This window comes from Falco rusticolus, chromosome 5 (genome assembly GCF_015220075.1).
Source record: "Falco rusticolus isolate bFalRus1 chromosome 5, bFalRus1.pri, whole genome shotgun sequence".
Lineage (NCBI taxonomy): Eukaryota > Metazoa > Chordata > Aves > Falconiformes > Falconidae > Falco > Falco rusticolus.
The window spans coordinates 20,917,437-21,035,837 of NC_051191.1; the positions used below are offsets into that span (position 1 = coordinate 20,917,437).

General features: G+C 52.7%; 8 protein-coding genes and 1 non-coding gene across 16 annotated transcripts; 5 read left to right on the forward strand and 4 right to left on the reverse strand.

Annotated features, from left to right (window-relative positions):
* Positions 1-2,385: 2,385 nt before the first annotated feature.
* TRNAP-AGG lies at positions 2,386-2,457 on the reverse strand. Its single transcript has one exon. It is a non-coding gene; the product is annotated as a tRNA-Pro (tRNA).
* Positions 2,458-3,306: 849 nt separating this feature from the next.
* Positions 3,307-6,832, forward strand: LOC119149447 (ultraviolet-sensitive opsin). The gene is made up of 5 exons (XM_037390695.1): positions 3,307-3,672; positions 4,112-4,280; positions 4,807-4,972; positions 5,517-5,756; positions 6,415-6,832. The coding sequence occupies exons 1-5, from the start codon at positions 3,327-3,329 to the stop codon at positions 6,535-6,537; spliced, it is 1,044 nt and encodes a 347-aa protein (XP_037246592.1). The 5' UTR covers positions 3,307-3,326; the 3' UTR covers positions 6,538-6,832.
* Positions 6,833-7,386: 554 nt separating this feature from the next.
* On the reverse strand, positions 7,387-24,544 carry LOC119149448 (calumenin). Of its 3 annotated transcripts, none has more exons than XM_037390698.1 (7): positions 24,463-24,544; positions 18,973-19,209; positions 14,189-14,382; positions 10,916-11,082; positions 10,528-10,588; positions 9,595-9,794; positions 7,387-9,276 (listed from the first exon to the last, which is right to left on the reverse strand). In XM_037390698.1, the coding sequence occupies exons 2-7, from the start codon at positions 19,191-19,193 to the stop codon at positions 9,172-9,174; spliced, it is 948 nt and encodes a 315-aa protein (XP_037246595.1). In that variant the 5' UTR covers positions 19,194-19,209; positions 24,463-24,544; the 3' UTR covers positions 7,387-9,171. The 3 variants fall into 3 exon arrangements, with proteins under 3 accessions (XP_037246595.1, XP_037246593.1, XP_037246594.1); XM_037390696.1 differs by having other exon boundaries at positions 24,457-24,528; XM_037390697.1 differs by lacking the exon at positions 14,189-14,382 and adding an exon at positions 14,453-14,646 and having other exon boundaries at positions 24,457-24,528.
* Positions 24,545-33,279: 8,735 nt separating this feature from the next.
* Positions 33,280-36,588, reverse strand: LOC119148516. 5 transcript variants are annotated; one of them, XR_005104411.1, is made up of 3 exons: positions 36,477-36,588; positions 34,492-34,615; positions 33,280-33,782 (listed from the first exon to the last, which is right to left on the reverse strand). XR_005104411.1 is itself a non-coding variant. In XM_037388795.1 (3 exons), exons 1-3 carry the CDS (start codon positions 36,550-36,552, stop codon positions 33,522-33,524), a joined length of 627 nt encoding a protein of 208 aa, XP_037244692.1. In that variant the 5' UTR covers positions 36,553-36,588; the 3' UTR covers positions 33,280-33,521. The 5 variants fall into 5 exon arrangements, 2 of the variants coding, with proteins under 2 accessions (XP_037244692.1, XP_037244691.1); XR_005104413.1 differs by lacking the exon at positions 36,477-36,588 and adding an exon at positions 34,688-36,297; XR_005104412.1 differs by lacking the exon at positions 36,477-36,588 and adding an exon at positions 34,685-36,297.
* Positions 36,589-37,122: 534 nt separating this feature from the next.
* On the forward strand, positions 37,123-42,222 carry IRF5 (interferon regulatory factor 5). The gene is given in 10 exon segments (XM_037388793.1): positions 37,123-37,154; positions 38,227-38,408; positions 38,763-38,952; positions 39,307-39,359; positions 39,460-39,490; positions 39,615-39,890; positions 40,363-40,752; positions 41,065-41,099; positions 41,101-41,184; positions 41,316-42,222. Coding segments are annotated over 9 exon segments (1,473 nt in total). The 5' UTR covers positions 37,123-37,154; positions 38,227-38,234; the 3' UTR covers positions 41,556-42,222.
* Positions 42,223-42,461: 239 nt separating this feature from the next.
* Positions 42,462-86,779, reverse strand: TNPO3 (transportin 3). Its single transcript, XM_037388797.1, has 22 exons — positions 86,485-86,779; positions 70,916-71,116; positions 69,935-70,008; positions 68,964-69,120; positions 64,828-64,971; positions 61,293-61,468; positions 55,655-55,793; positions 53,756-53,902; positions 52,520-52,611; positions 50,913-51,052; positions 50,637-50,828; positions 49,285-49,376; positions 48,278-48,354; positions 47,921-47,981; positions 47,326-47,466; positions 46,209-46,325; positions 45,195-45,289; positions 44,822-44,978; positions 44,424-44,591; positions 44,137-44,249; positions 43,041-43,138; positions 42,462-42,865 (listed from the first exon to the last, which is right to left on the reverse strand). The coding sequence occupies exons 1-21, from the start codon at positions 86,608-86,610 to the stop codon at positions 43,078-43,080; spliced, it is 2,670 nt and encodes an 889-aa protein (XP_037244694.1). The 5' UTR covers positions 86,611-86,779; the 3' UTR covers positions 42,462-42,865; positions 43,041-43,077.
* A 6,934-nt stretch (positions 86,780-93,713) lies between these two features.
* LOC119149147 lies at positions 93,714-98,246 on the forward strand. The gene is made up of 2 exons (XM_037390118.1): positions 93,714-93,957; positions 95,527-98,246. The coding sequence occupies exon 2, from the start codon at positions 95,639-95,641 to the stop codon at positions 97,403-97,405; it is 1,767 nt and encodes a 588-aa protein (XP_037246015.1). The 5' UTR covers positions 93,714-93,957; positions 95,527-95,638; the 3' UTR covers positions 97,406-98,246.
* A 1,741-nt stretch (positions 98,247-99,987) lies between these two features.
* TSPAN33 (tetraspanin 33) lies at positions 99,988-104,180 on the forward strand. 2 transcript variants are annotated; one of them, XM_037389736.1, is made up of 8 exons: positions 99,988-100,165; positions 101,128-101,185; positions 101,391-101,521; positions 101,604-101,678; positions 101,777-101,872; positions 102,284-102,412; positions 102,873-103,034; positions 103,302-104,180. In XM_037389736.1, exons 1-8 carry the CDS (start codon positions 100,061-100,063, stop codon positions 103,401-103,403), a joined length of 858 nt encoding a protein of 285 aa, XP_037245633.1. In that variant the 5' UTR covers positions 99,988-100,060; the 3' UTR covers positions 103,404-104,180. The 2 variants fall into 2 exon arrangements, with proteins under 2 accessions (XP_037245633.1, XP_037245634.1); XM_037389737.1 differs by having other exon boundaries at positions 101,394-101,521.
* Positions 104,181-106,329: 2,149 nt separating this feature from the next.
* On the forward strand, positions 106,330-112,845 carry SMO (smoothened, frizzled class receptor). The gene is made up of 12 exons (XM_037389735.1): positions 106,330-106,905; positions 107,871-108,076; positions 108,277-108,486; positions 108,569-108,741; positions 108,939-109,158; positions 109,266-109,389; positions 109,473-109,565; positions 109,766-109,874; positions 110,070-110,255; positions 110,618-110,766; positions 110,854-110,988; positions 111,146-112,845. The coding sequence occupies exons 1-12, from the start codon at positions 106,647-106,649 to the stop codon at positions 111,685-111,687; spliced, it is 2,406 nt and encodes an 801-aa protein (XP_037245632.1). The 5' UTR covers positions 106,330-106,646; the 3' UTR covers positions 111,688-112,845.
* Positions 112,846-118,401: the final 5,556 nt, after the last annotated feature.

A 118,401-nucleotide genomic window follows, 5' to 3' on the forward strand; every position in this document is an offset into this window, starting at 1 on the left:
GGCAGTGATGTCCTGGAGCTGGGCAGCCTCTGCTGCCTGCTGCCTCACCGCTGCCGCCTCCGCTGCCCGCTCTGCCCGCGCCAGCTCCAGCGCTTGCTCCAGCTTTCCCAGCTCTGCAGTCTGCGCTGCCTGCAGCTCAGCCAGCTCTACCTGCAGCGCCTGCAGCTGTTCTACAAAAGGGCACGGGGTGGGCACCACCGCTCGGGGGGCACTTGGCACGGATCTGGGGGACTCATCTGTGTGGATGCTCAAATCTATGGGTGCTCCCCCTTGGGGTGCCCAACCCTTGGGATGCCCAAACCCGGTGATGCGCATCATCCTTGGTGTGCCCAGCCCCGGGGGTGCCCATCACCATGGGGGTGCCCAGCCTTATGGGTGCCCAGCCCCGGGGGTGCCCATCACCATGGGGGTGCCCATCCTTATGGCTGCCCAACCCCGGGGGTGCACATCACCCTTGGGGAGGCCATCCCAGGGTGCCCATCCCTGGGATGGGTGTTCCTGGGTGCCCCACTCACTGCCCACAGAGGGGGACTCCTTGAGGTCCATGGCTCTGCGGCTCTGCGGCTCTGCTGTGGGGCACCCTGTGACCTAGAACCCTCACGGGGCAGCTGTCTCCACAGCTGTCTCCAGGGGTGGCTTTCTCTGTTTGCCCTGGCAACCGCGTTCCCCCTTGCCAGGGTGACCCCGCCCTCCCACCCTGGGGGCCCCGCCCACCCCCCCTGGGGGCCCCGCCCTCCCCGACGCCGGGGTTCCATGGGCGGGAGGGACTCAGGGGGAGCAGCGGCCCCCCCAGTGCCACTGTCCCATACCACCACCCCACAATCAGTGCCCCCAGCGCTCCTGCCCTGGGGTCCTTCCCCCCTACCCCCCGCTTCAGGATGCGTTGGGGGAGCGTTCGCTCTGCAGCCTACTGATGGCTCCAGAGGGCACGTAAGGGGGCAGTGCGGCAGGGGCTGGGGCCCGGCGGTGGGGGTGGTGGCAGCCAGACCTCCTGGGTCCCTGTGCTCCTCAGGACCCAGCCAGCCCCTGCTGTGGGGGAGGGGGGGTCAGCTTTCACAGCGGGAGGGGTCTGTATATGGGTCTTGTCTGATGGCTTGGGGAGGTTCCTGAACCAGGGAGAGTGATGACCTTATAGGTGACTGTCACACTGGGAATTGTATGGTGTGGTAGGGTACAGTATGGCGTGTATGGTACAGTCCATTATGGTGTGGTGTGGTGTGCTCCTGTATGGTATGGTACAGTACGTGACAGTACAGTGTGGTATGGTAGGGTAGGTATGGGACAGTATGGTATGGATGGTATGGGACGGGAGGGGATGGCACGGGATGATACAGTACGGTATGACCCAGCCCAGTATGGCACAGTATGGCCCAGCCCGGTACAGTATAGTACGACCTGCCCCCCCAGTACAGTACAGCACCACACAGCACGGCCTGACCCTGCACCATGCGGCACTGTGCGGAGCGGGTACGGCGTGGTGCGGTGCGGTGCTGTACGGTATGATAAACCCAGTCTGAGCCAGTACCGTATGGCCCAGTACGGTACCGTATGGTATAGACTGGCACGGTATGGTGGGACCTGACCTGGTACAGCCCAGTACAATCCGGAACAGCCTGGTGCGGGACAGTTTGGTACCATACAGTACAGTATGACCAGATTGGACCTGACCCAGTACAGCCCTGTATGACCCAGTACAGTACAGTACAGCCCGGTATGGCCCAGTACAGCCTGGTACAGTATAGTTTGGTACAGTATGGTATACAGTACAGCATGACCATATCTAACCTGACCCAGTACAGCCCCGTATGGCCCAGTACAGTACAGTACAGCCCGGTATGGCCCAGTACAGCCTGGTACAGTATAGTTTGGTACAGTATGGTATACAGTACAGCATGACCATATCTAACCTGACCCAGTACAGCCCCGTATGGCCCAGTACAACCCAGTACAGCCCGGGCTGACACAGTACGGCCCCACTGGGGCCACGTCCCCTCCCTGTGTCCCCTCTCTGTCCCCATCCCCACCCCACGCCACGACCCATAAGGTGCCCCCGGTCACACACACGGATGGGCACCCCCCGATCTGTGCACCCCCCCACAAGCACGCAGATACCCTCAGAGGTGCACACACACCCCCAGGCACCCACGCAGAACAGACACCCACCCGCGCACCCCCCACTCTGCGTGGGTACCAGGGGCGTGCCCCCAGCCCGCTGTCCCTTCACCCCAGCCCGCCTTTATATGTGCCCCCAAGCCGGGAGGGGCCCGAGCACCCTTAATCCCCCCCTAAGCGGCTTGTGCTCATCCTTCCTGCCCCCACAGGAGGCCCCGCAATGGCGGGGGGAGGGGCCTAAAAAGCGGTGCAGGGGGGCAAGCAAAAGCGTTTGGGCTCGTCCGGGATTTGAACCCGGGACCTCTCGCACCCTAAGCGAGAATCATACCCCTAGACCAACGAGCCACCCGCCGCGCTCACTCCCCCCCCCACTACTCACGCGTGGGTGGCGGCCAGCGCCGGTGGCCGGGGGGCTGCGATGGGGCGAGGGCACGGGGGGCAGCACTGGCTGGGCAGCCCACCGAATGAGCACAGCCCCGCCACCTTGGCAGCGCACCCCACAACCATGCACCCCGCAGCCATGCATCCCCCCAACAATGCACCCCCAGCAGCACACACCCCCACCATGCACGCACCCCACACAATGCACCCCCCAATGAACCCTCCACCCATGCAACCCCCTCCAAAAGTGCACACACCCTCCGCAATGTGCCCCCCTCAAAAGTGCACCCCCCAACAATGCACCCCCAGAAGTGCACTCCCCAACAATGCACCCCTCAGCAGTGCACACCCCCACAATGGACTCCAAAAGTGTAGCACCCCCAGCCCTGCACGCCTCTGCAGACCCCTCATCGGTGCACCCCCAGCACTGCACCCCCAAAGCACTGCCCTTCCCCTGAGATGCCCCCCTGGGGGACCCCAAACCTCCCCCCTGCACCAACCCAGGCCACACTGGGCTGGGACATCTCAGTGTCAACAGGACAAAGCTTGGGGTCCCCTCTGCATCCCTGGGGACCCCCCAACCCCAAGGTGGGCCGGGGAGGGGCCCTTATGTCCCCCCCAATCCCCCAGGAGCCCTGGCAATCGGCTCGGCCCAGCTTAGGGAGGCTGATTAGGGTCTCAGCCCAGATTAGCCCCCCTAATCCCCAAGTTTGCCCAAGGATGAAGCCTTGATCCCTCCCTCAGCTCTTAAGCGGCTTGGGGCTGGGCAGGGTATATCAGAAGGGGGAGGGCAGGGGACCACCATGTCCCCCACACCCCCCAGCCCCATCACCATGTCGGGTGACGAGGAATTTTATCTCTTCAAGAATGCGTCCTCAGTGGGACCTTGGGATGGTCCCCAATATCACATTGCCCCGCTGTGGGCATTCTACCTGCAGACCGCCTTCATGGGCTTTGTCTTTTTGGTGGGCACCCCTCTCAACGCCATTGTCCTGGTGGTCACCGTCAAGTACAAGAAGCTGAGGCAACCTCTCAACTACATCTTGGTGAACATCTCCTTCAGCGGCTTCATCTCCTGCATCTTCAGTGTCTTCACTGTCTTTGTCTCCAGCTCCCAGGGTTATTTTGTATTTGGCAAACACATGTGTTCCTTGGAGGGCTTTGTGGGGGCCACCGGAGGTAGGTGGGTGATGCCACTGCAGTCTGGTGGGGCTGGAGGTAGGGCTGACCAGTCCTGGTAGGGCTGCAGGAGTTGGGGTGACCGCCATGGTCTGGTGGGGCTGGGGGAGTTGGGGTGATCACCGTGGTCTGGTGGGGTTGTGTGTGGGGATGACCACCATGGTTTGCTGGGGCTGTGGGAGCTGGGGTGATCACCATGGTCTGGTGGGTCTGGAGGAGCTGGGGTGACCACTATGGTCTGGTGGGGCTGTGAGAGTTGGTGTGACCACCATGGTCTGCTGGGGCTGTGGGAGTTGGGGTAACCACCATGGTCTGGTGGAGCTATAGGAGTTGGGCTGACCACCATGGCTTTCTGGACCTGTAGGAGTTGGGGTGACCCCCGGGGTCTGGTGGGCTCATGAGGGACATGGGTTGAGGTCCTGGTGGTGTCCCTCTCCAGGGCTGGTGACAGGATGGTCCTTGGCCTTCCTGGCTTTTGAGCGCTACATCGTCATCTGCAAACCCTTTGGCAACTTCCGTTTCAACTCCAAGCATGCCCTGATGGTGGTGGTGGCCACCTGGGTCATCGGTATCGGTGTCGCCATCCCCCCCTTCTTCGGGTGGAGCAGGTGGGGATTGGCCGTGGGCAGGGGCGGGCAGGGTGCTGAACACCTGGAGCGGCAGGTGGGGGGGTCATGGGGGTGCCATGGGGGTCCCAGGTGGGTGCTGAGCCAGGTGGGAAGCAGTGCCACAGGGGTGCCATGGGGTAATATATGAGTCCTGGAGCATGCCACAGAGGTGCCACAGGGGTGTCACATGGGTGCAGAGCAGCCTGGCAGTGCCACAGGGGTGCCAGAGGGTGCCATAGAGGTGGCACAGGAGTGGCACAGGGACACCATGGAGTGCCACAGGGGTGCCACAGCTGTTCCATGGGGTGCAGAGCAGGCTGGCAGTGCCATAGGGTGCCATGGGGGTAATGCAGGGGTGGAACAGGGGTGCCATGGGGGTGCCACGGGCATGCCATGGGGCGCAGAGCAGCCCAGCAAGTGCTATGGGGGTGTCACGGGGTGCCATGGAGGAGGCACAGGTGTGTCACGGGGTGCCACGGGGGTGCCACGTGGCATGGAGCAGGGGGTGAGCGTGGGCGCCCTGCAGGTATGTGCCCGAGGGGCTACAGTGCTCCTGCGGCCCTGACTGGTACACGGTGGGCACCAAGTACAAGAGCGAATACTACACCTGGTTCCTCTTCATCTTCTGCTTCATCGTGCCCCTTTCCCTCATCATCTTCTCCTACTCCCAGCTGCTCAGCGCCCTGCGGGCTGTGAGTCCCGGGGGCACGGCGGGCACGGGAGCATGGGGGCTGCGCACGCTACGTGTGAGGGCGGGGGGATGGCAATGGGCTGGGGGGGGGACGACAGGTGGGATTGAGGGAGGGAGGGAAGGAGGGAGGAAGGAGAGATGACTGAAGGGAGGGTGGGAAAGGGGGATGGAGAGCAGGAGAGACGGAGGGATGGGTGGGGGGATGGCAGGATGGAGAGATGGGGTGGAGGGTGGGCACGATGAAGGGAAGGAGAGAGAGGGATGGAGGATTGGCTGGAGGGATGGAGGGATGGAGGGATGGAGGGATGGCAAGATGGAGGGATGGAGGGGTGGAAGGATGGAGGGAGGAAGAAGAGATGGCCAAAGGGAGGGTGGGAGGGAGGGAAAGAGGGGTGGAGGGTCATCAGGATGGAGGATTGGCTGGAGGGACGTAGGGAAGGAGGGGTGGAAGTAGGAAGGGCTGCTTGTACAGAAGGCCAGGCAGGGGGGCAGGCAGGGGGACAGGAGGCCTGGCCAGGGCCCCTGACCCCCTCCTTCGGGCACAGGTGGCTGCGCAGCAGCAGGAGTCGGCCACAACGCAGAAGGCAGAGCGGGAGGTGTCCCGCATGGTGGTGGTGATGGTGGGCTCCTTCTGCCTCTGCTACGTGCCCTACGCGGCCCTGGCCATGTACATGGTGAACAACCGGAACCACGGCCTTGACCTGCGCCTGGTCACCATCCCTGCCTTCTTCTCCAAGAGCGCCTGCGTCTACAACCCCATCATCTACTGCTTCATGAACAAACAGGTGCCCCGGGGACACCTCAGGGCATGGGGGCACTAGGGCCATCCAGGGACATGTGGGGGCTGGGGACATCCAGGGGTGCTCAAGGACATCGGGGGACCAAAGATGTTCAGGGACACATGGGGACCAGGGTCATTCAGGGATGCACAGGGACAAGGCATGGCCATGGACCAGGGACTGGGCACCAAAGATGCTAGTGGGCTGGGGACATCCAGAGATGAGGGACACCTGGGGATGAGGACACACAGGGACTGAGGACACCTAGGAGCACCCAGACACACAGGTGTGCCCAAGAACACCCAGACACTGGGGACATCTCAGGGTGCCCAAGGACATTTGGGAACCAGGGACACATGGGGACGAGGGTCATCCAGGGATGCCCAGGGTCTAGGGACGATGATGGAGCAGGGACCAGGGACACCTGGTGCCAACGAACTGGGGACCCCCCAGGGATGGGGCACAATGGGGTATGAGGGACACCCAGGGACTGGGATGGACACCTGAGGACACTTGGCCATGCTCAGGGCCATCTCCAGGGCTGTGGGTACCATATCCGTGGGGACAGGAGATGGGGTCAGGGATGGGAAGACAGTCCTGGGGATGGGGACAGGGGACATGTGGGACTCCCCAGGCTGAGCTGGCTGCATTCCCGTCACCACAGTTCCGCGCCTGCATCATGGAGACGGTCTGTGGGAAGCCCATGACAGATGAGTCTGACATCTCCAGCTCGGCCCAGAGGACGGAGGTCTCGTCCGTCTCCTCCAGCCAGGTCAGCCCCAGCTGAAGAGCCGCCAGCACCTGCCCCAGGCCCCTGGCTGTCCTCGCTATGGGGCTGGAGCTGCCCCAGGGTTCCAGGGCCACCCCCTCGGCCAGCCTAGAATGTAGGTGCCGAGTGGGACAATAAACCACCGCCACAGTCTGAAGACAATGCCGAGCCAGTCTACGTGTCGGTGGGGACGGGTGGCTCAGCCCCACGGCACTGCAATCCCACAGCGATGCCACTGCAGGACCCCGCTCCTTGTCCTGCCCAGGACACACAAGCAGTGGTGGGGCAGGGGGGTGGAATGCTGCCCCTCCCCTCACCCATGGGGCTAGTGTGGGGCTGACCCCCCCCATCCGTGGGGCTGGCTCCCATCCATAGGGTCAGGGTGGTGCTGGGCTCCCATCCACAGGGTCAGGGTGGTGCTGGGCTCCCATCTGTGGGGCTGAGGCCCCACACTGCAGCAGTGGGGCAGCAGGGACAGGAGGGCAGGACTCAACCAGAACCCACGCACCCCCAGCCCCCCGAGGGCACAGGGTGCCGGGATTGGGGTGCAACTTGTGGGGCAGGGAGCGGGCCTGGCCGAGCCCCCTGGGACATGCCCATGGGGAGAGGGGAGCCGTGGTCTGGGGTTGCCCTGTGCTGGGGGAGGGATGCCGGGGGGGCCGCCAGGGCTGCGTCAGCCCTTCCCGGGAAACGTAAACACTTCCAAATTAAGTTATCCCCGTCCCGAGCGATCTGGGGGCTGATCCAGGCAGCGCCGTGCCACCGAGCAGGGCCACCCCCACCCCCCATCATATTTCTGGGGGTAAAACTGGAGCAATTCTGTCGCGAGGGCCGGGTGCCGCACAGCAAAGCCCCCAAACCGCCTTATGGGGTGAATGTAAACAGGTTTATTGAGCCACAGAATCCTCCGGCACGGCCGCCAAGCGCCGTTTACACCAGATTGATAAAAATTAAATCATCCCGAGAGGAGAAATACTGGAGGAATAAACACGGTGGGGCGGGGAGAGGGGGGGAACGCGGGGCGAACCCTGCGCCGGGAACCAAAATTAGTGTCTGAAGTTGTTAACGCCAAGGAGCCACGAGCTCCGAGTCCTTCTGGGTGGAGAAAGCAGAGCGTGCCGAAGCTGCTGAGGGCTTTGGTGTTGGGGGGAAGGAGCTGGGGACGTCGGTGACTCTTCCCCAGTGCTCCCCTTCGGCGCAGTCTGCGAGCGCCAAAGGCGCATTCACTGCACGGGTCTGGCATGGGATTATCCAATTACCCATTGAGTTATATCAAAAGCATTACTTTATGAGAGGTACATGAAATACGAGGAGTATATATACGTTATAGTCCGCGCTTTTAACCCTTGGAGACCGATTTTAGGGAGAAGCCGGGGTGTTTTTCCCACCTCGGTGCGCGTGGCTGGCACCAACCTCTGCCTGATGCCGCCAGAGCAGGATCCACGTTGCTGCGGGTTGGCCGAGCGTGCAGGGACGAGGTGAGCGGGCTGTGAGAGGGAATCGAGAGGTCCCTGGGCGAAGCAGCGAATGCACGGTTAAAAAGACCAAAAAAACTAAAAAAATATAATTATTAGTAATAAATCCAGAAAGAACAATGACATGCTACGGGTGCGACGGGAGCACAGCGAGCATCCCCCCGTGCCCAGCCAGGCGCTGGCCTCGCCATTCCTCCTTCGTGGCATTTTTGGGGTGATAAAAGGCACTTTGAGCGAGGCCCCAGGGCTGCAGAAGCGTGAAAGCAGTTTTGACAGAGAGGGAAACTATATCGGCTCGCGTTGCCATCAGTTTCACTGCACCGGTGTGGCTCTGGTGAATTAACAGGCTCGTTAATTGGGCTGGCGGAGGGAGCACCCGCGCCCGTTTCTGGATAAGGAGCACTGCAGCGCTCGCCTGACCGGGAGGCGACGCGGCAGGAGGACGGGCCAGGCTTTGCTGCCGTTTTAGGGGGTTTTTGCAAGTCCAGCTCTTCCCGGAGAGCCGGGAGAAGCACGGGCAGCTCGCAGGCAAGGGCTGCCTGCAAATCCTGCCAGAGGCGCGGAGCTGAGAGCACAGCTCCCCACGGGACAGATGAACCGTGTTTGGATTTGCAAAGCCCGGTCTAAAACAAGCATGACTCACCTCTGGTTTTATTTTTCCTTTTGGCCCTATTGTTCTCTGGCTTGTTCTAGGGTGGTGGGGGTTTTTTGTTGTTTTTTTTTTAAAAAAAAATTTAATTTTAAAAGAGCAGAGCTGAGCACATACCAACAAATCAAGGGGGAGAGAGTGAGGCAGGGCAAGGGGGGAACCGTTGCCGTTGCTCTACCCTTGTCAGGATACGTGTTTCTTCACTTCATGTGGAACCAAAACAAATACAAAAATAAACCAGAACTCGTTAAGACCATAAAATGTGAAAATGTGAAAATCTGAAAAAAACTCCAACCAAAACAACCCACAAAGTGTTGTAATAAAAGAGTTGGTTTTCAGACCAGCGAGTCCCCATCCCTTTGGGAAGAAGGAAGAGGAGGGGAAAAAAAAAGGACGGGAAGAGATATTTTGTTTTGTTTCACCTCATCGCCTGAAATAACAGTCTCAGTAGCGAAAAATGTTTCTTACGATAATCCCAGAAACTGTAAAAAATAAATTATTTAAGAAACAGCTTTCTCTGTACAGCTCTTAAAATTCATCGTGTCGCACCAAGGCCTCCCCGAAGTCTGTGGCCTGACTCCCCACAAACAAGTCATACTTCTCCACGATCTCCTCTTTGGTCAGCTTGCCGTCCTGCGAGAGAGCAGAGACAGAAATTCCGATTATTTACCCCACGGCAGCTCCGTTCCTCTCCTCCCCAGCTCCAGCAAAGCCCACTTGACCCTCCAAGGGATGAAGTGCGCTGCCCCAGGAGGAGCCAAACCACTGTAGGAAGCGCGCGCTCAGGCAACTCTTAATTAGACAGCTTAATGAAGGCACGTGCCGAGCCGTTTCAAAGGGCGTCTGCATTATCCTTGGGGAAAGGAAATTCTCTGAGCTGTCAAGTCAGAGGCTGTGGGCCCAGCTCCAGCAGGGAATCGGGCAGGGGGAATATTCTCGGCAGGTTCCCACCTTGTTCTGGTCGGATTCGTAGACGAGGTGCCGTGCTTCTGCCTCAGCGTGGTCATAATCCGAAGGGAGGATCCAATCTTTGGTTTCCTCCTTGTCCATCCTGCCATCGCGGTTCTTGTCTCTGAACTCCACAAACTGTTCCCTCTCTGTCTTCACCCACTCGGGCTCATCAGCGTCCCCATCGTGGCTGTACATGTCACCTGGAAGGCACGGCACCCGGCTGCACACCCCCTCTGCCAGATCCCGTGCTGGTGGGACACACGTGCACGCCTCCCCCATCCCACAGGAGCATGGATTGCACCCGGTTAGACCCCAGGATTGGCGTGTGGGCTGCTGCTTCCAAGAGCATAACGACGAGACCCCCCTGTCCTCCTCTCAAGAGCTTGCCCTTTCCATCTTTGAGGACAGCTTTTACGCTTATTTCCCTAAATTCCCACCCAAAATCTGACAGTGCTGCTTCAAATCAGTTTGGAGAAGCAGGCAGCATTTCTCCTGACATACTTTGGAGCCAGACGTGCTTCTCACCGCCCCTCTCCCCCGCTGAAGCTTGCCATTTCAGATAAGGGGTGTTAAAAAGGGCAGCTGTTAGGTGTCCCACCGCTGCCAAGGGAGGAGGCAGGGCCAGGCAGCCCCCGCCGCGTTCAAGCGCGGACAATCCTGGAATGGGAGCAGATGCTCCCTTGCCTCGGAGGGCCTGGAAGCTGCTTGTCCCACCCTGAGCACCCAGGGCCTGTCACCGGTGAGGGATTTAACCCAGAAATCCCACAGCGAGGACGGAGGAGCAGGGCAGGTCTAAAGTTAGGAAGTTAAGAGAGATAATGAAATTCCAGGAGGAGGAGCAGGGATGAGAAAGCACATGCCAGCAGCTGCTCCTGCCAGACAGGGCAAGGAGGGGACACAAAGGGGACACGGCGTGAGGCACTCGTGTCTCACCTATGTACTCCTCCAAGTCAATGAAGCCGTCCCCGTTCTTGTCGATGTCCTCCATGGTTTCCTGCAGGCAGGAGAGGATGGTTAGCTGGGCTCGGAGCAATTCTCCCCCACAGCAACCCCTTCACTGGGACTGATCCAGCCCCAGCAAGCATGAGGGTGCCATCTACACGTTCAAAAAAAACCCCAAAAGCCGGTTTGTGTGCTCCACACAGACAGGCCAATCCTCTCTGCCTCTGGCCATCCCTGACCCACATCTGCTTGATCTGCTCGAGGCCACCCCACTGCAGGACTGCTACTGGTGAACAGCCTGATTTCCAGCCCTCTCCACCTCCTTCTTTGCCATAAACACCACTGTCTCACGCAAGATCACCAGCTGCAGCGGACCCACCTGCACAACTATATCTTTCATGTAATCGTACTCTTCGGGGTGCAGAAAGGCGGTGAACTCTTCCTTGGTGGCAGTCAAGTCTCCATCCTTGTCAGCCATCTTGAAGCGCCGTTCATCTCGCACCATCATTTGCTTATAATTAAACCCGTCGTCGGGGTCCGGGTCATCTGGGCAGAAAAAAAGAGGCAGCGCCCCGGGTCAGCTCGGGCCGGGGGGGAGATGCCCCATGGTCACCACCAACCCAGCCCAACCTCAACCTCTTCAACCCAACCTCAACCTTCCAACACTTCACCACAGCAGCCTGAATTTTAGGTATCTGTGGCCATCGTGCCTCTCCCGCACCGATTCTGCCAGGAGGAAGAGGAGGAGCTGCCAGTGGCCGTGGGATATCACTGTTCCCAGAGAAGATGCCCCCAGGAGTCAGGGATCAGGGGTTTTTTGGCTGGCGCGGGCCCGAAGGCTCAGCCCAAGCTATTTCTGGAGGAGAATGTGTAAGGGGATATTGGTCCCCGCTGCCGGGGCGGCTTCAAAGCCAGCAAAACATCACGCAGTGCCCGCCGCAGTGGGAATATCTGGGCACATATGGCCACTAGATACAGCTATGCCAACAGCTATAGATAAGCTTTGGGATACCAAAGTCAGCTTTGTTTGTCAGCCTATAGAAAAATATCAATAGAGGAGGACGTAGCTGAATCCTTGTGGGGTCAAGTTAAGCAAGAGCCAGGCCTGGTCTAAAAAAAGGCTCCCTCCCCTCTCTGTTTACATCCAGGACAAAAGGCAGGGGATTAAGCAGCTCTATACAAGCCTCAGTGCTAGCCAACCATTAAATATAAGACTGTAAGAAGATTTTATTTTAAGTTACCTCTATAGGGCACAATTAAGACTAAAGTTTACTATTCTATTCCCAAGCTTTCACCTTGAAATGTGGCATACGCCGAAAGCTCAGACAGAGCAAACAAAAGCCTCAGGATCAGTGTTGGCTGGCACAAGCAGAGTGAGTCAGAGTTAAAAAGCAGTGTCTTTTGATACAGGTGATTCTGCCATTCAGGCCAAGTGGCTTTAATGAGCTTTAACCAGGTGGGTAGCAGCAGAGTGCTGAGCAAGTTGACTGTTTAACAAGGGTTAAACACACCCAAAACTGTTTTGCATTTTAGTCCCCGGCTTCAGTGGCACAAGTGAAACTTTATGAGGCAGGTTGAGCGGGGAGAGCTGGGTAATCGCTTGGGAGCTGCAGGCAGCAAAGCCACGAGCGCAACTTTTTAATCTTCCCAATACAAGCAGAACACACACAAGCATGTCTGGTTTCAGAACCCACCCATGGTGACAAGCAAGTCTGATGGAACTGAAGAACAAGAGGAAAATAAAATTATTATTATATAATTTTTAAGGCAGTTATTAGGGGAGTTTCACTTTAAGATTAAGCTCTCTGATATGTATCACTTAATCTTGCTTTCCCTATGGAAATATATTTCGATCCACAGAAACAGCTGGTGCACACCGAGCTACTTTATTACAGTACTGGATGCAACTCAGTGACTAATACAGTACTGAAGTTGGGAAAAAAAACCCAAAGACCAACAAACCCCGTATTTCATTTTGATGACAAAAAGCAAGCATTTTTTAAATACTACGTAGAGCAGCAACAGAGGGTGGTGCCTCGGCTACCACACACCGGGAGAGGGATGTTCTTAACTCAATTAAGGGATCGTCCGGCCTCTTGGCTATGGATCAAGCTCTCCAGAGGCACTTCCAGCCAGAGAGAGAAGGGAGGGGAGAATCTTGTGTAAGGGACGAGAATATTTCAGCAGAATGGAGCTGTGGAAAAGCGATTGCTGCTGAAATAAGGAGCATGGAGCCAATGCATTAGGCAGGCACAGCTCTGCTGGCTAGAGCCCGGCAGCGTGGCTGTGGGAGTGGGGTTGCTGGGATCCTCCCAGCGTTCAGTAAGGACAAAAGCATGTGGGAGCAGCGCTATAAAAGGCTTTATCAGTATCTGCCAAGGGCACTCGGCATCAAGCACCGGTCCCCAGCTTGGGCTGGTGAGCTCTTTATGGCATATCGTCCATCACAGGGGCCAGGCACTCCCCTCTCTTACTAATTAGGCTTGAGGAATGGTTTTCTCATTAAGGTTTTTCCTCAATAAAGGTTTGTGTTTTCTTTTAAAATTTTTCTACAGTTGCAGGTCATAAATCCCACTGCATGGACTCCAAAATTGTGATAAAAGCCTTCCTAGGACCTCTGCTCCCCCTTCACAGCTGAATTTGAACATGCAGATAGGCTAGGCTTTCTGTGGATTTCAGGAATTACATTACTAATGGAAAAGGCAAGCTTAGAAAGATCTGCCCCAGTCCCAAGAGGGTCTGGAAAGCTCAGTAAGAACCAATGGGGTCCTGGGGGGCCGATTTCCCCAGCCACCAGCACAGCAAACTTCAATCTTCAACCTACTCTTTCAATAAAAGAGCCAGAACCAAGAAGTAACAGCCTCCATACGTTCTGCAGAGCATATGACTATCTTTGGAAATATTTAGTAAATTAAACTTTATTTCATGCTTTCAAGCTGTAGCTCATCATACCATATATGTCTGCATTCCAGGAGGCGGGATCAACTGGCAGAGGAACTGGTATTTTTCTAACATCTTAAGCCCAGAAGAGCTTCTTCTTACTTCACTCCTCAGGGTGTTTAAGTCCTTACAGGGCTGCTGACCTGTCTTATGTTCCAAAATGTACAAGCTCTGGGGTCTAAAGCTACTGCCAGGACAACTGGATAAAGTGAGATATGCACACAGGACTTTGCAAAGCGATTAAAAGACTCTTTGCTAACAATCTTCACACATTTAGGAAAGGTGCAGATACCCAGAAAAATGTGGCTTCTACAGCCACAGGTTAGTTGGTGTCTTTCTGCGGGCCCTAAATGCCACCAGTAGCTTGAAATTCAAAAGCTAGAAGGCAAGAAAAACATTACCCCGTGTGCCTTTAATCACATTATTGCTCACAACTGAGTCTGAAGCAAAGTTTCACAATTAAGTGCATCAATAAAGCAGAGTTATAAGCTGCACACTGATTGCAAACTTCACCTTTGGGTTTTTCCCACATCTTTTATTTTTTCTCCTTAGATTACCCTTCACTAATACCATCAGAAGGTAAATTGGGAGGAGACTTTTTTTTTTTTTAATCCAAGGGTTTAGGGATGAGTGGAGAGCTCCTGCTCTGCTCCACCACACTTCTGCTTTATTGATTAGAGCCCACCACCAGATCGGACACCTTGCCCCTTACCGAGGTAAGTGCCATATGTCACGTTTCTGTACTCATCCCAGGAGATAAATCCATCTTGATTCATGTCAAACTCCTGCCACTGGCGTTCGACACTGTCATACACGTATTTCTTCTGGGCCTTCTTAATCCAGGCTTTCAGCTCCCCCTCCGTCACAAACCCATCCTTATCCGTGTCTATCTTATCTACAATCATTCTACAAAAACAAAACAGCAAGTTTCAAGTGCCAGCTCCGCAAAGTTTTTATCCCAAGAGTAGAGACCTACCTAAGATGTAGCCGTAGGTGGCATTTTTATATTCCTCCCAAGAAATGAGGCCGTCCTCATTGAGGTCGTGCCCTTTCCACTGCCGCTCTACATCCTCGTATATCCAGCGCTTTTGTGCAAACTTAATCCAGTCTTTCAGCTCTTCCACAGTTACAAACCCGTCTTTGTCTTCATCTATTTTACTTACAATCTTTCTGTAGAAAATGCAGAAAAATCCAGCAAGAGTTAAAGGAAACAAGGCTCTAGTTCTACCAGGCAGAGCATTAGAACCGGTGGTGGGCTACTGCCAGCTGCTGCAGTGATCAAGTCAAGGTGTTCATCACCAGGTCCCAGTAACGCAACCACAGGGACAGGTTGTCCTTAAAACCAACATATGGTTTAGCCACCAAAACACTGGCTTGCTCACTCTTGGGCCATTCAAGTTTTGTGTTCTTCAGGAACACAAATTTGCCCTAAGGGGGAAAGCATTTTTTTGTTAGACCTTGGGAAATACCCAGTTGTGTGTCTTCTTAACTCCCTTGATGGCATGCAAGGAGTTAAGCACTTAGACATACTTACATTAAAAGTGGGAAGACTGGCCCTGGTGAAGGAATACATACACCGAGCTTTGGCTTATTTGCACGCCCAAGCCCAGCAAGGAAGAGAAAACCTTCAGAGGACAGCAATGAGAAACTGATGTCAATATCAGCTCCCACCAGAGAAGGATACCCCCCATTTACCAAGGGAGAAACCAGAGATGCGGGGTTTATAAAGCACAGTGCAAGGCTGCGTGCCTTCTTTATTTTTAGCAGCAGCTGTGAAGAAAAGCGGCCAGGAGGAATGCAGAGATCCATAGGCAGATGCACGTGAGCCTCGGGGAGGGGAAGGCAGCACGGTCAGGGGGAGCTGGGCTGTTTAATCCTCACCGTTCCTCGTGTTTTACTTCTAGGAGTACCCGCAATGTTTGCACGACGCAGGGCAGGCACAGCACACGTTGCCTTTCAAGCTTAGTGCTGGGAAATCTCAGTTTTGTACTCCCCTTGGCAGTGCCAGGCGATTAAAGCCAGGGATGACAGCCCAAAACGCTTTGCTCTGTGAACTGGGATCTTTTTTTTTTTTCCCCTCCTTTTAACAGGAACGTTCAATATGAAACCAGTTATCTTTAAATTCAGTAATTCTTAACTCACGCATGCTAATGTGAGGAATTAAAAAAGACAAGTGTTTTAAGTCATCACAAAGACTACTAATTCCCCAAATATTTGATGCAAAGCAAAACACAGAGTGCAAACCCAGCCTCAACAAACAGATGGGACACCAGAACCACCCTGCACTTAGTTCCCAGGTTTTGTTCTATAATTGCTTTTAAAATGCAAAACCACGATTTCCTCTGTGGCACAAAGGATGTTCCTAAAAATGAAAAGCTGGATAGCTGGGTAAGACTGGTAAAAATATTTGCTTTAGTTCCAGAAGAGTCTTTCAGCTCGATGCCATACTTCACCTGTTGCAGGTGGCAGCTCGCAAACCATGCACCACATACCAGAGGGCTGAGTCATTTTACAGCCACATTTTAATACTCACTATTTCAGGGAAACAATTAAATTTTTTAAATACTGCATTGACATTCGAAAGCAGGACAACGACCCCACCATAAGAGCACATAATGCTCTCCTGTGACAAGGCACTGTGCAGGCTAAAACCTCACGCTTTGTTTGTGAGAGATTAAATTGCAAACACAAGAGTCTAGGATTGGGCTGGCTGGAGGCTCATTTCCCAGGAATGGCAGGGATCATCCTTCCGCAGCTTTATCACAAAGTGGCCTCTGAGGACCAGATCCCATTAGAAATTTCCCCAGCTGCTTCCCCAACCATAAAATCTGGACCATCACAGCCTTATTAAAAAGATTTCTGTGATACCAAACCCCACAGCGTCAGCAAAATGAGGCGGCAGCACAGCAGAGCAGTCAAGTGACAAGATCTGGGCAGCAGCAGATCTTGTACAAAACCACTTTTCATCTGTTCAGCCAAGGAAGAGAAATCGGCCACCAGCCGAGCTGTGAAGCACATGGAGCTCAGGCATTGGCACGGCTCACAGCCATCACAAGAAAAATGGGGGGGGGGGGGGGGGAACCACAAAAACCTACAAAAAACACTGGAATGAAGAACTGGAGCCGGCATCAGTAGATAGCCAAGTCAACTTTTCCAGGAAAGGTTTCTAGGTGGGGCAGCAGAAGTTCAGTTTTAATTAGAGAAGTTTCCCTGTTTGATTGCTTTAAAAGAAAGTTAAACTCTGTCCCCACCTGGAGCTCAGGGCAAGCTGGGCACTGCTAGGGACACTTCGGCAGCTCCTAAACCTCTGCCTTCAGCTGGTTTGGTGGCTTAGTGCCGAAACCTGATGCTCACAGGCTGGTTTCCCAGGGCAGAAGCCACAAAAGCTGTAAATTTTAATTAAAAAAAACAACCCATAGTTTGTCACACAATGCCACAGAACCCTGTGTGTGGAGGGGCTGGCAGGGGTACCAGATGTTTTGTGATGGCTGGCAGCTGGAGTTGACAGGCTGCTTTGCTTTCTTACTCGCCCATCCTAGGGAAGTGAGGGGATCCTGTTTGCTCAGCGCTATTTCCAGGAAACTGAGCATTCCCCTAATTCAGCAGCCTTTAAAGAAAAAACAAGGTAGAACATGGTATGTTGTTCTGAAATCATGGTTGCCCCAGAAAACAGGGGGGTGAGAAGAGCCGTACAGAAACAGTCATAAAACACAGAGCCAGTGCTCTCTCCCAGAACACAGTCCTTTCAACAGCACAACAGTCATTAAAAAAATAATTTACCAAATTTTGCACTCATAACAAGTTTATCAAACCAATTCAGGCTTGGGAAAGTGTGATGAATTTGCCTCCAACTTAAAAAAAAAAAAAAAGCTGGTTTATGTCAAGGGCCAAAGCAGTTTGAAATGGCCTCGTTAAAACATCCGAGTGGAAACTCTTACCCCAGCCCTGCTTCCACTGCCAGCTTTTTCCAGTAGATAACTCAGCAGAACAATGAAATTAAAATGCAGAGCCATGACAAAGCCTACGGGTCAGGAAAACAGTGCAGGGGAGGAGGATCGCCAGTGTACTTCTGCTCTCTGCAGAAGCAGAGCAAAGCTGCACGTTCTCCTTTGCATTCACTCCTGTTTTGAGTGGAAACAGAGAGATTCTCTCCAAACTATTTCCCTCACAAAAAGCCACACGGCTCATCCAATTTTGCAGCCTGCAGACTGACAAGGGCCACAATGGATCTAGTGGTCCAAAGAGGTTTTTTTTTCTAGTTTAAAGAGCCCGGATGGTCCATATGGGTGCTAAAGTACATGTGACAGCCTGGCAACACCCTGCCCCACAAACCCAACTGTATCTATCTCGTTTACTTCACTCTGGGCAGCACTTCCCTGAGCACCTAGATGTGGTTAAGCTTTCTCTTCTCATCAAGGAGCCCTATTCCTCCCTACCAAAAAACCCCAATTTTCATCATGGTCTGCAGCAAGCGCTGCTCCACCAACTGTAGTGCAAGGTGAAGACATTCAGCTCTTACACCGAGGGCTACGCCGGTGAGCAAAGCCCATCCAGGCGCTGAGATATTGCTCTGGGGCAGGAGGCAGAAAGCCTGCTGTCTTCAAAACCAGAAGAAAAAAAATCCCAAAGCTGAAGAGTTAATAGGCAACTTGGACCATCACAAGTCAGCCCTTCAGCCTGACCCCTTGAGAACTGTCCCAGCAGCAAAGCTGAGCTCACCAGGGAGGTGCCAGGCAGAAGCGCAGCCCACAAGCCTCTGAAAACGTCTCGTCTGGGCTGAGCCTCCGAAGTTTTAAGCCTTTCTAAGCCCAATATGAACAACTGTGCCGGCAGCTGCTGCCACATGCACAAAGGCACATGCTATAGTGCCAAGGAATGGAGATTGCCAGGGCCAGCACGGACCGTCCCTAATAAACACCCTGTTCTGATGTCTGCAGGTGGCAGAGAAGGCAAAGCAACAAAGCAGAAATTAAATTTGCAAGAGTTGCTCTGTTTTCGCTAACTTGGGACTCGGCACAGCAACCAGCTGCTTCTCAACTAGGAAAAAATAACATGGCGGGAAAATGCAGCTAATCCTATGGGCCTTCGGACTCCAGCCCTAACTGGTGACTGGCGAGCTCGTTTAGCACTGTTTGAGTACAGCAAAGCAAAAGATATCTATTTTCATTCATACTTTGTAGTTTTGGGGAGTATTTAGTGCTTAGAAGCAAGTGTGCATGACTGGAATAATTCAAGGTGACCTTGCAGGCTGAGACCATCTCCAGTGATGGGAACTGCACATGTGCTGTGTAACTTTGTCACCGTCACTTGTGCTGGTCACTAAATTTCAGCTACTGCTGCCTTAAAAATGACATTTAAAAAGCTCTAGCTGAGACTAGCTCTGCCATCTGAGGTGCAAGAGAACGGTACATGAATGCTGGGGTGAGTTTTATGGACAGCACCACATGGATTTGTTCTCTCTCTCAATTTGATTTTTATTTGAGCTCTTTTCCTTACCCGAGTCTCTCCTTGCTCTCCTCTGGTGTGAGCTGATCGAAGGTTTTGGCCTCATCTGCGCCAAGGAAAGCATCGTGGTCATAATCGAAGTTCTGCGCGTCATCATGGACCTTGTCGCTGAGCTGCGGGTCATGGTGAACACGGTCCTTCTTCTCGGTGGGTTTGCTTGAGATGCAGAGCATGGAGAGAGACAGGCACAGCAGGAGCTGAGGGATGGTCATGGTGGTTTGGAAGCACCTACGTGACAGCAAGAGAACGGGAATTGGAGCTCACCCTGCAACAGGGACACTGGAGCAGCATGCTGCCAGTTCCAGTGTCACAAACCAGAACTCTGACACCAAAACAGGAGAGCTGATAAATTAATATAAACTACTGGGGCAAAATCATGAGTGAATGCAGACTATCAGGGCAAAACGATCCTTGAATCCCATGGTGCCTGCAGAAACCCTGTTAACACAGGGAGCAGCTCCGTGTTTCCAAAGCCGTGCGGTGAGCCCCAGCCGAGCCCCTCCATACGGCAGAGAGCAACAACTGCGCTTGCTGGAAGCAGAGCCTGCTCGGTGAGGAATGTGAAGGATGCATTGCAAATGCGCCCAGTGGATCGCCTGCGAGGCCCCTGCCAAGCTGGTCGCCAGCCATGCCGACTGCCCTCTGCTCTCACATCCTCCTGCCCAATTCCCCAATTCCCTCCCACAAAAAAACTCCTTCCCAGTGAGGTACCTTGTCTACCCAACAGCTTCAGACACTCCTCCAGGATCTCCCATACCCTGATGCGGACGGAAGCCTTGCCAACACATATTTCACTGTTAATTCAAGTCCCACCAGGCTTGTTACACCCATCTGGAACCCGATTCCAATTGCCAAGCGGGTGACAGATGCACATGATGACAGAGACGCTCAGGATGTGGCGATTTATCACCCAGATTGTCTGTCCAGTGCACACACAGACATGTCACAGCATTGGGACAGTCGCAGCTCACCTCTGAGTAGAAAACACCAGATAAAAGCACAAGAGCCGTACTCTGCAATCAAAAAAGGCTCTCAGAAGTTTTCCCCATCCTGATCTCTTTAATCTAAATTTAAATCAACTAGCTAATACACGTATTCTTCAGCATACCACCCCACTTCTCCAGCAGTAGGATCAAGCTGCCTTACTCTCCCTATGCAGGCAGAACTCCACCAGCACGGTCCTGCCCCAAAAATTTTATAAAATAAAGTTCTCCTCTGTAGAAACCAGAAGTTAAAGAACCCATGGAACTAAAATTACTTGCAGAGGTTAGAAAGGAATAACAGAAAGGGACCCATTCTATCTATTTTTTTTAAGACTATGTATGCAGCAGGGCAATGAATCCACTAAACCACCCCCTGTAATGCCTGAAGGATTCATCTGTACAATGTTTGGACCACATGAATCCCTTTGGTGATGGGAGCAGGCCACTTGCCCCACAAAATAAAAAGTTCTCAGACAGACTGAGAGTTGTTTGATCTTTAACATCACCATAACCGTGCTTAAAGCCATATTCACACTCAGAGGACACAAAAAGAGACAAAAACGGGTCACACTCATCATATAAATAGTCAAGCCTGTTGTCAGAGAAGCTCATCCTTGCAGCTGGCAAGGAATTGCTTGTCCGAGAGCTGCACGCCCTGCAACAACAGCACTGCCATCAGGGTATGAACCCACAAGGAAGATGAAGGACCCAAGGAAGACCAGCGTGAGGTGAGACACTGACAGCGTGACAGCAACTGGGTGTTACCTGCAGAATGGGGTGTCAGGGAAAAAAAAAATAAAAAATGTATCAATTTAAAAGAACCTGAACCAGGTCAGGTACTGACAATGCACCCAGCTGCTTTGCCCTAAAGGTCATCGTTCTGCTGGCTGAGTCGGAGCGGGTTTGGCTGCTCCAATCTATTGATCTGTCCCCAGCAGAGGCACAAGGGAATGCCTCCCACCGTGGAGCTTGCCAGCAGCTACTGCAGGCTAGCAGCTCAAGGGCTCAGCATTGCCACAGACCCGAGGGGCAAGAGGGAGCAGGACGCAGCTCGGTGCTCAGAGAAACCCTGCCTGGCATCGAGTGATGTTCCTGCTCCTTGTCCCTAGGAAGCAAAGCCTTGCACACAGCAATGGCAAAGCCGTCCTTCCTGTCCCAGGAGCAGGCAGGCCAACCTCAGGGCTGAGGCAAGGTAGCAGCAGCCAGTGAGCAAAGAGAGAAGTCAGACCCCAAAGAAGTGAAAGCATTGCCAGTTTTCCTGTCAAGAAAGCTGGAAACCACTCTCTGCTGGGCAGCAGGGGAAGAAAGAAGAGTCCCACTGCCATGACTGTACCTGCCAACGTGTGGCTCTCGAAGGGAGAATGAATGATCTGCAGCGGGAAGGGATGAGGGATTTGGGCTGTGGATTCTGGTCTTGTACATGGGAAATGCATAATGATGCCTTGGGCTTTCAGCCATTAATTAGTCCAAATAAAAGGGAAGCTTGGGCATAGTTCAGCTGAAGGAAAAAGACATGTGCATGCTAGAGCATTGGAATGGATGGAAAAGCTGGAAGAACAGAAGCTTTCCTCAACTCACAAATAATTTTTGCAACACAAGCCATTGGTGTAAACCCATGCTACCGTGTTATACCAGACATTCGGAGGATCAGGGTTTTGATCCCATCCTAGAGGCAGGATCCCACAGACCTCAGCCCCTGCATCTCATGGAAAGAATATCAAGATAACACCACCACAAAAATATCTGAGTTTAGAATAAAATAGACATCACAGAAAGCAGTAACACTTCTCACCAAGCTGCAGAGGGCCAACAGCTTGCCCCATGAATGCAGACCCTCACACTGCTCCTGCTGACAGCATACCACGCTGGAGCACGAGGCAAGGATGCAGAGATGGATGGCACCGCGCTGCCAGCCCCATGATGATCCTGAGGCATTGCACAGTGCCTGTGGGCTACCGCACAGGATGAGCAGATGATGAGGAAGGTGGGAGTGGAAGTAGTTCTGCAGTAGCCCTGCCAGGAGAGCAGCATCCATCCTTTCAGCCAGCACAGAGGTGGCTTTTCTCCTCCTAATCGTTCTCCAGCACATCACAGACAACACCTCCTCATTACACTTTATTAGTTTTAAATGCACTAATACTCCCTTGTGGCTTTTATGACATGAAGGATACCTAGAACCACCCCCAGGGATTTTCCCAGGGCTGGGTGACTTCCTCCCTTCCCCACCTCCTTGCATCTCGCCTCTCCAGATCACCACAGAAAGATTTAATCACAGCTCCTACCAGTCTGCAACCACATGGAATGAGCCTTGTAGTCAACATCAGCTGAGGGAAGAAAAGCTGCATCCTCCTGGGGACAGGAAGACCAGAAAGCAAATGAGATTAAAAGCAACACCCGCCCAGCCAGTTATGATCCAAGCTCGATCCCAGTGAAAAATCCTCGAACCCTGGCTACCTCTGATGCAATCCAGTGCTGCCATGACCTCAGGAGGAGGAGGAGAATACCCCAAGCATTATTTAAGAGGAACTCTGTATATATACTTTTACACAGAGTACCAGACTCTTGCACAGCTGGAGCACATCCCAGCACCAAGGACCTGCCCAAAACGGACCAGCCTCTTGCTAATCCTGGGAGCAATCTGGACTAAAGCACAGGGTGACCTGGAATCAGTGTAAATACCATGATTTTATCTACAATGTCCACAGAGCGAGGCCATGAGCCATTTGGAGGTGATTTTAAAGGACAATCTGACCTCAAACACATATCTTAGCATCAGGCCAGGTGCCAGGGAAGCAATGAACCTTACTCTACAAGTAAAGATGCTGCTCTAGTGCTTGGTGAGACAAAAAACCCCCACCCATACCCCAACCATTATTCATAAATAATTCACATCAGTAACAACTTCTGCTGACCAACAGCTGCTCTACCAATAGTACTGACCCCCAAATTTTCCTCAGAGCTCACAGTTCTGTGAAAAACAATGCTTCGAGCTTGATTACACACACCCTTCTTCTCTCCCCAGCTACTTAAGCAAACCACAAACCGCTAAGGGAAGGGATGCTGGCAACAGTTCTCTGTTCTCCTAAATAAAAGGGTCTCAGTGGTGAACCACAGGGAAATCAGAAGCAGCAATTAGCGGTGGGGAGTTGGGAGATATTCCCTCAGAACAGGGTCTCCTGGAACCTTGGCTAGAGGAGGAAGTCAAGACTCTGGTTGGTTTTGCAGCGGTATTGATGGAAGAACTTTGGATTCTGTGCTGGGCTTAGTTTTTACAGCAATATTCAAAGCAGACTGACAGCTTGAAACCCCTTTGGAAGCACATTTCCCACCTTGGAGTCCAGCTAGGCTCACAGAAAAAAACCCACAACAGAATTAGATCAAAGTTGGAAATTAAGTCTCTATTTTGGCTTTTCAGGGGATTCATCCCATCCCCCGGTGGCCTTGGGCTGACAGGCAAACCTGGTCCTTACCCACAGGTGGAAGACCAGGAGGTCACCTACGCACACTGCTGACAGAGCTCCATGTTACAACAAGGGTGACTGTGACAAACAGCAGCCCAGTACAAGACACCACGAAGTCAAAAGGCAAGTGGACACAACTGTGTGGATAACAAAGGATTATGTCGAATATCTGAGTTGGTTTGGGTTCATTAGCATATCCCTTCCAATAAGCAATTGCCAATGTTTGCCCTGCTGCGTAATTAACAGCAGTGATTGAGGAATTGCCACTCTGCTCCCCAAGGCCTGCATGATTTTATCAGGAGCTAAATAACGGGTGAGAAAGAAGCAATTTATGCCCAAAACAGTCACTCATCCACACAAGAAAAGCCTGAAAGCTTGGAGCTCTGCTAACAATGAATTAAGAGGCAAATGGACTTGGACGACACTTCCTCACACCGTGGGTCCCCTTGCAGCTCAGCACCAGCAACGCTGCAGCCAGTCATCCCAGTGCAGGATGCAGCCCTGGCTGGGGGTACTGACGGAGGAACGGGCAGCAGGAACCTGGTACCGGACCCTGGCTGAGGCCCTCGGGGGTGCGGTATGAGAATGGAGGCTCCTTCTCCCTGGGATCTGGCAGCCGCCCGTTTCCCAGTGATGCTGCAGGGAGACCCAGACTGCACGGGGAGGCGCCAGCAAGGGGCTTCCCCCAGCCCCCACCCCGCAGGGGCACCAGGGCCGTTACACAGGGCGGTACCAGGGCCACGACGGCGTCGACGGGCATCTTCAGTCCTCGCCGCCAAGGCAGCCCCACGCGAACGGGACCGGCCTGGGGGACACACAGCAACACTGCTGCACCCCCGCCGTGGATTCCCATGGCGACCAGGCCCGAGGCTGCCGAGGCCCAGCCCAGCCGGTGCCACGTTACCGCTCCCCCGTGACGGGCCGTCAGAGCGAGACGGACGCTGCTCCCTCCCAAGAACCGCCCCCACCAGCGGCCGGGCTAAGGCGCGCCCCCCCAGCACTGCCGGGCCGGGCCAGGCCCCGTCCCTCACCGTTACCGGGAGCCGCCGCCGCCGCCCGCTCTCCTCAGCCTCTCTGCCGACCGGAAGTAGGCGCCGCGCCACGCCGCACGGCCCCCCGCGCTCGCTCTGTGTCGGCCAATCAGAGCGTCGCTCCACCTCCCCGACTCTACGTAAGGTACTCTGACTGGTCTATACCGCCGTCTGTCCGACTGTTCTCCCGCCCCCACGCTGCCTCCCGCCCACCTCCCCGCCCCTTCGCTCCCGCCCCCTCCGCCCGCCGCAGCCCCGCCTCCCTCCGCAGGGGACGCAGACGTCGATTGGCTGGAAAGCGCCACGTCCTCACGCGCGCGCCGGCCGGCGGCCCCGCCCACCTGGGCACCTCCTCCCTCCGCCCCGTTCCTCACTGCGCGTGCGCGCCGGGGGCGGTGTGGGGGGCGGTCACGTGCGCGGGGGCGGGGGCTGGGGCAGGGGCAGGGGCTGGAAAGGGCGGGAAAAGGGTTAGGCGGTGGTGGGGGTTGTGGGGCTACGTAGCCTTTCCTCAGTCTTTCTGGCAGCCAGGGCTCGGCTGCTGGGGCACTGTGGGATCGGTCCCTTCTTCAGCAGTGGGGTCCTTGTGGTCTTTCTTCAGTGGTGAGGACGTTGTGGTCGTAGAGTGGTATCTCCTCGTGAAATGCCTCTTGAGTGAGGAGAGCCCTCCCCTCAGGGCAGCATCTGCCTGCTGTGCAGGGCTCTGCTAGTGGCAGTTCTGTCTGAGGAGGCACGCAGATCTCCACATATGGAATTATTTAGTCAGGGTATGCTTGACATTGCTGCAGGTGGTTTCTGAGAGCTGATGTGTTTGGTTCACATGTATCTAAACCATAGTATCATCTAGGTTGGAAAAGGCCCTTAAAAACCTTCCTAAACGTCAGCAGAACGGGAATACTAAAACCAAAGCTCAGGACTAATGGCTTACCTTGGACCTCTCCTCACAAATCCCTGATATGAGGTAGTTTTATTGGTGAGGAGCAGTGTTTGGTTTGATGCCATGCTTAGAATCATAGAACGGTTTAGGTTGGAAGAGACCTTTGAGATCAAGTCCAACCGTTAACCCAGCACTACCAAGTCCACCACTAAACCACATCCCTAAGCACCACGTTTACACGCCTTTTAAATACCTCCTGGGACAGTGACTCAACCCTTTCCCTGAGTAGCCTGTACCAGTGCTTAACAACCCTTTTGAAACCTATTATTTTTCCTAATATCCACTCTAAACTTCCCCTGGCACAACTTGAGGCCATTTCCTCTCATCCTGTCGCCTGTTACTTAGAAGAGTCTGACCCCCACCTTGCTGCAACCTCCTTTCAGGTAAATTGTAGGGAGTGAGAAGGTCCTCCCTCAGCCTCCTATTCTCCAGGTGGAACACCCTCAGTACCCTCAGCCGCTCTTTGTAAAACTTGTGCTCTAGACCCTTCACCAGCTTTGTTGCCCTTTGTTGGATATGCTCCAGCACCTCAGTGTCTCTCATAGTAAGGGTCCCTGCTGCGCTGCCAGACGTGGCCTGAGCAAGCATGTCATGACCACATCAATCCAAAAATAACTCGGAGGAGCACAGGGATCCTATGCTGGTAAGTTGACAGCAAGCTTTATAAATATATTTCAATTTGGGCTTAAAATGCTGCATGGCATTTTAATTACTTACATTTAAAATTACTGCTTTGTAGCAAGATGTGATCCCATCGGGAGAGAATGTCTTGTACTACCAAAATCCCATTTTACTAGATCACCCTGAAGCAGCATCACATTGCTATTTAATTTCATACTGCATCAGCGTACCATGACGCATCAGACTGTCGATATATTGCTGCCAAATAGCAGCGTGGCTGAGGTCAAGCCTTAATCACGTTGGATACAATTCGTCTGATGAGATGTGCATGTCCACATCTGTGCTGGCTGTCTAGACTCCCCTTATAGTCACTGGAAAGAAATAGGCACTTCCAGGGCATGATTCATCTCATCCTAAAGTAAATGCCTAAATTAGGTCACATGAATTGTACCCTGAGAGTGCATTTCTCTCCAGTCTCTGAAGGAAGCTGAGCTGTGCCATCCATGACAGATGTTCACACCAGATATTTACAGTACACTGAGATAATTCCCACCCTCTGTGTCATGGTAAACAATTTTAAAAGCTGCTTCAGCCAGCTGACATTTTAGAACTCGTCCCAACTCTTAAGTCATTAACTGAAAAAAATTACGCGAAAGTTCCTTGAAAAACTAACGCTTCATCTTTCTATTCTTGTCTCTGTAGGTGCTCATATCAGAAGATCTCGAGAAAATAATTGCATGTGTAAGGCTACATCCCTGTTTCAAATGCAGCTCCACAGTGGCGATAAAGTGTCTGTGGTATAACTGGCCAAATGTCAGAAGATTGTGAACAGATTTTAAAATCAGGAGATTATTATTTTTTTTAATAAATGATGGCTTGTGGGGGGTTGTCTTCATGTTTTTTAAACTTTAATGTTTGTGTTTTCAAGGTTTTCTTTACACCCAAGACGACCAGAAACTTACTTTTTTTTTTTCGTTACAAAGAATTATGGAATCATAGAATATCTCAAGTTGGAAGGGACCTATAAGGATCATCAAGTCCACATTCTTATAAAGCATGATTTAAGGGCTCAAAGGACGGCTGGAAGCATCCCCATTTCCACAGCCTGGCTTCTACCAGGTCCTGCCTTCAACAACTGCACAGCTCCCTGGAGTGAAGGCTGAGGAGGGGATTACCCCCGGCACCAGGACCTGCCTTCCATCCCGAATGGGTTGATAATTCGTCCCAGGCACAGAAGGATCTGGATGTCAGGGGATCCTGTGAGTGGATCTGCAGGACACAATGTGATATAGGCAGAGGGCCTGGAGAATGACAGAATGAGGGAGGTGTTGCTGACTGGCTTACCAAACCAGGGGTCCAGTGGTGGACGCTCCTGCTCAAGCTGAACAGAGTCGGGCTAGTGACTCAGTTCAGCTTCTGGCCTGGATTTCTGACTATGTTTAAATATCCAGCAAAGGCCACAATACGGAGGACTGAGTAGTAATCTGAGGCTCTTCTTCCTGAGTTATCAGCGACTCATCAGGATAAGGTTAGCAGTGTGTCCTTCACTTTCTGCCTGGAAAGTTTTACTTGATTAAAATACCTCCGTGCTTATGGCCTCCTAAATCTAACTCAGCACTAAATCCTGACTGAGATGATCAGGCCTGCAAGCTTTAAAGTCTCCAAGAATGACAAGAGCTGCAGTCAGTCAGCCTTCCTCATGGCAGCATTCCTCACGGGTGATTCTCCTCTTCCTCAGCAGCCTGGTCCAGTGGTATGATCATCCTTATGAAATCAAATTATGTGTCTAAAATCCCATTTGATCTATCCAGCTTTTTATTCTGCAGCCATCATTTCTTATTGTGATTCTGATATTCTCTGCTGCTTTTAAGATCATTGTATTCCCTTACATTTTCTTGCAGAAATGCTCATACGCAGAAACTAAATCATATCTCCTTTTGGTGAGCTAAAGAAACCTTGAGCTCTAAGTACCTTATAAAAGACCTTTTCTCCAACTACCAGACCATTTTCAGTTTTTTTTTGTGGTTTTTTTTTTTTTTTTAGTTCTTCCATTTTTTCAGAGTCTTTTAAAAATGGTGACACATTGCAGCTGGATACTCTGTGTGGTCCCCAATATTTTTGCATGAGGTAAAATCCACTTCTGATCCTTTTCAAGGTTCCCAATCCCTCAGCCCCACTGGTTTGGTTTTGCCAAAACTGTAGATGTTCAGCTGCTTTGTCTGCCGAGACAGTGCTAACAAAAGATAATTCCTTTCCCCACAGGTCTTGTCTTGCTCAAAACCTTACCTAAGAATGGGTACAACCACAAATAGTCTATAAAATCAGATCTTCACACAGTTCCTGTTTTGTACAGCAGTAAGTGTCCTGGTTTTTGAAGGTGCTGAATACTTATTAATTATACCTTCAAACTCTTTCAAAAGCACAGAATTAGAAGAACAAATTACTTATTAACTAGCTTTTCAGCTGTAGCCTTGTTTACCTCTTTGTCACATGCCCTGGACAGCAGAGAAGTTCAGGGGAAGATGACCTTGGTATTTGGGCAAAGAAAAGCACATTTTATTAGTCGGCTGGCATATCGATCATCCCACCCACCGCTGCAGCCACTGCCAAGTGATGGACACTGTTTACATGCTGGGTTTAGCTTAAAACCTTTGTGAGAGTCTGGAGAACCACTGATGCCACTAAGGAGCTGGAGAAAAAACGATGCCATGAAGGAGCTGGAGTGCTGGAAGATTGGAGGACTCTGTAGGTAAAGTCAGGTGGAAGGAATCTCGCCAGCCAGGACTGTGTGGTTTTGATACAGAGTTGGATGTTTTAACTAGGAAACGCATGGTTGTTCAAACTCAAACTAACTGGAGAAGTCCATGGCTTGTGTAACACAGGCAATTAGGTGCATCTCTCCTGGCTACATCTGCAAGAAGTGGCCTGCTTCCGTGTGAGCTGCAACTCATGTTGGCAACGGGGAGTATTAAATTAAGGATTGAAAATATCTGAAGGGAATTCCTAACTCCAGTTTTGCCCTGGGATGCCAGCTTTGTTATAGGGCGGTTGGATACTGAGCTGCTATCCATGCCATTACGAGTCCCTCTGGGAAAATTGCTACAGAAGCGCTGCAAGACTCAAATGCTTATTGGGAGCACAGCCTGCTTCCCACCCTCTCTTCAGGTTATTTCCCAAAAGTGGTAACACCACCAGAACTCCCCCCAAAAAAACCAAATTGTGAATGCATGATCCCTGGGCCACCTGCAGAAAGCCCAAAGGAGGGCAGTGACAACATCCAAAGGTCTCAAAACTGTGGTCTAGGAGGAAAGCACAGAAAACCTGCACTTGATCAACATGAAAAAAAGAAAATATGGGAGGCATTTTAGCAGTCTCCTGCTGGGGGTGGTGCAGCAGTCTTCCTTTGCATATCCAGACCATGGATGAGGTTGTGGATGCACCAGGTCTGGCATGCAGACCTACAGTGGGCTGATTTGGACAGGACAGATGAAGAAGCAGGTCAGACAAACCTTTCCCAGGAGCGACATTAGTGGTGATGACTACTCTGAGGGAATACCATGAGGTGGGCTGAGGTCCCTCAGCAGAACAACAGGTCCTGCAGGTGAAATATGGGAAGCCCTCTGAGGTTAAGCTGCAGACCCAGTGGCATGCCAAAGGGTGGAGGACACGGAGCTGCATGCAGGGGCACAGGGAAGAGGGAGACGTGGCATCTCCGGCACAAGGAATGATGTGGGAGACTGGAAGAGCCCAAGGACAGGCAGCACGACTCCATTTTTTTAATGGGCAAAATGACCAGCCCTGACCCAACTGTCAGGAGGCCACTCTGAAGGTGTAACACTGAGCGTCCCAATGGGAAAGACTGACTCACACCCTGCCTCAGTTTACCTCTAACCATGGGAAGGTGGCATCAAAAAACTAAAACACCAAGCTTTTCCAAACTTAATCCCAACAGCTCATTCCCAATTTATTTCATCACTTCTGTGCCTTGTCCTGACCCCAGGCTGTGGCATCTGTGTGACTCCACTGACAAACAGGGGTACGATTTGGTGGATTCCCACACAGCCTTGTTCCTATGGCCACTCTCCTGAGCAGAGTTACGTGGCAGGGCTGACCCCCTTCCCATGATGCCCATCTGACAAAAACCTCAAGCCAGTGCCAGGCCGTTGGCTCCTCCTGTGAAACCATGTGGATATAACCACGCAGTGACCAGCCCCGTCATCGGGCTGGCACAGAGCATTCACAAACCGTTCAGCAGCAGTAGCTTTTAACCTCACCGGGTGGCTATAAATACCCTCGCACTCTGCGAGCAGTGCCAGGAGGCATCAAAAGGGAAAAGTACAAACCTCCCTTGCAAAGTCTGAGCAGAGCAAACCAAAACTGACTCGGCATCTGCAAATCCCCGTGTTGTTTGGAAGTGTGAGGTGGAGGGAAGAGCAGAAATACTGATACCTGGAGCAAAGGGCTTGTGAAGAGCAACTTGTTATGTGCAGGATTTAATATAGCGATGAGCAACGCGTCCTGGGGTCAGCAGCCGGGGGCAGAGGAATGCCCCCAGCTAATCCTCCCGCCCTGCAGCCGTCTATTTAGGGAAGCGATGGCCACGAGGAGCCGAAGGAGGCCCTGTGCTCAGCGTCCTGGCATTCCTCCACATCCCAGCTGGCTGCTCTCCCAGCCCTGCACCCACCCCTCCCCAGCCACTCCGGGGCAGCCATTGACAAAACCCCCACGGATCGCGGTGGAAAGGACTAGGACAGAGCTGTGCCCCCATCCAACAGGCACAGCGCCTGCCTTGAGGTCTGAAAGGCTAACTAAAAAAAATCGGTTGTGACAGGGGAAGCATCTTGCTGCTCCTCCGCACTCCCATGCTGTGTGCTGAGCCATCTTCATGGGCTTGGCCACGGTGCTGGGAGCAGAGGGATGAGCTGCAGGGAAGGCATTTGGGACAGTGATCTAAGGGATCAGCAATGTGAGGGAGCTGCCAGCCCAGGCTGCTGGTGAGCATAAGCCCCATGAGCATTGCCGCCACCAGCCAGTGTGGACGGGGAGAAATGTCCTTGTCCGAGCACGACACTGTAACTGAGCACCACTACCAGCAGCAAGGGGCACCAGCAGCCCAGCACGGGGGACATGTGGAAGGTGGCTGAGGATGAGACAGCTGCCTTGAGACCCTGTCCCAGACACATGCATGCTCCCACGGAGAGGTGTGTGCATGCCAGAGGGGCGTTATCCCCCTAGAGCAGCTGGGGCTGCCAGCCCCTGCCAGTGTTTGGGACTGCCTGGGGGAACAGTGAAGGGAAAGCACAGACTGGCTGTGTTAAACACATGTAGTTTGGATTGGGGTTTGCTTGTTTTTTAAGAAAAAAAAAAAAGAAAAAAAAGAGAGTTTTCTGCTCTTGATGAGCAGAGCTACACCAAGGACACTTGTGTGGCCAGCAGCCCAGAGCTGCTGTTCACCCCTTTAGGCCCTGAAACTAAAAAAAAAAATCAGTGACTTTCTGCACCTCTTTCTCTTTGAGCTGCTGTGGCCAGGACATGATCATGTCTAATTTGCAAAACAAACTCCAACCAGCTGTTACAATGTCCACAGCACACTGCAGAACCTGCGAATCCCCCATCCCGCAGCAGGGCAGGGGGCTGCAGGGGGAATATGGCAACTCTTCACACAGCCTCAGGGGTGCCTGCGGGGAGCCAGGGGCAAGATGCTATTCTGATGCTATTTGAGCATGACACAAGCTGCTTATCCTCACTCCTGGGTGTTGAATTTTCCCAACTCTCTCTGTCTCCTGGATCTGTGATGATTCGAAGAGCTTTAGCCAAAAAAAAAAAAAAAAAAGGAATTCCTGTTCTTAGAGCAGATTGATTTAATTAAAGCCATTTAAAATCATTAAAGTGAATCTTCAGCTAAATCAACAAAGCAAGAAACCTCAAATTAATTCCATCCTCTTAACCAGGGTTTGTGTTTGTTCATTTTAATCACTTCCTTGCAGAAAAGTCTGTTATCAAGGAGCAGTCGCCAGGACATGCCTGCACCCTGATGCAAGAGACTTGCATGGATGGAAACATCCTGAGGACAACTGTGTGTCCCTCGAGTGTCCTCTGGGGGCTCTCAGACCCTGTGTCTGGCCATCCAGGCACAGTCCAGGCACTGGTGACTTTGCAGCAGGACATCCTGGACCCAATCCAATCCATGAGGCCATGTTCTGCTCATACCTGCATGCAGTTCTCTCCTCTGGCTCTGGTGCTATTAGCTGAGGAGCAAGGGCAAAGCTGGTCGGGTTCTCCCTCTCCTGGAAAACCAGCACATTTCCCACTGCCTGGAAGGTTTCAGCTCATCTCTGGCTTTCAATCACATGCTGCCCTTAGTCATCTGACCCGGTAGTACTCCTGTTTGCCTTGGTGGCTTCCAGCTCGTCCCTTTGTACTGCTGAAGAACATCCTGTTACCGCTGCAACTCCATGAACTCAGCAGCACCCAAATAGCACAGCGAGTCAGGGTAGTGAGCACGCGCTGACGGGCACGGCCACCATGGGGGGACCTCTCGCAGTGCCTCATTTCAGAGCTCGTTCATTAAATTGCAGCCAGCCGACTCCAATGCTTTGGATGATCTTACAGGCCAGGAAGTTAAAAACAAGCTGCTCTCTGCCCATAAAAAGCAAAGGGCTTTCAGCGTGGAATCATCAAGGCCAGAGGGATCTTGCAGCACATGTGAGCAATGGGAAATGCTCCTGAGAGAACATGCTGTTAGAGAAGGGAGCTGGTATCTGGGGCGCAGGCATGAGCCCCAAAATGTGGCTTAGTCCGAGCCCTGGTCCCCTCAAAGATTTTACAAAACACACTCAAAGCTTCACTGCCTGCCATTCCACTCCTCTGCCCTCCTGGTTCCTATGGAAATATACTCCTGCTACCCAAAACACTTCCCAGACCTAGTTTTTAGGAACACTGAAGTGGTGGCATTCACTTATGTTAAAGATGGTTCCCAAATTCCTGGCTATCCCATGCCCCCAGCTATGAAGAGCTGCTCCAGTCAGGGCATAGACCACACCGAGGGTGCCTGGCAGCCACTCAGCTCTCTGGGAAGAGGCCATCCCTTACTGGCAGGGAATCAGGAAGTCAGGCTCCGGATACCACACTGCCTCTGAAATCAGCAGCAGAGCCCACCAGAGGAGCCTGGCTGGCCCACTGCAAGAAGCTGCATGGAGAAGTCCTTCCCAGTTGGAAAGCCAAGTCTTCCAGGCAGGAAGAGGAACACCACCTCACTAGAGACACAGTCCAAGATCTAAAATTATAATTTAATGGGTTAATTAAGGGGGTGTTTGCAAAAATTGAACATACAAACCCAATCCCACCTGTGCCACGTACCTACTGCTCACATGGAAACCTGCAGCTACCTCGTTCTCCTCACCTTCTACCCATGCCACAGGCAGCCCCACTCTTACTCAATTTGCATGGCCCTTTGCAGAAATAAGCATTTTCCTCCTCCCCTCCTTCTTTCACCACCCAAGACCTAGCTTCACCCACTGCCGTCTGCCCTGAGACCAGTCCTGTCCAGCTGTAGGTTTATCTCCACTAATCTGATGGCCCGCAGCAGCACAGCGAGCTGCGAGCAGACACCAGCTAGAATGTTGATGAGGGGGTCCATCAGGTCTTGGATGCTGCAGAGGACCTTCAGCAGGAACACCAGCAGAGGTTGCAGGAGGCTGTTGAACACCGCTGCCAAAAAGGGCTTCCAAATATGATCACCAATGGCTGTCAGTAAACCAACCACCAGCACCTGAAGGGGAAGGTGAATTTAGGTTAAAATGCTTGGTTTTGATGAATATTTGCCAGCATGTGCCATCCTGAGGTGTGTTGAAGAGCAAGCTACTCACAAGGAACTCCTTGCTCTTCTTAGAGACACCAAAAAGGTGGCCAAGATGCAAAAATTTCGCTATGGGAGGAGAAGTTTGAGAGAACAGAGAACCTGAAGTTTCCCCTCCCAGTACTGAAGTATTTTGATGTGGAAATACTCAGAAGAAGGGAAGCAGAAGGTTTATATCCAGGGTTGTCAGCACATCTCATCACCTCCTACAATTACTTCACCTTTTGCCTTGTCCCCATTCAGTGACCCCAGAATGGGCAGAAAGGGTCCTGGTGGTGTCTTTGGGGTGTAACCACAGTTTTTGGAGAGCAAACCTTCTGGGTAAGTATCAAATACTTGCATTTCTCACGCCACCTAACCTCCACCAAAAAATATCTTGTGTTTCTGACCTTGGGGCTTTCTTTTCTTTTGGAGAACAAGCCCAGCCTACCCACAAACACATCCACTGCTAAGATGGGGCTGAGCTTTAACAATGCAGAGCTCTTCAAGGCAAATGGGGATTGAAAAAAAAAAATCAACAGAAATTAAAAAAATCAGATGGAAAAGTCTCAGTTAGAGGCTGGAGAGAGAAACTGCTTGTACCACGTCTCCTCTTTGTGGCAGGGAAACTGAGGTGGCTCACCTGGACCAAGGTCTCACCAAGGAAGCGAACCAGCTCGATCAGGAAGGTGGTGAGCCTGTTGACCAGCAGCCGTGGGATGGGGAAGGATTCCCTCAGCTTTTGTTGAACCGTCTGCTTATGGCTGCTGCAGAGAAAAGGAGACATCAGAACCAGAGAGTAAACCCACAGAGCAAACTAATGCCCAGCACCTCACCACCTCTTCCCAGAGACGACATGGAGAAACTCTTGGATGTCACGAGTAGTGCCAGAGCATCTTCCATGTGAGTTGGGTTTCAGCCGGCTCAGAGGTGCTGTCCCCAGTGCCACAGAACCTGGCTGGCGGTGGCAAACTGAGCTGGGCTTTAGCCACGGAGGAAAATTCCCAGAAAGACGATGGCGTCATGCTTATCCCCCTTCCCACATGGCCTGGGAGTGGGATGGCTGGCCTGGTGCTGGCCTGGCGCTGCTCCGGCACTGCTCTGGCACCCCAGCCACCTTATTGGCAGTGCATCTCACTTGCAGCAGAGCTGGCTCTACAGGAGGAGGCCACCAAAGTAAGGGTGAGAGAGCAGGAGGTCAGGGAGTGTCTCTGCAGCCCGCCGCGCCCCCCCCCCCCTTAATTAATGAGCAAATAAATAGGTGATTTGAGACACCTGCAGGCAGAGACACAGGCAGAACACAGCTGTCGTGTTTTCGGGCAGGATTGCCCTCTACCTGTGAAGTAGCCCAAAAATATATCGGGCTGGTTATCCAGAGGGGGCAGCTGCCCGGGGGGCCTGGGAAGCGAAGGCTCCAAGGCGCTGACAGCCCAGCTCCGGGAAATCCCAACCAACGTTATCCCGGGAGCCGCTCTGGCGCCGGCAGGGCTGAGTGCTCTCTCTCACGGCCACGGAGACCAGGGCGATCCTGAGGAGTTTGAACTGAGTTTCTCTGCTAGGAATAGAAAAATAAGAAGCAGAGAGTGCTGGGAGAGGGAAACGGGCGCCAGGTTGGGAGCAAAACATGGCACCCAGCCCACAGAGCCGGCGTGCCCAGGGCTGCTGGCAACAACGGTTTCATTTCTTGGTGGAAGAAGCAAATGGGGAAGTCCCCTCTGCTGCGATCTCACCCATGATAACCCCCCCAAAAAGTTATTTTTTCATCCCCACTTTGTCCTTGTGCGGACACATGGCAGAGAGTGGAACTGGGGACAGGGACATGGGTGACAGCCCATCAATGGTGGAGCGCCCTGGGCCTTGTGTGGACAGCAAAGCCATCCGAGGTGGTTGCTGTTAGCAATGGAAAAATTAACATTAAAAATGAACCAAATGCCCTGAGTGCCGGTGCTTCCCCAAACAGAGGAGGATGCGAAAGGAGGAGGTGGCAGAGGGCAAACGCACAACCATCTGGCTTCTTCCTTCCCCTTTCCCTGAAATCCCGGCCCAAAAGCTTGATGCCACCTCGGCCCACTCAGGGGTCTCCTGCTGTGGCCGGGAGAGAAAACATGGGAGTGAGACTCGAGTGGAGGCTGAGCCAGGATCCCCGAGGATGCACCTGCCCTGCATCCCAGGAACCAGCGCTTTTTGGTGCTTTCCCCCGGTGCTCCGTGCCCGCCTGGGTTTGCATGTGGGGTGCGGCTCTGGAATGGATGCTGGTGGGTGGGTGGGGCGCCCGCCCGGCCCGCTCCCCATGGGTGCCCACCCCAGGACACCCCATGCACCGTGGCAGGGTCATACCGTGACCCTGGGGACGTGTCCCTCGTTAGGCAGGAAGGGGTGGGGGCAGCTAATTAGGAGGCAGGGGTGGTTTGGTCGCTGCTGCCAGGGTGGTGGGCACGGGGCCAGTACCTCTTCCATACCTCCTCCTCCTCCTCCTCCTCGCAGACCCCCGGTCCCCCCCGGTCCCCCGGGGGGCGACGGGCCTCGCCCCGGGGTCACCACCGCGTGTTACCCGAAGGTCCCCACGGTCCCTCGTGGGAGGGTGACGCGACCCCCCCGGGTGCTGCCGGCCCGACGCCACCATCGTACCCGGCTCCTGCTGCCGGGGGGGGGGACACCGGCGGGTATCGTGGGGGGCAGCGGGGCCGTGGCAAGGGCCCCGCATGCGACGTGACCCGCCCGGCGCTGTGGGGAGATTCGCCCCGCCCCTCGCCCCGCCCCTCGCCCCGCGTTACCCGGCAACGGCCCCAGTGAGGGGCGGGGGTGGGCGGGGGGAGCGGCGCTAGGGGGCGGGGCCGGAGTAGTGGTGGGAGGGTGGGCCACGCCTATAGTGAGTGACAGCGAGCGCGGCCAATCACAGCCTGGTGTGTGGGCGGGGGGGGGAAATGGGGAATGCCCACCCACTTCAGGGATTCCCGCGCGTCACTCGAAGTGGGCGGTGGGCGCGAGGTATGCAAATTTATGGAAAACGTATGTTAATGAGGTGTCTGCAGTTGCTGCGGGGTAACACCCCGGGAGGTGGGGGCGAACGGAGACAGGACCCCGGAGGGCGACACACAGGGGTCACGCGTGGGGGAACATGGGTGGGGGCCACACAGGGGTCACGGGCGGGGCACACGAGCCCCACCCCGGGCGCGGCGGGGCCGGGGCGGTCCCGGAGTGGTGGCGTGGCCGGCTCCGTCCCACGCCCCACGCCCCGGCCCCCGCCCCACGCCCCCGCCCCGCCGTGCGGAAGCGCTGGGCGGTGGCGGCGGCCTCGGAGCGCAGGTGAGTCCCGGTGCCGGGTCCTCGGGGTCCGCCGCGGGTGGGAGCGGGTGCTGTGGGCGCCGCGCGGGAGCGGTGCTGGGGTGCCCAGGAGGAGCCGTGGGGCCACCCGGGGACAGCGCCCCGGCCCGAGTGGGTGGCAGCAGCCCGGGTGCACCCGCGGGACCCGCCCCACCCGAGCGGAGGTGCCGCAGTCTGGGGACCTGTCCCTGGGCCGGTGGGTCCCCGGGGCCCCCCACGCGCGAGCAACGTGGGTTGGAGCACGCGGGGGCCCACGCGGGTGCGACCATCTCCATGTGCACTGGTGCGGGGGGACACGGGGGTGGTCTCCCTCACGTGGCTGCCGTGACCCCAGAGAGACCATGACAGTGACCCCATGGGGACTGGGCTCTTCCACCTGTCCCACCGGGCTGTGACGGGGCTCTGCGGGTGCCCCACAGGTCACAGCCCCCGTGGGGTCGGTGCCTGTGTCCCCTCCCCCGTGTCCCCCCCATCTCCTCGTGTGTCTTCTCCGTGTGTGTCCCCCCGCATGTCCTTCCCATCTCCCCATGTGTCCCCATGTCCCCCCAGTGTCTCCTTGCATGTCCCCCCCCCATGTGCCCCACGTGTGTCCCTGCATGTCCTTCCCGTGTCCCTGGCCCCCCGCCGTGTGTCACCCCCCATGCCCCCCCGTGCATCTCTGTGTGTCCCCCCTGTGCCCCCCCCGTGTCCCCCCGCAGTGTCATGTCCCCCCCTCCCCCGCGCGGCCCCAGGGCTGGTTTTGTTCCCCTAGAGGAGCCGCAGGTTCTGCTTTCGGAGCATGGGGCAGCCCCACACCCATGTGGGACGGGGTGCCCCCCCACCCCCCCAGCTGCCAGCCACGGCCCCGGGGGACACTCCAGTTCCTGTTTCGGGGCCAGGGGGGGCACCCACGGGTGCCTGTCACAGCTGCACACACGTGTCACGAGCTCGGCTCCTTCACACTCACAGGTGTCACGAGCTGGCCCAGCCTGAGCCCCGTCACACGTGTCACGAGCCTGCCGGGCCTCAGCCCCCTGGTGCTGATGGGTGCCCCGGTGCTGCTGTCCCCCTGCAGGTCCTGCCATGAACCCCCCGCCTCGCCGGGTGCGGCTGAAGCCGTGGCTGGTGGCACAGGTCAACAGCCAGCGCTACCCGGGGCTGCAGTGGCTGGACGCTGAGCGGCGACGCTTTGCCATCCCCTGGCGCCATGCCACCCGCCACCCCCCAGCCCCTCAGGACCACGACAACATCTTCAAGGTGATGGGGTGGTGGTGGGGGAAACACACATGGGGCATAGGGGTGATGGAGTGGCAAGGGGGACACGGGTCACAGGACATGGGGGTGACAAGGTAGATGTGGGACATGGGGGGATGGGAGATGAGGATGACAGGGTGATGAAAGGGACATGAGATGGGATGACAAGGATCATGGGGTGACAATGAGGACACAGGATGGGGGCAATGGGGTGAATAGGGGGACATGGGACGGGGGGTGATGGGGTGCTGAGGGCTGCCTGGGCAGGACAGTGGGTGCTGGGGCAGAGCAGTGGGCGCTGGGTGCTCGGCAGGGTGCTGGGTACTGGACGCTGGGTGCTGACCCTGCTGCCCCCAGGCCTGGGCACAGGAGACGGGCAAGTTCACGGAGGGGGTGGACGAGCCGGACCCAGCTAAGTGGAAGGCCAACCTGCGCTGCGCCCTCAACAAGAGCCGCGAGTTCCGCCTGCTCTTTGACGGCACCAAGGCCACCCCGATCCAGCCCTACAAGGTCTACGAGCTCTGCCAGGGGCCAGCTGATGGCGCAGGTGCTGCAGGGGCACCCATGGGTGGGGGTGCCAGGGTGGGATGGAGACCACAGGTGGGCGGTCTGGGGAGGCGTTCGGGCACCCCATGAGGGCCCAGCACCTCTCCAAGCTCCAGCGCCCCGTGAGAGCCCAGCACCCTCAAAGCCCCAGCACCCCATGGGTCCCCAGCACCCCGCACCCCACAAGGACCCAGCACCCTGCAGTGCTGCAGCACCCCATGTCCCCCACACATCATAAGGACCCAGCCACCCCACAAGGATCTAGCACCCCACAATGCTCCAGCACCCCACAACTCCCCCTGCACCCCCCCCCACACACCCCAACCCTGTTCCCCAGCCTGTCTCTCCCTTGCAGATGGAGTGGCTGAGGATGACTATGGCTGCGTCGGGGAGGAGGATGTCAGCCAGGTACATGGTGGGGGGTCAGAGTGGGGGGACCCCCAAACGGGGGACACTTTGAGGTGTTGGTGTGGATGTGTTCATCACCACCCCGCTGTCCTCCCTGCAGCTCCAGAAGATGACATCTCTGAGCATCAAAGGTGAGTGGGGGGGCATTGGGGGGGTGGAGGGTCAGGTCAGGGGGAGTGCAGGGTGCACCCACCCAGCAATTTCAGAGGGTGGTTGGGGGCCACGGATGCCCTCCCATCCCATGCTGTGCTCCAGATACCCGGCATGGGGGGGATCTGCTACCCTCCTACCCCTGGCCCAAGGAGGAGCCACACTTCGGCAGCGGCTGCCCCCCAGGGCCCTTTGCACCGCCCCTCCAAGCACTGCTCCCTGCTGAGGTGGGGGACACCCATGGGACCCCCGAACTGGCCCCTGCCACCCTAAGCGAGACGGGGCCACCCCTGGGCATGCTGGGGCCCCCGTCCACCTGCCCGATAGCACCCATGGAGCACATCATCCCCAACCTGCTCATCAGCCCCCACATGCTGCCATGTAAGAACTGGGGGGGCTGTGGGGCAGGGATGGGGTGCCACTGGGGGGGCTGGTGGGTGGGGCTAGGGTTCCATGGAGGGGGGGTGGCTGTGGGGTGGCATGAGTGGTGGTGGGGGGCACCGGGTGTGGCCATAGGGAGAGTGGGCATGGATGTGGGGTGCTCATGGGGGTCACAGGCGTGTGGGGTGCTTATGGAGGGGTGGTAATGGGGGTGGGTGGGTGGGGAATGCCCATGGAATGGGTGATGGTGGATGAGCGTGGGTTGGAGGGTGGCTCGGCATGGGGAGGGGATGGCCATGGGGTGGCCGGGCACTGACGGGTGTTGGGTGGCTGTTGGGTGGACATGGGTGTCCGTGGGTGTGGGGTGGCTGGACAGGGTGGCTGGGGGTGTGGGGTGGCCATGGGGTGGCTGGGTGGTGGTGGCCGTGGCATGGTTCCCAGCAGGCAGCTGACATCTGCATCCGTTTGGCAGTGACTGACCTGGAGATCAAGTTCCAGTACCGGGGCCGTCAGGTCTGCGTCCTCACCATCAGCAACCCCCATGGCTGCCGCCTCTTCCACAGCAGCCTGGAGCCCACGCAGGAGCAGGTGGAGCTCTTCGGGCCACTGACACTGGAGCAGGTCCGCTTCCCTGCCACTGATACCATCCCCAACGAGAAGCAGCGTTTCTACACCCACCAGCTCCTGGATGTGTTGGACCGCGGGCTCATCCTGGAGCTGCAGGGCCAGGACATCTACGCCATCCGCCTCTGCCAGTGCAAGGTCTTCTGGACGGGGCCCTGTGCCACCCACAGTGCTGGCCCCAACCCCATTGAGAGGGAGAAGAAGACCAAGCTCTTCAGCCTTGAGGGGTTTCTCAATGGTGAGAGGAGAATGGGGTGGTTGTCTCCGGTGCCTCTTGGGGACACCAGGTGGCATGCAGGGGTCAGCTGGCATGGGGGGACACCAGCAGGTACATGGGGACCTGGTGGCACCTGGGGACCAAACTGGGATGGGGGGACACCAGCAGGTACATGGGGACTGGGTGGCACCTGGGGACCAAGCTGGGATGGGGGACACGCGCCAGCAGGTACATTAGGTATGAGCTGGGATGGGTGAACACAGCTGGGGGGGTGGTGGGACCAGCGGGTGCAATGCCCCATCCTGCGCCTTACTGTGGCATCTGGCCCCGCAGGCCTCATCCTGTTCCAGAAGGGCCAGACCATGACCCCCCCCACCCTTCGAGATCTTCCTCTGCTTCGGCGAAGAGTGGCCGGACCAGAAACCCAAGGAGAAAAAGCTTATCACGGTGCAGGTGAGGGCTCCCAGGAATGGGGACACCCAGGGCTGTCCTCAGGTGAGGGCACTGCCCAGAGCTCCTGGGGGACACAGATGGGGCGTCCCCACACTGTGCTGTGCCGGCTGACGCTGTGGGGACTCTCACAGGTGGTGCCGGTGGCGGCACGGCTGCTGCTGGAGATGTTCTCAGGAGAGCTGTCCTGGTCAGCCGACAGCATCCCCCTGCAGATCTCCCACCCTGACCTCAAGGACAAGATGGTGGAGCAGTTCAAGGAGCTTCACCAGCTCTGGCAGAACCAGCAGCGGCTGCCACCGGTGCAGCCAGAGCCCAGACCCGCTGCCGCTGCTGGAGCCTGGGTGCTGCCACCAGGCTCCCTGCCCCAGTGATAAGGGAACACATAGGGACACACGGGCCACCTGTGGCACCGTCAAGCCTGTTGGAGTGGTGGATCCCCGTTCTGTCACCCCATGGCCGTCCAGGCCGATGGAGCTGGGGCCACCCAGCACCATCCCCATCCATGCCCCTGTCCTTCCGGAGCTACCAGTGATGAGCACCCGCTGGGTCCCAAGGGAGGACGGCACCATGACCACGTGCCCTGGGGAGGCTTTGCTGAGGCTGGACCGTTGGAGAAGTTGAACCTACCTCTCTGGGGCTGCCCCGTCCTCCCGTAGTGTGGGGGGCGAAACGGCAAGAAAACTGTGCCAGGATGGGACCTGCCCCCCCGGCACTGGCACGGCTGGGGCTGCAGCTCGGCGCACCCAAAGAGCAAAGCCAGGCACAGCCCCGAGAGAAGAACCAGGCCGGGACTTGGGTTTTTAATTTATTTTTTCAGTTTTTTGTTGTTTTTATTGTTCTCGAGATGGCTACACACCCCCGGAGGGAACAGCATGCGCTCCAGCCGTGCCCGCAGGCCCCACGCCGACCCTCTCCCAGCCCCGTCCCTGCACTCGCTCGAGCTGTGTCCTCCCCGCACGCTCCAACCCTAAAATAAACCAAATAAAACCAACAAAAAAATCCCCCCCCAAACATAAAACCCCCCAAACAAAAAAACAACCTAAAAAAGAAGAAAAAAATATAATATATATTTAAAGAGTCCGTCCCGCCTGCATCTTCTCCGGGAGGTCACCACTAGGCAGGACGCGGCGGGTTCGGGGAGGGCAGAGCCACCATGTCTCCACTCCTGCCCGGGACGGGAGGGTGGGCAGACCCTGCAGCCACTGGGTTTTACTAAATCTATTTTAAACCCCCATCTTTCCTGAAATAATTTTTATTGTTTTGTGGTTTTTTTTTTCTTTTTCTTTTGTTTTTTTGTTTTTCTTTTTCCATTTCACAGAAAGTTTTCTACTTCACACTCTTGTTTTGCTGCCGGGCAAATTCATTATCCTCCGGTGTTTGGTGGTGGTTTATTTTTGTGTTGGTTTTTTTTGTGTTTGTCATTTGTTGGTGGTTGGGTGGTTTTTTTTTTTCTCCCGTTGGTTTGTTTTCTTGTTTCGGTAGCCGATGTTCTGGAAGCAAATCCGCTGGGAAAGCGGGATCCTCGAGCTGTCCTCCCGCACGCGCAGGCGGCGCCGGCCCCGGCTCTCCTGGCTGGCGGGACGCACTGGAGCGAGTGAAAGCCCTCGGCCACGATGAACTTTGCTGATTGTGGGACACATTCTTGGTTTTCTTTGTTTCCTGTCTTCTAATTAAGACATTCCTGGGAGTGGGAGAGGGAAAGAGAGAGAGAAGGGGGTCAGTCCTTCATCCCATTTGCCCCTCCCGGGGCTGGCACAGCCACGGCAAGTGGGGTCACAGCCCCACAGCCCATGGTCCCACTGTGGCGCAGGGTCACGGTCCCTGCGGCTGCTCGCGGTGCCGCTGCTGGCTCTTACCTGGGAGACAGGCGCCGTGCCGGTGCCGGAGCAGGAGCTATCGGAACAAGCGGGTGAAGTCCCTCAGAGCCCAGCAGACTTGTTTACATTCCTCAGCGCTGCAAGAAAACAGGTGACATCAGGGGGTGACATCATCGGGGGACATTTAGGAAGTGGAGAGTTCCCTGCCCAGAACAGGCAGCCAGCACTCCTGCCAGCACGAGATGGCAGCGGGGACCAGGAGCGTGGCAGCTGGGCTCCGAGATGCTGGAGGAGATGCAGGAGCAACTGTCGGGGCAAAATGGGCTCAGCATCCCCTGCAACCGTCCCTGGTGGTGACCTGTGTCCCACTGTGGTGGTGGCTGGATGAAAGGAGCCAGAGCCCAGCAGGAGACTCAGCCTCCGGGATTTTTCCGGGGCAGGGGCTGGCTGCTTGCTGACACCAAGCCAGGCAGAAGGAGTGTTTGGGGACTGAGCGGCTGGATGCCCCCAAACCAGCCGGTGTCGCTGCTGACAGCAGCACAAGAGAAGGGGGGGACAGCAGGTGCCAGCTCACAGTGGCTGCCCAGAGCAGGCTGCAGCTTGCCGGGCTGATTGCGCTCTCGCCCTGGGAGCAGACACAGCCCGCAGCAGCAGGCCCAGGCAGGACCCAGCCATCGGAGCAGCGTGGCCAGGAGCCAGTGACTCACAGGGCCGGGGAGCTGGAGGGAGGGGGGGCAGGCGGCAGGCTGGCTTGCAAAAGCTGCCTGCGCCCTGGCAGGGAGGGATGCTGGCTCCACAGGGCTCAGGCAAGAGCAGAAAAACCTGTTGGGTGATGGAAAAGGCAACACATGCCCTCCAAAGCGAGGCTTTCCACAGCCTTCGTTGTACTGGGAGTATGCTGGATGAGACATCCGAGTGGATTCATGGGCAGGGGCTGGGACTGACATCCCACCAGCACGCTCAGCTCTTGCAGAGAGGCGCTTCGGGGCTGCCAGAGGACAACGCGCGGTGGGGTGTGATGGCCACGTCTCAGAGATGGGCTCGCAAGGGAGACGCTGGCACCGTGACCATGTGCTGCCTGTTGCTGTCCTGGCTCCCAGCAATGCACCCTGCCCCGCTCCACTGGCATGCTCACCTTGTGACCTGCTTGTGGAAGTCTGTCAGCTGTTTGTGTGTGACCTGGATGGCTCCTCCTGTCGTTTCCTTTGGTAAACCCTTCAGCGAGTTCTCCAGCCAGCGACAAAATGTCTGCAGGAAGCAAGAGAAGGGAAAACACTCAGGACATGGAGCCAAACCCCACTCTGCTGTCCTGGCTTGGGGGAGGCTTTGGGATTTGGCTCTGCCCATGTGATGCTGGGATGGCTCAGGGCTGAAGCCCAACCCTGCCCTGTGCCCTTCTGGGATATATCCCGTCCCTCTCACCGGCCGGTCGATCTGCATGATCTCCCAGAGCACCTCGGCGACATCGGGCAGGGTGTACGGTGGCAGGCAGAAGCAGCACGTGTGCAAAAGCTGGTTGACAAGCTGCTGGCCCAGTTGGTTCATCACCTGGCTGATGAGCTCCTTCCGCACTTCAAAGTCCTCCTCGTGCTGCGGGAAGAAGGAGAGCGGGGTGAGCCATGCCTGGGGACAGGGACATGCTGCTTCTTGCTTTGGAAGCAGCTCCCAGAGCACCTCTGCTGGCAGCGGTGGCATAACTGTGGTGGCTTGGCTATGGCAGCGGGACAGCCCTCATAGGTGACAAACGCTGATGAGGATGGCATTCCCTACTCCACAGAGGAAGATTCCCCCACTGAGGAACAACCCCAGGGGTCACTCACGTCATTGGCCACCCCGGTGTGGATGAGATCGCGCAGGAACTTCATGACGCTGCAGTTGGCATCCCGGTGATCAAGGGTGGTGGCGGCAATAGCCCACTGCAGGATGGGGATCATCACCTGGCTGCGGAGCAAGGTGACGGGGCTGCGCTGGATAAACCTGGCCAGGCAGGGGACAGACATGTTACTGGTGCCTGCCTGGCTTCCCGGCACCCTGCCTATCCCCGTGAGCTGGTGGGAAGGCAGGACCCTGCCATCTCCCACCCACCCACAGAGACATGAGCGCTCCCACGGGCGTGTGGGGACCCCTCTGCATGGAGAGAGGGGTTGGGGTGTCCTCGTGCAGCAGGAGAGGGCGACAGGAGAGTGTGGCTACCTGGCTGCTAGTCGGAAGAGGTCGTCCACAGTGTCTGGGTGGTTCTGAAGGCCGTTGGGCTGCTCTAGGAGTTGGAAGGTGGGTATGCATAGCGCCTAGGAGAAGGGTTGCGGGGATCTATTAGTAATTAGCTACGATTACATCTCAAAGTGCCCTTCTCTCCACGGGGAGATTTCCAGCACGGACCACACTGGAGTGGATCAGACCCTGGCTTCTCCTGACAGCCACTGTCAAAGACCAGAGGGCCAGTATAGATTCCCCTCTGACAGGAGACGTACCTCAAGGCAGCAATGCCTTCCTCGGTGATTGGCTCCTCCAACAAGCAGCCACTCACCAGTTCTGCTTTAACCAAAAGCATCCCTTCCTCGGTTTTGTTCACCCAGCTACCAAGTTACGGGAGAGCAGAGAGGTGCTGGGACGAGCCTAGGTTTGCATCAGCACCTTGTGGAAACTGCTCTGCTTTGTGCAAACCCTCTGGGCACCCGAGGCACAGCCTTCCCGAGTGCTGAGGGGTAGTTACTGCGCTGGCACGTGGAAATAAAAGCAATGATGAAGCTGGTGAAGGGTCCAGAGCATAAGTCTGATGAGCGGCTGAGGGAGCTGGGGGGGTTCAGCCTGGAGAAAAGGAGGCTCAGGGGGGACCTTCTCGCTCCCTCCAGCTGCCTGGGAGGAGGTTGCAGCCAGGTGGGGGTCGGTCTCTTTTCCCAAGTAACAGGCGACACGACAAGAGGAAACGGCCTCAAGTTGCACCAGGGGAGGTTTAGATGGGGTATGAGGAAAAACCTTTTCACCAAAAGGGTTGTCGAGCACTGGAACAGGCTGCCCAGGGAGGTGGTGGAGTCACCATCCCTGTAAGGATTTAAAAGAGGTGTAGATGGGGGGTGCACTTAGGCATATGGTTTAGTGGCAGACCTGGTGGTGTTAACAGCTGATGTTTTTAAGGGTCTTTTCCAACCTAAACAATTCTACGATACAGATATGCGGGAACCAAATCGGTCACCTCTCAGCACCCACCTGCAGCATGTCGAGCAGTCCCTGCCGGCAGCCCTCCTCCATGCCGTACTCGTCCACCAAGATGCTGCCCAGGTAGAGGAAACAGGAGTGCTGGTGTGCCCGGTACACATTCACCATCTGCAGGGAGACACGCACCACCTGGCACCGTGAACGCTGCCTGCCCACCGCCAACACAGCAGGTGGCAGCAGGTCTGGCAAAGAAACTGCTGCAGCTGTTGCCACCAGAGAAATCCCTGCGTGCTGCTCGCTGGGGCCTGTCAGCTGTGGTGTCTGGCTGGGAACCCGGCAGCTCCCCTGCCACGGGCAGCGATTTCCTCGGCCAGCTCCATGCTTTCCAAAGGGCTGGCCCTACTGCAGAGAGCCTGGCCATGGGCACGGTCCTCCTGACGGCAAAGGGCTGTAGCCCCCAGCTCCCATCCACAGGTGAGCCACGGCGGGGTGAAGCCATACACACTCGTTGCCTCCTACCATCCCCACCAGGGGCAGTGCCCGCTGTATCTGCCCAGCAGTCCCACCATCTCTTTCAGAAAGGCCTGCTCTCGCTGCATGCCGAGATGATGTCCCAGCCTGTCAGACCTTCCCCCAGTCCCACGGTGGGCACGGGACCTCCTGAGGCACTGGCTCAGGTCTGATCTTGCACTGGGGAGCATCTCTGTGCTGCAGCTCCCAGAGCCAATGCGGCTTCCCCTGGCTTTTGATCCTCCCTTAGCCCAGTGGAAGCACCCAGCAGAGTGGGAGACACCTAACATCAGGCTGAGAATTACCTCTTCAAGGAGTTGCACACATACCTTTCAAATTACAGATACAACTGCAGGGCTCCCACAACCTACAGAGCATCAATCGGGCAGAGCTTAGCTCTTCCCTGCAGTTCAAAGGCTCTCTCTACTCCCCAAGGGTTTACGTAGGAGCTCCCGAGACTGCTGGCATTTACCGCAGCACTTTCCAGCGCCAGTTGCTGCCTGGCTGCACAGCGATGGCAGCCTGGCAGCTGCCCGTGAGACACGCCTGCCTGCTACTGTGAACCCAGCAAGCACCTTCTGATGACAGCTCCAAGCCTGGTATCACAGCGTCCCGACAAAAGGTGTTGAGCATGGTTTTTCAGCGGCAGCCTCCGTACCTGGGTGACAAGCGGTTGCAGCAAGGCGGCAGAGCCTTTGCCCACACAGCGGACAGCGAAGCGCAGGCACCGGCAGCACCGCTCCACGATGCGGTTATCGGCACTGTGTTTGTTCAGGGTCTCCGACAGCACGGGCCAGATCTGAGCACAGACAGACAGGAGGGGTTAAAGCGTACTGTCAGGCAGATGCCACTCAGGTCCCAAAACCAAGAGGCACTTGCATTACAAGACACATAAATTAGCTTTATGTAGGAGTGAAGAGCACAGAGTGGCTTAACACCTTGGTTGCAGCGCTGCAAACATTACAAGGGCAGGGAAATTAAGGCACCTGGGTCATTTCCAGAGGCCAGGTCCCCTTCCACGGGTTTGAAGTCCCAAATCCCTTCCCCTCAAGGATCTCTGCTTCCAGGAGGGAAGGTGCTCCACCAGCAGCTCCTCTCCCCGACGCTGCACAGCCCCAGGCAGAGAGGCTGTTGGCCGCACCAAATCTGTCTGGCAGCTGGGGACTGCAACCGAACCGCCCCCCTGGTACGACACTCTCCCTCAGTCTCCCCACAGTAATTCCTTCCCCAAATCCAGACCTGCTGGTACTTACTTCCTGAATGACTTTTTGGCACGGATGGATTTGTCCATTTTCTACAATGGGGTTGGTGTGTCTGTGAAAAGCAGCAAAGGGTTAATGGTATTTTTTCAGTTGGGTTTTGGGCTTAAAGCTGAGGAAATTAGTTGGAGCCTCAAGCACCTGCCCCAAGGCTGTGGGAGGGGGACGAGAAACTGGCTTAGGGGGGCTGGGGAGCCTTGAACTTGGTGAAGCAGCAGCTTCCAGCCTGTTCCCCTGGGGGCCAGGGGTAAACGAGCCATTGCTAATTTGGTTTTGTCTCTGGGTGAGCAGCTTTGACTCACACGCTCATGAATTTCCTTGCACAGGCTGTCCCAGCTGCTCCTTCCTTACCTAAATATGACAGCGAGTCGATCCAGGGGCACAGTAGGATCTGAGGAGAGGCCATTGCTTGGCTCCTGAGAGAGCAGCTAGAAAACAAGGGAAAAAGATGGGATTTCAGGACCACAGGCAGCCCTGTTCCCAGTGAAGACTGAATAAACACTGCCTGGCCACCAGACCCACCGGCAGCACCATCACATCTCCTTTGGGCCAAAGCAGAGCAGACACTTCCTCAAACCTTGCCTCGGACCTAGGCAGCTCCTAGCCTCAGCCACATGCATGCAGGTTACTCTGAAAGCTCAGAGCGGCTTCTCTTTTTGTCTCCTCTGCCTTCAGAACCTCCTCAAAGAGGTCTCTGAAGGAGACAGGAGCAGGGCCAGAGATGGAAGAGTAGCCTGCCGGTGGGTGAGAGCTGCTAGGAGCAGGCAGTGTGGGCAGAAAGAGCTCTCAAGAACCACTCTGGTGCAGCTACAGGTCATCCTGAAAAGGCAGGGGACGTGTATGTCCCTTCCTTAAGGCTTCCCTCCCTCTTTCTGCCACCCTCTGAGACTTCTACTCTCTGCTATCCTGGATCTGCATGGAAAGGTCACTAGGGCCACCATGGTTTTGGGACAGTCAGAATATAACCTTTTGGGGCTACCTGCCCCACCGGGGAGTTGAATACCCACATTCTCCATCCCGGAGATGTGGGATGAAAGCTGCCTGTTGCATGAGAGGTGGGTTCAGGAAGGCCCTTTGGCTCCTAGATGTAAACTGATTTCAAGGGACCATCTTCTTCCCATTTAACTCATTACACACTCTACCACCTAGGTATTTCTCAGCCAGGAGAGACATGGGGACAAGTACGGTCTCAGTCCTGGAGTCTTCATACACCTCTGGCTTTGGGAACACACAATTCCCCCAGCAGATCAAGCCGCTGGATAAAGAGGGAGCCATGGCAGCTTGATGGCCTCTGATCTCTCCCACCCAAACCAGTGACAGACAAGGAGCATGTTAACGCAGCTCCAACTGGGACGTACCTTCTTCAGCGCCATCACTTGTACGGCACAGAGTTCACTGAGGCATTCTGCTATCTTCTCCAAGGGGAGCCTGGCAAGGACCAAGGCTGTCCCTGAAAGGCAAGAGGAGACAGGCTCAGGAGCAGGAATGCAGCGTAGGAGTGCAGTTGGTGAAACACAACACGAGCAAGGTTCCCAAACAAGCCCAGCCGCAGCCTGCCACCAGCCCGTGTGCAGGCAGGGAGAGGGCACGGCTCTGGGGCAAAGGGAGGGACTGCTTCCCGAGACTGAAAAATGTTTCTCTGCAGCTTGAACTCAACTCTTTGATTAAACCAGACACCCAAATAATTTCTACGGGGCGGGAAGGAGGAAGGGATGCTGGCATGTGGGAGAACAGGGATGATCTAGAGGCAGACAGGCATCACTAGCACATCTGGGGACACCGGCGTGTTCCTGCAGCATCCTTGTCCCTGCCCAGCAGCACCATGAGGTCCGAGGAAGCTTCTTTTGACCCACAGCTAAGGCACTGCAGGGCTCCCACACAAATAAAATATGAAGATGAGCGCTTGAGCCGCTTCCCACTGCCACGTCACAGCACCCCACTCAAAAGCAGGAAAAAATTCTCCCTGGCTCATTGTGTTTGTTGTGTTGGTTTAAAGAAGGAGAAAATACTTTGTAGCGTCAGGGAGAGGAGCAGCTCAGAAGCATGGCTAAGGCTGCTTGCATCAATATGCAGGTACAAACAAGTGAAAAACTGAGTTTTGCCTCTTCTGTCATGCACAACCTGACTGTACACCACAGTAAGGCTCCCTTTGCACAGCTTCCAGAGCTGCTGCATTTTTAAAGGTTTCAGAAGCACTTAAATCCGTTGCAAATCTTTGAAGCCCAGACGCGAGTCCTGCACGACCATGAAACCAGCCCTGGTTGAAGAGGCACATAATGCCCAACAGCCAAAGGCCTGGTGAGTAGAAAATGCTCTGACTGCAGGCTGGAGTTGAAAAACTACATTCTTGTGCTCAAACTGTCTCTAAAATGACAAATGCTCACAATTTTCCACCCTATGTGTACAGCAACCGATTTCCAAGTGATCGGATATAGCAGTAACCTGCTGCTAGCTTGGCTGTGAGTATTTGAAACTTTTCTTCCTGCATTTCAAGTTGAGACCAGGGATGGAGATACCTTATAAACCCTGGAAGGATCTTTCTACCTCCTGCCCCAAGTGAGCTCTTGAGAAGACTAAATGAGGACGCGTGGAGTGCCTCAGGGCAAACCGAGAGACTTGTCTAAGAAAAAACACGTGAAAACAGGGTTGCGCAGCATCCACTGTGAGCGACCTCCACAAATAAATACACTAACAGCTTTTCCATACGCACCCTTCAGGAGTCCCACAGCAGCCTCTGGAGAGAGCGTGAAGGAGTCGAGAGAACGGGCTATCTCCAGCAGCCCGTTAAAGTGCTGAGCCATGTGGTCCCGGCATACTGAGCAGATATTGTGGATGGCCTTGGCCGCCGCCGAGGCCAGCCGCCTGTCACACAGGCCTTTCATCAAATAACCCAGGACAGGATCTGCGGAGAAAGCCAGGGTGAAGAGGGGTCCTGGGGATCCAACTCGTTGCAGGGCAGAGCGGTGGCGTGGCAGGAGGGACTCACCCAGGAACTGCGGGTTTCTGTCCACCACCTCGCTCATCTCTCCCACCAGCTCGATGCTGGTGTAGCGGACAGCGGTGTGCACCGTCTCGGGGAGGCGAACCACTCCCTCCAGCACCTCCACCAGGGTTGGATTGTTCTCCCTGTGGGGAAAAGGCAGCCAGCTTAGCTCCAAGGCAGGTCCCAGACTGCTTCCACAGAGTAGCTGGTTTTGTTGAACCTGATCGACTCCCACGTTGCTCTGAATCAGCCAGGCAAACCCTGCAGCTGCGGTGTGCTGGATATTTGAGATGTGGGCTAACAAGGGGCTCGGGGCTGTGGGAGCTGGCATCCAGATGCACGGCAGCCTCCAGCTTTACCAAACAGAGCAGAAGAAACTAAATACCTGCAGTAAGAGTGCTCGTGGCACAAGAACAAAGCTAACTAATTCTCTGGGGACTCCAGAAAGCCAGAGGAGCCTGTTCCCAGCATGGGAGGGTGCTACTGGGTGAGTCTCGGGCTCCCTGCAGCCCACATTGGTGGCAGGGCTCTCGCTCTCTTGTCTGGCAGACAGCACCGCCTGCCCTCTCATGGCAAGAGTGAAGCCAAGCTCGGTAGAGCCACAGGGCGAGCAAAAGCCTTGTGGGACACGCTGGTGGGGAGTGGACTCCCCCATGCTCCACCAGTGCAAGGGCATGAGGTGCTGGTGCTCTCAGAAAAAAAGCAGAAATAAAAATTGAAGATAAAAATGAGCAAAACAGCCTTAACATAGGTTAACAGGAGCCAGCGAGCACATAGCAAACACTGTGACTCCCCCAGCCTCCCAGCACTCCCAGCCTGCTGAAGGTCAGCCAGGCTGTCCCGCTGCATCAGCGTGGCTGTCAGCACGCACAATTCGCTGCACTCTCACCGCCCTGGACGTTAGCTGTTGATGTTTCCACTACAACTAACAGGGGAGGAAAGGCGCTTCCAGAAAGTGATTTAACCTTCCCTAAAGATTTCTGGGAAAACTCTACCTGGAGGTGGAAGAATCTGGATGTGGAAAGATGTCCATATAATCAGCCTAGGCAAATGTCTCGCCAGACTAGATATAAAGAAGTAATTTTTTATGATGGGGGTGGTGAAACACTGGCACAGGTTGCCCAGAGAGGTGGCAGATGCCCCATCCCTGGAAACATTTAAGGTCAGGTTGGACTGGGCTCTGAGCAACCTGATCTTGTTGGAGATGTCCCTGCTCATGGCAGGGGGGCTGGACTAGATGGTCTTGAAAGGTCCCTTCCAACCCAAAGCATTCCATGATTCTATGAATGTCCTCAAGCAAGCAGAAGAGATTTGAGAAGGTCCAACTGCATCACGGAGTCCCAGCAGCGTACTGGGCCCGTATTCCTGGCCAGGAAGCAGACCTCAGTCCTTGGGCTGCTCCATCAGGAAGGGGTACTGCACTGCGGCAGCACAGACCACACATGCGGAGGACTATCTGAAATAAAGCATGTTTTTCAAACACTTCTGCCTGAGAAGGCATGTTCCTAGGAGTATCCTCAAGATATCTGCAGTGTCTCTGCAAAACTCTCTTGGAGGTAACACCTGACCCCACAGCCCTTACAGACATGAGCAGGATGGTCAACACTCACTGGTCAACGCTCTTAGCTATGGATGCCATAATGAAGAGGACAGCTTCTGTCACCTCCCAGGGCGGATTGCCATCCTTCAGAGTCGCATAAAGCTGCAAGAAAGAGAACTGGTCACAAAAGAAGCTACAAACACAGCCTGGGGGCACGTGGTCACGAGTCCCACGCTGCAAGATTGCCACCTGCTCCTCACCTCCTCCCACACACCTGAAATACCAGACTCCAGGCATGCAACTGCATAAATTCTCATGTTCCACAGACCACCCTGCTACGTTGGGACCACAGTACCTTTCCCCAGGTACTACCCCAAAGGGTGGGACCTCCTGCTTCTCCCAGAATAAGCCCCACCACCTACTTCAAGATACAGTTACCTCCCTGTGCACAAGGAGATGTGTGTGACTTCCTCCCTGGGGCTTGGCTTCCTCCCTGCAGCAATGGGTGAAGCATGCCTCATGATGCTCTGACAAACCCACCTGAGCAAACATTCACTGATCCCACCAAGAAGATCAGGTCTTTCACCAGGTCCGAGACCCGCATCCGGAACTCCCCAAAGTCATCTGTTTCCTCTGGGACACCTCCTAACAGAGATGAGGGAGAGGAAAGGGTGAGAGCAGCTCAGAGAAATCATGTTCCCATTCACCCACAGCTAGGACAAGACAAGAATTCTCGTTTAGAGACAAGATCTGTCGTTCCTGCCCTCCTCTCCCTGGATCAAGCTACGTAAGGGGATTTGAAGGACAGCCACGCACAAAGAAAATGCTAACAGCCTGAACACACGCTGTGTTTTCCTGCTCTGACCACGCAGATGAAGGGATGGAAATCAAGGGAATGAGGAGCCCAGCCAGAGATGGAAGAAGGATAAAACCATCCAGACTTCAAGGAGCAAGTTGACAGCATTGTGGCTAGTGAGCTGTCAAGCTTTATTCCAACAAAAACGCCCCCGAGCAGGGGACAAGGTATCTCTCTGCAGCTCCCCAAATGGGAACCACCTGGGGGGAGGTGGGAAAGGGTCATCCCGCAGCAACTAGATGCCAGAAAGCTCTGTTCGAACAAGAACTGACTTAATGAAAAGAGGTTTAATACACCAGTTTTAATTACTCGCAATCCTCTCTCTGCAATTACTGCAACTGCAGAGCCCTATAGCTACGGAGAGCCATCAGCATGCAGCAGTGAGGACAGATACATCCTACCGCCCCGGCTGCCTCTGGAGGAAACAAAACAAAGCAAATGCAGCCTTACATGGTCTGAGTCAAGCTGGCAGTGTCTAGCCAGAGCGTGGAGAAGGCGCTGGATGTAGGCTTTGAAGATGCTGTGGATGACTGCATCATCCGTCTTGTACAGGTGCTCCCCCAGTCTGTACCAGAAGTTAAATGAAATTTCTACCACCTGTTTACAAAGAAAAATTCAGCATCTTGTTATCAACAGAACAATTTTTTGCTCCACTCTGCTGGTGCTCCCGACAGAGAAATCTCTGGGGATGCCTGCAGCATGCTGGGGTACCACAGATTTCCATCAGTGCTGCTTCATCATGTGATGATGAAACATGAACTGGTTTCCCCAGCTTTGCTGATCTTCTCTGCTGCTTGTCACTTAATAAGGGATTTGAAACCCACTGAGTTAATCTGAAAACCTGTCACCAGCCCTCAGAAGTAAAGCCTCTTCTCTACAAAATTAACATTAAAGTGTGAGAATCGTCTCTTGCTTCAAAGCACGGACATCACCTCATTTCACATCAGCAAATCTGCCAGTGGTAGTTTTTATTTCCCCAGACACCTGGCCTTGATTGTGCCCTCCCTCTGTTCTTGCGGCATGAATCAGGAAGGCGTTGTGATAACCTGCTCTTGCCCACCAATAAGCTACAGGGGGCATTTTGCTGCTTGCAGGTACAACTGTCGTTAACCAGAAAGCCACACTGATGGAAGAGTTTGCCCACCTGCCCAATCCTCACCACCCGTGCCCGTGCATTTTAACAGGCTAACCATACCTGACGGCCAGGCATGGGGGGCACAAAGGCTTGGGCTAGACAAATGCGAGGGGGACAGGCCACCCCAGACAGGAGCACAAGCAATCCCTGAGGATGCAGCTGCAGGCTGGAAGGGGATGCTGCTCCAAAGCCTACAGCCTCTTTCATAAGTGACAGGTATTGCCGAAAAAAATAATAGGTGCAGATTTTTCGAGAGCAGCTGCAGCGCTTCAAGAGTCCTCTTAATGGCTATCACTAGTGCCGGGACAAGGTCATGCCAAGGGGAGACTGAGCTTAACAGACCTGGAAAGGGGACTAAAAGAGCCACCAAGTCGCAAGCAACCCACTACAGAGATCTGGTGAAGTATTCTTGTGGCTGCTCCACAATTTTCATGGCAAACAAGCCCTAGGGGTTGCCATTGCAGCAGCCAATCGTTTCTTAGCTAGCTCGTCTGCTGGTTCTCAGGTCTGATGTTATTTTCAGGGCTCTATACCAAAAGTTTCTGGAAAACCCCGTCCTGGAGAGGGCACTATCTCAGTCCCAGATCCACCTCTCATCCTCAATTCAGGGTGCTATCCCTCCCATAGCAGGACCTTAAATGCGGAGGAAGAAAAGGGAGTGCACCCCAGCAAATCCAGCTGGCACCTCCCTGCTCCACCATGTCAGCACAAGAACCCATCTGCGAAGGAACCCTCCATCCACTGAACACGGACACAAGGCAGCCCGGATCAGCTACTGGGATTGAATTAACAGCTTTTTAAGAATAAAAGGGGAGCGTTTAGAAGGAGACCGCACTTAAATACCATGTTCTGTACTTAATGCAGGATGGTCAGGAGCTTTGATGCAAAACGGGGTTCACTTACTGGAGGCAAAGTTACCAGAGCGGCACTGCAATCCCTGCAAAGCTTAACTTGAACATGTGGAAAGAAACGAATGGAGGCGTTCGGAGCTGTACTTGCAGTCCCACGTGTCCAGGACACCAGGAAGGGGAAGCTAAGCCAGATTTCTGCATCACGAATGCAGAGCAGGCATTTCAAGGCCAGCAGTTCACAGGAACTGAAGCCTCCCAACCATGTGGCAATATAAGAGATTTTTTTTCCCCACTGACTCAACTCTGGATGAGTGAGATTTGGCAATAGGGGTGAGGAGAGGAACACGGGTAAACCTCACTCACCTCGTACTGCGGGTGACCTGCACATATCAGCAGCAGCTCTAGTGTCCGCAGGTCACCCAGCCCTTGGCCTGGTGTACAAACTATTTTATCTAGGAACGTCTCACACAGCTCGGTGAAAACACGGCAATAATTGAGTACCCTGGGGAAGGAAAAAAAACAGGGCACAAGTCAGAAAGATCTTCCACCAGGACAGACATCCCAGCACAGGAGATTCGGTCATGCAGGTAACATGCCCAGGAACCTTGTCTCAGACACAGAAGAATACCAAGAAATACCAACTTCTGCTTTAGCTTTCTGTCAGCAGTTGGGAACCACTTAATAGGGGGAACTTGGCTTTGTTCAGAAGTAGGTGAACATACTGACTTCCAGTAAGCAAATCTTACAAAATTTTCATACTGCCCACAGCGTCTGAGGAAAACTTCTCCATAACCACACTGCACTGGGCACCAAGGCACACGACGGCTGCTACAAAACAGCTTGAGTCGAATCAGCACCCGGAAGGTGCCATGTTTCAGAAGCAAATCTACACACCCTACCGTCAAAATAAACCCAGGAGTCCCGCTGCCTACACAGGGGACAGCGCTGTGTAAAAGCACAGCTGCTCTTCAGACACAAACAAGTTGCGGCCGAGTTGAACGACAGGCTTTACTCTGCTTTAAGACTGCAGAACCCAAGAGAGGAGCGACCATCCTGGAGCTGCAGTATGGTGTGCCGGCGCAAGCCTGGTGTCACTGGCAGAATTTGGGGTTTTTTGATTGTGGGTTAGTCCTGCTGGCAATAGACGGGGTAGATGGACCTCAAAAGGGGAAAAAGGATCTTCATGCAGGAGTTCTCAGGGCTCACTGAAAGACCTTTAAACCCAGTTTGAAGGGGGAAAGGGATAAAACCAGGCTTGCTAGAGATAAGCCTGAGGGCAGCAGGCCAGTGTTTGAGGGACGGTGTGCTAGCGAGGTCCTTCAGTTTGCCATCTCAGTAGAGGTAGGGAATGGAGATCCATGCAGCAACAGATGTGAGGGTTATTGATGTGCTAGAAACCATGGAGCACCTGAGAATGGTCACATAGGAATCAGGGCTTCTCCCCCCAATAAGGTGATGCGATCAAACATACCCTTGTATATTAGGGAGTGTTTTGATTGCCTAGAGGTTGATGATGGTGACAACAGGGCCAAGTGTTTATGGATAAGAATCAGAGGGAAGGTCAACAGGGCAGGTATCATGGTGGGAGTCCGTTATAGACCACCCAACCAGGACGAAGAGACAGATGGAATATTCTACAAGCAACTGGGAAAAGTCTCACAACCATCTCATGGGGGACTTCAACTTACCAGACGTGTGTTGGAAATAAGTACGGTGGAGAGGAAACAGTCTAGGAGGTTCCTGGAGTGTGTGGAACTGACCTTCCTGACAGCCAGTGAGGCAGCCAGCTAGGGAAGGTGTTCTGCTGGAACTGTTGTTTGTGAACAGAGAAGGGCTTGTGGGTGATGTGACGGCTGGAGGCTGTCTTGGGCACAGTGATCACAAAGTAATCAAAAGTGAGTTTTTGATTCTCAGAGAAGTAAGGAGGGGGGCAGTAGAACTGCCACTTTCAACTTCCAGAGGGCAGACTTTGGCCTGGCTGGCAGAGTCCCTTGGGAGGCAGTCCTGAAGGGCCAAGGGGTCCAGGAAGGCTGGATGTACTTTAAGGAAATCTTAAAGCTGCAGAAGCAGGCCATCTCCACGTGGCAAAAGATGAGCCAGTGGGAAAGAAGACTGGTCTGGTTGAAAATCACGGAAAAAAGGAGAGTTTATGACCTTTGGAAAAAGAGGCAGGCAGCTCAGGAGGACTACAAGGATGTTGTAAGCTTATGCAGGAAGAAAGTTAGAAGGGCCAAAGCCCAATGAGAACTTAATCTGGATACTGCCATAAAAAACAATAAAAATGTTTCTATAAATACATTCACAACAAAAGGAGGACTAAGGAGACTCCCCATCTTTAATTGGATGTGGAGGGAAACAGTGACAAAGGATGAGGGAAAGGCTGAGGTACTTAATGCCTTCTTTGCCTCGGTCTTTAACAGTAAGACCAGTTGTTCTCCAGGTACCCACCACCTGAGCTGGAAGACAGGGATGAGGAGCAGAATGAAGCCCCCATAATCCAAGGGGAAACGGTCACCGACCTGCTGCGCCACTCAGACACACACAAGTCTCTGGGCCCAAGGGTACTGAGGGAGCTGGTGGAAGTGCTCCTCACTGAGCCACTTCCCATCACTTACCAGCAGCCCTGGCTAACTGGGAAGGTCCCAGTCGACTGGAGGTTCACAAACATGACGCCCATCCACACAAACGGCTGGAGGGAGGATCTGGGGAACTACAGGCCTATCGGTCCAGCCTCGGTGCCGGGGAAGGTTACGGAGCAGGTCATCTCAAGTGCCATCACACAGCACACACAGGACAACCAGGGCACCAGGCCCAGGCAGCATGCGGTTACGAAAGGCGGGTCCTGCTTGACTCACCTCATCTCCTCCTGCAACAAGGTGACCCGCTTAGCGGATGAGGGAAGGGCTGTGGACGGTGTCTCCTAGACTTTAGTAAAGCCTTTGACACCATCTCCCACAGCATTCCCTGGAGAAATGGCTGCTCGTGGCTTGGACAGGGCACTCTTCTCTGGGTAAAAAGCTGGCTGGCTGGCCGAGCCTGAAGGGTGGTGGGGAATGGAGTTACATCCAGCTGGAGGCTGGTCACAGGTGGCATTCCCCAGGATTCAGTGCCTTTACCAAAAGGGTTGTCGAGCACTGGCACAGGCTGCCCAAGGAAGTGGTGGAGTCTCCATCCCTGGAGGGATTTAACAGATGTGTAGATGCGGTGCTTGGGGACATGGTTTAGTGGTGGGCTTGGCAGTGCTGGGTTAATGGTTGGACTTGATGATCTCAAAAGTCACTTCCAACCTAAACAATTCCATGATTCTAAGCATGGCATCAAACCAAAGACTGCTCCTCACCAATAAAATGACCTCAAATCAGGGATATGGGGGAGAGGTCCAAAACAAGCCATTAGTCCTGGACTTTGGTTTTAGTATTCCTGTTCTGGAGAGGCTTAGGAAATCCTAAAGCAACATGCATCCAGAGATGTGCTGCCAACACACCCTAAAGCTTGCCTTAAAGACAGAGACAAGTCTCCCATGTGAGATTTTTTTTTTTTTAAATCCCAAAAGGCTTGACCTTTTACACAACCGGCTGTGTAACAGCAGGAGATCAAACACGGCAAGATGTTGCCAGCGCCATCAGGAGGACCTTTACACCATACCTGGAAGCATTTAGGGGAGACTACCTTCTCCGACAGAGACTGGAGAACAGATTAATTACACCATGCCCCAGCAATTCCTGAAGATGAAAGCTTTCAGATTTTTCAGAAAGTCACAGACTGAAGAGGTGCTATTGCAGAGTCAATCTCACCGAGCAGAGAGGATATCATAGCAATCTTTTACGAGCCTGAAAACTGAAGACTAATTCTATTAGTGTTAAATGGAAGGATAAATAGGCACAGAAGCTACTATAATTTTCGATTTCAAAAGGGCTAACTCTGAGGAGTAGCTACTCATTTTGCCTGTGGAAATCTCGTTTAACATGGCATAGACTTGGAATTCCCTTAAATCAAAGGCGCATACATTTTCTGAGCTTTGCACCCCAAGCTGAAATAAGGGAATGAGGATGCTTACTGAGTTCTTGAGCCTAAGTCATCTGAAAAGTCTCAGCAGTGCGCCAAGTGCCTCTAAGCAGCTGAAGGGCTGTCATGTAGGAGGACTGAGAAGCGGACAGCTGGATTCTGGAAGGCAAGATGAGCACAGATCAAGCGAGAATTGCCAGAAGCCAAACCAGTGCCCAGCCATGCCAAGGACCATCACAAAAACAGGGCAGGGTTTTTCAGCTGTAATAAACAGCCGGTGGAATTGCCACTCGCTGAAGACACTGGCACAATTAAAGATCTGTGGCACAGCTAAAACTATGTGAATATGCATCAGTTTTCAATACTGTGGCTGAAGAGGAGGGGTAAAGGCAGGAGGAATGAAGAGGCTATTTAGACACAAGGGTCTGCTTACCTCCAGGTGGAAGGAGCGGGGACTGGCTAACTGCCATCCCAGGAGTCAAAAATCTGACACTGGACCTCTGTCCTACAGCTTCACTGCTGGTCTGGCAGTTTCCGTCAACGGCAACACCTTGCACAGCCACAAAATGTGCTCGTATTTGACAAGCGCAATCAACATAATTTTCCAAATAGATGGAAGTTGGAGGGAAATGGGCTAAACGCAACAGGGGTTTACCAAAAATAGATTGAACCCATCTAATTCTTATCAGTAATGTTTTAGAACAGGAGAGATGGAGCAGAGCAGATCACGGTGTCACACAGAAGCTAGTTAAACTGGATAAAGCAGAGTTAAGGGATGAGCAGTCAGCAAGCAGGGTGGCTAGCAGGCTGAGCTGAAGAAGAAATACCAGTTTGGTGCTACAGAGGTTCCAGATCAATCTCACAACTGACCTTATCTACATTCATTGGTGACAGCCAGATAAGAAAGGAAGAGCAAGCCCTAATGGTGTTCACTGATAAAGCTGGGATGCAACATCTGTGCAGAATAAGAATGAAACCATTTATATTTGAAAAGGAAAATTTGCCTATTTCTGACAGCTTGTGGATGGACTCCTCAGTCACAGGATGACCAAAACACTGATGCTGCAAGGTGATAGCAAAGGCAAGAGATGTCAGGCAAGGTGCTGCCTGTACACAGGGATGCCACAATGCCAACACACAGGAGCAAGATCCCTCCTGCAGCAGCACATACCTCTTAGGCCCTTGTGCCTCTCAGGCCCTTGTGCTCAAGGAAGCTAAAGTCTGAAGGGGAGCACTCCAGATTACCCAGGAAAAAGAAAGCAGTCTCACAGGACTGAAAGAGCTGGGTTTGTTCACCCAAACTTGAGGCTGGCCGTTTCCTACCTACAAATGTGTCTGGGAATAAGCATCAGCTAGGGATCTCTTCAAGTTAAGACGAAGTTGGTGAAAGAGAATAGGCATGAACTGGCCTAGAATCAACTGAGGCTGGAGATCAGAGGGTTTCTAATCAGAGCAGCAACATTCTGTTGCAGCCAATGTGTGTGAAGTGCTGGTTTCAATGTGCTTGATCAAGGTATGATCTGGCTACGGTTTCTTCTAGGTCAAGAATGGGGGGCTGTTGACCCAGTCGGCACACCAGACCTGTTTCCATCAGGAGCAGCTGAACCAGGTATGGATATTTGTAGAGAGGAGGCAGTAGGAGCAACAGGTTGCTTCTAGGCTCTATTTTAAGACTGGTAACAGATTGGCTGCACCTCAGCATACTTCCCTTGTGCTTTGCCCACCAAAAGGAAGATCAAGAACCCCAGCAAGCAGACTCTGGTAACAGTCTAACCCTGTCAGAGGCTGAGCTGAGCGCACATACCTGGAGCACAAATCGGGCAAGGAAGTTATTTGCTCACTTGTCTTCATTTGACAAATACTTATTTGCATAAGAGACTTCAGAGTGCCGCATGCAATCACCGTTGATTCCAAAAATAATCGCAGACACAGTGACCGTTAATTATGGTAACTCTCCTTCCTCTCTGGGCACAGCCATGGCTGCAAGTCCACTTACTTGTCTAGGTCCTCACGTGCTACAGCCATGTGATAGGCACTCTCAAGAGTGAGGACACCCTGGAAAAGCTGCAAGGCCAGGGGCAGGTTTGTCTCCACGTTCTCGATGGCGTAGAGAGCTGAGCACACGCAGTCTGAAGCAGCTTCATGGAGGTTTGATGATGTCTTGTCTTGTTGCTGCAAGAAACAGAAGACACAGTGATTATATTGAAATGAGATGGTAAAGAAAAACTCAGTCTTTTCTTCTTGTTGTTCCCAAAATACTTTGTAGAGCTTCTGCATAGCCACAGCTCCCAACAACTCACTCCTACCAGCCCTGCAAAGCCTGGGCTGCTTTACCAGCCTGGACACTTGAGGTCAAAACTGACCCTCCCCAACGGGACCCCACAAAGACATCCTTGGGAGAGGCAAACACACCAACATCCACAGCAGTTCAGAAGGAAAGAAAACAGTTGCGCTGATCATGACCCTGGCTGAGTCACAGAATATCTCAAGTTGGAAGGGACCCATAAGAATCATCGAGTCCTCGGTGATGATGGAGATGAGGTTTCTCACAAGCATGTGTGAAATACTGTGATAGTCTGGGGGTGAACAAATAGATTTCAGGCCCCACCTGGTAGATGTATATAGTGATTGTACAAGGCTGATTTAACAGGGCCTTTAATGGCTCCCATGGAGCCCTCAGCAATTAAGGAGAGAGACAAGACTGGCATACTAAGGAGTAGAGAGCAAACAGAGAAGCATAGAGAGGAAACAAAGGAGCAGTGCCTCTGTGTGTGCCTGTGTGTTCCTTCACACGAGATCTCAACACATTTGGAAAAAATTCATGGTCCTGTGTGAAGGGGAAGGGGAGGAAGGAAAATGCCCAATTTAAAAGTGACATTAACACAATAAAAAGGCTGGTGAGCCAAATGCCCGTCCTGGGGAAGACGTTTTCTGCTGCAGTGCTGCTTGGGAGCTGGGTCCCTGCATGAATATGCCTATTACTTCTCCCACTGAATGGGAGCCCTCATCAGCATTGTTGTTCATCGAATTGGCACCATGGGAGGGACGCAAATGAGGGATCCTGTCTAACAACAGAAGAAGGAACAGACAATTCCTGCACTGGGTCACAGGTCTGGGCAGTACCACAGCAGACACCTTCGTCCTCCAGGAATTCCTCCTTCCTGTTTGTCAGTTCATTGCCCTCCCTGTCACAGTGATGCGGGATTCTCCTAAGCTCCCTGTTTCACTGGCCTCTTCAGCTCTCCTGCATCCAGACAGAACAAAAAACACCCCAAATACCTTTAGTAGTTTATTTCCCAAGGTGAAAATGTCACAAAAGGAATAAAATACTATTTTATTGAAAATGTGGAATGAATACAAAACAAAAAATGAAAAAATACTGATTGCAATATTAAACAAATGCAGTTTCAACAACGGACAACTTTTAAAGCCAAAACTAACCATTACTTAAGCACACGAGGATGGCAAACTTTCAATAAATCACCAAACAAATGTATTTTGTTCAGAGCCCCATAAAACAATTTGGCTCAGAGGAAGGACCAAGTACAATGCGTTTCAGACCAAAACTCTCTGTCTCTTAAAGTCTTAAAGTATGCTTGAAAGTACACCTGGCACCTACTTTTGCAGCAGTGGCAGCCCACAATAATGGCTAGAAACGGTCACTTCTCAGATGTCAAAACTTCTATTCTGCTGTTTTGCTGCCACCACAGAAAAATGGAACCTGGCTCCCGCTTGGGAGATAAAATAACTGCTTAATACAGGCTCCAAAATTGATGATTAGTACAGTAGGAATAAGGAGAAGACATATAAATAGACAATTAAATAGTCTTCGGACTTTTTTATCAATGTACTGTGTGTGTTAGTACACTGTGAGTGTACTAACAAAGTTTATGGAGATTAAAGGATCACTCATGGCAGTGTAGCAGGAAGGTTCCTGCGGCTCAACACCTCCATCTCTCAGAGAGACCTCTGCTTTCCCCTGCTGCTGTCTGTCCGGCCAGCTCCACAGGGAAAGCCGTGATTCCTGAGCGGTGCAAGGAGAAGGTGCATCACTTTGCAGGAAAGCTCTCATGGGGATAGCTGAGCCAGGTAGCTGAGGAGGGTGTCAGTAAAGCCAGGCAAGGGCATCTGCTCAGGAGAGATTTCAGATGCTTTCCTGTCTGTCCAGGAACAGAGAAGGGTGCTCACCTCTGAGCACATATTCTCTGGATCAAAAGAAGGCAGGCAGGAAAGAATACTACTGAAGGAGCTGCAGAGTCTCCTTCCTCCATGCAAATAGCCAAACACACACACGCATCTTTCTTTGCATCTGAAAGCTCTGCCAGTGCTTTTTGTTCATCAGTCTTGTCCCACCACATCACAGATACTGAACCAAGGACCAAGCACTGGCAGAGCAAACCCTGAAGTGTACTTCTAGTTTCACCCTTGAGAGATTAGCCAACATTAGGTGTTATTTATGTGCCATCTTCTAAGCTTCCCAGGGCTAACAGGACGCAGGAAAGATTATGTGGGAACTCACCAGCAGCCAGAAGGACTCTCACTGTGCACTGCTGCTCTCTGACTGTCCTCCAGGGTGGACAACCGGTACAAAGGAAGATGATCATAGAATCATAGAACAATTTAGGCTGGAAGGGACCTTTAAAGATCATCTGCCTCCAACCCCCTTCCAGGGACAGGGACACCTTCCACTAGACCAGGTTGCTCCAAACCCCATCCAACCTGGCCTTGAACGCTTCCAGGGATGGAGCAGCCACAGCTTCTCTGGGCAACCTGTGCCAGTGCCTTGCCACCCTCACAGCAAAGAATTTCTTCCTTAGATCTAACCTAAATCTCCCCTCTTTCAGCTTAAAGCCATTCCCCCTTGTCCTGTCACTACAGGCCCTACTAAAAAGTCCCTCTGCAGCTTTCTCGCAGGCCCCTTTAGGTACTGGAAGGCCACTGTAAGGTCTCCCCGGAGCCTTCTCTCCTCCAGGCTGAACAGCCCCAGCTCTACCAGCCTGTCTGCCTAGGAGAGGTGCTCCAGCCCCCTGATCATCTTTGTGGCCTCCTCTGGACTCACTCCAACAGGTCCGTGTCCTTCTTATGCTGGGGACCCCAGAGCAGACACAGCGCTGCAGGTGGGGTCTCACCAGAGCAGAGCAGAGGGGGAGAATCCCCTCCCTGGACCTGCTGGCCACACTGCTTTTGGTGCAGCCCTGGGTTTGGTTGGCTTGCTGGGCGGCAAGCGCACATTGCCAGGCCACGCTGAGCTTTCTGTCCACCACCACCTTCTCCTCAGGGTTGCTCTCAATCCATTTCAGGCAGCACAGATCTATTACTGTGCACAGACAGCTTGCACTTCCCTGGCTGCTAGCAGAGAGGGACAGCCCACTCTATGGAGCTGATCAAGGTAAAGAGGGAATCAGAGGGTTCTGACTCAAGACAGGGGGATGAAACTCACCTTCCACATCTCAGTCACTCTTGGATTTAAAAGTGACACCATCTGGTACCCAAGGCCCATCACCACCTCATTTCCCAAGAGAAACACTCACCAGCACCTCGAAGAGGAGTGACAGTAACTTGCTGTTTGCCATGAAGGTGCTGTCCAGGACACCCAGGTTGAACCAGCTCCCCAAGCACCGGAAGATTTTGATGAGCATCTTCTCATCATTGCCTGCTTTCTCCACACATGTCATCTGCAACAGAACAAGGAAGAACTGCTTAGGACCCCAACTCCAATTGTAATTTCCCAAGCAGAATAATAATAAATAACTTTTGGAAAGCCATCCTGGAGTCTCTATAGTCAGCATCGAGAATTCCACCATGAATCTTAGCAAGACACAGGGCAGTCAGCAGTGATCCCTCCAAGAGGAACAAAACTTTCAGCAATCAAGCAGCAGTGTTGTATCTATGTGAAAGCAGCACTCTGACCAGAAGACAACCGAGAATGCCCACACCAGCAGAGAGGACTTCTGCATCTGCCTAGAGTGATCATGTCCCAGTGCTAGTTTTGTAATCGGGAAGATGACAGTTCTGCAAACAACCTTTCAAGAGCACACGGCCTTTGAGCATCCTCTCAAAGTCCATATGAAACACATTCAAGAAAGCAGACTGCTTCCAACATCCCTGTCCCTAAGTAGCCCTGGACTTGGTGAGATATAGGGGCAGAGCCAAAAACCTCTCTGTCAACTTCAGATGCTATTACAGAGGCAAGAAAACCAGTGTGAGTGTTTTCGTTCATGCCCAGTCCATCACTTTTCTGCAGAATCCTGTCTCAGACTGGCAGAGCACAGATATGGATGTGTCATGTAGGTGATAAATCCCTAAACTCACTCAAATCTCAATTTACTATTCTTCACCACAAAACAACCGTGGTCAAAGAGAAGATGGGTCCTGAGGGTCAGACCTATCCCAAAGGCCAACCTGAGGACAGTCTGAAGACACCAGTGCAGTGTCAGAGACGGGCTGTGGGTCTGGCAGCAGCCAACCCTCATTTCCAGCAATGGCCAACACTTCTGCTGCACAACAGCGCCTAACCACAATCTGCATCAACACCTAACACCGAAGGAAGCCCTGACCTCACCAGGCTGAGGAAAAGGAAGAACAGATTGACAGACAGGACATGGAGAAGGATCCCAGACTTCCTTTTCCCCCAGAAGAGAACCTCGACTGGCCAAGCAATTCTGCAAACGAGCTTCCACAGATCTTCACTCCTTGCCTGACACTTCAATCCTGGAGGCAGAAAGCCATACTTCATCACAGTCCCTGTACAATTTTTTTAAAACTCCATCTTGTAACTCAAGAAAGTGAATTTAGCATTTAAATCCTACACTGAAAATTTAATTTTGCTCTTTAGGCAGGTGGTTGAAATGCCTGTGTTGGGATTTACCATGAAAGCTCAGGCACATGCAGAGGAAGTCTGAACATAAAGTCTTATGACAGGGCTACAACCCTTGGCAATCCAACACTGGCACCTCACATTGTCTCCAGTACAGCTGTGAGCAGCCAGAGCCAGGTGATGTGTGATGTCGCCTGTCTCACCAATGTGACAGCCAGACTTCTCCAAGATGTCCCAGGAAGAGTGCTGAGGGCTGCAGACAGCTAGGAGGGATGGCACAGTGCAGGCATTTGAGGAAGGTGAAAAGAGTTTAAGTGAGCGAGGACTTGTTCAAAGACAACTAAGCATGGAAAAAGTGGAACTGGGCTCCCCTAATGGCTGTGGTGGTAATGGCATGGGCCTCTGCTGGGATAAATACAGCATACGGGGGGAGGAGTCTTCTCAAGCAAGACCTGATGCTTTTGAGCAGAGGACATAGCTCAGCTCCATGTCCTGACACATAAGATGAGAGGAAACGGTATCAAGTTTCACCAGGGGAGGTTTAGATTGGATATTAGGAAAAATCTCTTCACCAAAAAGGTTGTTAAGCATTGGAACAGGCTGCCCAGGGAAGAGATGGAGTCACTGTCCCTGGAGGTGTTTAAAAGGCATGTAGACACAGCACTTAGGGACATGGTTTAGTGGTGGGCTTGGCAGTGTTACTGGTTGGACTCAATGATCTCTAAGGTTCTGTCTAACCTATCAAACCAACAATTCTACGACCCTTGATCATCACGATCCCACTTCCTCTGGAGTTACCAGAGTAACTGGAAAACGAAGCCTCCTTCCCTGGCCTTCACGGGAAAAGCCAAAGCTAGACATTGCACAAACATGAAACACCCACCAGAAGTATCTGCCACACTCATATTTCTATTCCAGATACTCTCTGTGGCTTTCTTAACCACAGACCCAAAAAAGCAGCGTGGAAACAGAACAGGTACCTTCTGCAAAGGCTTTGGGCCAGATGCAAACTTAAACTGAGTCTTACTTACCTGTAGTCCACCCCTTTTGTCTAAATTAAACAAAGGAAAAGTACCGGGTGTTGAATTTATGTTGGGTCCCATCAGAAAAGGGGATTCGGAGAGGGAAGGGATATTGGGGAGGGACTGCAGGTAACATCTGAGAGGCAGGAGGGGATAAATGAAATGGCAGGTTACACGAGCCTGGAGGGAGACTAAGCAATGCACTGCAAGAAGCAAGGCTTCTCTGGGCATAGAATCCAATCCCAGGGAGGACATTCCCCTTCTCCCTGGCTTCTGAGAGCAAGCCTAGAGCCCTCCACCTATTTCTGTGCCACACAGTACTGGGCACATACAAAGATGCTGCATGTTGGAGCTAGAACGGACATGAAGAAGTATCAGTTAAGGAGAAGAGAACATTGTCACTGATATAACTAAAGCCTTACAGTTTTGCTCATCAAGGAGAAGGAAATATAAACGACAGTCTAACAGCAAAGGGAGACTGTGATTCTGTAATTCTGAGAAATGGCACAAAAAAAGCACTGCAGAACATGGCTCATTTCACATGGACAAAGTATTAAGGATCCTACAGGCTAAGGTTCCTCCTATTTTCAGCAGCTGTAACTCAATTAGCAAAGGAATGCTGACCAGTAGGCTAGCAGGGCAAGAGGGAGGTGGCTAGAAGAGACATGGAGACCACAGACCAAAGAAAGCAGGGCAGCCAAGCACAGAAAGATGGGGCTGCAGAGCAGAGAATCGACCACTGACGAGACTCTGCAATTAAACACACCAAACCTTGAATCCATCTGGAGCACAGTGACATTAACCAGCTGCTCGGTGGAATTACTGATTTGCTATGCACTGCCGAGGGTACATTATCTTTCCTTCTTTAGATAAGCAGCATCAAAGGGTAGCTACAGCACATGCTCCATTTGAAGCCTGAGTCAGGGATCAGGTTGGCTACTCATTTACAGAGCTCCAACAACACTGAAGAACATGACAAGTGTCTCTGGAAAGGAAGGAGCCAGCAAGGAGCATTTCTTTTCAGTCCCTGAAGCAATTCAGCTCAACACTTATTCTCTGTTCCTCAGACTTGCCCTGTTTTGGGGCCCACAACAGTCTCATTCTTAGAGAGCATGAATACTCCCCAATTGAGGAAACCTTTGAAGAAGAACCAGGAGATACAGCTATGGTCTCCCCATACTAAATGTGATAATACTCAATGTGACCTGCAGCTAAATGCATAACCTCAGCTTACCACACGATGGTCAGAAATTAGGCATGTACTTACTTTTGAAAGGGGCACAAGAAGAGAGAGAAATCATAGTCACCAAGTACCTGAATGCCTTTCTTCTAAGAGATATACAGACACATGCATGTATGAATCTAGAGATGATCATCTCAAGATGATGATTTTGAGATCTACATACATACACCCATAATGGGCTGAAGTAATTTCTTGCTTAAGCCTCAAATAACCCAAGACTTTTCCTGAACTTAAAGCACACAGTGCTAGACGACAAGCCTCCACACTCCGTACCACCGGACAAACCAATACAGTCCTCCCATGGCCAGTCCAGCTGAGAGGATGAGAAAGTTTCCATAATTTCTCCAATTTCTAATGTAGCTCCAATTTCATAATAGCTCCAATTTCAACTGACAACAGCAACCTGACTGTGATTTTGATCTGCTTGGAACTTAAATATATAAAATCAGCTTATTTCACACCAACCAGCTTTTTGATCACATTCAACCTGGAATAATCTGGATCAGTGATGTGGATGGGGAAGAAGCAGCTGCATGAGCCTCTTTAGCAGTTGACCAGGACTCAGTTGCTGGTTGGTCTCCTTACCAGCAGAGAGATGACCGTGCTGGAATAGTATGCCAGATCTTCTATGATTTCAGTACGGCGGTTGGCTCCGATGCGCAAGGATCGGCTGTGAACTTCTTCTGGCAGCACCGTGAGGATTTCCAGCAGAAAGGGCAGCGATGTAACATCATTGCTGTACCTGAAAGAACAGGGAGGAAAGACAGTGCACGAAGGCAAGTGACAGCCAAGCACACGCAGAAAACCTCAATGCTGGCAAGTAGGTTAAGAGCACAGTGAGAGATGGAGGGACATTTCAAAGAGACTCTGCAAAAGTGTTACCACAAACACACTCCCACGCCCAGCTGCAAGGGCAGAGCACTGTCGAGAAGAGCCTCCATCAGTGGTTTAGCTCAAGATTTTTCAATAGAAAAATGACAAAAGCTTTCCCAGCCCAAGCACATCAAGTCCAAGTGCCACTGCCCAAACAAACCAAGTTCCCTCCTACTACAGAAATACCACAGGAGCACCTTAGCACGGTGATCTGCCCAAACAAAGCGTCACTGTACAATGGCACATGGCATCCCATGTCAGCAAACACAGGGCAGTGAAAATGCTGTCACACAGAAATTGGGCATCGCTGCACCAGCTGACCGAGCACTGTGGGACACCCCAGTGGCTCAACCTCACTGTTCAATCCTATGCTACAGCTAAAGCTGGCAGGGGATAAGGGATTGTCACATAACAAAAACAGGGATGAGGAAAATTGCTGAGTCTCAGAGAGCTGTGTTCACAGAAGCATGCACAGCCTGTTACAGGCAGCCACAGACAGCCCCATCTCTCCCTCCACCCCATCTCCCTGCCATGATCCAAGACAGTTTAAATTATTCATCAAGAAAAACTTTCCTATTGTCAGGCCATTTGCTGCTGCGTGCCTTTTTGGACCATGCAGGTCTGCCCATTTGACATTTATTCAAAGAACAATTTAGAGTTTAATGACATGAACTATTACTTACTTTTCAACCAGTGTTTGTACGCAGCCTTTCCAAGAAGCCATTTGCAGGGCAAGGTCTGCTATTGCTAAAGCAAGCTGAAAGGGAAAGGGGAAGAAAAAACAACAGAGCTAAGTGTGGTGGTTGATGAAACCTGCCCAACAGCACAGGAGAAAGGGTGCTGTGACTGTCAGACCTGAGCTCAGCAGGGCTGGCAGGTAACTCCAAGCCTGCAGAGGCAGGGTATTAATTCACAGTATCTGTTTGTGTGTGCAGTCTCTGTGGTTAACTGCACAATGCCCACTGCCTCAATGCAGTGATGTTCTCTGCTGGGCTACTTAGGGGCTGAACAAGCAACCTTGCCTCAGCGTGTGCAGTGCCAGACACCCTCAGAAATGTATGGATAATGGGAATGCTGTATAAAGAACAAATGGACTTCCAAGAATATGCCAGCACGTCGGGAGAAATCCTCCCAGTCACTCAGGGCACTGCTGGGCAGATCAACATTTTGTCTCCATTGCAGAGCACAGGGAAAACCCCAGGAACAGCTGTTTGTCCTCTCAGCCCCTCCAAACAGCAAGCAAGAGGATGAAGTAATCAATTTAACTAATGGAACCAAATAATGAAGGAGGGCAAACAATTCTGTACTGGGAGACACGAACAGGCTGGCTGCAGGCATTGACCTTCTCTGTTCTCCACACTGGAGGAAAAGCAACCAAAGGAGACTAAGGGCTTTGTCTCAGAAAAAGTCAGAGGTGATAAAAGCTGGAGCTGGTCACCACTGCTGTCACCTGCAGCACCTAATTTTTCCTCCCCCAAGCTGGCAATTACTGTAAGGGAGAGCTCCAGCAGGGCTGTGACACAAGCCTGGCTACCAGTCTGCTCTCAACAGCAAGTTAGGACTGAACAGTCCAGACTTTACCGCTGAGAGCAGCCTCAACCCACTCTCTCTCTCTCACAGACATTTATCGAGCAGCTCCTTCCACCTCTCTGCTCAGCACCTACCTGAGTTACAATGACAGGTGACAGGTCTTTCAAGTTCTGGATGTGGGACAGCAAAGAGTCCCGTAACGAAGCATGGGAATCCGTGGGGAGTTCGTAGAAGGAAGTCTGTATCTTCATCTTCATGGTCTGTGCTGCGAAGTAGCATGACTCCACATCCTGACGGATCTGCAGCAACTGGTCAGAGATCTCCCATGCGTGGACCTGCAGGCAAAGCACAGCACCGTCAGCAAGCAGGCATGGGAATGTAGAGCAAACTCAGTAGGTACCAGCAGGCTTAAGAGCAAGCTCAAATTCCCCTAGATGAAGACACATCCTCTCCCCTAAAATACCCCCAGAATTTTCACCAGGAGAGTCCATGCCACACTGCTATCATGGCTCAAGCAGTGAGAGCTGACTAATGAAGGTGCTGGGGCCGTAACACCCACCCCGTGAGCTGAACAAGCAGATCAGCTTCCAACACAGACCTGACATTGGCCGAGATGCTCATGGCCTCAGTTACCACAATCCATTTGGGAAAGAGGATCAGAAAGCAGATCTGATGACCACCCTTGCAGTACAGAGCAACAAAAGAGGCTTTTTTGGGCTAATTGCCGTACCTATTACACAGCAGTAAAAACAGAGCCCAGCAAGTGACAAATGGAAAAAGGAGGATTGGATAAAGGTCTCCCCAGATCAAAATAACGATATGTAATTGCAAGATTGAAGCTGCTGGACCCACCTAAGAGCACACACTGGGACCGGTGAATCTGCAGCAGACTATAGATGTGCTGAAGAGCTTGGAGGAGAGCCAGCAACAAGGCAAATCATCACCTGCCCAGCCTCAGAGAGGCAACAGCCAACTGGCTGGTAGGACACTGAAGACTTTGCCCTTTGTGTGTGACCAGAAGCTACAAGGAGAGCACTGGGTGAGCCAGAGGAAAGGCAGGCACCACTGGATAGACCACCCTTGCCTTGCTGAGATGGTGGAACAGACAGCCCTGGGGGCAAGCCCGAGGCACCGTTAAGACCTGCTGAAGCATCTACTGTACAGGGCTTGGTGGGAAAAGGATGCCAGTCAGGGAAGGAAAGCTTGGCTAGGTTATCAAGTGTCACCAAACATCACCAAGGGACGGTGGGGCCACTGCTGGAGCACATCAGCATGGCTTGGGAAGAAACCCTTGGATGTGAGGTCTCCTGTTAAGGAATGGGATCTTCAAAGGACTCAGACGATCAATAAAATGGTCCTCCTTTCCTGAAACATCTGCAACATGTTTTAGTTTAATTAAGAGCATTTGGGGTTTTTTTGTAAAAAATAAAATTAATGTTTTATTTTTCCAAAACACTTGAAATCTGAATTTCTGTGCATATTTAAGCTCAAACTAATAAATTCACACAATTCACCCCATGCATGCAACTAACATTGAATGCCTCGGCACCCTCCTCTGACCTGCACCCCTAAAGAAGCTAGACACAAGCCATGGGCACTCCAGGATGACCAGATCCAACACTCATCAGACTGTATTTTCTATCAGTATAATCACTATAAAAATCACTCTGCTAGACTCCAAAAGGTATCTCCTGATAGAAAATAAGGCTAATGGGTCATGTGACTGGAAGATGGCGGATATTTCTAATTTTTTTATTTGGCAGAGATGAAAGACAGTTCCAACTGACATTTCAGATGGACAAACATCACACCGCAAAAGGAGCTCCCCAAAAGCCTTGTGTTAACAGCCAGTGAGGCAGGACCCCACAACCACCACAGAAGAGGACTTTAGCTAAAGTCTGTCCGTGTGCTACAGCACACTGAAGGGAACAATTAAATAAATATATTACAAAGGATTCTATTTTTCTAGCATTTAAAAAACATCTTATAGACAAAAATTCTAGTGGGGATACTGGCCACTGCTAAATGTAGATGTTACTGTTCTTCAGGCACTTGAAGCTGCCATAATGAACAGAAATCCCAGGAAAAAAACCATCCCCTTAACTCTATCAGAAAGAAACATCCAGAAGGAAAAGCAGATCTGAGCTATCGCCTTCCCTATTCCTTTGCAGTCACAAACTTCTCCTACGCTTGGGATGTGTCTGCTGCTTACCCCTCTGTTATCTACAAGGGAAGGCGAGCATTGAATTGGGCTGCCCAGCACAGCATGATCCTGTGATTCAGCCAAGCAACAACAGCAGCTGATAAACCATTATGGAAATAAGGGTTTTTTTCTCTTGAAAATCTGGTTTGGGTCCACGAGCCTATGCAGGCTACCTGTATGAACACCTCTGGAAATCAAAGGAGAGCTCAGTCAGACAGCCCCGGTGCACCAGAGCTGACACAAAACCCACAGCATGGTCTCCAATATTTTAGTTTTTCAGACTTCAAGCACACTCTGCACAAGGGCACCGTGGCATTACCCTTGACCCAGCACTGAACAATAAAATAAGACAGATGTCTTATTTTACTGAATTGAAACACTAGGAATTTCTGCATTTCACGAACCTAAAGCAGCATTAAAAATGAGCTGATGTCTATATAATGGAGCAGGATTACTGCTCTTTGGTTTAGCATGGTTAACAAATTACAAAATTCAACTGATTTAGAAACCTGGGAGCAGCACTTCAGATAAGCATCTTCAAGCCTGAACAATGCCATGAGGCGAGGGCTTTGCAGCCCTCATCTCCAACACCCTTTAAGCCACAGGACCTTCCTGAATTAAATCCAGCATAAAATAAAACCTCTACATTTCTAAAAAACAATTCTTCTAGTCCTCATTTCAGCCTGGTTAACAAAGGAGATTCAATTATAACCTTTGGCCAGTTGTTCCAATGGCTAAATATCAATTCTTTAAAAAAATACAGTCTGTCTAGCCTTGTCTTCCAGCTGCATTTAATACCTTCAGAGTAAAGAGCCACATGTGTTATCGAAATAGAACCCTGCATTGGCAAAACAGGTACAGACCACACAGCCAAGAAGAAATAACAGGCACAGTGGTTATGCTGATAAATCCCAGTTCAGCGAGCTCTCCCATATCCCAGCTTATTGGCTTCTGTAATTAAAACCCCTCTGTGGAACTTCAGTTCCTTTCACACCTTCAGTATTACACCAGATAGAATTGCATTACGTGACTTTATTGCCTGGATTTTCCCAAATATAAAATGAATTTGGCACTTCTGTTCCTCCCTGCGCAGAAGCACACAGCCCACTGTCCCTGTCTGGAAAGCAACACCAACATTCAAATTTTGCTTTTTTAATATACTTGAGAAGCCTCCTCGTGATTCCTCACTCCTTGTCAATCTTCTGCTGTTCAAAGACTAAAAAAATTCACCTTGAAAGAAAAAATAATCATGTTTCCAAACTTATATACCCCTTGCAGGAAGGTGGGTGCCCAGAAACAGCGGTGGTCTGCAACACCAGCCGATGCTCAAGAAACCAGATGTCCTGGGTCTGTGGCCAGGCACATCCCAGGGGTCTGCAGCGTCACGCAGCAGGGAGATACAAGGCCACGAGCAAGCCGCCAGGCTGTTTGAGACTTCAGGTCAAGGCCAGCATGATCCAATCTTATCCCCAGTGAAAAAAACAGTATTTTTTGCATATATCAAAGTAAAATTCTGATTTCTTTATAGTCAATATTAGCACAGGGCTCAGCTCCTGAATCTACTCCCTGAAATTCTGTTGCAAGATATTTTCACGGCCATTTTAGCCCATAACGTAGTATCTGAGCCAACTGTCAAATCCAAAAGGACCCAGACACAAGACTAACATATGTCAGGGATCCTCAGACCAGCCCCAAATGCTCAGCACTCTGGTGCTCTCCCATCTCTTCTCCCCTTCTCCTTTTAGCTCAACTCTGAAAAACTCAAGCAAACAACGGCACCCAAACACAACAGACAGAGCCCCAGAAGCAGCGCAGTGATTGCCTTACACTCAGCCTCAGCAGCTGCTGAATCCATCCCTCATCTCCAACCTCAGGCTGATGCTGTGAATTGCTTTTATCTTTGAACTTTGCCACAGTGACAGGCTGGAGGACAGCTGGCCAGGACTGCCCATGGACACATGGCTGGCCAGGCTCACTTTCAACAGGTACTCACCAGACTTGGTGAGTTCACAATGGTCAAGGAGAGAGTCCTTTTGGAGCTGCCACATTTCAGACAAGCTCCTTTCCGGTTACCAGGCTTTGATCCTTCCTTCCCAGCTGCCTCTGTGACCATGGGCTGTTAAATAAGCTTTCTCCAATAACTCCAGCTATTGCTGGCATATAAATCGCCTGTAAAAACTTCAAAACGGGTATTAAGAAAAATTTGGAGGTATTTCTGACAGAAATGTCCCTACGGATTTATTTATACTCTTCAGGTAATTCCCAAGCTAGCAATAAATAAAAAGCCCTTCTTAAGCAACTAAACAACTACAATAGCTAGAACCACACCAGACCTTCTAAGACTCGTATTAAAAACTTTCTCAACTCAATTAATGGGCACATACTTTCCACAGCATTTAGAATAGAACAATTATGGACAAGGCGGCAGAAACGGGGACTCAACAGTAAGTGTGTTAGGAGATCCTACCAAAAAGCATGCCAAAACCAAAGCCAGAGAGCCCAGCTCTGCTGTACAAGCAACAATCTAAGCGTCTGGAAGTCACTGATTCAACAAAGACAGCAAAATTACTAATGGTTTTGTGATCACTAATGACTGATGATACTAAAAAGAAGCTATTTGTATGCCCCAAAATTACTGCAGCATATTCAGAAATTGTACAAAGCATTCAAGAGCTGAAATAAGATGGCTTGCGTGCCCTCAGGCAGCTCCAACGACGACTACCTGGACTGCCAATCAATATATATACATGAAAAAAAGCCACCCTGAAGTAGTATTTAGCAAAAACAAATATATACGGCAGCAGAACAGGTAAGGAAGACCTTAAAGAAATGTCAGGTTAGGAAATAAATAAAATTCTTAGTCTGTGACTGCAGCTATCAAATACCCAATCTATATCTCACTACAAAGAAGACATCTCACCAACAACCACAGAGCAGCTGAGTACCTCAGGAGATTTAATGTTATTCATGGAATTTTTTTCTGGGCACATGACAACAAAGTATTTCCAGAATGTTAGAAGAGAATGGGTTTAAATTCTAGCACTGACCACCAGACCGCTAAAAAACCCCAGTTAAGAGCATCCTCCAGATAGCAGGCACTTGTGGGAAGGAAAATGACGTGCTATCATATTATAAATAGCTCAGATATGATGCTACTATTACTTTATGAAAGGATTTTTATATAAAATTGAGGCTGTTCTACAGTCAGAAGCAAAAGTGCTTTTGCAGAGATCTACTGAAGCTCCCAAGAAGGAATGAGCCAAGTGCTGTTGTGATGTTATAAACAAACCATGAGCTGCCATTCCCATCTGTACGTAAGAGTCTGTGGCTTAAAGTTTGGCTTCCTCCAGTCCCCCTAGGATCTATCCGCACATAGTCTTGCTCACATGTGTAAGATTTGCTTTTACCATCTATCTAACTTCATACTGGAGTTCAAAATGTACTTTTGATGTTAAAAATAAGCAATAAAAGAACAAGCAAAAACCAGAAAGACAGCTCAAGTCCTTGTCACTGAGCTCTGAAGATTACCACCCAAAGGGCTTTGTCTTGATGCACCCGGCTTCTCGAGGCAGATAAAAACCAAAACCCCATACCAAAGTGCAGAGCATTTGCAGCTTGACATTTACCGCTGGGATGAAATAAGAGTTGGGTATTTACATGGCTGTAATGAGAGGAGACAAAGATGTAAACAAGGCGAGCCTAGGGACCTTCTTCACACAAAAAAACCCATCCCCACAAAAAAAAAAAAGCGCTGTATTTCAGTTTTAACAAATGGGTAGATGAGAAGGCACTCATTTAGAGATGACTTGTAGTGTTTAGAAAATTATAATTGAAAACATTTGCAGAAAAATCCAGTGTATTTTTCATCATTTTACTGTTCCAGTTCCATCACTTTTCTGCAAGAAAAGAGGACCAATGCCTAGTGAGTTCTACCACACTAATGGCATCCAGAGGGCAGAGATCATCAGCTGGACAGGAGCTGTCTATAGAAGCTTTAAGATTCATGAAGATCCAAGAGTAGCAAGTCTTAAATAAATAAAAACCTTCACTCAAGGGAGGGGAAAGAAAAATGCAATGGAGCAGAATGAGTACCCCATGCCCAAACCATCCGCACCTATGTCAAGACTCCCAGCTCCATCCTCACAAAGCTCATCCACAAAAGCAGCCCCACACCCCCACATGAAGCACTCAAGATGATGTCACCCAAGCTCCTATACAAATACAGCCTTGATGCAAGAAAAAAGCCTCAATCCTGGAGCTGGGTGGAAATGAAGCTGGCAAGATGCGTCGTTCCTGCGCGTCTTGCAGCTAGGAGGAATGGGAGGCTGGAAACCATAATCGGCTCTCAAAGTTAAGAAGCATTGCCTCTTCTGCTCAGAAGAGGATGCAGTGCCCGAGAAGCAGAAGGATTTTAGGTAGGAGGACACATCTACCAGCCTTGGTGCAGAACCACCTCCCCAGCTCCAGTCCTATGGCAGGTCCACACCAGAAATCTCCAGAAGAAAAGGGATTATTTCCTTCCTTGTGGACAGCTCAAGCTGTTCTTGAACCCATGTAGGAAGACCTCTTGCTGGCACTGTATCACCTTCTGGCCCCAGTACTATATAAAGTTACAGCTCCTGAGGGATGCAGCCAGTTCCTACCACCTACTCCTCCACCTGACCCACTAACTAGCAGAAGCAGCTTCAGTTCAGCTGATTAGACCCTGGAGATGGAGAGAGGGCAGTGAAACAGGCACCACATATTTTGAAAGATGAGGACTGGACAAAGAGACAAAGAATTGCCTAGACATCTTGAGAGCTACTCTCATTTAATGAAGCATGGTAGGAAGCATCCTTGAAAATCTGCACTTGGCTTTGATCAGCCTGAGGCTGAACACAGATGAGTATCCTACAGAAGTGCTCGCTGTGTCCCTTCAGTGCAGAACAAGAGGCACCAAAAGACTCCAGACATGGAGTTTGGCTATGCACATCTAACCAAAGGACATGCAGATGGCTCTAAGCAGCTGTGGATGTTCCCTAAGCTCCAAATTCAGTTTAGAACTAGGTGGTCACCACCATAATGTAACCTCCTAGTACAAAGCAGGAGACCATGAGCAAGAGGGAGGGATTCAGAGCTGTATTACATCGGGTGCCGATGCTGGAGGGAGTTCATGACAGCTCAACTTCACTCATCCCAGCCAGAAACCTTCAATGACAAGCAAGTCCTTCTCAAGAAACCAGCTTGGGAAAAAGGAACATCCAGTCTATTCAATCTCAGCTAGTGGAAGAGTTACTGGCAGAACAAATCTTCCAGCTATACGGAAGCTGAAGCACCAGCCAGAGGAGCTCCTAACACAGCCTTAAATTTTATAAATCCTTTTCAGACAAAGGCTGGCTTGAGCCATAAAGCTGTGAGAACAGGGGAGGCTTCACGCTTGAAAGGCAGCCATGAAGTGTTTCTCTTACACCCCAGCCTTCCAACAAAGAGCTGTCTGTTTCCACTCTTCGGTCAAGTGGTACCTCCAAAGTATGATATGCCCAAGGTCATAATTCACAAGCCAAGCCAGCTGGCAAACCCTCTCAGCTATTGAGCAGCCTCTCCCCAGGGTCTCGTCCAGGCTTTTGAAGGACAGTTCTAATGGACTTCATGCACTGAGCTCAAGCAAGCCTTAGGCAAAGACAGTGCATTCAAAGTCAAGTCTTCTGCTCCACAAGGCTTTGAAGATGACTTCAGAGGGCCAGTCAAGGTAAGCATCTTCCAGTGGACAGCCTGCCAGCCAGACTTATGTTTGTTATTGAGAAAACAGATGGCAGCTTGTGTGCTGGAGATGCGGTTGTACCACGACGGGAGCCCAGCTACAATCCCTGAAATTTCTCTCCTTTTCCACACACCAAAGTGAAGGAAGGAATGGGCCTATTCAACGCCAGTCTAAGAGATGGATACCAAAACAGCACGAAGATGAATTACGAGTTTGTAGGTGCCGTGAGAATGAAGAGCTCCCAGCTCAAAAGGGAAGTATGTAGTGGATCCTTTGGTAAAACCTTGCCGCAGAGGCAGCATTTCCTTCTGAACTTCCACCAACATGTTCAACTTGCATTTTTTCCCCAATTTATAATCTCATGCCCCTTCCTTGAAAGGATTCAACTGCTGCCATAGGCAATCTTTACCATGGAATATTTACATCGTAGTAAGGAAGGCTCTGAGAAGACAGCTGAAAAACCTAAAACTCAGAATCACAGAATAACAAAGCAGCAAACCTGGAGGTGGCTGGTCAGACCCTCTAATCAAAGCAGAAGCAATTTAAGTCAAGCCCATTCAGGGCAGTTGAGTATGTCTCCAAGGATGGAGACCTTCTCAACCCTGGTCTTCGTTCCAGGATTTATCCATCCTAATGCAGCCCAAGGACAACTTGGTCTCCTAAACCCCAAACCACAACACTGCTTTCCAGCCGCTCATCCCAAGGGGGGGTTTCACATCCCAGGGAATGGACTTTGAATTGGCCTTTGCTGAACTGCCTGAGGTCCCCATAAGCCCATTCCTCCACCCATCAAGGTCCCTTGGAAGAGCAGCCCTGCCTCCAGAGTATCAACTACTCCTCCAGCTTGGCATCATCCGTGAACTTACTGAGGATGCATCTGTCCTATCATCCAGGTGATTAACATTCAGCAGCATCCATGCTACTATCGATCCTTTGGGAATGCCACTCGTAACCGGCCACCAGCTGGACTTCAGGTCAATGACCACTCCTGTTTGAGCCCTGTGATTGGGAGAGTTTCCCAACCATCAGGTCCATCTCTCTCCAGTTCGATTACAGGAACACTGTAAGACACTGCATTGAAAGCCTTGTTAAACATCAAGGAACAGGACATCCACTGCTCTCCCCATCCACCACACCAACTACCTTATCATAGGAGGGTGCTTGGTTGGTCAGAAAACTTGTGCCTTCTGGACTATCAGTGCAGAAGACATCATTCTTGCTTCTGCAGCCTTTTCTACCCATTGCTTTTGGCCAGATATGGACCGATTTCTTGATACAGATTGAATGCTTCAAAAACTCAGAACTAACATCACTAGAGGACTTGGGCCAAACACAACCCTGCAGTCTGGAGCATCTCAGTGAGTGGGGAATGAACACAGCCCCTTCTACAAAAGATCATTAAGATCTCCTTTTAGTGTGCTGGCACACAGATTCTCTTCCAAAGCTCTGTCAAGATATCATCACCTCTCAAAAATCCATCAATGGCTCAAGCAGGCTGCTGGAGGCAAGGTTCTCTCCAGCTCTGGTGAGGGCATCCACATTGCAAGCACTGCTCTCCAAACAAGCAGATCACCTCCGGAACAATGCTTGTAAATCTGTGCTTCCTTTGCATGTGCCAAAATGAACTTCCAGGCATGCCTCTGCAGCAGCCACTCATGCATGATGGCCCAGTACAACTGGCCAAATGCCCCAATAGACCAAAAAAACCCATGAGATGAAGACCAGTAACCCTGTCCTTGAGTACTCGCGGTTACTGGGGTAACCAGCGACAAGCATTCTTGCGAATCTGGGAATTTCTCATTTATACTGGTTTGCTGGCAATATGAAACACAAATTTTGGGTCAAGCTAAAGCCTTGTTGACCAGGATGGTTTGAGCGATGGCCATACCATCATTGCCACAGGACCAGATCTAAGCTTGAAGCCTTCTCTGAGCAGTAGGGTGGATGGAGACCCTCAAAGGTGACCCTTCCCACGATCCTGTGATGTTATTTCAGGCAGGGAAGGAGGAAAGTTATTTTGGTGTTTAGAAGAGCGATAAGCCTGATGCTCTCAAGCTATGTGGCCCACAAGCAGCTCAAATACATCTCCTGCACTGTGCCTGTGCCACACAGCAGCAGGAGGGAGTGCACAGTGGGGCAGAGCAGTGCAGAACTGCCAGGGTCGCACATGGATTTTGGCAGGACAAAAGGTCCCTATTGATTGGACAATGCCAGCCCATGCCAGCCTCAAAGCGACAGACAGCACCAAGCCACAAGCACATATAAAGGAAGAGCAACGTGGCCACACCAAATTTTGGCCATTCAAGACATCAAATGAATCTGTTTTTTACACCTTTGAGTAACTCAGGAGGGGGCAGTAAGAGCTGGCCATCTTGGATGCTGTAGCCAAATGGCACCCAAAGGTTCCCTTGACCTCTTGGCTGTAGCATGACATGGGGACTTTACATTGACTTCTCATCACCCTAAAATGAAAAAGCTTTAAACAGTGTGTGCAAACAAGAGGGAAGCGAGACTGTGCCTTCCTTTCTTCACCTCCTTGAAGAAATGATCTGTTTATCGTGCATTTTGTGGGTTCCTCTCCACACAAGCAGCACTGATCATGGGGTGCAAGGGGAGTGAGATTTTATTTCCCTTAAAATGATTTGGAAAAGAATACCAAAATAATTTCCAGCATGCTTCAATTGGTAAAAGGTGTTTTGTTGGCTTTTTTTTATTATTTTAATTAGGGGTTATAATTCTACCCAATATTATCACTAAATTAACTTTAGGGACAGATCAAAGGAAAACTACATCAGAATTAGTCACTTAAATGAACCCTGTCTGGCTACGAGCCACATATAATTTCCACCTCCTAGAAAGCACTTAATAAATCAACGTTAAATCACAAACCAACCTACACTTAATCCACACCAAAAAAAAATTCCAACACACCAGCTTGCAGCTGCTTATCTGCACTGCACATTTCATGAACCCTCCACTCCAAAGACAAGCTAATGATGAAACACTTAAGAAAGCAGGATCAGAAAGCTGAACACATTTGAAACAAGTTTAACACCTACATTTGGTCCGACTCTTCTGCATTAAAGAAACTCCCAGCTACTCTGGAATTAGCCTTTATGCAACTCCAAACATACAGCATAGGTTTGTCGGTTGAATGATCCTCAAATTCTGTGATTTAGGTAAAGTTGTACAGTTCTACAGCTGAGCTCTTCAGTGCTGTACAGGACACAGGCAAGCTCACAACTACTCTTCAAGATACTCTGTTAAGAGCATGCCTCATTCCCCTGAAATAATTAGCAGTTAACAGGCAAGAAACGATGCTGCAGAGGGAAGAGATGGACAAATCTGAACCACCCAAGCCAATCGCTACCAACAATCTTACCAACACCTCTCAGTAGCACCCTGTCAGCACTGCATAGTGACTCAGGCACACACAAACTAACATTTAAACTTTAGCTTCCCATCCCCACAACGGCTTTAACGTGTGACAACCATCCTGGCAAACAGCCAGATCTTAAGACAATACCACAACTCCAGAAATGCAAAAAAATAGCAGCAACCCAGTCCCACCAGCCCATCCCACCAGAGGCCAATGGTGCGGAACCAATTGAGACCGAACTGCTCAAGTATCAAACAGGAACAAATTGCATCTAATCAAGCGCTATTCTGGCTGGCAACGAATATTTGAGAAATTTTAAGTCATTTGAACAGAGATGGTTTGTGAACAGAAGACAGACCACAGAAAGGACCTTCAGGTTATTAAATCCAGACTTGATCCAGCTTGAGATACAAGGAGACCTTATTTACAAAACAGGAATGATAAGCGAGTGTTTGGCCAGTACAGCCACTGCTTGAGGATTGGCGGATGACACTCCAAGCCTTTGGCTTGTCACTGTTGACAGTCAGCAAGCAGTTGGAGCAGCAGTCATTTTCCTTATCAACCCACCTAGAGAAGTCAGCACCAAAACCCACCACACACTCTGCTTTTACATTTTTATGTCAACCTCTGGGCACAAAATCCTCACTTGAAGCTCATCACTGAGGTTGTATGTTCCATAAAGCTGATGCCTTGCACACCACATCTCAGCAGCACGTCGTTAAAGAGAGAGATGGGATGACTGGTGCAGAAAAACGGCAAAGGAGTTTTTACAGTCTTCCCCTAAAAGCTACAGTCCCACGAGCAGGCTTCTGCCACACTGCTCGCTGCAGCTACAGGAAGGACATGTGCCCGCTGCTGCCTTAGCTCCCTCCCTGCAAGGGGAGGGAGGACACAGATCCCTAAGGACGGAGGGTGGCAGAATAACCTCCATATTATGTATTTATAAACTCTATATAGTTGTATAAAATATAGGTATAATAAGAGTACTTGCATCTTCAGTGGTGCCTGGTGCAACGGCTCATGAGCTGTATTAGGAGGAGAGGACTTAAGTTCAGGAATGGCTTTCAATCTGAAAGGAAGCCAGCTAGTTCCTGGTACAGCTAAGGCTGCGAGTTACGTTTGCCTTCATAAGCTTCCTGAAGAATGCTGCTACTTAAACATCTAAGTTTCATCTCTTTGCACAAGAAAAATAAGCAGAAAGACCTTTACTTTCCAACACACCTTCCAGGCACTTGCTCCAGTGAACGTCCTGCAACCATTCATCAGCAAACTCCTTGCCAGCATATCCCAAATCATCTTACCATACTCCACAACATGCACAAGAAGAGTTTCCAGCTTTGAAGCTCTGCTTTGCCACAGGCAGCACTAATCCTGCAGCACCTCACCATGCTGAGCACGCAACACCAGTGACAGGCACGGAGCTAGCACTGCTTGTTAAGCACAATTCCCCCAGTCTCATAAAGAAGCAGCCAAAGCTTCTGTTACACTCTTTATGAAAAATGATGTTAAATCAGACCTCAGCCATCAGCTACCTGCAGCTTTAGACTCTCAATTACACACAATACTTATATCACAAGCTTTCATTTAGGCACAGGGATCAGACAACCTCGTACCTGCAGTGTGAAGTTGCTAAGAAGCAGCATATCATCATCCCTGTACACAGCAGTAGAACTACCAGGCAGTTTTACCATGACTGGGGCATGCTCGTACCCCACGGTGGCTGTGGGCTCCCACGTACCACAGGGTTAAGATCACACATGCTGACACCTGGCAACATCACCCATCCGAGCAGTTATCTTCTCTCAGTGAGAATGGGGGGACTGGACAGCCCAAGGCCTTGAGTAAGTCAAATTTGTTATCTGTTATGTTAATGCTATCAAAAGTACTCACATTCCTCTGGCTTGCATCTGAAAGTTGAAATAAATTCAGTAAAGAATAGTTTAAACAAGCTGAATGTTTAAACACAAGTTTAAACACTGAATGAAATCAGGCTGTGCCTCACAACACCTGAAAGTCTGAAAAACAACTGGAATTAATCCTTGGATGCAGCAAATAAATCTCTGAAAGGATCAGGCCAAATAAGCATAAATAAAAAGCAAGAAGTAGAAATGCTGTCAACCTGGAGTCCAGCTGGCTCACCGCTTGTGTTTAAAACACCCTTGTACATACAACAGTCAGTCCAGAGCTGGAAAGGGATTTCTGAAGGCATTTCTCTTGAGAAGAGATCGGAGAGATATTCCTCTCTGAAAAGCACAGGGATCCCCTTTGTTTACTGGTACTAGAGCTGAGGTGCTTCACACACGCTTATCTGCAAGGCAGGACAAAAGCAGCCGTGCAGAGAAACTGTTCAGCCACCAGAGACTGGACAACAGCCAGAGCCAGTCAAGGGGAGCAGCGCAGAGAGAAGCCTTATAGGAACACAAAGGCTAAACCCACGTAAGGACACCCATGATTTAGATTAAAAACAACCTGGACAACACAGGTAAGAGCCCAAAGAAACCACAGTGGAGCAAAACAAACCCCAAGACTTCCCAAAGACAAAGACATCCCATCCTTACAGGTGGTCAGGATATTAAAAAATAAAAGCCCAAATACTTTGAGCTCTCCTCTCGATGGGGCAGTTTATAGTAAGTGTGGGCAGCCAGAGTGCAGCCTGCAGACCTCTAATGCAGAGAAACCATCTTCAGCCTCCCGTCCCAGCACTGATAACAGATGAAATCCATCTTCTTCATCCTGTTGCATCCTTTGCCCATCCCTGTTTTTCCACTCTGCCCCAAATGCTGACCAGGAACTCCTCTAAGCACATTGCAAAACGCTTATCTACCCCACCAAATGATCCAAAGTAATTGTGGCACCATTAACTCCTGGCCCGCTCAGACAGAGACCTGGCAGCCCAGAGGCCTCAGCCAGTAAACATGGAGCACCCACCACTGTGACCACAGAATTGGGTTGTTCCTGGAACAAGAACAATCTCGGAAATAATAATCGCTCTCTTTGAACTGAAATGAGGTCTTTGTAGGGGCATAACCACAGCTGGCAGTGCCCTGATCCACTGAAGAACTGCCTGTAGGCCTGGACCCAGCACCAATCGGTGTTGAGCCACTTCATGGACCCAAATTCTCCACATGTGCCTCCTGAACAGCAAAGTCCCCTTCCTGAGGGGGGCAAATGAGGAATGTGGCTGTCTAAATACAGACACACAACTGACAGGCTTTTCCTTGCTTAGCAGAATTGTTGCGGAAACAAATGCTGCTGCAAAATCTCACAGTTGGATGTAACCCTGTGCAGTGTGCTCAAGTAAATTACAAACAAAGGGGGGAAAAATGTGAGTTTGTGGTAACAAACGGTCTAAAGATTTACCAGCCGGTGGGAAACTGAAAGAGCTGAATGGAGCTCTGTGAAACCTGCTTGGGAGGGTGGTGAGAGAGCTGAGGAGAGGAACTCTCTGCTCTGCTCCACAGGATTCAGGCTTTGAGATAAATGGCCCACCGAGGGAGGCAGGAGGCTCACTCCTCCAGAAGTCCTAACATGAGAGATAAAACTAACCAGACTTCTCCCAGGAAGGCATCAGCAGCCACGAAAGATTTTGGGGGAAGAGCAAAGGAGGAAAACTATGCCCCACAATGCCACAAAAAGGGCACCAGAGCTGCACAGGGAGTGATGCATCAGTACAAAAGATAACAAGGAGAAACAACAGGCTTTGGAGAGGAGACAAAACAAAGTCAGCCCCAGCTTTACAATTGAGAGGGAACAAATCTGTTTCCACCAGGTCAATGCAAGGTGGGAAAACATACACTGACTCCCAAATTTAGCCTTAAGGCTAAAGTTTGGGGAGAAAGAGCTCGCCATCCATCTTTTACAGACTCCAGAGATGAGGAACAGGGGTTTGGCTCCGTCACAGTTGCCCTCCACGCCTTCGGCTCCCTCCCGCCGGCAGCGGGCCAGGAGGGCGATGCTGCCCCCGGGCCTGGCGCGGGATGCCCGCCGGCTCCTCACCTCAGGCGGCGGGAGGAGGCCGGGGCGAGCTGCACATTTTTCCCCGACACCTCCCGGCGCCGCTTCCTCTTTCCCAGCCTCCGTGAGGGCTGTGCCAAACATGTCAGCCCGTCCTTCCTGTTATTAAAAAGAAAAGCCGCGGAGAGAGCTGACAAAGGCCGGGCCCGGGGCAACCCAGAGCCGCGGGGAGGGCGGCCTTACCCCAACAACCCTCCCGCCGCCGCCGATGGAGCCCCAGGGAGCGGCCCGCCGCGGGGCCGGGCCCCCTCACTGGGCACCGAGGAGACGCGGCCGGTCGGCGCCCCCCGGGGCGGGGAGCCACTGGGAGTGCGCCCCCTCCCCACCCCGGCCGTGCCCCCCCGCCCCGCTCCCCACCAGGCCTCACCGATCTCTGGAGCTCGCCCAACCAGCAGCTCGCCCGCTCCTTGCCGCTGGGATCGGGGTCGTGGTAGAGCGCCTGCACGGCCTGGTAAACCACCTGCAAGCTGGGCTTGCCCCCGCCGCCCTCCATAGCTGCTCTGCCGCCGCCCCTCAGCGCCACCCGCCGCTGCCACCCGCCGCCATCTCCTCGCCCTGCGCGCTCCGGTACCGGGACAGGGCGGTGCAACGGCCCAGCGGGCTCCCCTCGGAAACACACGCCCGCTCCCTTCCGTTCCGCTCCCTTTCTGTTCCTCCTCGCACCGCTCCGCACCGCTCCGTGCTGTTCCGTTCCGCCCCGGCCCCGCTCAACTCTGCCGCCCCCCGCCTCTCCCCCCGGCACCGAGCGGCTCCGCCGGCCCCGCCCGCAGCAGGCCCGCTGCCGGGCTTCCGGGGGTGCGTCGGGCAAAGCGGCCCGGGTGCGCCCGGCCCCACGCGGAAGGGACGCGCCCGGCGCGGCGGGAAGGAGCCCACGGCCCGCCCCCCGCCTCCCCCCCCCCCCGCCATCGGCCCGGCCCGGGGGCGGCCATCGGCCTCCCAGCTGCTCCACTCAGCTCGGCCGGGGGGGTCCTGCCGCAGCCCCGGGCCCGTAACCCCCCCGCCTGCTCCTGGTGCCCTGGGCCTGTAGGAACAGGTCACCCTTGTCTCCATAACCTGGTCTGGGGGAGCCCCGCTGCCCCCCCCAGCCCCATCAGCCTGGCCCACTGGGGTCCCACTGCCCCCCAGTACCTTTACTCCATCCTGGCGGGGTCCCACCTCCCACCACCACCCCAGTCCCATCAGCCCGACCCACCGGAGTTCCGTTGCCCTCCAGTCCCATTACTCCATCCCACTAGGGTCCCATCACCTACCAGTCCCCTTTTCCCAGCTCAGTGTGCCCCATTACTCCCACTGCTCCCAAAAGCCCAGCCCAGGGTGATCCCAGTCCCCCTTCCTACCTCCATTCCCAGCCCCTTGTTGCCCCCGTCTCCCTGTGGGGTAAGTCACCACCCTCCTGCACTGACCTCTCGCAGAGTCCCACCAGCTCCCCAGCCCCACAGGGCTGCCCCAGTCCCCGCTTCTTGTGGCCTCAGCCCCACAGAGGCTTCTCTTGGTTTTTTTAGGAAAGGGGCTGACCCACCAGACCTGCCCCTCTGGAGCCCTTCTCCCACCAAAAACTGGGGACAGATAATGAGACAGGGCAGGGGGGGGCAGAGGGCTGACCCCAGGGAAGAAGATGGGAGTGTGGCAGGATGCTCCGGCAGTGCCAAGAGCTGGAAGGGTCAGCGTGATCTCTCCCACCCATGAACAGAGCTCTGTCACCTCCCATGGTCAAAGAGATGAGAACTTCCATCAGACAGGGTCACTTTTGGGGTAATCCAGACCTTTTTTTGACCCCTCTCTGAATACCCAGAGTTGGGAGGATCAGCAAACCTGTGGATCAGCGGGAAAAGAGCTGCCACAACAGCACAGGACTGGGGGCTTCTCTCTGCCCCACTCCTGGAATCCCCATCATGGTCGCGCCATGGCCAGGATGCAACCCCCAAGTGCCGTGGGAAGGGGTTTGGCTCTGGTTTATCCCCGTGCCCACAGGGATGAAGCTTTGGCTCAAGCGATGGGGGGCAAGCAGAAACCCGAAATTAGGGGTGATGCTTTTTTCCTGCCTCCCTCGTGTGTTCCCCCCGGCACACGCCTCCACAGGGGGACTGGGGCTGGGTATTTCTGCATGAGACAGCCCAGCCAGCCGCTGGCACGGTGCCAAAATCGCCAGCCCTGCTGATTTTGCTGTCCAGGACAGAGCAGCCTGCACACAGGGTTTAACCCTCCGGCTCATCTTCTGCCGCTGTTGGCATTTCTGGCTGGATGCATTGATGGGAAAGGGTCAAATCCAGACCCCAATATCCAACTGGGGACCCGCCGTGAGCCAGATCCCGCTTTCCCAGGACTGAGCTGTCTGCAGTCCCACACTCCAGCTCCAAACATGGATGTGGGGCTGATCCAGACCCAGATTTAGTACAAATACCAACTCTGTTAGGAAACCAGAGCCCCTCTGTTAAAAACCAAGTGATCTGGCACAAAAAGACCCCAACAGAGAGGAGTGAGCCCCAAAACAGAGCCATTTATGGGGTCTCCTGGAGGAACAGGGTTTGGGACAGGCCAGTCAAACCAGTTACTCACACCCAGAAACTACGGGACACCCACCAATTATTATATAATATAAATATATTAAGCATGAGTATATTAAAATCCCAGACCATAAGTTCATTGAGCACTTGGGTGGCAAATCCTCAGATGCAAAACCCCAGGGTCTCCATGGATAAAACACCAACCGAGGGGTCTACCACCTTTCTGTCGCAGGCTGTGCCCAAAAGTGACTTGTGCAAGACAGTGTCGTGTTGGCCCTGAAGCCACACTGTCCATAATTCCTCTTATTCAGGATGAAGAATGATGGGCTATTATCCAGTAAACTCATTCCCCTGTCCATAAGCCAATCAAATCCCACCAGAACTGGTGGGGTGAAAATATATCAACATCTAAATGGCATTTTAATGGGAGGGAATTCCTCCAGTAAGTTCTGGAGCAGGTGTAACCACATCCCAGCCCATCTGGAAGGGAAGAGGGTATCCATCTCTGGAGGTGAATGATGGAGACCTAACCAAATGGTTTAATTTTCAGGCGTAACATGGCTGGTGGTGTATTCCCTCCCACACCTCTCAGCAGACACCCAAGTTGAGGTCACCCTTCAATGAGAAGGAGCTCCTACAGGTCCTGGGTTCTTCAGGACTTGCAGGAGCTTGTAGGGATCCTGGCAAGGCCAAAGCCCAGGGTGCATTATGACTGTGCACCTGCAGAAGTGCAGCTTCTGAGGACAGGGATGGATGGTTACTCATGGCAAGGCACCTCGTTTATTGATACACAACATTTCACAACATCAGGCTGTGACCCAACAATACATGGAGACCATTCAGCCTATGTAGAGGACTCACAGGAGGATGCCAACACAGATTGTGGCAAACAAGCTCCTCAGTAAAGCCTCATTAGCTTCTAAATGATCTGGGTCAACCTTGGGGTGGCAAGGCTCCCCATTGTGGTGGTCTCCATGGCATAAACCTCTGCTTGCTCCTTCCCTGTTGGGTACCAGACCCATCGCTGGAGATCGACCCTTAAAATACAGACCTCATTCTCCATCCTTGAAAGATGGGGAGACTCTGCTCCTACTCCCCAGGGAATCCCACAGCCCAGCACAATCCAGAAGATGCTTATGCTCATGGCACACCGTAACTGGATCAAGGGGGACACCTGGGACACAATGGCTTGGTCTGACAACACAGGTCGAGGGCATGGATCAGGGATCCAGGTGGAAGCACCAAGCAGATCCCTTGTCCAAAGGATGTCGAAAGCATTGATGTTGATCTCCCACGCAACACACTCACCCTCCCCACCTCTGACGGCATCATGGTGGGCTGGCAACATGTGAAATATGTCATTTTCCCATATCACAGGTGGCAACGTCACCTTGACAGTGTGACCACTCCTTTAGGCAACTGGTAGACTATGACTGTTCTTCATCGTCTGATCTGGAAAGCTTTTGATGGCAACCATGGTATAACCTCAACTTCAGGTATAAATGATGATCATCTGTTGTCTGTTGGACAAACTGTCCAGGCTAATCATCTGCAATAAGACTGTTCTCCTTCCAAACACCTCTTTGAAGCTCCATGTGGAAGGTGGTCAGCCATCAGGGGAATGAACATCTCATTTCTGAGCAGCAGATAGGCAAACCAGCTGTTACTCAAGTTTTCTGCTCTGGATCCTTGGTCCAACATTATTCCTCATCCCAATTACTTGTTTGGCAATTAGCCTGGAATCAAAAACAACGTGTGGGCAATCAGGAGTACCAGATTAAGAAGGGTGTTGGGGGAAAACTCTTTTAAAAAGTTTCCTTCCCTTCTCGTAATCGTTATTGTATAACCATTAGGTCATACCTAGTAATGACAATAATGCTCATTCCCTTATCCCAAGGATGGGACAGCAATTGCATTGCCCACTTTACAAATGCAGTTTCTTGGCTGGGTAATGAAGTTGGGTTGCTTCACCACCATTAGACGCCAAATTTAGCTGGTCAGCAGAACCTGCCCCAAAGCATCCTGGTATCAACCTCATTTGGAGTAATTACTCCCCAGCACCCCAAATTATTAGCCACAACTTTTTGAAGCATTACGATGCCCCAGGGCACAACTTCAGCGTGGGTGGGGAAGAGGAGCCATGGTAATTAAACTCTGCATTGCGATCACACCCAATTTACATGGGACAAATGAACACCAGCTCCTAACAATCCTTAACGGGACATGTCATGGATCTCTAATAACTAATGTCCAATTACAAATGATGATATTTTTTATAATCTGGAACTCTGGCATGTTGACATGGGGTGTTAATAATATGAAATGCCAAAGATATGATAGTTTAATCAGTCCTAATTTTCACCAATTTACAGAGTAATGGTTGGCTGAGCACTAGTGATGATTGGGACACATGTGGCCCAGAAGACATAGCTGGCTGTACAGATCACAACCCCTTTCTGTCAATCCAGTTAAGTCCTTAATGAAAATCAGTTGCTCTTCCAACCCATGGCACTCACTTAGCCAACACCATGATGACTCCAGGCAAAGATGGTAGCCCACCATCTTCACCCGTGTGATGCTGGCTTGGCACAAGATCCCACCCCCATGGTGGGCAGGTGCCTGTACCATGGCATGTCTTGGTCCCTCTGTGTTTCAATCTAAAAATTTAACATTTGACTTCCAACACAACCATCACTTTGTACATGATAATTACGTAGACTCTCATCTAGCATGGAGATGTTTGTGTGTTAAGCAATATCACGTGTTGGTTTTTCACTAATGAACCTAAATAAATCAAACATGAAGTAAATACCATCCAGCAGCACGTCTGTACCCCTCACAAAGAGCCACCCCTGCTCAGGGTCTGCCACTGACACCAGCTGACACATGGCCATGGTCTTGGCCACCAGACCTGGGAGCATGGGCATGACATGGTTTAGTGGTCATTAGGTCTCCTTCAGGCTGTTGGGGTGGGGGATTTGGGGTTTTATCTTGTATCAGATTGCTGTTACAGTGATGGGGGCGGTACCCTTGTGTCTTAATTGATAAACCTTCTGAGGAGTCACAATAACAAGACAACACCAGGTCTGCAGATGACACCAGGTTGGGTGGGAGTGTTGATCTGTTGGGGAGCAGGAGGTTCTGCAGAGGGATCAGGCTGGACTGATGCACTGAGGCCACTTGTAGGAGGTTCAACATGGCTCAGTGCTGGGTCCTGCCCATGGGTCACAACAACCACAGGCAGCGTTGCAGGCTGGGGGAAGGGGGCTGGGAACTGCCTGGGGGGAAAAGGACTTGGGGGTGCTGGTCAACAGCCAGCTGAACATGAGCCAGCAGCGTGCCCAGGTGGCCAAGGCAGCCAACAGCATCCTGGCTTGTATCTGTAACAGTGCGGCCAGCAGGACCAGGGCAGTGATGGTCCCCCTGCACTGGGCACTGGTGGGGCCGCACCTCGGATCCCGTGTGCGGTGTTGGGCCCCTCACTGCAGGACAGACACTGAGGGGCTGGAGCGTGTCCAGAGCCGGGCTGGGGCAGGGGCTGGGGCAGGGGCTGGGGGGGGGCGGCGGGGGGAGCTGGGGGGGTTCAGCCTGGAGAGGGGGGGCTCAGGGGGGACCTTCTCGCTCCCTACAGCTGCCTGGGAGGAGGTTGCAGTGAGGTGGGGGTCGGTCTCTTCTCCCAAGTAAAAAGTGACAAGATGAGAGGAAACGGCCTCAAGTTGCACCAGGGGCGGTTTAGATGGGGTGTCAGGGAAAATGCCTTCTCCAAAAGGGTTGTCAAGCATTGGAACAGGCTGCCCAGGGAAGTGGTGCAGTCACCGTCCCTGGAGGGATTTAACAGTTGTGTAGATGTGTCGCTTAGGACATGGTTTAGTGATGGGCTTGGCAGTGCTGGATTAATGGTTGGACTTGATGATCTTAAAGGTCTTTTCCAAGCAAAACCATTCTGTGATTCTATGATAACAGCATTGGATCTGATGTGGATAGGTCTCCACCTCAAGCAGCAGGAGGCCAGAGACATGCCCAGAGTTAGTGTGGCCTCACTCTGGTGACCCACAGGTGATACAAGAACTGTTCACTTTAAAGAAATATCTACAATGAAAAACAAAAGGTCAAAAGGCTTTGAAAACCAAGAGGATATTAATCAACCCTTACAAACAGTTACCAAGACATAGACTTGGGAAAATGAATAGACATTGTTAGGATGTCAAGCTAAGAAGTAACAAGGTGAGCTCAAGGAGAACTAAATGGTTAATGAGACCAAAGAGGAAATTACTTGAACTATGTGTGAACTGTCTTAATTAGCACACACCCTCCAGCAAGGAAAGCCCTCTGCCAACAAAGCCCCCTGCCCACCGAACCTGGCGGTGAAATAAAAGGATGCTGTGTCTTTAAATGGAGCCGAGGCTGGTAAGAACCCGTAAGAATTAAGTGTGACTGATCCTGATTGCAAACAACGGCCCAAGGTGTACGTTTGAGCATGTGCCAGGAGGGGAGCTGGCTGCGGGTGTTCACCACCCAGTGCCCACCGCCCGGGGAGTGGGACCTCGGCTCTGCAGGCGCATTGGCTCTTGCATGCCTGGGGAAGAGCCCAGAGCTGGGATAACACCTGGGATAACACAACGCTTCGGTGTGCCCCCCCTGCCCAGAGCAGGGCCACCAGAGCAGCACACCTCAGGGACTCCACTGCAATGGCAGTGACAGTGCATTTTATACCGCTGCCTTCCCTCCCAGCTGAGACAAGAGACAGTGCTGCCACTCTTTAGGAAACCCGTAAAGTTGTTAATTAATTGTTGAGGCTAGGGTATATCGTGCCTTAGGGGCAATGTACCCGCTCTGTGTCGAATGGTGAGGGGTCGTGATTCGCAGAATACTCATAGGTACGCGGCAAGGCAGGCCAGGAGGTCCCACACGTCCCATCGGATTCCACTCCTGCTGTTGTAAATATGCCAAGAAACGGCTCGGGAGAAGGGCCTCTTGGTGGTTAGCCTCGCTCTGCAGGAAGTAGAAAAAATCAGGCAGCAACAACCAATCCTTCCCGGTTTTGAAACCGGTGTTAGCCGGAACCCCTCCCCGCAGGGGGGGCACGGCGGCGGCGGGAGGCAGCCGCATGCGCCCGCAGCCCTCGGTCACACCGCCGCTGCCACGCGCCCAGGTGGAGGAAGGGACACCCAAGCTGCTGCGGGTACAGGAGCCGCCCTCTGGTCACCCAGACCAGGAGCCTCCTCCTTCCTATACAAAACTGCTATTTTAAAAATTTATTATATATATATGTGCGCCTCCGTTTGAATCCCACCCAAAGAACATACGGTTTGCTGACACAGCCTCTAGAAGAGAAGGTAAGGTATGGACATCCTGAGCAGTAGCGCTGGGTGTTGATTCAGTGGATCGGCTAGTAATGGAAGGGGAGCACTCAGGTGGAAGAACTGGCAGCATGGAGCATAATTATCAGGGAAGCAGAGAGCAAAGAACCTTTATTTACATACGTACATATTTATTTACACCAATTCATATGCTGTGCTCAAGAGATGTACCAAATGGTTCCCACTTTGGGAACAAAACCAGTGGGAAGTTAATAGCATACCAGCGTGGCAGTGACAAATGGGAAGAAATCCTAAATACCACTAAACAAAAGTCTTTTTTAGTAGGGTGGGTCGCCGCACCCCACTAATGAGGGATGAAGGGTCACCCAGCTCACCTCTTGAGCAGCCAGGTAGACTGACTGGCCCACTTAGCAAGAGTGGTTGTAGAGGGTGAGGAAGAAAAATGGGAACAACTGTTAGAATGGCTGCATGCTAGTAAAGATCTGTTTAAGGAAGCGATCAGTAGGGGGTGGTCCGTGACAAGCGAACCGCGCAACACCATCTCAGCATGCAGCTCATGCCCTGCTTGCCTGGGAGAGCGCAACCCCCTCAAGGGTCAACCCCTACCCCTGAGGGACAATAAGGGGCTGTGGGACACCTGGCGAGTAGACTGCATCGGTCCCTGCTGACTCTCGAGGGAAAACAATACGTGCTGGTAGGAACTGAGGTGATTTCAGGACTGACCCGAGCAGAGGCAGTCTGGTGACCAACAGGGGACAATGCAGTAAAAGGTTTAGTTGCCTGCCTAAAGCCAAATCAATTCAATTGGACAATGGGAGCCACTTCACTGCTGGGGTGGTCCAGGAGTGGGCACAGTATGAAGGGGTCGGTCTCTTCTCCCAGGTAACAATTGACAGGACAAGAGGAAACAGCCTTAAGTTGCACCAGAGGAGGTTTAAGCTGGATATTAGGAATTATTTCTTCACTGAAAGGGTGGCCAGGCATTGGAACAGGCTGCCCAGGGAGATGGTGGAGTCACCGTCCTTGGAGGTATTTAAAAAAAGTGTAGATACGGTGCTTAGGGACATGGTTTAGCCGTGGGCTTGGCAGTGCTGGGTTAACGTTTGGACTTGATGACCTCAAAGGTCTTTTACAACCTAAACGATTCTATGATACAGTGGGTTTTCCATACCACGTATTACCCTGAGGCAAATGGTATCGTGGAACACACTGATAAGGTCCTAAAATGATCCTGGACACCCCATGACCCCAGATGGGCACAACACTTATTTGATGCAGTAACTAAGGTTAACAGCCATTGGGGAATTAAGGGTTGCTGCCAACTCACAGCACTCTGTCCGAAACCCCCATCTATTCTCCCTGGGAAGAGAGAGAGCAAAGATCCAGCAAAACCACTTCATTATCCTGGACGGACTGTTTTGGTGGATTTACCCTCTGTGGGACAGGTACCCCTGACTCTGAGAACTCCACTTAACTTCTATGCTTGGATAGCCACCGACACCCAGGGAAAGGACCATCAAATCCATGCTCGATGGATTGTTCCGCCCTTTTAATCATTCTTGGTTCTATTTATATATATTGCAGGTTGTGAAAAAAGCATCGTGGGACCCAGGTTCACGATCGTGGTGTGGATTCTTATTTGTATTGTTTGTTTGATTTTGTTAGGAATATTTTTTTGTATTGCACCTAAGGAAATATGGATTGGAAAACCTATTTATTGTCCATCACTGTTGGGGTAATGGGATCATGGGGTGAATCCCCCAATTTGGCTTGGAAGTTGATACAAGGCTTTGTGCATATCTGGAACCAGACAGACCAGGGAATATGTGTTGCCCTCCCCGGTTCAGCAGCAGAGGGATTCAAATTTACAATGATTAGTTTAAATCTTACAAAAATACTGGAAAATGAATTAAAAGGTCTTAACCGAACGGGAGAGAACATCACATGGGGAATAATTGAATCCCCTTTTCTTGAACAAAAAGAGGGACAACCGTGGACAAATAATGGGACGTGGATCGGCTACTCAAGGGCTTTGTATCAACTCCCAAACAATTCTACTTGGGAAAACCTGTGGAATCAAACTTGTTACCGATCTCTAAACAAAAATTCTGATATGGAAACAAATAATGTCACCTCTGTTTCTGTGCCTTGTACCATAGTACCATGGTGGGATTCCCCCTCTGAAAGTGGTTATTTTGAACATGAATATAACGTGCATTGGGACACAGATTGGTGTATACAAATCCCTGATAAACCAGGGAAAATTCACCTTGTAAATCACACCAGATATGAATGGGCCTGGTCTTTGAAACGACTGTTTAACCCCAACCATCCTTTGTCTTCCACTTCTGACCTCCCTGATGGGGCCACCATTCAGTGGGAGGTTGATGTTGAAACCTGTGTGCACAACCAAGTGAAGCTTCCGAATGGGGAAACCCTGTGTTGGGGCAGTCGGCCACGTAGGAGTGTCACCCAGGACACGATTGGGGAACCCCTGTTGAGCTGTTCCCATGTATTAAACTGCTCTACAGGAGCTGGTAACCCCCTTGAAACTTGGTATATTCCAGAACTGAGAACGTTCATTCGGGATATGTGTACTTGTTGGGGTTATCCCAATTATGGTTATCGGAATCAGGATGAACGATGTAATGGCTCCTTTAAAGATCCCCAGACAGCACTCTCCTGTGGCATTCCAATCACGCATGACCCAGATCGACAGAAGGTCTGGAGCTCTGATGGCAAGCAGCAGGAGATACCTCGAGACGACCCATTTGATTGTTTCCAGGCGAGGTATTCAGCCCCACGGGGAATGGTATGGGCATGTTCCAATGGCAAGTTGTATTCACAGCTAAATATGTATGAAATGGCTGGACTGCAGTGCTCTGTTGGCTTCCCCTCCATGTGTCCCTCCAGAATATTTAATTTTACATCTCGACGAAATAGGGTGCATAGAGATCTCAGTAGCCCGGCAGATGCAAGGGAGGGAATTGCGGGAATACAAATACCTGATTATTATACCTTTGGACAAATGTTTGCATTAAAAATGGAGGCAATCTTTGCGCCAAGTGTGGCCGTTGAAAAACATCAATATGTTTTAAAGAATTTAACTTGGCAGGTAAATGTTTTGAGTAATTGGACACAATATGCTTTGGGGGAGATAAATCTACAAGTTCAACAAATGTCAAAGATGACTCTGCAAAACCGATTAGCTTTAGATATGTTATTGTTGAAAAAACATGGGGTATGTGGAATGTTAAATTTAACAGAAGGAGAATGCTGTATTACCATCCACAATGCCTCCACCTCTATAGAAGAAGCACGTGCAAAGATGAAGGAAGTCGCCAGTAAGACTGGAAAATTGTTCCAAGCAATCCAACCGGCAGACTGGTTTGGTGGACTTGGCTCGGGATCATGGATTACCTCTCTGCTGAAATCTTTCGGACTCACAGGGCGGGGAAAATGACTTGTAAATATCAGCCTTATGATATTGTGTGGATTTTTAGCGTTGGTAGTAGGGCTTATGGTGATCAGATATATGATCTCTCACCTACTATCCTCTTTTCCTTCTGTTGCCTATGTATGGATCAGAACAGTTGAAAAGGATCTCAGAGTGTTTGAGCCATGGGGCAGTGTAGGAGACCAACTGGAAGAACAAACAATCTAATGCCAAGGAAAGCTCAGAAGGGTGCGGACAACAGCAGGAGACAAAACTCGATAAGGGAACAATGAGTGGAAGTCCCCTGAGCCTGTCCGAGGGATGTCTCAAACACTCGCAAGATCAAACGAAACTTTAACAAAAGACTGATAAAAGGGAAAAGCCTGCCAAAGGTTGGCAGAAAAGAAGCAGCAGATATCTGCAGTAACAGGGGGAGAAGTAAATGCAGCAGGGGGAGATTGCAACTACTGACTCAATTCAAGACCAAAAAGACTTGCCCTCCCCACGGCCGTAAGGAGCATGCATGCTAATTTACATAGCAAGCAAGACTAATTTAAATAAGAGGTGGTCCACACTGAAGGATAAGAAAAGAGGAAGGCAAGTGCCCAAAAATAGGAGAAGAAGAAGAAAAAAACCTTCTGGACAAGCACTGCTACAGACCAGAGACCCCCCTGTTGGCTGGATCAACACTGGAACCTGGACCAGTGATCTCTCTCTCTTCTTCTCTTTCTTTTATTATTTTACCTTTTTCTAGTAAGTAACACAAGGCATAAAACCCTACACATGTGGCAAGTGATAAGCATTTTGGGTACCCAATTATTTACCAATGAGCCTAGCTATGGAATAAAAGTCTTTGTTTACCTATGGACCTCAGGTGTTGTGCATACCCTCTTCCAACCAAAAGAATCAGCAAATCTGAGTCACTTCTCCCTCCTTCTTGGTGGGACATGACAGGTGGATGTACATCTGTGGGAGGACACACAGATCTGGTGAGTAGACACATAGATCTGTTGGGAGACACACAGATCTGTTGGGGGTACACAGACCTGATGGCTGGACATGTAGATCTGATGGATGGACACGTAGAACTGATGGGAGACATGTAGATCTGTTGGGGGAACATACAGGTCTGACTGACCAATGTGTAGATCTGACAGCAGGATGCTGTATCCATGAACCTTCATCTTCATTGCTGGGGAAGAAGCCCTTCTGTCAGACCAGGGAGCATTCAACTCCACCAAGACCTCATGGCTTGCCTGAGGAGACTCTCCAGAGACCCACAGGCATCAACCGTGGGGTTTTGGGGCCTTGGGGGCTTCTTCCAGCAGCACCCAAAGCACATGCCTCTTTGGGTGGTAAGACTCGCACCATGGCTGGGTAGTGGCTCCTCGGTGACACAGGCTGGGTGCTATCGCTGTGGTGGCACCTTGGTGACCCTAAAAGCAAGAAAGGGATTTTTGGTTTCAGTTCTTCTGCCTGAAGTTCTCATCTTGTTTCAGGAAGGGCTGTGCTGATGCCAGCAGCTGCTCCCTGGGGCTTTCCAGCCTTGATGAACCCTGGCCTAGAAGATAAATAATTATAAATACAATAATAAATATAATTATAAATATAATAATAACAACTGCACGGCAGTGCTCCTTCCAATCAAAGGGGACCCGTCCCTGCAGTGGCACGGCCATGCCATGGTGATGGGACAAGGTGACAGATCTTGCCTTTGCCCACACCAGCTGTGAAAACTGCAAGGGTGATGCAAAAAAATGCACAATTTGCCAAAAATCAGCAAAAAATGGGATTTGAGGCTTGGATCTGGTTCGGGAAGGGACCCACTGCTTCCTCATGTCCTGGGCTGAGCCTGTAATTAATGCAAACAAGGTGAGCAAATTAAGCATGGAGGGGATGAAGCAGAGTGCTGTGATGGAGGAAGGATCTATCCTCATCCTCCTCCCTGGCTTCACACTGGACCCCCAAAAATAAAGGGAAACAAAGACATCCACCAACGCTTCCTGTTTTTTACACTGATCGCTGATGTTAGCAGCAGTAAGGGGAATTGCCGCGTTTTGGGCTCATGCTTCCCCACGTTGCTGAGGCTGCTGGAGACAGAGTGTCGGCGCTGCCAGTTTTGGGGTGATTTCTGTAAATTTGGGGTCAGAGACTTGGTCACACCCTTTCAAGTAAACCCCGAATCTCCCCAGCTGGGTGCGTTTCAGGGATGAGGGCTCTCCTGCATCCCAGTTGTCTCCTCGCGTCCTTCCCGAGGGCTGTCACTGAAGAAATAAATTATAAATTGCAATTATAACTATAATTACAAAATGCATCTACTCCTTGCCGGAGGGCTGGGGCTCTCAGGGGCAGGACAGCACGACTGGGGCAGTTTTGGGGAAGGTGGGACTGCGGGGTCAGCCGGGAAGGGCTGGGGACCCACCTGGCCCATCACGCGACTGATAAACGGGGTCCGCTGCCCTTTAAGCCCGGGGGCGCCGCGAACAGGTGCGGCGGCGACACCCTGCGCTCGGAGGGGAGAAAACGAGCGACAGGGTGAGCAACCAATGGGAAGGAAGGATAGGCCAGACGGCCCAATGAGCGGGCGGTAAAGGGAAGGGGCGGGACGCTGCCAGGCTCAGCTGCGCTGGCGGCTGCAAGTGGGGTCTGTCGCCCCAGTGAGCAGCTCGGCCCGGCCCGGTCATGGCGAGGCGGGCGGTGGGCGGCCCCGGGCCCTACGGGGACGATTTCACCTTCGTGAGCCCTCTGGTGAAGTACGTGCTCTTCTTCTTTAACATGCTCTTCTGGGTGAGTGCTGGCGGCGCGGGACCCTCCCCATCCCTGGGGCTCACCGGGGACCCCGGACTGTCCCCACCCCTGGACCCCCCAGGGATCCCTGCCCCCCATTCCCCGGGACCCTACCGGGACCCCCCCGGGACCCCCCAGTCCCCGGGACGCCCCCCTGTCGCTGGGGGGCGGAGGCTGGGTGCCCCCCTCCTCCGAGGGTTTTTGGGGTCCCCTTTGCTCGTGGTGTCACTCATGAGTGCCCCCCTGCCCCCGTTGCTTTCCCCACCCTTTGGGGTGACACAGCAGTTTGGGGGGGATGTGTCCCCACGGCCAAGACAGGGCCACCGGGAGCCCCCCGAGCGCAGGGGTGACATGCAGTGGGGGTGCGGGACCAGGCCCCACCAGGGGACCCACCTACCAGGTGCCATCGCCACCCAAGCAACATCCTTTGGGCCCCATCCTGGCCCCACACAGGTAGCGCTCCCCCCCCCCCGCATGGTGACAGGGGACTCAGCCACCTCTGGGGATGCCACACGGTTTTCCATGTTTTGGGGTCTTTCTGGATTTTTTTTTTAATGTTTTGGGGTTGGGGGGGGGGGGGGGGATAAGGTCTTGGGGGGTGTTCTAAGAGTTGGCATTTTTTTGCGGGATGTTTCCATGTTTGAAAACACATTTTTTGAGGAAGTTTCTTGCTTCTGAAAAACTGCATCCCTGGGTCCAGGCCCCCGGAGTGGGGGAGGGCTGTTGGGGACTGGGGTGACCTCCACGTGAGGGGGAGGACGTGCCAGGGCCGCTTGCGATGGGCTCTGTCCCCTCCATGAGATGGGTGTGTTTTGAGGGTGCTGAGGGGAAACTGAGGCAGCGGGTGCAGCTCTGGGGCCCTGTTTGTAGCCCTGACTCCAGGGGGGCTGCAGCCAGGACCCCCGGTGCAGGAGCGGGGTGGTGCCTAGGGGGGCTCACAACCCCCCTGTCATGCTCTGCAGATGATCTCGATGGCGATGGTGGCAGTGGGGGTCTACGCCCGGCTGCTGAAGCATGCAGGTGAGGTTGGGGGGCGCAGTGTGGGGGGACACAGACATGGCAAGGTTCCTCGGTGCTCCCCTGCCTGGCTGGGGGAGCCAGCACCATGGTGGGGATGTGTCCCCTCAGGGGAGCGGGATGCAGGATCCCGGGGGATCTGTAGTACTGGGGGAGTGGACAGGGGGCTGCCAGCGGCTGGGGGGCTGCCGGTGATGGCTTCCTGCGGCAGAGGCGGCGATGGCCTGCCTGGCAGTGGATCCTGCCATCCTGCTCATCGTGGTCGGAGTCCTCATCTTCCTCATTACCTTCTGTGGCTGCATTGGCTCCTTGCGGGAGAACATCTGCCTGCTGCAGACGGTGAGTCCCCAGGGATGGCGGGTGCTTCCCCGCAGGCCCTCAGCACGCAGCCCCCCGGCTATCATGCTCCTCTCGCCTGCAGTTCTCTGTCTGCCTGACCATCATCTTCCTCCTGCAACTGGCAGTTGGTGTGCTGGGCTTCATCTTCTCTGATAAGGTACTGCCAGGGTGGGGAGTGTTGGGGGGCAGGATGACCCCAAGCCTGTCTTTTTGGGTGACAACCTTGCTGATGTCCTCCCGCTGCCTGCCCTGCAGGCACGTGGGAAGGTCAGTGAGATCATCAATGGTGCCATCGTGCATTACCGGGATGACCTGGACCTGCAAAACCTCATCGACTTCGGGCAGAAGGAGGTGGGTGGGGGTGTTGGGCTCTCCCTCTGACAGATGAGGATCTGTTCCTGCTTGCGGCTCAGGCTTAAATCTGTGGGGTTCCCCAGGTTGAGGATGTTGGGTGGCTCCTCCACGAGAATTTGACGTTCACGGTGAAGCCATGCAGACAGGCAGAGGTTGGAGAGAGCTGGGTGAAAAAGGGGGGGCAGGGGGAAACACCCCTCAGTGTTTCAGTTGGAGCCTGTGTTTATATAGGGCCTAGTAAAACTGCTGGGAGCGGGTTGCTTGTCCCTAAAGACAGCAGTGATGGGGCAAGCTGGGTGTAGGTGGGCTTGGGAGAGCCATCGCTTGCTGTCCATGAGGTCTGCAGTCCTGTGCCCCGTTGTCCTGCTGTTCCTGTCCCCACTGAGCACCCCACACCCTTCCCTGCAGTTCAGCTGCTGCGGTGGTGTCTCCTACAAGGACTGGTCCCAGAACATGTACTTCAACTGCACTGCCACCAACCCTAGCCGGGAGCGCTGCTCTGTCCCTTTCTCCTGCTGCCTGCGGGACACCAGCGAGGTGAGGATGACATCCTTGTCCTCAGGGAACCCAGGTGTTGCCCGGGGACCTCCCACTCCACGTCTCATCTCCCATCCCTGGGGGCTGTGCTGAGCCTGAAGCCCCCTCCCCAGGAGAGAGGACCCACCACCAGTGGGTGGTCCCCGGGTTTGTTGATGCCATGGTGGGGTCAGGGTGAATTTCCCTGTGTGGTGGTGGCTTTTTGCAGGCTGGCAGGGAACCTGCCGCCGCTGGGTATTGTCCCTTTTGGGGTCTGGGGTTGTTGAGGGAGCTCAGTGCTGGAGGGATGTGGCTGGGGACAGCACAGGTGGGCTGGCCCAGAGGCAGGAGACACCCTGACTGGCATCAAGGTGAAGGGCAGAGCTCCCGCTTGCCCTACGGCTGCCCCCCAAGAGGCAGGGAACCCCACTCTGGCCCGTTTTGTCCCCAGCCCCTCTGTGTCCTGTCTCTCCCATCCCAGGTTGTCATCAACACCATGTGTGGGCAGGGCATGCAGGCCATGAGCTACCTGGAAGCCAGCACCTTCATCTACACCAATGGTTGTATCGACAAGCTGGTCAACTGGATCCACAGCAACCTCTTCCTGCTGGGGGGCATCGCCCTGGGGCTGGCTGTCCCCCAGGTACGTGGTGGTGGACGTGCAAGAAGGGACCATGTTGCAGCTTTGCTTTGCTCTCTGTGTTGCTTGGGAGTTGCCTTAATGATGCAATACATCTTAATTGCAGCCTTGGGGAGGCTGGGCAGGATTTGGGGTAGGGGGAGCAGTGTTAAGGTTGGGCACATCCTCGCCTGGAGCTGTGTAACCTGCTCATAGGACAGAGGGGTTGCACTGCCTGGCATTCCTCAGCCCTCCTTTCTTCCTCCTCCCTTCTTCCTCCTCCCCCTCCAGCTGGTGGGCATCCTGCTGGCTCAGATCCTCATCAACCAGATCAGAGACCAGATCAAGCTGCAGTTCTACAACCAGCAGCACCGGGCAGACCCCTGGTACTGAGCCCTGGTACCCATCCCTGCGGTGTGGTGCTGGCTTGTGGAGTCAGCACCTCAAGAATGATTTTCCAAACCCCGGATCTGTAAGAAGAGCCAAAGGGGCTTTACTGGAGCAGAGGGAGGTTGGAGCAGGCTGTGGATACCTGGATTCAAGCGCGGTGGCTGCTGTGACACTGGGGACTCTGTGCTGTCAGCAGCTGGTGCCGGGCTAGGCTGGGATGTGCTGTGCTTCTGTGCCCGGTGAACTGCTGTCCATCTATCTGTCTGTCTGTCTGTCCTTCCTGGGGGACTGAGAGCTGGTGTGCAGGCCATGTGTGAAGCAGGTTTGCACTTGGCCGTGCTTCCCGCCTCCTCCTGTGCTGGAGGTGGGAGTTTGTCTGTCTGTCTGTCTGTCTGTGCACTGAGCTGCCTTTGCCCGGGACTTGAGAACTGGGGACATTGCCCGCATCGCTAGGTGCCACAAACCCTCTCAGCTCTGTCCTGGTGCAACCTGGGGAGGACATCCAAGGGCCTCCTTGCTCGCTGGCCCAGAGCAGGAGCTGTTGCCGGTGAGTGCCTGGAAGAAGGAACAGGATGCCCTGCCCAGGGCTTACCCATGGGTGCTTTGTTAGCCAAGGGCAGGGGGCTTGTCCCTGCTCCAGGGGGCTCAAACCCCTCCACAGGGTGCTGAGCCCTGCACTGAGGAGGGGACAGGCACAGCCCTGTGTCCCCTCTTGAGGGGTCAGTGCTGGGCCGTGATGCTTCCCTTTGCTTTCACAGAGAATAAAGAGATGAGGCCAGACCTTCTGGGCTCTGTGGGGGGGCTGCTCAGTCACAGTGTGGGGGACACACAGGCCACAGGGGAACAATGCCATGGCTGTGGGGGTGGCTTGGTGGGGACAGAGTGGATGCCAGCCCCTTCCTGTGCAGTGCCTCCATCATCTCAACAGTATTATGCTGGTGGGGGTCACCTGTGGGGCTCCAAATCGGGGGGTGAATGGGGTGAGGGCAGCACAACCCACTAGTAGACAGCAGAGAACACCCCCACCCGCCGCAGCAATGCAAGCTTGGAGCAGGGCAGCAAGCACCTCTCCAACAGGGTGACTTTGGGCAGGAGGGAACCTAAATCCCCACCTATTCTGCCTGCCCCTGGGAAAAGCCTGCAAAATTTTGGGGTGCTGGTGGGAGGGGGGATGTGCTGCTGCTTCCCTCCCCATCCCACCACAGCATTGTGGGCCCCAGCGTTGCTGTTGCTTTTGGAGCTGTCAAAAACTGGGTAGAGGTATTTTTGTTGTGTTTTTTTGTTTTTTCTTCTCCTCGGGCTGGGTGGTCCCCCTGCACTGCCCCACTGCAGAGGGAGTTGGGATGTGGCCCGGTGCCTGGCCCTTTGTGTGAGGATGGGAAGCACCGAAGCAGGCCAGGGCCCAGCAGGTCTGTGCCCTTCTGTCACCTCCCTGCACTGAATTTGGCCACTCTGCGCCCCCCCCCCCCTTGGCTTTTGCCCAAGGTGGTGTGAGGCTCTTGGGGACTGAGTGGCTGCACGGGCCTGATACTGCACCAGCATTAGCCAAGGGCCAGCTCCCAGCTGCCCATGATCCCCTCTGGCATCCATCAGCTGGGTGCTCTGGGAAAATGCCCCCAAAACTGTCCCTACAATGCCCCCCCAAGTGACATTGCCTCCCCCAAGAAGAGACTTCTCACCCAGAGAAGTAACTTCTGAAAAAGCTTCCCCCACCCCCACCCCCCAGCAACTTTTCTCCCCAACAAAGCAGTTTATCTTCCCTGCAAAAGCTACCTCAGCCCCTGCTAAAATGTGGCTGGTCACCCAAAAGCAATTTCTCTCCCCCAAAAGTGATTATTTCTCCAAAGAATAATACCTTTCCACAAAAAGTGACTTCTCCTCCCCTGAAAAGTTACTTTTCCCCAAAAAATTTATCCTCCAAAGAGCTACTTCTCCCCCCAAAAGCAAGTTATCTCCAAAAAGTTGCTGCTCTCCTAAAGAATGGCTTCTCCCCTTCAAAACTTTGTCTCCAAAGTGACTTCTCCCCAAAAAGCAACTTTTCCTCCCCAAAAAGCAACTTTTCCTCCCCCAAAAGTGACTCTTCTCCCCCAAAAGTGACTCTTGTCCCCAAAAAAGTGACTTTTCTTCCCCTAAAAGTAACTCCCCATGTGACTTTTATCTGCAAAAAGGAACTTTTTTTCTCCAATAGTGTCCTTTGTCCTGAAAAAGTGCATTTTCTCCCCCAAACCTGACTTTTCTGCCCCAAAAAGTGGTTTCTCTTCCCCAAAGGCAACTTTTCTCCTCCAAAAAATTACTTTTACTCCCCCAAAAGTTATCTCTGCCCCCCCAAGTGGCCTTCTGCCTAAAAAAGAAATTTCTCTTTCCCATAGTGCCTTTTGTCCCCAAAAAGCAACTTTTGTTCCCCCAAAGTGGCTGCTTTTCCCCAAAGGCAACTTTTTGCCTCCAAAGAGCGAGTTTCCTTCCCAAAAAGTGACTCCCCCCCCCCCCCCCGCCCTGCGAATCCAAACTTCCTCCACTAACAGCGATTTAACTCCCTAAAAAACTTCTCTCCTCTAGAAGTGACTTCTCTATCCAAAAAAGCAACTTTACCCCCAAAAGTAACTTCTTGCTCCCCAAAACAACTTTTATCCTCCCCAAAACCCACTTCACTACCTCAAAAAGCGACTTACCCCCTCCAAACGGACCTCCCCCTCCCAAAGCCCTCTCTTCTCTCCACCCGAATCTAGCTTCTCGCCGAAGAAACCCAAACTTTCTCTTCCAAAAAGCGACTCCTCCCCTTCCAAAGCAACATTTCCCCTCCCAAAAGCCACTTCTCCCTACCCAAACCCAACTTTCCCCTCACAAAACCCAACGCTTCCCCCCCGCCTCCCGCAGCCCCCCCTCGGGAGAACCACCCTCTTCCCTCCTCCCTCCGCGCGATCCCCCTCCTCAGCACCCCGCTTTCCTCCTCAAAAACTCGTCCCCTCCCCGCCCACTCCAAAAAAAAGTAACTTTTTCCTCACGAAAAGCCACTTTTTCCATCAAAAGCGGGCTGTGCCCCCCTTCCCGCCGCCCGCCCCTCCTCAGCCCGCCCCGGCGGGGGCCGCGGGGCCGTGGCGGGCCGGGCCGGGCCGCGCTGAGGACGAGGGAGGAGGAGGAGGAGGAGGAGGAGCGGCCCTGCTCCGCTCCCGGCGAGCTCAACAAAGGGCGTCGGGGCATGGCGGGGGCCGGGGCCGGGCCGCCCGCCTAGCGCCGGTGCGGGCCGGGATGGCGGCGCAGGGCGGCGGGTGGCGGTGGGCGCTGGCGCTAGGCATGGCGCTGGCGCTGGGTGGCCGCCGCTGCCCCGCCGCCCCGTTCCTCAACGCCTCGGCCGTTCCCGAGCGCTGCCGCCGCCCCGCGCCCTGCGAACGGCTCCGTTACGGCGCCTGCCTGGGCTCGGCGCTGCCCTACGCCGCCACCTCCACGCTGCTGGCCGCCGACTCCGCCTCGCAGGAGGAGGCTCACGGAAAGCTCCTGCTCTGGTCAGGTACGGACGGGTCGGGAGGTCCCGCGGTATAGCGGGGCGGGGGAGGGGGGCACGGGCGGGAGCCTGGGAAAGGCCCGGGACGTGCGCTGGCGGCGGGGGGAGGGGCGCGGGGCGCCGGGGAGCGCTGTGGAGGCGGGCAGGGGTGGGTGCGGTATCGAGGGGGCTTGAGCGCGGTGTGGAGGGGCAGCGGTATGGTGGGGGCCTGGGGGTGGGTGCGGTATGGAGGGAAGCCATATAGCAGCGGTCTGGGGGTCGGTGCAGTTTGGAAAACTGTATAGCTGGGGAGTGGAGATGAGTACAGTATAGAGGGGAGCAGTATAGTGGGGGCCTGGGGTTGGGTACAGTGTAGAGGGGGAGCAGGATAGTAGGGGACAGGAGACACATAAAGTGTAGAATGGAGCAATATAGCAGAGGACAAGAGATGGGTACAGTATAGAGAAGGAGCAGTATAGCAGGGGACTGGTGATGGGTACAGTGATGGGGAGTGAAGCACAGTAGGAGGCCAGGCATGAGGGCAGTAGTGTAGTGGAAGACAGGGTACGTTATAGAGGGGAGGGGGACTGCGGATGGGCACAGAGGGAGCACAGGACAGTATAGGGGGAGTACAGTATAGAGGGGGAGCAGTATAGCAGCGGATCATGGATGGGTACAGTATAGATAGTTGTATGACAGGGAAGCAGGCCTGGGGTTGGGTACAGCACAGAGAGAGAGCAGTATAGCAGGGGACCGGGGCTGAGTCCCTTACGGCAGTGGAGCGGGGTAGCACCTGGTGTTTGGCACGGTGCCCCAGAGGCATTATAGAAGGATCTGGGCACTGCCTGCACCGAGCTAATGGGTGGATGGTGCTGGTGCTCCCTGCTGCTGCTGCTGGGCTCTGCCCCATCCCATCGCGCCCCACATCCCCATGCGGCCACACGCTGAGGGAATGGCATGAGCCGGGTCCGGTGATGGCACTGTCCCCACAGGCCTGCGCAATGCCCCACGCTGCTGGGATGTCATCCAGCCCCTGCTCTGTGCTGTCTACATGCCTAAGTGTGAGGATGGCCAGGTGGAGCTGCCCAGCCAGACCCTCTGCCAGGCCACCCGAGCCCCCTGCACCATCGTGGAGCGTGAGCGTGGCTGGCCCGACTTCCTCAAGTGCACGCCTGATCGCTTCCCTGAGGGATGCCCGGTACGGCGGGGAGGACATGGGGAAGGGGGGATGCCCCACTGTGTTGCCATGGGTTCCGCATCCCCACAGGGCAGCGGGAGTGAGAAAACGCCAGCTGTCCCCAGCCCTCCATGGGGGAACTGATGTCTACCCTGGCAGCACAGCCTTCGCCATAGGGGTGCTGCCTCCTCCTCCTCACAGCCTTGTTTCTCCTCTGGTAGAATGAGGTGCAGAACATCAAGTTCAATAGCTCAGGACAGTGTGAGGCACCACTGGTGCGGACAGACAACCCCAAGAGTTGGTATGAGGACGTGGAGGGTTGCGGCATCCAGTGCCAGAATCCACTCTTCACCGAGAAGGAGCACCGTGAAATGCATGTCTACATCGCTGCCTTCAGCTCTGTCACCATCTTCTGCACCTTCTTCACCCTGGTGAGATGCGGGGGAACATGGGGAGGTGTCCCCAAAAGGGGACTGGGCACCAAGCTGTCCCTTACTCCTCCACCTCCACCAGGCCACATTCGTCGCTGACTGGAGGAACTCCAACCGTTACCCTGCCGTTATCCTCTTCTATGTCAATGCTTGCTTCTTCGTCGGCAGCATCGGCTGGTTGGCGCAGTTCATGGATGGTGCTCGCAATGAGATCGTGTGCCGGGCTGATGGCACCATGCGGCTGGGAGAACCCACGTACGTGTCACCTTTGTCACCATCCCACCATGGCCACGTGCCAAGAGGTGTCCCTGGGACCAAGGAGGACTCTTGGGGGTTTCCTGGCCTCTTGGGAGCATGGAGGATGCTCCACTCTTGGGGCAGGAGAGACCCCCTTCCTCCTTGTCCCCTTGGTGGAGGTTGGTGACACTCCTGTCTCGCCTCCCCCCACGTAGCTCCAACGAGACGCTCTCCTGCGTCATCATCTTTGTCATCGTTTACTACTCACTGATGTCGGGTGTCATCTGGTTCGTCATGCTGACCTATGCCTGGCACACCTCCTTCAAGGCGCTGGGGACCACCTACCAGCCGCTGCTGGGCAAGACCTCCTACTTCCACCTCATCACCTGGTCCATCCCCTTCGTCCTCACTGTTGCCATCCTGGCTGTGGCACAGGTAACAGGACCCCGATACCATGTCCCAGCAATTCCTTGCCAGGATGATGTGCATAGGGAGGGGTGGCTACAGCTGGCTGAGCTCCTCTGTCCCTATCTCTGCCACAGGTGGATGGTGACTCTGTCAGCGGCATCTGCTTTGTGGGGTACAAGAACTACCACTACCGGGCTGGCTTCGTCCTGGCGCCCATTGGGCTTGTCCTCATCGTAGGGGGCTATTTCCTCATCCGGGGTAGGTGTGGGCTTATCCCAGCATGGGGACAGGGGCACTGTGGGTGTCCCCCTCACCCTGACTACCTCATCCTTCCACTGCAGGGGTTATGACGCTCTTCTCCATCAAGAGCAACCATCCCGGGCTGCTGAGTGAGAAGGCGGCCAGCAAGATCAATGAGACCATGCTGCGGCTGGGTAAGCAGGGCTCCATTGGCACCACTTCTCTGGGAATTTGAGTGGGAATGGGGACTTTTTGTCCCCAGAACCCAGACAGCCCCACCTTCCCAGGGGTGGCTGCAGTGGGGACAAAGCTGTAGTGAAGATGCTGGTGCAACATCTTTGTCCTAGTGTTGCTGGGGTCAGGCTAAACCAGGGATGTCCTGCTTCTCTTCCAGGCATTTTTGGCTTCTTGGCCTTTGGCTTCGTCTTCATTACTTTTGGCTGCCACTTCTACGACTTCTTCAACCAGGCAGAGTGGGAGCGCAGCTTTCGGGAATATGTCCTGTGAGTGGGACAGGGATGGGAGAGCGAGCAGGATGTTTGCAGCGTCCTGGCACCTTGTGTTTAGCAGGGGACATTGGAGGGTGGAGACCTTCAAGTTTCCCACCAGCACTGCCACCGCATCTCCACTCTGTAGAGCTGTGGGGCATCCTTGGTGCCCTCCTCCTTATGGCCACTGTCCTACGTCTGTCCCCATAGGTGCGAAGCCAATGTGACCATTGCCACGCAGACCAACAAACCCATCCCAGACTGTGAGATCAAGAACCGGCCAAGCTTGCTGGTGGAGAAGATCAATCTCTTTGCCATGTTTGGCACCGGGGTCTCCATGAGCACCTGGGTCTGGACCAAGGCCACCCTGCTCATCTGGAAACGCACCTGGTGCAGGTGGGACCCCGAGGATGTCACCACAGCTGCGTGTGGCCCTTCCTGCCCCATCCAACATCCTGAGATGTTGGAGGTCATTCCCAGACTCTTGTCCATCAGCTCGATGGGTTGTGGGCTCACAGCAGACAGTGGTTCAGGAATGGAGTGGCTTCTCCCACTTTGTGGGTGTCTCACATCCCGTTTGTTGGACATTTCCATCCCCAGGGGTGCCATCCAGCGCAGTCCCCAGCCCTTGGTGTCCCTGTCCAGAGGGGGAAAGGGAGATGGGGAGGGTCCCTTTGCCCCCAGCTGTGATGCCTGGGGTTGTGTGTCCCTGTGCCTGGGCCACCCTGTGTCCCTGCTCTAAGCCGCCATGTCCCCAGGCTGACTGGGCAGAGTGATGACCAGCCCAAGAGGATCAAGAAGAGCAAGATGATTGCGAAGGCCTTCTCCAAGCGCAAGGAGCTGCTGCGTGACCCAGGCCAGGAGTTGTCATTCAGCATGCACACAGTCTCACACGATGGCCCTGTGGGTATGTATCCATGGCAGGGGGTCATCTCGGCGGCACCCCGGGGCCCCTAAAGTCCCTGCCCTTGACCGGGCTCCCCTCTTCTTGCAGCTGGCTTAGCATTTGACATCAATGAGCCGTCTGCTGATGTGTCCTCGGCGTGGGCCCAGCACGTTACCAAGATGGTGGCCAGGAGAGGGGCTATCCTGCCCCAGGACATCTCTGTGACGCCTGTGGCGACGCCTGGCAAGTTCTTGGGGACCGCGTGGGCCATCTCTTGGGGGAACGAACCAGGCTGAGGGGTGTTGGGGATGTGTGGGGAGGCAGAGCCAGAGGGCTGGGGCTGGTGGGGAGGTACAGGGCAGGATGTGGCTGCTCTCACCTGTCCCGTTGTGTCCTGCAGTGCCACCGGAGGAGAGAGCCAGCCTCTGGGTGGTGGAGGCTGATGTATCTCCTGAGCTGCAGAAGCGCAGCAGCCGCAAGAAGAAGCGGAGGAAGAAGAAGAAGGAGGTGTGCCCAGGCCCTGAGCACTGCCTGGGGGCCTCTGTAGCCCCTCTGGCCCCCAGCACCATCCCTCACTTGCCCCGGCTGCCCCCCCAGTCCTGCCTGGTCGCCTTTGCCCCTGACATCCTCCCGGGGCTCCCGCCCAGCCAGCCTGAAGCCACCTTTGCTGGGAGGCCATGGGATGGCTGCCGCAGAGCCAATGTCTTCCACCTCATCAGCAACCCCTTCTGCCCTGAGAGTGGATCCCCAGAGGAGGAGAGTCCTGGCCCCAGCAGCAGGTGCCAGCAGCACAATGGGGGTCTGTTCTGGCCCCCCAACCCTGGCACACTGCCCCACGGCAGGGGGACGAGGACTCAGGGCCAACGGGCTGTCTTGGCCCCCATCCACTCTCGGACCAACTTGGTAGAAGCAGAGCTGCTGGACGCCGATTCGGACTTTTAAGCCCAGAGGGATGTTGCAAGGGGACAGGGACCCTTGGGGTGAGACCCAAAGCCTCGTCCAGCACAGGCAGCCTGCGAGGGGACAGTGAAGCCCACCCTGTCCTGCCAAGGCCAGTCCCAAGCATCCCCCTGGCTCGGCCATGGCTGATTTCTCCCCTTGGAGGATGGTGTTTCTTCCCACATCGCCCAGACTAGACTCTGTGCACATCCCAGCCCGGCAAGACACTGGCAGAACAGTTTTGGGATATCCTGGCATCACTAGGAGAAGACAAATGGGGTGTCGGTGGAACAAACACCACCCAGGTCCTGCAGGGGTTTAAGGACAAGGGGGTTGCTGCCTTTGCCACCAGTAGGAATGGGGGTGGGTGGTCTCCCCGGGACAGCGGTACCAGGCAGCAGGTGAATGTAGGTCAGGGTAGATTTTGGTGAGCTTTGTCCTGTGTCCCGGGGTGCTGGGACCCGCTGACACCCCTCGCTCGCCCTCCACCCCCACCCATGGCTAGATGGTACGTAGAGCTTACAAACACTTGTGCCAATAGTTTTTTGTATTTTTATTTTTTAATCTTTGTATAATACACCAAGATGTGACGGTTGGGCACGGTCTCCACTCGGGTGCTGCGACCAAGAGCAGGATGAGCTGACCCCCCTGCCTCATGGGGCAGCAGCAGCATCCTCAGGGTACACCCACTTTTCTGGGTGCACCCCTATTTCTTCAGGGGTCCCAAGTGCCTTCCAGCTCCCCAGAGAGCTGAACCAGACCCAAAATGGAGGGTTGGTGAGATGTTGGTCCCTGACTATGGGAAGCCATGACGCAAAAAACCCCATATGAAACTTTAAAACCCCAGGGTGTGCAAGGCGAGTCAGGGTTGCCTTTGCTGTCCAGGTGCACCAGCCCCCTGAGCAAAGCTTTTTATATATATTTTTTTTAAGAACCGTTTCCCCTCCCCAAGTTACAGGAAACCCAGCCGAACCCTGAGGTAGGAGGACTCCAGTCCCTGCTGGTGTTTTGTATCTGTCCGTTATCCCTGTACACATCTATATTAAATCCTGATAGGCTCCTGGCTTTCTCTCTATCCCGGTGACCTCCATGGGTTAATTTTTGCTGTGTAAAGGAAAACCCTCCTGTATCAGTATTAAATTTGCCAAGTTTCCATTGCCAGCGGCTGCCCTGGGCTCTTTGGGGAGGTTTTGAGTGCGAGGAAATGTTGCAGGTTTTTGTCCTTTTTTACTAAAAAAGCTCCAACGGCTTTAAAACCTGCTAAAAACTGCTTTAAGTACTGCTAAATACTGATTTAAACTGTTTTAAAAACTGCTTTAAACTGTGCTTAAAAACGCTTTAGACTGCATTAAAAACTGCCTTAGAAACCGCTTTAGAAATGCTTTAAAAACTGCTAAAACTGCTAAAACCTGCTTTTAACTGCTTTAAAAACTGCTAAAACGTGCTTTTAACTGCTTTAAAAATTGCTAAAAACTGCTTTAAACTGCTGTAATACCCCCGTCCTGGCCACCTCCCTGCAGACGGCAGGTGTGAGGGGCTGGGAAGGTCTGTGGGTGCTCTGGGGACTGTTACGGGGGACACTCGCTGGGCTTGGGTAGCAATATTGGGGGGGTCCTTTGCCAGCAGATGGCACTACGGGTTTAAATATCCCCAAACTTGCAGTGGGGTGGCCCAGGTTTTGGGGTGCTGCTGGGTGCAGACCAGAGTGGGGTCCCGCAGGCACTGCTACTGCCCACAGCGCTGGGCAATGGGCTGTGTGACTGGTGCTTTTGGGGAGAAATGCTGCTTTTGGAAAGTGGCCTTTTTTTATTTCACTTGTGAGTGAGGCATGCAGGTGCTCGGTTATCCCGGAGACCAGGTGTCCCTCTGAAATTTGAGTGGAATTGGCTGGTGAAAATTGCATTTTCCCTGATGGTTTTTGGCAAGTGGGGTGGGCTGACCCCACTCTGCTGCTGTCGCGGGGCTCTGCACAGGGGCCAGCGAGCAGCAGGAAGCCAGAGTAAAGGCTGGTTTATCTGGGGCGAAACAAAATGTTTATTATATTTTTGTGTTTGGTTTTTTTTTAAACGATCTATATTTTGTTTTTGAGTCTTTTTGAAAAGAAAACCTAATTGTAGCAGCTGTTCCTAAATATATATATATAGTTTATGTATATACCGTTTTGAAACAAAAAGCTAAAATACTTCATTCTGGAAACAACAGATGTCCTGACCGCACCACATCCCCTCTATTTTCCCCCAGGTACCAAAAAAGCCCCCTCAATTCAGCACACGAGGACAAAGTAGTGGCTTTTTAAAAGGATTTATCCTGGGCAACACCGCATCTTCCTCACAGAGGGTTCAGAAGGTGGAACCAGCTCTTTGCTCTAGTGGGAAAAATGAGAAGCAACCACCAACCCCCCCCCCCCCGCATTTAAATGGTTATGATTAAAACATCTTGGTTAAAAGGGATGCAATGCCCGGCAAGGGACAAATTCAGACCAACTTCTTACACCTGCTGTGCTGGGAGCATCCTGCCCTGGCACCAGGCTGGGAGCACCGAGCATCCTCACCCAAAAGTGGCTGGTGGTCCCGCTCAGCACCGTGGGTGCTCATGGTGGTGTACACTGCTCGGCGTCAGGTTCTGCAGGGGAGTAAGAATTCAGAAGAATTCAGAAGGCAGGGAGGTGCCTTTGCCTTGTCTCTCCCACTTTCTGCTCCAGGGCATTTTCCTCTGGCCATAGGATGGGGACAGGGTAGTGCAGCGGCTGCCAGCCACCACCGTGGCTTTACCCTGACTGATGCTGCTCGTAGGGAAACTGCAGCCAGGAAAGCACTAATGTGAGCAGCAAAAGCTGTGCGGTTGCCCACAGCGGCACTGATGCGTGTGATGTGGGACCTGGAAAAGGACTGGAGAGGTCCAGGGCAGCCAAGCTAGCTCCGATGGAGGAGATGCTGGGACCAGGCAGTCCCAGGTTGGCCAAGCCAGCTCCGGTGGAGGAGATGCCAGGACTGGGGCAGTTTTGTTAGGGACAAGGACAAGGCTGGAACAGGGTCCTGCTCCCCACACCATGTCCCCTGAACTTCTCTGCAAGAGCATCTTCTCCCTCCATTTCTATCAGCATCGGGGAAGGTTACTGGCAAGTTTTAAGGACCCAAGGGATGAATCTCCCTTTGGTGACCCAGGTGTCACCTGCTCAGCTCCTTGCCTGGCAAAACCCAATTAATTTCCCCAGCTGTACATCGAGTATCCTCAGGTAAGAAAGGGAAGATCTCAAATGGTCACATGTAAATAACATCCTTTTATTTATTATTCTTTTCCCTCTAGGTGAGAAGCAGTATTTCAGGCTCCACTTTACATTACAAAGGAGCGAAGAGCCCTTCCTCTTCCCCCTGCCTGCCTTCCCATTGTGAAACAGCTTTAATATCTTCCAGTTATTATTTTAAGCCGATTTCCTAAGGAAACAAGGCTCATAGGATTACATGCCTGTGCATGTCTGTCTGTCTGTCGGGCATGCCCCTGGCACAGTACTCTGCTGTTCTCGGCAGAGAAAATTGTAGGTAAAGACTGCAAAGATTTCATGAAAATCAAGTGCAGGGAGAGGAATTCCACACACGCATGCACCCCTGTCCCACTGTTCTGCGTTTTAAGTGGTTTTGGGAGGTGCAGGAGGGTCACTCATCTCCCCAGACACCCTCGAGAGTGTTCATCAGGGCCAGGCAGGGAGGTTTCAAGGAATCTGGATAATATTCGCTATGAGTACATTTAACCACTCACCCTCACGGACAAATGTCGGTGCTAGCTGGCCATCTAGTTGCCTTTGCCGTAATTAAATGAATGAAAACTACGACAGCACACGCCAGTCGCAGGGACGTTGCCAGAACAAATCAATAGCTGCAGTAAAATTGGATTGCTCGTATCAAATGTCCAAATGCCATTAGGCAGGGATATAGGCTGAATCATCTTAAATTCCTGTCTGTAATACAGGAGGTACAATTAGGAGAGCTAATATAGTGTGGTATCGACTTCTAGTTTGGGATTATTTACATATATATCGGTAAAATGACTACTGTGTCTGTTGGCTTACAGTAGGGGATTAAAGAACTGAAAAACTTCCATATAAATACCTTTCACCCCACCCCCCCCTCTTCATCTCTGGAAGGCTTAGCCTTTGTAGCGGTGCTCTGTGGCTAGATCACTGTGTGCCATGGGGTTTTACAGGAGCTCACACCATCCCTGTTAAGAGAGGCTGGGCTGCTTTTAACTAGGATCAGGGAAGCAAAGAGGATCTGTGCCGAGCACTCCTGCCCTCCGTCACTAACCCCAGCACGCTCCTGGCTGTTGGCTTGATTTTTTTAGGACCAAACATCACAGGAACAGGCAAATCCAGACCGTGAAAGTGGCTGGGGCTCTGCTGACCCAGTAACCAGCTCGGTCTCCTCCCAGGCATCACTGCACGATGCCAGCCATTCCCCACAGTGCAGTGTGGTCAGATGGAGGATTTCAGGGCAATACGGCAATTCACGAGCCGGATGGTTCAGCCACGCTTGATTTTGCAGCTGTTGTGGTGGAGAAAAACCTGGGTTTTCTTTGTTTGTGCAAGATCAAAGTACGGGTGTCTGCACAAGAGCACTCATGTGTCTACCTGGGGTTTTCCTCCATTCTTCCATCTCTGGTTATCACGTGCCAAGGAAGCAAAGGGGATAGAGACGACTACAAAATGCCTGACATCAATGTCTAATTTCACTTTCCCTCACCTTTGGGCTACGATATGCTCCCTGTTGGGGGCTTATGTACGCTGATTCCCAGGCAGCACAGGCATATGGGTCCCTTCAAAACAGGACCCTATAAGCCAGGCCCGTGGGCACTGAGGGGTAGACTGGGTCCAGCTTGGTTCCACCATGCACAGCATGCCCATCCCCAGCCCATCCGGGAACGAGGTATTTCCACAGCAGCACACACAGGTGTACCAGGCTGGAGAGAACAGCTGAGCCTGCCCTTACAGCTCTGGGAGAGACCGCAGCCATTTTACTCTTTTTCCGACTTAATTTTGGTGTTTGTGGTTATCATTGGTACAAGAAACTGGGCTGTCTCCTGCACAGGTCTACACACAGCTACAGCTGTCAAGGGGAAGACTCTCTCCCATCCAAGGCTGCTTTCTCCAAAGGTGCCACAAACCTATTTTCAGGCAAAGGCAGCCCTGCCTCACTGCCTGTCTCTTGTCCCTGTTGCTCTCTTCCACACACGCAGCATGGGGAAGGAGCCAGCCCCAACCTCTCTTGTAGGCACCGCTGGTGCCACTCTCACAGAGCCCCGATTGTTTAAACCACTCAATCCTCCCTAACCAAACGGCCTCTCCTGATATCCTTTTTTTTCCCAGATAAATTGTCGAGCACAGCCTAGCAGATTCCTCTGGTAGTGTGGACCACTTGCTGGATCGCTGGCAAGCTGTGATATCATCTATTTGCTCAGCACGCAAGCAGTGGTTTGTGCCCTGATATGACGGAGGCATCTCCAATTAGCACCAGGGGTGTTTGGACATGCTGAAATTAGTATATGACTTTTTTTCCAGGAAAATACCATCCCTGTTGGTAACCCCATTTGAGGACTGCACTTTTTAAAAAGGCGAGCAGGGCAAGTGCATTGGAAGATCCTACACTGAGCCAGGTGGGTGATGCATGCATGGCTGGGGTGCGGGTAGCACAAAGGACCAAACTTGGGGTCAGGACATTGCCTGAGCAACAGATTCCCCCAGGTCAGGTGTGTGCAAAACAACCTGGCAGTTTGTGTTTGGGTTTTTTTTTTTTCAGATTGTGGGATCTGCAGCACCAGGAGATGATAACATCTGGAGGATTTCTGCCTGGGGGAATCGGCACTCCAGGTCAGCACAAGCCCCACTCTGCAGGAGAAACCCATGGTGCTGCAGCTGCTGGGGCTTTGCACGGAGCCTGCTCTTGTCTTATGGCTGCAAGAAACACATAGCGTATATTGAAGGGGAGGGATATTAATCTGCTACAACTTCAAATCCCTCCCATCACAGCTTTCAAAGTTTTGCTTTCAAAGGCCCCTTCTGAGACTGAAATCTGTCCTGAGACTGAGCTTTCTGATACTAGGAAGGGGGAGAAATGTGCTGTGACACCCACATGCAAATTCTGATTTCACTTCAGTAAGGAAATAGCATTAGTTCAATAAAGTTAGGATTTCTCCCCAGTACTTTCCACGCACAAAGTAATGTGCTGCTTTTCCTTTAACTTCAGTCCTACTCACACATTCCTCCCGTCATCCTCTATGACGTCTCTCGTCTCTCGTACAGGGTTGCCTTTGGAGCCCATTAAATGCTTTACAGCCCTTTTTCTCCTCGCCTCTGTCCTAGACATTTTCCAGTCCAGCTGCCACCCTTGCATATAATGAAACCATTTTTCCTCCTGTCCCCAGTGAGTTTTTACCAATGCAGCGCGTCATCAGCTGCTGACCAGGTTCTTCCTCTCCAAGCGTGAAATCCTCCTTCAGCTTCTCAGTTTCTTGCCCCTCTCCCTTGATCTCTCCTCTGCCTCCTGATTTTGGGGTTCTTCCTGTGGATTCCTCCTCTCCCTCCACCTCATCTCACAGCCAGCTCATCCCAAACACCAAGCTCACCCAGGGCTTGTAAGTGACTTAAAGGCTCTGGGCTGCAAGTGTTAACTTGGCAATTGGAAACTCTCCTGGTCATTGCAATCTTGCCAGTTGTTTTGTCCTGCA

Bases quoted from the DNA above. Each gene is read 5' to 3' on its own strand.
- LOC119148516 (XM_037388794.1), bottom strand. From the start codon at position 36,552: ATGCGGGGCCCTTGCCACGGCCCCGCTGCCCCCCACGATACCCGCCGG. The intron at 34,616-36,307 runs GTATGGAAGAGG...TTTTCTCTGCAG, and splicing joins AGGAGGAGGAGGAGGAGGAG to CAGCCATAAGCAGACGGTTC. The intron at 33,783-34,491 runs GTGAGCCACCTC...CTTCCCCTTCAG, and splicing joins TTGGTGAGACCTTGGTCCAG to GTGCTGGTGGTTGGTTTACT.
- TNPO3 (XM_037388797.1), bottom strand. From the start codon at position 86,610: ATGGAGGGCGGCGGGGGCAAGCCCAGCTTGCAGGTGGTTTACCAGGCC. The intron at 55,794-61,292 runs GTAAGTGGACTT...TTCCTTCCCCAG, and splicing joins GCACGTGAGGACCTAGACAA to GGTACTCAATTATTGCCGTG. The intron at 44,979-45,194 runs GTAGCCACACTC...CTGCCTGGCCAG, and splicing joins CTCTTCCGACTAGCAGCCAG to GTTTATCCAGCGCAGCCCCG.
- LOC119149447 (XM_037390695.1), top strand. From the start codon at position 3,327: ATGTCGGGTGACGAGGAATTTTATCTCTTCAAGAATGCGTCCTCAGTG. The intron at 4,973-5,516 runs GTGAGTCCCGGG...CTTCGGGCACAG, and splicing joins TGCTCAGCGCCCTGCGGGCT to GTGGCTGCGCAGCAGCAGGA. The intron at 5,757-6,414 runs GTGCCCCGGGGA...CCGTCACCACAG, and splicing joins ACTGCTTCATGAACAAACAG to TTCCGCGCCTGCATCATGGA.
- SMO (XM_037389735.1), top strand. From the start codon at position 106,647: ATGGCGGCGCAGGGCGGCGGGTGGCGGTGGGCGCTGGCGCTAGGCATG. The intron at 108,077-108,276 runs GTACGGCGGGGA...CTCCTCTGGTAG, and splicing joins GCTTCCCTGAGGGATGCCCG to AATGAGGTGCAGAACATCAA. The intron at 109,159-109,265 runs GTAACAGGACCC...TCTCTGCCACAG, and splicing joins CCATCCTGGCTGTGGCACAG to GTGGATGGTGACTCTGTCAG.
- LOC119149147 (XM_037390118.1), top strand. From the start codon at position 95,639: ATGGATTGGAAAACCTATTTATTGTCCATCACTGTTGGGGTAATGGGA.
- TSPAN33 (XM_037389736.1), top strand. From the start codon at position 100,061: ATGGCGAGGCGGGCGGTGGGCGGCCCCGGGCCCTACGGGGACGATTTC. The intron at 101,873-102,283 runs GTGGGTGGGGGT...CCTTCCCTGCAG, and splicing joins TCGACTTCGGGCAGAAGGAG to TTCAGCTGCTGCGGTGGTGT. The intron at 102,413-102,872 runs GTGAGGATGACA...CTCCCATCCCAG, and splicing joins GCCTGCGGGACACCAGCGAG to GTTGTCATCAACACCATGTG.
- LOC119149448 (XM_037390698.1), bottom strand. From the start codon at position 19,193: ATGACCATCCCTCAGCTCCTGCTGTGCCTGTCTCTCTCCATGCTCTGC. The intron at 14,383-18,972 runs GTAAGGAAAAGA...TTGTTTTTGTAG, and splicing joins GAGAGCAAGGAGAGACTCGG to AATGATTGTAGATAAGATAG. The intron at 9,795-10,527 runs GTGAGACACGAG...CGTGCCTTCCAG, and splicing joins TGACTTGGAGGAGTACATAG to GTGACATGTACAGCCACGAT.